Source organism: Canis lupus, chromosome 10, assembly GCF_048164855.1.
Source record: "Canis lupus baileyi chromosome 10, mCanLup2.hap1, whole genome shotgun sequence".
NCBI lineage: Eukaryota > Metazoa > Chordata > Mammalia > Carnivora > Canidae > Canis > Canis lupus.
The window spans coordinates 28,778,250-28,919,487 of NC_132847.1; the positions used below are offsets into that span (position 1 = coordinate 28,778,250).

Genomic DNA, 141,238 nt, shown 5'->3' on the forward strand with positions numbered 1-141,238 from the left:
CTTTGGGGCACTAACATACCCAGGTAAAAGACCTTATACTACCTAGAACTGGCAATGTAAAACAATTGACCAGATAAAAGCAAGCAGAAATTACTGAGTGGAATCTGTGGAAACTCCTTTCAAAAGAAGTCAACATGGATGGAATCTGCCTTTTGGGGCAGCCCAGGTGGCTCAGTGGTTTAGCGCCACCTCCAGCCCAGGGCCTGATCCTGGAGACCTGGGATCCAGTCCCAGGTCAGGCTGCCTGCATGGAGCCTGCTTCTCCCTCTGCCTGTGTCTCTGCCTCTCTCTCTTTCTCTCTCTCTGTGTCTCTCATGAATAAATAAATAAATCTTTAAAAAAAAAAAAAAAGAATCTGCCTTTTGTCTCTTGTTTTTCTCCCTTCTATCTAGAATGGTTATGTGTTGTCAATATGCAGCAGCCATCTTAAGATCATGAGGGTGAAGACTATACAAAGGGAGGCAGAACAGGAAGACTGAAGGAACATTAGACTGTGACTTATCTCTGGACTTAGTGTATAATAAGAAAAACTGCTAGACAAAACTGATAATGTGAAAATGGCTATTGGGTTGGATATTCTCATTGCCCTTCGAATACCTCTGAACCTAGGGCATATGGAAATAAGATTGAAAAATGGACCAAGAAGACATTCTTCAAATTGAACTGCTTTTATTAGAATACTAATAATTGCAAATAAAAGAAAAAACACAAGGGGAAAAGAAAAACACTCAGAAATGCTATTACAGATTAGGCAAATTAGAGAAAAATTTTCTTCAGTGTATATAAAATGTAAACATTTGCCCTGGGATTCCTCACAGATGGCACAGTCCACAAGGACTTATTTGGAACAAGAATCTGTCTGTCGGAGTCTACAGTATAACCTTTATTATGTCTCTGAACTTCCTAAACTTCTTAGCACACCCAAAATTTTCTATGCAAAAAACTAAATGGCTCCCAATCAAGGCAACTTGAACATCAACTGCTACATATGGAAGCAGGCACTGAGGCAAATCAGTCTTCCAACAATGAGTTTCCACTCACTATGCTAATGGTATTTACAATTACCTTGACAGAGATTACAAAAATATACACAGTATATAAAACCCAATTTGAGTCTGGGATGGAAAATTATATAGTTATCATCAAATGCTCCAGAGAAAGACATCAAGTCAGTCACTTGAACTTAGGGGGACAGAACTAAGAAGAGGCCCTCTTCTGTTCAGAAAATGGGGACTCATAAACTTCCATGGGTGGGCAGGTGCAAACCAGGTGTTGATCTCCATAGATGTCATCAATCCGGGCAATGGTTGGCCAGAATTTGTTCTCTGGTTTCACAAAGGGCTGCAAGGGACAAAAGATGGAAATGCTCTGGGGTATTCTGAAACATTTCTCTTGGGGAAAGAGGAGCTTGCAGTGATGTCCCCACAGCCTAGTAAGTTCCAAAAAGTATAATGTAAAACCCACACTCCTATTTTTATTGCAGCATTATTTATAGTAGCTAAAATAGGGAACCAACCCAAGTGTCCATCAATAAATGAAGTGATAAAGATGTTGTGTATGTATATATATACACACACGTATGTACATACACGTGTACACACACACAGGAATATTACTCAGCCATGGAAAAAAAATGAGATCTTGCTCTTTACAACATGGATGGACCTAGAGAGTATTGTGGTAAGTGAAATACATCAGAGAATACCATATGATTTCACTTACATATGGTATCTAAAAATTAGAAAAAGAAGCAGACCCATAAATACAGAGAACTGATAGTTGTCAGGAGGGGTGTGGGGGATGGGGAAAATGGGTGAAGGGGAGTGGGAGGTACACATTTCTAGGTATGGAATGAGTAAGCCAGGAGGATAAAGGGTACAACACAGGAAATATAGTCAATATTATTATAGTAGCACTTTTTGTGGTGACAGATGGTAGCTACACTTGTGGTAAGCATAGCAGAATGTATCGAGTTGTCAAGTCACCATAGGGTACACCTGCAACTAATATAACATTGTGTGTCAACCATATTCCAATACAAAAAAATAAAAAATGGGACGCCTGGGTGGCTCAGCGGTTTAGCGCCTGCCTTTGGCCCAGGGTGTGATCCTGGAGTCCTGGGATCGAGTCCCACATCGGGCTTCCTGCATGGAGCCTTCTTCTCCCTCTGCCTGTGTCTCTGCCCCCCCCCCCCCTCGTGAATGAATAAATCTTTTTTAAAGAAAGAAAAGCTAAAAGCCACCCCTTTATTATTGTCCCCCAAAATCCGACTTTTGACCCTTGGCTCCACTCTGCCAAACAGACTAACGGGCACTTTTTTTTTTTAAATGTAAGAATCAGAAAGGAAAGAAAGACTCTGGTGCATTTGGGGCAATTTCCCTGTTGGATGACAGAAATTTGACGAGGACTCTAAATTGGTCTTCCTCTACTTGTACCCAGCTGATTCTCAAGCTTGTGGCTGACACTCTGACCTCAGAGCTCTGAAAGTCAATTCCTATGTTCTGCATCACGTGTCATGACCCAATTAAGAAGGTATCCAACAGGGACGCCTGGGTGGCTCCGCAGTTGGGCGCCCGCCTTCGGCCCACAGCATGATCCCAGAGTCCCGGGATCAAGTCCCACAACGGGCGCCCTGCATGGAGCCTGCTTCTCCCTCGGCCTGGGTCTCTGCCTCTCTCTGTGTGTGTCTCTCATGAATAAATCAATAAATCTTTAAAACAGAAAAAGAAATAAAAAAGAAAGTATCCCACAGAGGGGCACCTTGGTCACACAGGTAAGCATCCAACTCTTCACTTCAGCTCAGGTGATGATCTCGGGGTCAGGAGACTGAGCCCCGTGCTGGGCTCCTCAATTAGTACGGAGTCTGCTTGTCCCTCTGGCTCTGCTCCTCCCCCGACTCACATACTCTCTCACACTCACTCAAATAAAATCTTTTTTTTTGTTTAAAAAGGTGTCCCACATAAAGTTACTGTAATGAGGCTGCAAGGATAGGGGCCCCGTCAGGTAGGTGATGGCCCTTCGTACGCACGTGAACACGAGAGCCGCCGGCACGTTCGGGTTCAGAGAACTTACGAGTGGGAATGCAGCCACCTCTCTGGAGTAAGGCCGATCCCAACGGGAGGATGTGACGCAGGTCAGGGAATGTGGAGACATCTGAGACAGACACACAAATGGAAAGGGATCAGAGTAGAGCACTGCCTATTCCTGTGCTTTGTTTCAACCTATGAGCTGATGGAAGCCCAGGGACAGAGGGCCACTGCTTTGTTTTATTTCAATTCGAGGGAGAAAGTGATTGTGATATGAAACGTTTTATTGTGAAATACTTAAAATATCAGAAAGTCACAGTAATATATTTGCACATCTACCACCCAACCAAGATAAATCAACATTTTGTCATATTTGCTTAACCTTTTAAAATAAACATTGCAGAGAAGCGCCTGGACGGCTCAGTTAAATGTCTAACTCTTGGTTTTGGCTCAGGTCATGATCTCAGGGCCCTGGGATTGAGTCCTGTGTCGTCCTCACTTAGCGAGGAGTTGGCTTGAGATTCTCCCTCTGCCCTGCCCCCACTGTGCTCACCCTCTCCCTCACAATAAATAAATCTTTAAAAAAAAAATAAAACAAACATTGCAGTCACAGTTGAAGCTGCCAATATATCCCCCCCATCCCATCTTTACCCTACTCCCCAGTGATACCCAGTATCTTGAATTTGGTGTTCACCATGCTTATTGTGTTTTTATACTATTATTGTATATATGCATAGACAGATTATAGCATAACTGGCACATTTTAGAATCTTATCATCATCCTCTGTTATTCTCCACTTGCTTTTGTAACTCAGTATTATCTTCTTTAGATATCTATTGCCATTTTTAAAAAAATAGCCTAAATCTTTAAAGAATCAGCAGTATCCACAGAAAAGAGAAATAATAATAAACAAGATGCCTTCTCCTGCCAGCCATTGGCCCCTGTACTCCACCCTCCACTGGGCACTTTGGAACTTGCCTGAGTTTCCCCCAGCATTTCAGACTTGTTCTCTGGCTTGGCCATAATAATATAACCAGTCACAGTATATTCAATTCATGATTCCCTCAGCTTAATAATGTCTGGACCTAACAAGAGACTTACAGCTCACAAGCAGGTATATAACAAACATGTTTTGGATTTTCTCCAAAATAAGCCATAACGTTGCAAAAAGCCAAGTACCAATTAGTTGTTCTAAGAGATAACTGCTCCAATACAAGAGCTTGTGTTTATCCAGACTCTGTGAGGTAAATAGTCCACGAGAGTGCATCAAACAGATATAGAATAAGACTTCCTCAGCTAGATAGAGTTCTTCAGCCTCTGCTCCCTCCTTTGGCAGTGAGTTGGTACATGTGGGAGGTATACCTCCCATAATGACAAAACAATTACACAGGAGCCCTGGGTGGCACAGTCAGTTAAGCATCTGCCGTCAGCTCAGGTCATGATCGCAGGGTCCTAGGATAGAACCCCACATTGTACTCCCTGCTAAGTGGGGAGCCTGCTCCCCCACCCTGCTCCTACTCTCTTTCTCTGTCAAATAAAATCTTTTTAAAAAGAACTACATAAACAAAATTAAAACATGTAGCAAAACATCCACATTATACTTGAGTAACTGCTACTATGATGTTCAAAGAGATTTAAATTTGCAAGTAATGAATTTATCTTTTCAGAAGAATGGTCTTATTCTAGGCAAGAATAATATCATTTTCTGATAGGAGTTCAGGGGGTTCCTGGCACACTGTTCATATCCAATCTTCTCTGTGGGACATTCTGGATAAAGTACCAGTGCCTACGCACCTTCAGTGGATTGACCCTGGGGTCAATGCGGCCCTCCTCGATGTCTGCGATTTCCTGACGAATGCTGATCATGGCGTCACAGAATCTATCCAGCTCTGCCTTGTCTTCTGACTCAGTGGGTTCAACCATGAGAGTCCCTGCCACGGGCCAGGACATGGTAGGGGCATGAAATCCTGCAAAGGAGAGAGGGGAACTTGTGTCACTAAATTTGACCTCCCTGATTTGGAAGAAGAAACCCTCCCACTTCATAATTTATCCTAAGGAAATCACTGGATAAATGTTATCATATATGCAAATTATACATATATGGATTTTATATGCGTGGATTCATTTCAGTACTGTTTATGCAAGAAAAAAACTTGGGAAATAAACTAACATCAAACAATGGAGAATCAGTTTAGGAAGTTTTACAGGGTAACTATACAATAGATCTGTGGCCATTCAAAAATATCTAAATTTATATTTGCTAAATTGGGTAAACATTAAAAAATATTAAGTGAAAAAAGCAAACTATATAATGACATCCCATTTTTATAAAAAAAAATTGACAAAGTGTTTATGCACATATATCTTAAGAGGGAAGACACATTGAAGAATAAATGCTAAAATTTTAACTTGGGTTATAACCAAAATATGAGAATGGGATTTTTATTTCACTTTAATTTTGTTTTAGAATCTCTCTATAATGCTTATTATTTGCAATTAAGAGAAATTAAATAATAGTCTATCAAAAGTTAAATAATGAGATAGCAACCATAAGCCTAAAGTAAGTTACTATCCCCATTTTACAGAGGAAACTGAGGCTTGGCTAGTACATGGAAAAAGTCTTTGTCTTTATACTGATTACAGGCTGAAGATATTTGTTTCCAAAAGTTTTCATATGTAAGATGAATCAACAAGACACATGCTCAAGAGAGATTTTCTGGACAAAAGCCATAAACGAACCTTTCACATTTTTTTACCCTTTTAATGTGAAACTGTAAGATGACGAAGAGCCCCAAAGTTGATATATCTGTTAGCTAAGTTTAAATGATTCCCAAATTCTAATCTGTGTAAATCACATGGGGTGCTTTAGGGTCACGCCTGCATGCTAAGGGATTGTCTCCTAAACATGTTATAATTTCAAATAGTAAGTTGAAAGAATAAACACCCATATTACCTCTCACCTAGATTCTACAATGATGCTGTTTGATTAATCACATATCTACTCGTCCATCCATATGATTTTTGATGCATTTCAGTCATCAGTACACTTCTCCCTTAAATACTTTAGCATGCATATCATTAAGTAGAATCTCATTATCTGTTCACATGTATTTGTGATAAAATTCACATACAGTAAAATGCACAAATCTTAAACTTATCATTTAGTAAGTTTTGACCAATACATATTAACTATGTCACTCAAACCAGAAAGGGATTTAAAAAAAAAAAAAAGCTAATCTCATTACCCATTAAGTCCAACCTCAATTTCATGTGAGCAAATTCAGCCCAACATATTCTGCTATAGTGGTTCGCATATCTGAAACCATCAGAATTGTCTTGGGAAGAAAGATTCTTGAATCTTCACCCTGATTCAGGAAGTCCAAAGTAAGGCTCAGAAACCTCGGAGTCTTAAAAACTCCCCAGGTGACTCTAATCACTTGCTAAGTTTGTAAACCTCTGCCCTAAAGCAGTGTGCCCCACATTTGGCTGTTAAGACTCATCCATTGGATGCTTGTTAATTATACAGGTTACTAAGGCTTCTCCCCTGGAAACTGATTCAGTAGGTGTGATTAAGAATCTGTGTTGTCATTCTCAATTGCTGTTTATTTATTTCTTTACTTAGCCATTCATTCATTCTCTCACATTTTTAAAAAAAGTTTTATTTAAGTAATTTCTACATCCAACGTGTAGCTCAAACTCTTGACCCTGAGCTTGAACTCTTGACTCTAATATCAAAAGTCACATGTTCCTCGGATAGCCAGCCAGGTAACCCATTCTCTCACTATAAGTTCTGAGGTACTTACTAAGTGCTAGGCACCTGTACAATTCTAGACTTAAGGCAAGTGTGGCAATCACTCCATCAAACATCAAAATCATGTCAAGGTTGGAGATAGACCAAGACTTGGAAATACTGAGTCATAACTTCAATTACAACTCCCTCCTCACCCACCTTCTCCCTCCCTTGCAAATGCTGCTGCTGCCATCAGATGTGAGGCAGACAACACATCTCAGAAGTGAAGCTATAGCCTGCCTGAATCTGCCATCATTCAGCCATTAGCCAGGAGGCTGAGTTTACAGAAACAACCAAGAGATTTTGAAGGGATAATTGCTAATTTCATCAATGAAAACTTTTTCTGGGTTTCCCATTTTTTTATCAGTATAATTCTGCATAATCAGACCTTGCATTAAGGAGACGAATGAGTCACACATGTGGAATTCCCATTGTGATACAGTAGTAAAACTATTAAATTATTGAAGCTTTCACTTTCCTTATTAAAGTTATCCAAATTATTAAAATTCAGATAGAATTCCACCCATTGAAAGACAAAGTTCTCCCTACCTTAGTCCTTCTGATAATTGAAGGGCCTTTGATATTACTGATAATGTCACTAAAACATGGATTTCAATAAGGACTGAGCTGAATGAATATCCACGAATCCAGGAAGGGTCCTGCATCTTTCTAAATTCTCCCAGGAAAATTACACGGTCTTTATGAAACCAACATGTGCCTATTCCTACATCTACAGCTGAAACAGCCATGCCATGTCTGAGGTGATTATAAAACTCAAATGCCTTTCGTCTCTAACACTTCTCCAAGGCTACCTGCTCTACTTCTTTCACCATTATATCAACTCATTTCTTCAAAGAACAGGAGTAAGAATATACCAGAAACATAGGCAAGACAATGAAAACAAAAACCCACAAACCCAAATAATCCAATTAAAAGTAGGCAGAAGACATGAACAGACATTTCTCTAAAAAAGAAATCCAGGTGGCCAACAGACGTATGAAAAGATGCTTAACATCACTCATCATCAGGGAAATGCAAATCAAAACTACAAGATATCACTCATACCCCATCACAATGGCTAAACTCAAAAACACAGGAAACAACAAGTGTTGGCAAGAATGTGCATAAGAAGGAGCCCTCTTGCACTGATGGTGGGAATGCAAACTGGTGCAACCACTCTGAAAGACAGTATGGAGGTTAAAGTTAAAAATAGAGCTACCCTACAATCCAGTAATTGTACTATTAGGGGTTTTACCCAAAGGACACAATACTACTGATTCAAAGGGATACATGTGCCTCAGTGTTTACAGCAGCATGGTTGACAATAGCCAAATAATGGCAAAAGCCCACATGTCCACCAACTTATGGATGGATAAAGATGTTGTATGTGGAATATTTGTCCACCATAAAAAAATAAAATAAAGTCTTGCCATTTGCAACAATATGGATGGAGCTAGAGAGTATAATGGTAAGCAAAATAGGGGAAAGAATATCTGATTTCAACCATATGTGGAATTTAAGAAACAAATGAACTAAGAGTGGGGAAGGAGGAGAAGCAAACCCAGAAACAGACTTCAGAGAACAAACTGATGGTTACCAGAGGGGAGGTGGGTGTCGGATGCATGAAATAGGTGCTAGGAATCAAAAAGTACACTTATCATGATGAGTTCTGAGTAATGGATGGAACTATTTAATCAGTATATTGCACACCTGAAACTAACAAATACTGTATGTTAACTGTAATGGAATTAAAATTAAGAACTTAATGAAAAATGTAGGAAAAAAAGAAAAACACAGGAGACAGCAATCATTTTCTTTGGGATTTTTAAATCTGTAAATTACAAAGACTTCTTGGATGGCGATGGATTCAAGATGTATGATTTAATAACTTTCTAAAGGGATTACCAATGCAGTCACAGGGCAAGTTCTTTTCTTTTGAAGGTCGTGTAGAACCCTGGGCTCATCATTTAGCCTATGGATCAGTTTACTATGGTGGCTGCACATTTGGTTTGTGCCTTGAGGAAGTGGCCCATAGCCAGAATGGGCAGCTGCATGAATGTCAACAACCTGGGTTGCCCTAAAAAGGAGTTGCTCCCACAAGGTCACTCACCATAATCCTGAAGCCTCTTGGCCACATCCACAGCTTCAATATTTGCGGACTTTTTAAAGGGTCTTGTATCCAAAATAAATTCATGAGCCACGTAACCTGGAAAATTGTTTCAGCTCAAGATTAGCATCAGCTTGTTTTACCCATGCAAATGAACACATATCAGTGATTACTTGGCAAATTTATAGTTGGCAACAAAGATGTCATCTACTTTATTAATAATTATAAAATGTAAAAATAATTGTAAAAATAAAAATGTTTTTAAGATGTCATGCCAATGTGTCCAACCCTTAGTGCTGAGAGGCTGATGGGAGATGGGACTTTACTGCCAATACAATGCTCGAACATTTGCCTAGAGATTCCTGGGGATAAAATTATTTCTACTCTGAGGTTATAAAATCTCCTTCCAACACTTCCAACATGTCATCACAGGCCTGACCTTTTTATTACAAATTATTTCTAGAGCTAAAGATCCATTGATACCATTTTTAGTAACTCTGCCCCCTGAATCAAATAACTTTCTTCTGCATGTATGTAAATATATAGAAAACATATATCTCTAAGGCACCTACATAACTGGATGTGATTCTTCAAAAGGGCTTTTGAGGTTTTGGTTTCAGGCTTCAAACTGAGAATTAGATAGAAATGGAGGCTGTCAAACACCACACCACAAAATGGAAGAAGCTGATGAAGCCAAAGTCTCTGGGAGTCAGTTCACTTTACTCTAGTTGGTAAACTGATTGCCTGTCTAGGCCCATGCAGCTATCTCCCCAGCATGAGCTATTTAACCACCCACCCATCAGCAGAAATAAACCATCAACTGAGTCAGCATTTTCATAAATAGAACAACATTTCTGCAGGCCTTCCAAATTACATGGCCCACACAACTGATGAATTTCCTTCTAGGAAAATATCTGCTCATGAGACAATAATGTACTCCTTTTTTTTTTAAAAGATTTTATTTATTTATTCATGAGAGACACAGAGAGAGAGAGGCAGAGACATAGGCAGAGGGAGAAGGAGGCTCCATGCACCGGGAGCCCGACGTGGGACTCGATCCCGGGTCTCCAGGATCGCGCCCTGGGCCAAAGGCAGTCGCCAAACCGCTGCGCCACCCAGGGACCCCTAATGTACTCCTTCTTAACCCACTTTCCTAATTCTCAGCAAACACTGAAACTACTTACAGATACGTGGAGCAGATATAATCCTCAGGCCTGAGAAGAATAGCTCCAGTCAATAAGAGCCCAAGACCATCTATGACTCTTCTGCTCTTATGTTGCAATGAATAGATAAGAAAGGACTTGTTTTGTTAGAAAATAAAAGCATGAGAACCTGAAGCTTTAAATATACTGTCACTGAATATTTTTAAAATATTCTTTCTAACAATGATGGGATAAACTTGTAAGGAGTGGGATTCAAAAGTATAAAGTTGTATTCACAGCTAAGTCAAGTCAGAGGGGAAAGGTACCTAAAAGGAATGACCACTTGGAATATGGGCGTTGGGGGCGGCACTGCGGGGTGGGAATGGTGAGATCACTTAAATCTAGGAATCCTACATACCCAATTATCCTTACCCCATTTTGGAAGCCCAGCCACAACCTTTGACCTTTCTTCTCTGAGCATCCACCCCACCACTGTGATGGTGACATAAGACAGAAGGCTAATGAAGCTCACTGCTCTGAACGATGCTCAGTGGGCATGTAGGAGGGGCAGAGGAGAGGGACCCATGACAGAGCAAAGGAGTCACTCTTGCTGGTAGGCAGAGGGCAGTCTTCCAGGAGAAGTTCAGTCACGCGGAACCCAGTTGGCACTGCTAACACAGAGCCAGCGTCTGCAACCCCCCTCCCCCGCCCGAGCCAGGCGGTTTGGGAAGAGCTCCATTTTCAAAATGAGGTGCAGATGTTCTTTTCTAAATCCATATCCTAATGTGTTCAAATGAAAATGGTGGAATTTCAGCATATTTCTGTCTTTCTGTACTTGAGCCTTCAAAGGGGTGAAATCGACACTTGGTGGCTGTTACAGGCCAGATCCTAAGATGTTCATCTTTGTATTTTTTAAGGAGAAAAGATACACAAACCTTCTATTGCTATATGGTGAGTCAAGACAATCTGAAGTCGAAATTATAAACTGATCAGCACAAGTGTTAATTTCCTACGAGTAGGTGTTCCTGCTGGACCTAACATGACTATAGCTGAAAGTCTGAAAAGACACCAAGTCAAAGGAACAAGGAAGGGAGGGGTGGCATGATGGCAAAGCAAAATAAAAGAGGCTTGGCTCTAAGCTTGGAACATCTTCCCTCCTGCTCCACATCCTTAGAGTAACTGACTGCCTAGAGATAAATGGAACTCCCTGGCAATTACTCTACAAAGCTTAGGTAGGCAATCAGTACTTAGTCAAGCTTTTCAGTTGCAATCCAGGAACCATAACTGATAGAACAAAACTGAATGTTTCCCCAGTAATGAGGTCAGGTGGGGGGCCCTCTGGCCTCAGGAAGGTCGCATCCTGGTTGAAGATGTGAAGGCCCAGCCCCCGAGGCCCATGTCTGACCATAAAGGCCACTGGGAAACCAATTGAGGAACTGGAATTTCCAGGCAACACTAGGTCTGTCTAAGGCCCAAAACTGATAGGCACTTAGGAAATTAAAATTTAAATAAAATATCAGGGTACTAACAAAGTTGCTTACTCCACTGACAGGAACTCCACTTAGATCAAACAGTGAGCTTGGCCTCCCACAAAAGTAAGCATCTGTGAATCTTTTTAATTCATCATCTTAAAAAAAAAATCCTCTACTGGATGTCTTTCAATAAATAAGAGTTTGTCATTAAAACAAAAAGGTACAATCTTACCTGAGGTAATTCCTTTCTGTCCTCATCCTAAATCCTACTGCTTTTTCCCCATCCCAATTCTTGCCTGCTACTTCCTTGTTTCACAAAACCATAAGTCTCAGTACTTTAGCTGGTATTTTCAAATCTCTCAAAGAAATGGTTCATAAAGGGAAGCCTCGAGTTCATTAAAATTATTTCCTCGTAGTCATTTATAATTCCAAAGTCTTATATAGAGCTAGTAAATATGATTAAGATGAATAATCATCTTTTAATATTGTCATTAGACATTTCAGAATACAATGTGTTTATTAAGAACATTTCTATTTGGGGCCAATAAGGAGGTATAGTGCTAATACTTCATTAGGCCCTAGAACACTCAGCTTCAAATTATATAATGAATATGTTTACCAGACCAAATATGAGACAGTTTTTTATTTCATGAACTTTGGGATGGAGTAATAAAGTCTGTAATACCAATATATCTCTGCATGAGATTAGAAATACAATTCATTATTTGATCCTGGGATAAAATGTCAAAACAAATGGAAATTGCATCTATCATTTTGTGCTGCAAATCCCCTAGGACTGAGAGAGTCTCTGCTTAAAGCAGTCACTCAAATGCTAAGTACACGGTAGGCACCTGAGAAAGGCTTGCTTGTTCACTTTCCTTTCTGCTGGACTGCCACCAAACCCCTGTGGTCCAGATCACACGCATTTTTGCTTTAAAAAACTAAATTTTGCATTGCACAACTTTGTGAATACACTAAAAATCAGCGAATCATACATTTAAAGAGGGTGATTTGTATGGTATATGAATTGTCTCAAAGTTTTCAAATGAAGTAAATCTCAAATACCATTAAAAAAAAAGGGAAAAGAAACATGAACCTTGTCAATTAAAGCAAAAAGATCATTTTTCAGCCAGCAGAATGGCAAAGACATTTGTTTTGGGTTGGTATTATTTTTTAGACTTGCATTGGGTGTTCACTAGCCCCTGGTGTGATGGTCACTTCATATCCTATTAGCGTGAAATACATTGGTGAGTCTCTGTGGGGACAAACAGGCCACACAGACCAAGAACTTAAATGTATTCACACTCTGAGATAATTTCTGTTCTACAGCTTTAACCTCAGGAAATAATCAGAAATGTTTTTTAAACATCTATATAGGAGCTATTTGTTGCAACAGTGTTATAAATGCAAAGCAAACAACTAGGGGGGAAACATTATAGAATTACCTAAATCCTGGTATAATCCATACAATACAATCAATGTACCTACTTTCCAAAGACATTTAATGATATAGGCATATAATCACAATAAGATAAAGTTAAAAAAACAGGATACAAACTGCGTTTGTAATATGATCTCAATGGTCTAAAAGTAAGATAAGGGGAGCCCCCGTGGCTCAGTGGTTTGGTGCCGCCTTTGGTCCAGGGTGTGATCCTGGGGTCCCAGGACAGAGTCCCGCATCAAGGTCCCTGCATGGAGCCTGCCTCTCCCTCTGCCTGTGTCTTTACCTCTCTCTCTGTCTCTGCGTCTCTCATAAATAAATAAATAAATAAATAAATAAATAAATAAATAAATAAATAAATAAATAAAATTTTAAAGATTAAAAAATAGAAGATAAGAAATACAGCAAAATAGTAGTAGTGGTTATGTCTGCTGGATGCAACCCTGAATCATTTACATTTCCTTCCTCGTGGTTTTTATTTTCCAAATTTTCCATGTTGAGCATATAGACATTACTTATATAACCAGACAAAACAAGTACTTAAACTAATCCTGAAGGCCGATACAGAAGCAGGACACATTTCACAGGGTAAGAGCTATATTTGAATGAATGAATTAGTTGTTCTTGTAGATTCTTTAATACCCACTTCAGAAGTATTTTATTGTGTTGCTTAGAGACATATTGCGCACAACTTTCTTTCCTAATCTCTGGGGAGCATTCCTAACCAGAGCTTCTGGTTATTGAGCGCTTTTCTATTTTCAAACTCCAGAACCACGCCTTTGGATACACGTGTTTAAGACCAGACTTTAAATTAAAGATCACAGAGGTAGAGGTGTTCTCCGCCTGAGCTGGAGAAACAAAGAGCCAAAGAGAAGCCGTCTTCCTGCGGCCCCTGCTGCTTACCGCCTGCTGCCTCTCTGCCCCCATCCCCACGTCCCCATCTGCCCCTGTGCCCCAGTCCTGCGCCCACAGCAAGCCTGCTGCGTGTCTGCCCGGCTCTTACAGACACCCCCTGCCATCACCTCCAGGATGACTGTTCTCCCATCTATTATTCCCTCTATTTTAGCTTCACTCTCCCTCTTCAAAGCCTGTTCTCTGGCAGTTCAAAATCATGTTCTTATTTCAAAACAAAACTGCATCCTCCTGGAGCAGCTCCCACCTACCTGTCTCCCTGCCTTCATTACCAAACTCCACCAAACCATAAACGCCTCTCCTGTTTGTCCCCACCCTCAGTCCACTTCTCAGCTCATTCCCAATTTGCATCTATCTTACCATTTTTACCCTGATTCTTTCAAAGGTGACCAAAGTGTTCTTAATTGTTAAAACCAAAGTTCTTTGTAGGACTATCATAAGATCAGTCTGTCTCCCCCTTTTGTGTAACACCCCACACATTTATGGTGGACCAAGCCTGACCAACAGGTAGAGGTGCTGGAGAACAGAAGCAGGCACAGTCTCCACTGGCAGGAGTTCCAGGTCTGATGGACAGAGCCAGATAATAAACGGACTGGGAGAAATCCTCAGAAGAGGAGGGAGCCAACAAGAGGGAGTAATTCTCTCTGCCAGGAAAAGGAGGCTTCCGGGAAGAGGAAAGGCCTGTAGAACAGCAACTGACAGGACACACAGGGGCTTTACTATGGAGGGGCACTGTGACAAATGCTGCAGGGGCTGTAAAGCTGCCTCAAGCATGGGGCCCTCCCTCACCAGGTACCCCTTTTCTGCTCATGCCTTTCAATACAGCTATCTGCTGGAGGGGTTGTGCTCTAGCTTCTCCAAACTCTTTTCTTAGGTTTCACCATTTCTAAGAGTCTGCTCTTAGATTCTGCGCCCCTAGCCAAATGTCTGCGAGTCTGTCTGGCTCCAACCACTCCCATCACTTCCAGGGTGACTGTGTTCCCCCTTCTATTATTCCTACTATTATACCTCTATTATAAGCATAAGGGAATGACATAGAATTTCTCTTCACACTCAAATAATCAGTAACTGAGTCCTACTGATTCTACTTCTAGCAGATGTTCATCCCCTGCCATTTCCTTAATGACTAACATTTTCTTAATCCTGTCATTCCCCTGCTCAAGAAAACCTTTTGTGGCTGTCATCTGGTTCAAGGGTAAAGTTGAGAGCCTTCCAAGATCTTCAAGGCCCTAAGCTGCCTCTCCAGCTTAGTTCTTCATGTGCTTTCCCTCCTCCTATCCCATCCATCAACCACCCAAAGCCTCCACCACGACAATCCTGGCTTGCTCCAGTATCTCTATTTACTGGGGTCTGCCCCTCTGTCTTACATGCTCATCATGAATGGCTCCTCCCAGAAGGATCTCCCAATTATTCTGTCCTTCTGCCCATTCTGAATTACTCCACTCTTCTGGAGGCATTTGCATAGCACTTTGTGAGGTAATGAGCCTGCAATATTTATGTATATGTCTCCCAGTGGTGTGGCTCCTTGTTGACCTGGGCTGTGTGTATTGCACAGCCTTCCAAATAGTGATACTCCTAAACTGTTCACTAAATGGAGGTTATATCTTTAAAAAAAAAAAAAAAATCAATGCTTTTCTGTAGCATATGCTAAGAAACAGAAGTTTCCTACCCACTGCAGAAAACCACATCTACTAGGTCAAACTTGGCCCCAAAACACCCAAGGTGATGGTAAACTAAGGATGATACTTGCCTCTTGCACCGCGGAAAAGGACTCTGTAGTGTTTTTCTAATCGCTTGGCCATGTAGTTGGCATTTAATATAGCAATTTCTGTGGCCTGTTTAAGGCCCTTGCCTCCCATCATCTGCCACAGAGAGAAAAAGAGCCATCAACCATAGAACAGGTAAACCCAGTGGACAGACCCCAAGTAATCCCACCCATAAAGGGAATCAGCCCACCATCACTGTGGATTATAGATGGGTATAAAATCCCAACAAGGAGGTTTGCCAGTCTTCTCTAAGCCTGAAATAAATTTTGGTTTTCTCCTCTGAACTTAACTTTATATTTCTTATAAAAATAATGAAGTAGTAACAAAGTAACAACAAGGAACAAAGTAACAAAGCTTAAAATAGGGCAAAATTGGCTGCTGACTATTATCTAAAGAGGAAAAAGAATCTTAGATTCTGTTTCGGGGGAAGATTTTGTTTGTTTACGATGAATTTGAGATGTCTTGATAATTGCCAGGAATCTCCAGGGATCTTGATCAAAATCCCCACTAAATCAATTTTGTATAATTTGTCTTCTGGTTGTCCATAGTTAGGGTTATTTATATGTTTAACAACTGCCAGGTTTAATGTTGCGCTTTTCTGGTAGTTTCTAAATCCCTGTGTTTATATAGAGTAAACATTATCACCAACAAGGAGCTTAAAATCAGGATTGCACCTATTTTTACTGCCTACTACTTTCCTCCCAGAATACTTTATGTATGATGGAAGCTGGGTATGTATTAATAACTAGTATAAAACAAGTGAGAAAGCACCAAATAAAACAGGGACACCAAAGTACAAAGTAAGGAGAGGACATATCTTGCCAAGCTAGACAAAGAAGGGTTCCCAGAGTAAGAGTTAGAACTTGAGTGGAAATCTAAAAATGGGGGCACCTGGGTGGCTCAGTTGGTTGAGCGTCTGCCTTCGGCTCAGGTCATGATCCAAAGGTCCTGGGATGGAGCCCCACATCAGGCTCCCTGCTCAGCGGGGAGTCTGCTTCTCCCTCTCCCTCTGCCTCTGCCTGCTGTTCCCCCTGCTCATACTCGCTCTCTCTCAAAGAAATAAAATCTTTTTAAAAAAAAATCGAAAAATGGGTAGAATTTGAAAGGCAAAAGAAAAGGGAAGGTGCTCCAGGTGACATGAATGGCAAAAACCCAGCTGTACAAGAGCAGTCCAGGGATTACTGTACAGGCTGGTGGGCTGTGTGACCTTGTGCAAGCCTTGAACCTCTGCTATTAAGAACTTGGAATGGGTTCAGCCAGCCAGTGGCTCTTAACTCATGCATCAGAGTCACTTGGAAAGTTTGATGGCCCAAGCCCTACCCCTCATATGCTGAGTGATTCTCTCTGGGATAGGGCCTAGGCATGTGCACTTTGGGAAGAATCCCTTAAGGATTCTGTGTAGGCTACTAAGACTGAGCAGTAAAGGCAAAAAAGGAAACCAGAAGATAATTTGAGCTCTTAGGGGAAATCTTGCAGCCCTCTAGGGAGTGTCCAAGATGGACTGCAGCAGGGAAAAAAGGTAATTCTAGAGCCCAAGTGACCAGTAACAACAGCCTGAAATAAAGAGAGGGGTCAAGGTCAGAGGGGTAGTTTAAAACCTATTTCATTTCTTTTTTTAGATTTCATTTATTTATTAGAGAGAGAATGAACATGAGAAGTGGGGGAGGGTCAGAGGGAGAAGTAGACTCCCTGCTGAACAGGGAGCCAGATGCAGGGCTTGATCCTGGGACTCTACGATCATGACCTAAACTGAAGGCAAATACTTAACTGACTGAGCCACCCAGGCTCCCTAACTGAGGTTCCGTCTGGTATTCCTGGTATATGGCCAAACCAGCTTTGGGGCATTTATTTTCTGTATGTGGGAAATAATCTCTAACCCAAATACATCCATAACAAATAATCCAAGTTTATACAATCTAAGGACCGAAAGGAACCTGGGAATAAGATTCTAACTGCAAAGAAGCAGACCTTGATTATGATAGTTTTTGTTGTTACTATTTGTAAAACAACTCAAGTATTGTTTTAGGTTTTAGTCTCTGAGGTACAGAATTGTTGTTCCAGCCTCCCAGAAAGTTTTCATTAAGAATCATAAATGCCACACTGTTTAAAAATAACAGCCAGCCCCAGAGAACCATCCAGCATGATTTGCATAGCTGAGTTGTGGAGTCTTGTTTCAGCAGAAGCCACGTTCTTTTAAGGAGGGAAGCCAGTTTGGGAAAGCTGCCCTAATTAGCTGCTGAACAAGTGTTCCTATCCAATGCACAGTCTTGTCAGCCCAGGAGGTAGGCAGGCCAGTTTGAACAAGAGCTGTATTGAAGAAACTCTGGCCCTGGAGTTTTTTGGAGAAACACAAAGAAACGAAAGCCGTTCTCTAACAAAGTGTAATTACCCTGGAGAGTTACAGTTCCACAGGCTCTAAAGGGCAAAGAGCTTTGGGAAACTACCACATAAGCAAAATTTCTGCTACTTTTTAATCTTATCCTCCAGGTTCCTACAAAATATAAAACAAAGTGAGATTTATTTCCTAAAATTTATCCCAGAATCTCAACCAAGTGTAATAATTAGTATGTGTTTTTCACCTACAAGAAGCTATCCAAATCCTACAGGAAACTAAATGACATACCCAGAACATCCATATGACTCATGGAAAAATATATCTGGCATCTCAGTTTCTGTGATGTTAAACCCACTATGAGAACGCAAAGGAAATAGCATCATGAAGAAGAGATGAAATAAAGTTAACTGATCTCTTTAAGATTTCTTCCACCTAAGTCAACAATCTTCACTGAACCACATCTCAGATCATGGATTTCTTCTTTTTTTTTTAAGATTTTATTTTATTTGTTTTTTATTTGAGAGAGTAAGGGGAAAGAGGCAGGGACAGCCAGAGAGAGAATGTGTAGCAGACTCTGAGTTGAGCAGAGAGGCTGATGTGGGGATCAATCTCAGACCCTGAGATCAAGAGTCAGATGCTTAACTGACTGAGCCACCAAGGCACCCCTGGATATCTTCATTTTTAAGGAGAAAGTATGCAGTCTTAGTTCCCACCCACATATCACATCCCTTGCCCACCTAATGTAGTCACAGGCCTCACCTTAATGTAGGCCCATGAAATGGGCAAGATGGAACTGGAGCCCCATGGGGCTGCACTGACAGTACCCACAGGCCGGTCATCCTCACTTGGCTTTACCGAAACGATGGGATGATTGGGCAGGAAAGGGGCAAGATGCTTCTTCCTGTTATTTTTAAACACAAATTCAGAAGATATAAAAAAGATCCAGACCAACCAAACAGGCAAGGGCTGAGTCCTCCCAGAAAGCTCTATTCCTAGTAGAAGAACTCAAAGGATTGACACTTGCTAAGAAATATATGTTCAGGAAGTATTCCTTCCCTCCTCCTCTTCACCAGCCAGTGTCCCAGTGGCTCACCCTAGAACTATGGCAGAGGATTTGGCAGAGATAGGGAGCAATGAAATACCTTGCACTGCATGGACTCACCAAGATATAGAGACCTCCCAGCCCCACACCCCCACATTCCTTCCCAAGACAACTAACGGATAGACAATGCTGGTAAGAAGGAGGCCCATGGGCCTATATATATCAAAGGCCAGCATGTGAACATCACTCACCCACCTCCCCCACAGCTGAGGTACTGAGGCGCCCCTACTTGCTATAAATAATCAAAAAGAAAAGTGAAAAAAAAAGCAAGAGGGCCAGCTTCCCAGGATCCTGAAGACTGGACCCCTTTGATTCATTTTTGGAAAACTGAAGAAACTTAAGAAATGGCTGTTCAGCATCGTTTTCAGAAGATGATTCAACTTCACAGTGTAAAAAGTTATCAGCAGCTACAAAATATTCCTTTAGTGTTATTCTGACCTCATCCAATTATTTCTAGTAATGAGGTTTGTTTCCTCCTTATCTCAGATGTAATAAAAATCCAGGCTGCAAAATGTTCAACATTTTGCATCCAATTTCTTCCTTCCTTCCTTCCTTCCTTCCTTCCATCCTTCCTTCCTTCCATCCTTCCTTCCTTCCATCCTTCCTTCCTTCCATCCTTCCTTCCTTCCTTCCTTCCTAACAGTTAAAGTTCTATTCTCTTAGCAATTTCAAGTATACAATACAGTATTATCAACTAGAATCACCATGTTAGACATCTTATAGCTTAAAGTTTGTACCCTTTACCAACTTCACCCTACCCACGTCCCTGTTCCCCAGTCCTTGGCAAGCACTTTTCTCCTATGAATTCGTTTTGTTGGTCATAGATAATTCACTTTCAATGTAACCATCAGCTGATTTCTTTTTTAGAAAGAAAGAAAGAAAGAAAGAAAGAAAGAAAGAAAGAAAGAAAGAAAGAAAGAAAGAAAGAAAGAAAGAAAAGAAAGAAAGAAAGGAGAGAGAAAAAAGAAAAAAGAGAAGAGAAGAAAAGAAAAAAAGAAAAGGGCTGCTTGGCAATCTAAGTTCAAGTCTAAGAGGTCCCTGTAGGTGCGAATAATCCAGTTCAGATCCATAATGCTCCAGAAAAAAAAACCCTATTCATTGCTCTGTTAACAAAACTGCACTAGGAGCTTAGTGTGGCCAGTCAAGCACTGTGGTTAGTAAAATCTACTTATGCTCTTCTTTGGACATTCCCTGAATCACCCTCACTGCTTCTCTCCCAGCCCCCACTGGCATACTAGATTGAAGGTGTCCATGACACTTGAAGATCTTGATGAGAGGAACAGCGATTTTGGGGTCATTCTTTCATCCTCAGTCTCTAAAACCTTCCTGAAACAAGCAGCCCAGAACTCACACGCCGATGGGCCCCATGCCAGGACCGCCTCCTCCGTGGGGAATGCAGAAGGTCTTGTGAAGATTTAGGTGTGAGACATCAGACCCAAAATCTCCAGGACGACAGATTCCCACCTACCACAAAGGGAAAGAGCCAAAATCAAAAGTCAAGAGCTTGAAAGGGTGCTCTAGAAAGGCGGCCATGCTGTTTGCTGCCGTCTCTTCCCTCAGAGAAAAGGCATTCAGAGTTCTTCACAGAAATGTTCTCAATTCTGGCCAAGTTCTGCAGTCAAAACCTTGCGTCCCATAGGCAGCCTGGTTTATGGTTTCTATGGAAACAGCAACTGACCATTTAGCCTAATTTAGTTTTTAAAATACAGATTTGAATATATCGTCAATTCCTAATTTTCCACCACAAGAGGGAGGAGAGGAAGCACACTGAGCGAAAGAAAGGGAAGTACCTCCTTGCTGCAAAAACACATTACTTTTACCCCAGCAATGGTACCACCCGTTGCATGGTTAGCTTTGAGTATCATGCACTTTGGGTAGCTGAGAGGATGCTGAGCCAAGGAAAAGGAAGGAAGGCTGATAGTTTTCCTGAGGCCAACTTAATACCAGCCACAACATTCAACAGGCATTCCTGCCACTTTGGCATTAGGGCTAATTTTCAACATGGTCAAAGATGAAGAGTGCATTAATGCTATTGAAGCAATAAACAATCTCTGAACCACACTTAAAAAGGGAATCAGACAGAAATAAAGAAGAAAGAATTTGAAATGGTAAAGTAAAACCAACCAAACAAACAAACAAAAACAACCCACAATCATAACCACAACAATGACCAATAAGTCAGGAAAAGTCTGAAAGATGATGACCTCTTCTACTCCAATAGCCCCTACGGAATTCGCTCAGTGGTGTACATTACACAGAACCTTCTCCCTCTCTCCCCTCTCTCTTCTCTGTCTCTATCTCTTACACACACACACATATACACATATATACACACACATAATCAGGATTCGCCCTTGAAGGACTGAACTATTCAGCCACTATACACTTAGCAAGTCGAAGCCAGATTAATGGCTTATCCATTGTCATGCCATGTTGTGGGGGACCAAAATCCAGTGACCAGAACTTGGGTCTGAGATCCCTTAGGAAGGGAGTCAGTTGGGTAACTTTCCTACTGATAGCACCTTGAGAAAGATCATAATCTCTGACAAACTGAGGACATTCAGTTCTCATTCCCTGCTTCCTGTCAATCTCTTTACTTACTCCCCCAACCGCTCCATCACTTCCGTCAAATCTAATCTCAGTGAAATTGCCGTACTTTGCTTGAAATTGGCAACAAAAAAAGTCAACCACCAGTTTGAATTCAGTTATCATGTTTAAGACACTGTCTAGAAGTCAGAGGAAAAAATCTTTTTTTGATTTAACCATTGTTTCAGGAAGTCCCTCTTGCATTGCCCACCTGTGCATTCATATTTGCCCCATCTAGATAGACTTGTCCCCCATTTTGGTGGATCAGGTCACACACGTCACCAATGTTCTCTTCAAACACTCCATTGGTGGATGGATATGTAATCATGATTGCTGCCAGGTTCTCCTTGTGTTTATCCACCTGTAAGATAAGAAAAGAGCAGAGGGAGACAAAGGAGGAAATGTATCTTTATTGGCAAACCCCTTTGTTTTTCTTTAAAGGATTGGGAAAGATGAAGTCTTGGTCTTTTCATTTCTGGAATTATCTCAAGATATGATGACAATAAAGATTAACCGCCATTACTCCTTTCTTAAGTCATTCCAAGAAATAACAAAATCCCATTCAGGCTAAGTCTTCATGATCAAGATCTAAAAGACTATTAGGAAGATTTTGGAGTATCTTAGATGCAACTCCCCAAGGTTTTCCTTTGGTTTTAGTCAAATCAATAATTATTTTATTTATTTTTTTTTCACTAATTATTTTAGATTTTTTTGGTTCCAGATATGTCTGTTCTCACAGTTAATCTCTCTGCTCATCTTGCCATACCCACCCCTATTCCATTTCCCTCTCATTCTGTTGAAATTAGAATTCCCATAAAGGAGTGTTCTGCTCTGGTAAAAAGAAATCTTCCTTACGTTTCCTTTTCACAGAAAGCAAACATATAAGAGGCACGTTCCTGTTTTTCTGGCCAGTGAGTCAGAGCATACTCATGTGGAAGCGGAAAAAAAAAAAACATTTTTTAAAGGTCATATCCTATATTGGGGAAACTTAGCAATTACAACTACTGTCCCAGAATATCTATTAGTAAAACCTTCATGGGGCTCTGGAAGGGTGGGGATGGATGAGAGAGATGAGCAGTGCTGTGGGTTTTCACCTTCCTTTACATGAAGGTAGTTACATGAAGTCCTTGGACTCCATGCCTAGTAATCCCAACAAAAATCACATTGCTATTCAACCGATTTCCTTCCCTCTTAAGATGCAGCCTCCAGTCCACCAGTGGAAGGCAGATACGGTTGCTAGGCAACCTCCTCCTGGAGGTTGTGGGGTTGGGAATGGGGGTTGGTGTTGCAGGAAGGAGGGTGGCATGTGGTCCGAAATTTGGCAGGTGATGGCTGGGACGGTCACATCCATTTGCAAAATACATTTATGTTTTAATTCCCAATACAAAGAGCGATAATAACTGTGACTGCCAGTTTGATTATTAATGGGGGGAAGAAGGGAACAGAACGGCTGGGCAGGAAGGAGGAGGCAGGCAGGCGCTGCAACGGGTAGCCTTACTACCCATGAATAATTCATTTAGTTTCTTACATATGCATTAAGAGGATGGGATTGCAGTTTAAAAGACCTTCTGCCTGTTAGTGAAGGAAGTAGACTATGTTCAGTTTTATTATGGACCAAAAATGTGACTGTTGCTTTTTATTTTTCTAATAGAGATGGTTAGGTTTTCTGATTTATGCCATTTTCCCCAGACCCATTTAGAGGGGAAAGTGCAGTCTTTTCATTAGAATGCAAAGCAAGACAATATTGATCTAAGCTATCCAGTCCCTTCTCCCCACCATCTTTTCCCAACCCAGACCTCGCCCATCTGTTTAGTGGAAGATGGGTACCATGGCCTTGAGGTGAGCTGTGTCGATATTCCCGTATTTATCCACCTCCACAGGCTGAATCTTCATGCCTGCCATGTGGGCACTTGCAGGATTGGTCCCATGTGCTGATTTTGGAATGAGGCAAACCTTAGGAACGGAATGAAAGGAAGGAGAAAAAACTATCACCATGTTATCCATGGCAGAAAAGTCCTACAACATGCTTGGAGCACAGATTAAATAGGCACCGCGTGCTCTATTTAAACTGATTATTAAACCTTAAAATCTGTAACAATTTCATTATTTCTGTATTGTAAAACAACGTCCAAAAGAGGACTCTGCATTTGAAACCACAAATATTACTATTTAAAGACCTGTGTAGTATTAATTAGTACTCTCCTCCCTCATCTCAGCACACCAAAAGCCAGACCCAGGCTTATTCTCACCCTGCCTCAGCTATAATATGTAGAAAGCATCTTATAAGAACATGAGGTTAGGAGGCACTTAGGTGGCTTCGTGGCTGAGCATCTCTGCCTTTGGCTCAGGTCCTGATCCCGGGGTCCTGGGATCAAGTCCCGCATTAGGCTCCCCACAGGGAGCCTGCTTCTCCCTCAGCCTTTGTCTCTGCCTCTGTCTGTCTCTCATGAATAAATGAAAAGAAAATCTTAAAAAAAAAAAAAGAACACAAAGTTAGAAATTAAACACTAGGACCCAAGTGCCCACATCACAGCTTCAGTGCTCTGGCTTGGCATTGCCAAGGTCCAGGAGAGATGATGATGGCAGACTTAAGTCCAAGGCCTTTCAGTGCTGATACATCAATTACGTTTACTGGATGCTTACTCTGTGCAATGAATTGTTAGTTGCCACAAGAATCATAAGGTGAACATGAAAACCAGTCAACCCCTGCCCTGTGTTCAACAGACAATGCTGGCAAATGTATAAACAGGTGCCACAGGAACTCAGAATAAGGGGGTGTCACTTCAGTAGAAGAGGTAAAGGGAAATGTTTCAAGAGCCAGAGCCTAAGCTAGCATTTAAAGATGAGCTGAATTTTTGCAGAAGGTGGATGGTGGGTACAATTTTAGAATTCCCAGATTTAAATCATTTATGTCCTCCTACAAATCACGTGAACACAAGCAAACACACATGCTCTGGTAGATCTGATGATGCTGCACTACAGGAAAATGCATCACAGAGCTTCTACCAACAGAAAGCAACAAGGAGAAAAGCAATGATCACCCTGAAAATAATCCTCCTTCTTCTGAATCCCAGGGCCAGTAGTGCTGCAACCCCTTGGAGAGAAATGGATGGGCATTATAGAAATGGGCTTGTGAAGGGAAACCTTCGCTAACAGCTATTTCCTCCAAAACAGCAAAGTTGTCTACTCAAGGAAACACGTGTGCACACAAAGGCAAGCTGTCACTCTTCTGTTGACGGAAAGCTTGTGCCTCTTTGGAACGGTGACTGATCTCACGCTGGTTATTCAGTGTTGTCCTCAAATCCTTTTTCTACTTTAAATGCTTCCCTGTTGGGCAGCCCCGGTGGCTGCAGCGGTTTAGCGCCGCCTGCAGCCTAGGGTGTGATCCTGGAGTCCCAGGATGGAGTCCCATATCAGGCTCTCTGCATGGTGCCTGCTTCTCCCTCTGTCTGTGTCTCTGTGCCTCTCTCTCTTTCTCTTTCTCTCTCTGTGTCTCTATAAATAAATAAATAATCTTTAAAAAATAAAAAAAAAATAAATGCTTCCCTATTGTATTGAATTTCTTTAATTTCTCAGAACCAAAGTCACTTGTCCTTTCCCATAAAGTATTTTTATTCTCCCACACGACCTTTGGATAAAAGGATCCCTTCTGGGCAGAACACTGATCAAGAAGGAAAAGGCAAATATTAAAAATGAATATATTCAACTATATTCAAATTAAAAATTTTAATGAATATAAAATATTGATTCAAAGCCTAAGAATTTATACCAGGGAAGTTCTGCTGAAGTAAATTCAAGCCAAAATGTCAACCATCCTGGGGTACACTGAATAATGGGCCCCCCAAATGTCCACATCCTAATCCCCAGAGTCTATGGATGTTACGTTATAGCAAAAAGGATTATGTAACTGTGATTAAATTCAGGCTCTTGAAATGAGAAATTAAGGATCTTGAAATCTGGATTATCAGTTAGGTTCTAAATATATCCCCCAGTATTCTTAGCAGAGGGAGGCAGAAGGAGGTTTGACTACAAAGTAAGTAGAAAATTTCATGAATGAAGAAGAGGATAGAATCATAGCAGGAAGGGACCCAAAGCCAACGAATACAGGAAGCCTCCAGAGAGGCAAAGAATCAGATTCTCTCCTGGATCCTCCAGAAGGAGCCAGCCTTGCCAACACCTTGATTTTAGCCAAGGGAAACTAATTTCAGACTCCTGGACTCTGAAACGGAGAAAATAATTTTTGTTTTTTCAAGCCACGAAGTTTGTGAGAATTTGTTACAGCAACCACAGGAAACTAATACATATCCTAATATAAGGCAGCAGAAAGAAAAAATATAAGGTTTTGACCATGACTCATTTATATGTTGCTATTATACACTTCTGGTTTTCTATGTGGAAGTAAGAAACTTTAATAATTTGGGGGGAAATTTTTTAATGTTAATCTTTCCTCACTTTAAAATTGTGGGGTCACAAAGGTCAGGGAAATAATAGGACTCAGATTTGATTCTTTACTTTATACAAAACAATCCTCTTTCATGCATTAATGCCCATTTAGGTAGATGCTCTATTTTTCCAACTCCCCAATGTACCCAGCATAGACTCAACCCACAGCTCATCCTCCAACACTTGCTGGATGAGTAAAGTATTAAGGAGTGCTCCTTTACAAGGGAAATAAATTTTTTACTACTAATAAAATCTAACAACCAAAGGCTACTACTTTGTCTCAGGCAGTTGGGAAGAGAAAAATATTCCCATACACATTTAGCAAGCAGGAGTGGGTTTTGGTGTTTTCTAGAGGTTATTTTCATCTCTGATCAGCAATCTGAGTTACTATTTGACTAGCAAATTGAATTATTAATTATGTAGGGTTGAAGACAGTGCCTGGTAAGTATTTGTTAAATTTGTAAAAAAAATAAAATAAAATAAACAAATAAAAATAAATAAATAAATAGATTTGTATTCTCCCAAATTAATGCAGTAAATCAATCAATGGCTATTTCATTTTAGGAACGTCTGAAATTTAACCTAAGACAAATGTGAAAATAACTGACCAAAGCAGCTTGAAATAAAGAGAAGCATAAGGAATCTGGGAGGTTCTATTGTACATGATTTCCCTACACTCCTTTTCAAAAAAGGGTATATTTTACTGGATCCCATTAGAGTCTATTGTGCAGGAGCAGCTGCCTTCGACTTCTCTGATGTGGAAAAATCCTCCCTGATTATTTGAGCAATAACTCATTTTCTTCTCCAACTGAAAACGTTGGCTTTAATTAAAATCTTTAATCTAGAAAGGATCCCAACATTTCAAAACTTCAGAGTTCTGTATTTCTACAAGCTCACAGCCTGGGTGGCCTTCTCTGCCTCTCACTCTCTCAGCCCTCCCCCAACTGCTGTGTCCTAGCTTCCCTTTGTCCTTCAGAATAGAACAAGGACACTGTGGTGATGGCAGTGTGGACAATGGTCAGTGAAGAAACATCACACACTGGGGGACAGACAGAGAGAAGAGAGGGCTAGAAAACCTAGAAAAGGAAATGGATCAAGAAAAGATCCATGAGTCAGAAGAACTCTGCCCAGGTCCAGTCAAAAGTTCTTTCAAAATCTTTTCTCCTTGACCTTTCTGCTTTGGTCCCCAACTCCTGGACCTTCATAGATACTTCCTGGTGTCCTGCTGGAGAACTAAGAAACAATGAGGGGTGGGAAGCATCAGAGTGGACAGAACCTGGATGTTAACTGGCCCTTTGTTATTAGCTCATTGCTGGCCTTCCAGAAGTACCACAGTGTAGATCTCAGAGGCCACCTCTCTCTAAAACCTCTGGGCAGGTAGGGCATGAGGCAAAGGAGGCAATGTGGAGATGTTCACACAGGATGAACAGATCCCTTCCCAGGATCCCCAGATCCTGTGTTGTGGGTACGAGTAGAACAAGGAAGAATTCCAGGAGCTACCTCAGTACAAGGAAGCCAAAGAAGAAAAACATAAAGGGGACTTTTAATGTCAGTCACCTGGCATCCTTTCCCTGGACAAGAGGACTTTCAATGTTTCCCTTCTGATACTATGACAGTGCTGAGCCTGAAGTCCAGAGAATAATTCTAGTTCTAAACTAACCTTTCCTTAGAAAATTAAGGAATTCAAAACCACTAAAAAACCAAGTTGGTGTGTCCGGGACTACGTGTGTCTGATTTATGACCTGATTTAACTCTGGAAGGGCACACATAGTACATTGTATGTGACCAGTACTGAATAATTATTCAACTAGTGAGTGATCTCTTTTTCAAAATTCTTTAAAAATCAATTCTACTCCTTAACTAGCATAAAGGTCTGGGAAAAATACATGTGTGGAATCAGGATAGACACAGGAGAAGGGGAAGAAAATGTTTTCTTTTTTCCTCCTTTTTTGAAAGCAAAGTGAAACAGCTTTTAGATTCTTCAGTGCAAAATACAGGCAACTAGCCATAAATAATCTTCTAGTTGTTTTTTTTTATTTTTAAAGATTTTATTTATTTATTCATGAGAGAAACAGAGAGAGGGGCAAAGACATAGGCAGAGGGATAAACAGTCTCCTCAAAGAGAGCCTGTGATGGGACTCGATCCTGGGACTCCGGGATCACACCCTGGGCCAAAGGCAGGCGCTAAACTGCTGAGCCACCCAGGGATCCCACTTCTAGTTTTAATGAAAACCAGAAATGTATTGAGATTGGGCCACCACCTACTGTATCTCACTTACTGGGGCAGCCAGAATGAGCCTGGCACATTTTTCTCTAACTCTCGTGGGATGACCTGTCACTTTTGTCTTGCTCCCAACCCCTACCCACTGCTCCCTCTAAGAACTCCAGTCCACAGCTCAGTGGAAGTTCTAGTTTAGTGTTAATCATCACCAAAATGAACACTTCAGAACCATACTGTCTTTTACCACACTTTGAAGCCTATGTCAGATAACTGCTAGAAACGCTGAGTCTAGGGATTAGTGGAACCCAGTTAAGCCTATTAGCACCTGATGGTCCCTATACGGGCACAGATAAGCAGTTTGGACCCTGGAGATAGACTCTCATATCTAAAGCAAAATTGAAGCAGAACCATGAACTCTGCTCCACTTCCTCTTTTGCTGCTTAGAGATGACAGTCCTCAAAAGGGAATTTAATTATTCAGTAAATATTTTATTAAAATTTATGGGGCACCTGGATGGCTCAGTCAGTTAAGTATCCAATTCTTATTTCAGCTGAGATCATGATCTTGGGGTGGTTGGATCCAGCCCCACATTGGGCTCCATGCTGGCCCTGGAGCCTTGTTTGGGATTGTTTCTCACTCTCTCCCTCTTCCTCTACTTTTTAAAAGTAATATAGATACCCAACATGGGGCTCGAACTCCTGATACTGAGATTAAGAGTCACATGCTCTATCACCTGAGCCAGCCAGGTACCCCTTGATAAATATTTTTTGAGTATACAGAAATGAGAACTGTGCCTAGTCACAGTAAGAGTTACAGAACAATTAAAAGTTGGTCTCTGTTCTTTGCCCAGGCCTAAGGCCAGGGCTGAGCCAGGGAAAGGAGACCTGAAATGGTATTATTTCTGTCTTTTCCTTCCTTTGCTCCCAGGAGAGTTAGAGAAAAATGTGCCAGGCTCATTCATGCTGCCCAAGTAAATGAGGTACAGTAGGTGGTGGCCCAATCTCAGTCCATTTCTGGTTTTATTACAGCCAGGAGATTAATCATGGCTAGTTGCCTGTATTTTACTATGAAGAATCTAAAAACTGGCCAACTTTGAAAGACTCAGTTTGAACAAAAACCTTTAATCTCCAAATGGTCTCCCTTAAGATGGTCCAGTGAAATATCTTGGGGGCAAGGACTTTAATGGCCAGTTCAAAGAAATCTGTTTCTTGATTATCTGTTCCCTAACTGCCTTTAAGAAGGCTTAGAGGGAGTGTACCACAAAACAAAGGGATGCTGAGAGTTAGACCCACTGCCACCTGGTGGTGAGCAACCACACCATGTGTCCATACTCACTGTCCTGTGTCCCTCTCCTTTCCCATCGAGGTAAGCTCGGATAGTGGCCAGCCCAGCATATTCCCCTTGGGCTCCGCTGCAAAGATAAGGAGAAGCATCAGGGCTTTGAGCGTCTTTGCTTTCATTTACTCATTCAGTATTCATTGGGCACATGTTCAACATGTGACAGACACTAAAACACTACCCAACACCATGGAAAGCTCACCTAGGATCTGCACAAGCCTAAAAGGACTCAAACAACCACAGAATGGCACTTTGTGTACTAAAGTTCACTCACTGCTACTCAGAGATGAGCCTTTCAAGCCTCGCTTAGGACTATGCACCTAAGAATTCATTTCTATTGTAGAAAATTGCAAAAGTATACAGAAATAGAAGATAAGGTACTGCCATGTACCTATCACTCAGCTTGAACAATTCTCAGGTCTTTTCCTAACCGTTTCCCTCACTACCCCACAATTGGAACTAGATTATTATTTAAGTAGGCTCCATGCCCAACATTGGGCTTGAACTTACAACCCTGAGATCAAGAGTTGCATGTTCTACAGACTAAGCCAGCCAGGTGCCCCAAACTATGTTATTTTGAGGTAAAATTCAAATTCCATATCATTTTATCAATTCAAACTTCAGTGTGTATCTTTTAAATATAAAAATTATTTTTAAAAATATAACTACAAGGGCTCCTGGGTGGGACAGTTGATTGAGTGTCCAACTCTTGGTTTGGGCTTAGGTCTGATCTCAGGGTCGTAAGATCAAGCCCCACATTGGGATCCATGTTCAGTGGGGAGTCTGCTTTATACTCTTGCACCCTCCCTCTCTCTGTGTTCTCTCTCAAAAAATAAATCTTAAGAAAAAAGAGTAAGTCCAAAAGGAAGAGTCTACAACACTCAAAAGTTAGAGATTACAACAGGGAATGAAGATGAGGTGCTTAAGATCCCCAGAGAAGAGTCTGCTTGGGTTTCTCTCTCCCTCTACCCCTCCCCTCCACATGTAAGTGCACGCTCTTTCTGTCTAAAATAAATAAAATCTTTAAAAAATATATAACTCCAATCATTACACCAAAAACCACAATTTCTCAATACTACGTTTTTAGTCAGTGATCAGATTACTCCAAAGGAACTATGCACTTTGAATGTGGCAACATTCCCATTAGTCTCCTGGGTGAGACTTCTCAGGCACAACATGAAGGTGGCTGCTAGAGGCTGGCCATACCCAACTAAGCAGTCCTTGAAGGCACCACTTCTAGAGCACAGTTAATGACAAACAGTCCAGTGAGTGATGCTGAGTCAGTCAATCATAAACTGTTACTTAATGTTCTCAGTAATCTCTGCAGGAAGGAAACGGAAGTGAGTAACAGTTTTTTAAGTCCTATTCAAAACGCATATTTCCACTATTTCGCAAAATTATACCATTCTTTAACTCTGTAGAAGGCCTAATGATTTTAGCATTTCATCCTTTCTAATCACCCTGCAATATTGAGATCATACTCTATAAGCACAAGGCTTATGAATAAACTAGATAAACTTTCATTTCTAAACCAAAAACTACAATTTTGAGCACTGGAATTTGAGGGAACGCTAGGACAAAACCAGCTGGATCTGAAATGTTTGCAAATTATGGGGACACGGATGATCTGGTATCAGGAGACAGCAGAATTGAGGGCTTAGGAGAGGGCAGAGAACAGGAAAACATCTGGAGGTGAAGAGCTTAGAGTGTGGTTGGAGAAAGAGAAGGAAAGTGGTGATCTGCAGAGCAATAAAATAGGGTTGATGAGCTAAGTAATAGTAATAAGTATAAACTGCTCTGTTAATTAAGCACTTCCTATTTACCAGGCACTCTGCACAGAGGAAACACAGGGAAACTGTAGGCCTTGTTGTGGTGGCTGCCACCAAGCATATTCATCATCTTATTTAATCCTCCCAATATTCCCATGACGCAGATACCATTGCCCCCATTTTGCACATGAAAAAACTAAGTCTGAGGATGACAGGCCGCCATGGTCACTAATGGCAAGTTCAGACGTCAGCACAAGTTGACCTTTCAAGGAGGCTCATACTTCCCATGCTTCCCCAAGGATTCCAAGCCATGGTTTTCCTTCACAGAACCCTTGTCTGACTGACAGAATGAAGAGGTTTAGCTACACATAAATGTAGACCTGTCCTGTAAGACCCGGGGCACCCAGTTCCTCCTTGCTTACACCAAGCGAGCTCTGCCTCTGCTCTCTTCCAGGAGAGGCAGACACCAGTCTTCCATTTTCCTGGCTTTAGATAAACAGTGGCAGGGAGGATCCCTGGGTGGTTCAGTGGTTTAATCCCTGCCTTTGGCAGGAAAAAAAAAAAAATTCCTAACAAAGAAGTTTCAGTGAATAGCTGAGCATTAAAAATGTAAGCAATTGGGCAGTCGGGTGGCTCAGTGGTTTAGAGCTGCCTTCAGCCTGGGGAGTGATCCTGAAGTCCAAGGATCAAGTTCCACATCAGGCTCCCTACATGGAGCCTGCTTCTCCCTCTGCCTGTGTTTCTGCCTCTCTCTCTCTCTCTTATGAGTAAATAAATAAAAATCTTAGAAAAAGAAGAACAGTGGTAGGTCACATGTTTTTATTCTGGGAGCAGAAAAATGAACACGCTTCAGCAAACCACCCACACTATAGTTACTTAGCCTCTCTGTACCTCTGTGCTCTCATTTCTAAAATAGGGATAATAAATTGTACCCATATGCCGTCGTGGTATTCTGCTCACTATTCTGTTAATACAATCTTATACGTGTATGTACCTTGAAAATGACTGTAGAGCTCACATTTACTTTGTGTGCCTGTCCTATCTCAGAGCGTAAGCTTGAGATCTAGGTCTCAGAATATATAGAACAGTACTCGGCATGGAGTAGCTCTGCAATAAATACAAAGCAAATTTGCTCAAAATTGAGTTCCCATCTTCAGCCCAGGCAGGCAACACTGAAATCCATTCCCCCATAAGAAGGGTCCTCAAAAAATGGCCCTGTATTTTTCTCACAACTTTTGCTCATCTTGTTTCATTGGAAAGCCAGTCAAAGTGTTCAGACCAGGAATGAAAGAGACTGGAACTATGAGCCAGTAATCTAAGAGAAAGGCAATATGCTAAAGACTTGATCACAAATGCTGGATGTGGCAACTCCTAAGTACAAAAAAAGGTATGTTCTAAAGGCCACGGAAGTCTTATTACTGGGGTTCTATTAAAATAAGGGGAATTCGGCTCCGATCATGATCCCAGGGTCCTGGGGTCCTGTGATTGAGCCCCGCATGGGGATCTCTGCTTAGTGGGGAGGCTGCTTCTCCCTCTGCCTGCTACTCTGTCTTTCTCTCTCTTGTCAAATGAATAAATTTTTTAAAGGGTCATTATAAGTGCCACCTGTTGTTGGAAAAATATGAAAAGTAGCTGCTTGACTCCATAACCCAGAGTGAGAGTCTACATGTGGAAAATTCCCACATGTGGAACAGCCCCAAGGATAGTGGTTTTCTGACATCTATTTAAATTGAAGTTGTTGGTGGGCTGGATCTGCAGACCTGGCCACAGAAAGAAGGATACCAGTGGGTGGGGAGCCTTAGACCCACAGAAGCGCCAAGTGAGTATAAGTTTGAAGTGTCTTAGAAAAAGAAGGTCCTCCAGTCATGGCGTTTATTCAGGCTGATGAAAGAACTGCTATATATTATACTGCTTAACACATAACAAGTGAAATCTAGCAGACTACTTCCTCCAAAACCCAGACTCATTCTATAGACTAGAAGAAGCTAGAACAAGTGCAATGTCCCAAAAGGCAAAAATAAGATACAGTTGATGCGATTCAACAGTTTTGGAATGATTTTACCGAGATTCTATTATCAGTGTAGCATCCTAAGTGCAATTTCAGGCAGGTACTCACTGTGAATTTATCAAAAAGGGGAATGGGGAAAGAGGGAATTTTAAGATGACATGACAGAGTCAGGGTGATAGTTCAGCTCTTTGCAAGACTAAACAAGAGTTTAAGGACACAATAAACGTCAAACATTATCATTTTACCTTTACTAAGAACCCTGGTCAAAAAGGTTAGAATTTATAAGTACTACAACTTAGTTCTATCTAGAAGGGTTACATTTTTAGATCTTTGGAAAAAAAATTTTTTTTTACTTTAAGATTTTATTTATTTACTCATGAGACACACACACACACACACAGAGAGAGAGAGAGAGAGAGAGAGAGAGAGAGAGGCATAGACACAGGCAGACGGAGAAGCAGGCTCCCTACAGGGAGCCCGATGTGGGACTCGATCCCAGGTCTTCAGGATCACACCCTGAGCCAAAGGCACTGAGCAACTCAGTCGTCCCGACACTATTTTAAAAATACCACCATCAAGTGCTCAGGAAGTGACCAAAGTAATCCAAGTGAAACATTAGCTAAGAAATTGACATGGTAAAACTGATCCTTAAAAAAAAAAAAAAAAAAACTGATCCTAGTAAGATGCAAAACAGCTACTGGGTCAAAATGACCCACTTTAGTCCATGGCAACATCATAAGACACTCCCAGAAAAAGTAACTTAGAAAACAAAAAATGGTACTGATTCCTATCTTATGAATGGAATAAACAGGGTGAATGACAGTTTTCCAATACACATACCTAGGAAGCAGTGGGATTTTCATCAATATAATTCTGTTGCTTACCTTGAGTACCCAAACACTACTTGGATCTCCATTCCAATGAGCTTATAATAAAAACCTTTCAACATATCATTCTGGAATGTTCTTACTATTCTGCATCTAATTTGACATAAACTGAATTCTATATTTAACCTTTTAATTCTGGTTAAAAAATATCTGAATAGATCCAGCTGTTCTAACCATTCTGATAGCTGAATAGTATCTTAAAGTAGCCGTTCTCAAATTCCAAGTTCCCAAACAAAGCATTGGCGTCACCTGGGAACCTGATAGAAATGCAAGTTCTCAAGTACTGAATCAGAAAATCCTGCATGTGTCATCAAGTGTTAAGAATGGCTGCTCCAAGTCTTACAAACTGCAAAAATCAAAATACACTTTAGAGAGTTAAGGAAATTGGGGAAGGTGAGGTCCTCCACCTCACTGCATTCTATGTCGCCAAAGATGGTTCTCTTCATCCTTCAACCTTCTTTTTCTTCTTCCTGGTGTTCTGAATGCTTCTTTAGGAAATCAGTTTTTAAACAGAGAGGGTCTCTGCTATTTGGCCTCCCAGAGTTCTCTGAGGGGAGGGTTGTGAAGCTGCACCAAGTTCAGTAGGAAAGCATTATCAGAGATTATTAATAATATGAGTCGTTATAGAGCTAAACAGTAACATCAATCATGAGCTCAAGAAAGGGGGTGTGGGACGTGGCAACTATCAGGCGTTTGATTCTCCTTATGGTGAACTGTAAACTGCCTGATGGGCAAATGATGGTAGTGACTTAGTCTTCAAAGGGCACTTTCAAAGCTCAGTCCACTAGGAGATATTAGTCCTCTAACTAAACCTTCCTCTTTTGGTGTTTCTTCCGGGCAACATACTCTCCAACCCAATGATGCACATCAGAGTCACCTAAGGAGGTTATTAAAAACCCTGATTCCTGAACTTCCCCCACATGAAAGGAAATTCTGATGCAACTAGTTTGTGGGGTAAGGAGAGTATCAATATTCTTCAAAGGCTCCCAATCCTCCCCCCACCAACTAATTCCAATAAGCAGCCAGGACTCTGAATACTGGCAACCCAAGTGGTTTTCACCATATGGTAGCAAAACCAGCATATTAACATCATCCAGAAATTTGTTAGAAATGCAAGTTCTCAGGCCCCAACCCAGACTTACTGAATCAGAAACTCTGGCAGTGAAGCTTAGCAATTTAACCAGCCACCCAGGTGATTCTCATGCACGATGAAGTTTGAGATCCATAGATTGCACCATGTTTGTTTAAGAACCTTCCAAGAGGAGATTCTGGGAAAGCAACTGACAGCTCAATCTACTTTCAAGATGATAGTTTGCTGTTTTTAAAGACAAAAACAACTTCCTTACTCTTACATGCCAAGGAGCCAATAATAATTCTGGCTTGTCTTTCACTTTGGATATCCGTGGAAGGTGTTAATTACTGTTTCTGTCTGCCTTAAACATTACATCATAATTCTAAACGAGCAATTCCTGGAGTGTATTTGTGAGCTGCTGAATGATTTTAAGAGTGTCATAGTGTTATGGAGAAATAAGTCAAAACAAGTCATGCTGGGCATAGTTATTTTCTTCACTAAACTGGAAATGCTCCCCAGGTTTGTAGATGGAGGAAATAAATAGGAGAAATGGGGACAAGTTGCTTAACATTGTTGTTTCAAGTCTTTTAAGCACCTTTAGAATCTAACACTCCTAGGAAATAGACCATGTAAAAGTTTAGCCGCATGAGTGAAAAATTTCATGCCACAATTTATCATACTAAATCCCTTATCAACTGTAATTATTGGTCATTCCTCAACTTAACCTCAATCAGATCAATAACATTGCATTTGCTTTCTTGCTGTATGGGAGAGAAACCCACATCAAGACTAAGGAAGAAGCCGTGTAGAGGTCTCAATATCCTGGGTGCTAATCTTTCCTCTGAACTGCTGAATTCCCTTTCAGGAAAAAAAAAAAAAAAACAAATCCACTGAAGAGAAAGGTCCTATGGCAGTCTATATCTAGGCAGGAACTATTAGAGAAAGAACAAGAGCCTTCCATGAGCATAATGTAGAACTGTACTGGATTGAAGACAGTATGAAGGGCCCAGAAATCCAAACAGGATGGAGCAGTCAGGGCCATGTGCAGAAACACTCAAGTTAATGCCTGACAACTGTAGCTCTCCTACATAGTCATCTCAGAACCAGAGAGCTGTGTTCCGAGTCTACATGGTGTTAAATATTATTCTATTCTGCAGAGCTGGGTTTGTTGTCCTTTGTTGCAAGACTTTCTCAATCGAGTTCTATGTTGCTGCTAAGACTGAGGCAGTAGTGGTTTGCCTCCAGCCCCAGGGCAAGTGTCAAAGCCAGCCTCATCATGCCATTGGCTGATGGAGAAATCCTCCGAGATCAGGAGACACGGGGGAGAAATGAACCTGCAAGCATCTTACACTGTGTTTACTTGTGTCATAATATGCATGTCCCCACAATAAAAATAACTTATTTTTACATTATATATTAACATGTATCATGGTTAAAAAGATTTTAATAATCTAAAAAAGCAAAAGTACTTGGGAGGAGAAAAATAAAAATAGGAAAAAAAGCATAAGCACAAAAGTACTAATCTAAGGTAACTAAATGTTCTTCTTTTCATATACCTATTCCCACGTATACCTCTGCATTGATATATCAAAGTCAGAATGGCCATTCCTCAAAAAATTAAAGTTACCATACATCCAACAATGTCGCATCTGAGTATATACCCAAAAGTATTAAAACCAGGAACTCAGGTATTTATATACCAATGTTAACAGCAACATTATCCACAACAGCCAAGAGGTGGAAAAACCCAAATGTCCATCAATGAGCAAGGAGATAAACAAAATGTGGCCCACGCATACTGCGGAATATTATTCAGCCATAAAAAGGGAATGTTGACACATGCTACAACATGGATAAAGTCATTATGCTAAGGGGAATAAACCAGATACAAAAGGACACATATAATTCCACCTAAATAACATACCTAGAGTAGTCAAGTTAATAGCCACAGAAAATAAAATCACGATTGTCAGGCACTGGGTTAAGAGAAAAATGAGGAGTTATTGTTTAATCGATACAGAGCTTTGATTTGGGAAGGCAGAAAGTTATGGAGATGAATGGTATTGATGGCTATAAAACAATGTCAATGTACTTCATGCTATTGAACTCTTAAAAATGGTTAAAATGACAAATTTTCATGTTCTGTGTATTTTACCACGATAAAAAAATTTAGAGTTGCAAAATATTTTTAATGCTACTTACTAAAATTTTGCCTTTATCTTTTAAATATCATATGATAACAAAAATGGAAAAGAAACATTTAGATGCAAAACTTTCTGGTGACTAGACTCTAGAACTCTATAGACATACTGACCGACTCCAATTAAATAGAAATGAAAACACCAGGAAATGGTCCCTGAATGATAATTGTATAATTTCAGGGCAGCCCGGGTGGCTCAGCGGTTTAGCGCTGGCTTCAGCCCAGGGCCGGATGCTGGAGACCCGGGATCGAGTCCCACATCAGGCTCCCTGCGTGGAGCCTGTGTCTCTGCCTCTCTCTCTCTGTGTGTCTCTCATGAATAAATAAATAAAATCTTTTTTTTAAAAAAAGGTATATAATTTCAGTGGCTGACATAATACAGTAAATTCTCCCTTTGTACAAAATTTTCAAGAAAACTTGTACTTCTTTTTACAATGATTATTAAGCCTACATCAGCACCTTGGATTGGAGTGGTCACTATCCAGCAATAAATCAGATGAATTAATCAATAAATAACCCTGTGGTAGACTAATAATAACTTAGAATATACATTATGAAACCTGGATATATCATTCACTTGAAGAGAGAAGGTTAGCACAAATAAACGAAGAGGATTAGAACAAGATAAAAATAAACTCCCTTACATATAGAATATATGGTGCATCCCTTCCTCTTTTCCCCAAACCTTAATCTCTGGAAGCATGGTCTATTTTCTCAACAAAAGAGAGAGCATTTCCTCATCTCCCATAGCAGTTCCTACTAAGAACATGAAATATCCTTCATCTGAGCCTCAACTTGCGGCACAGCTCCTATCACTTTCAAATTGGCTCTTGGAAATGAGTGTTCTAGCTGGGAATCTGTAAAAGTGGAGAAGGTATCGCTGACAGAAACGACATCCTGATAAAGATCTCCTTCCCTCCTATAAGACTGCGATGGGGTACTGAATCTCACTGCCAGTCATATGAGTGAGTTCAGCAGGACAGAGAAAGAGTGTTAGGTATATTAAGAAAAACAACAAAAAAACTTTGAAGACAGTGGTTCCTAACCTTGCCTCCCAATTGGGATCACCTGAGGAGCTTTAAAGAACTAGTCATGCCTGTGTCGACTCCCTCACACCCCTGTCTTTCCCTATCAAGATTATGATTCAATCTGGGATTGTGATCAGGACAACAGAATCTTTATGAATTCACAACATGAGTCCAATTTCCAGCCAAGATTGGAAACCATTGCGTCCTCATTCTTAGATCAGTCTTTCAGGACCCTGGTTGGGCCCTCAAATTGAGCTGCGAAAGTTAAGACAGTCCTAACAATTACTCTCCCATATGACACAGAAGATGTAATCCTATGCCATCACTAGAGGGCGAAGTTTCTTCATTTTCAACATTTAATTAAGGTATTATTGCCTCAGATTAATAATTCACTCAGGTTCCTCTTTTCTTAAAAGGGGGGGTGGGGTGCTGGATGATATTTTAATGAAGGTATGAAGCCTGACTTTCATGAACGTCATTCCTTCCTTATTTGCCATATGCTCCCTTCCTATAGGGTTTGTATTTTGTAGGCTACAGTTTTTACAAAGTGCATGGCTTTGCTGTATAGTTTATGTTGCCAAACAGGAGGTAGGACTTGATTGTATCTAAGATCTGGTTACTTTCTGTTTCAGGGAGTGAGAAGATAAATGTCTGTTTTAAAATTATTTGATTTTTGGAGTACCTGGGTGGCTCAGTCAGGTAAGCCTCCAACTCTTGGTTGTAACTCAGGTCATGACCTCACAAGCCCCACATTGGGCTCCTCACTTGGTAAGGAGTCTGCTGGAAGATTCTCTCTGTTGCTCCCCACCCCTCAAATAAAGCTTTTAAAAAATCATTTGATTAAAAACATAATAAAAATAAATGAATAAAAAATTATTTGAATTTTGTATCTTAAAATCTGGATTTCCAAAACAAGCTCCTGGGTAGTCAACGCTGAGGCTGCTGGTAGAAAATTACACGTTGAGTAGTAAGAAAGTGAAGAAGAAATGCAACTCTTCTTCTGAATATACTTAAAATGTGAACTCATGCTGATAAAAGTGTTTGTCTATCCATCGATCTATTCCCATGAAGACATATCACAAAAACCCAATGGATTCGAAATTGGCTGTGTACCATTTTGCTTTTAAAAATAAAGTTTCTTGGGGCACCTGGGTGGCTCAGTCAGCTAATATCTGCCTTCGGCTCAGGTTATGATCCCAGGGTCCTAGAATAAAGCCTCGCATTGGGCTCCCTGCTCAGCAGAAAGCTTGCTCCTCCTACTCCTGCTCCCCTTGCTTGTATTCTCTCTCTCTCCCACTGTTGAATAAATAAAATATTTTTAAGAAATAAATGAAGTTTCTTAGTCCTAATCCCTGGAAATTATGATCAGTAGGCCTCAAATGGGACAGACATTTGTACCTTTTAACAAGAATCCAGGAAATGTTGCTAGAGCCCTCTGCTTAAAAATAAATAAAAACCACTATTTGTAGAAGTTCTTACTTTACAGAAGCCAGAGGAGAGGCAGGGAACTTTCAAAGTTAGTGATAGAACAAACCAGTACATAGTTCTCCAGCCCCTACTGGACTGAAACATTGTTGCTTGTTAGGAGTTAACATTTGTACTGGATTCTGATTCTTGTTCTATGTCAGTGATGGATATAGTAACTAGTTTCCAAAGATGGCCCACAATAAATCACATCTCTGGACAGTCACAACCATGTGTTGTGCCCTCCTGCATTCAAACTGGTCTGGCCCTGTCACTTGCTTTAATTGATAGAATGCTCTGAAGTGATGCTGTGAAACTTCAGAGGCTGAGCCTTAAGAGGTCTGCAGCTTCCACATTCTTCCACCATGGAACACTCCACTTTGAACCTAGACATCATTCAGGGAGGAATAAAGCTCAAGCAAGCACATGGAGAGGTCTACATGAACAAGAAACAAGGCTCGGGTCAACATCCTCAACTGAGCTCCCAGCCAATAGCCCATCATTAACTTGCCAGCTATGTGGATGTGGCTACTTTGGACCTACCAGCCATGCACCCCAGGGAAGTTGAACTGTCTACTCGACTATCACAATGATACAAAATTGTTTCAAGCCTCAATGTTTTGGGGTGAGTATTACACCATAAGAGATAGCTAAAGTGACAAGAGAAGAAATCTCGTACCTGTTAGGCTGGAAAGAGATTCGGTCATAGCCCGTGAGTTCACACAAGTCTTTCTCAAGCTCTCGGAAAAGTTGCTGATAGCCTTGAGCTTGGTCCAGAGGCACAAATGGGTGGATGTTTGCAAATTCTTTCCATGTGATAGGCTGAAGAACAGGGGAGAAAACACATGCATATGTACAATTGTAACAGTAATAACAATACTAACTTTAATAATGATGATGATGACAAAGTGCTTACTATGTGCCAGGCACTGTTTTAAGCACTTTAAATACATTAATTCATTAAATCTCACCACAATTTTACCAAGTGCTATTACTACCTTCATTTTATAAGTGGGTCACAAAGGCCTAGAAAAGGAACTTAGACAAAAATGCAAACTTTTTCTATTTTTTCAGGAACAAAAAGTCCCCAGATAGATTTGTATCCATGAAACCCAATGAGTTGTTTCAGGTAGTTTACTTGAACTCATATACAGCACACATATTATTCTCTCTTCAAGGAACAGAATAAGACACAAACAAAAGCAAATGGGAAAAACTCTTCTGATCACAATATAAAATGATCTCCTCTGCCTGAAATGATTTGTCATATCAGAGTAATCCTGTGGAAAAAAGGAAAGGGACACCTGGGTGGCTCAGTGGTTAAGCAACTGCCTTCGGCTAAGGGAGTGATCCTGCAGTCCCAGGATCCAGTCCCACATCGGGCTCCCTGCATGGAGCCTGCTTCTCCCTCTGCCTATGTCTCTGCCTCTCTCATAAATAAATAAATAAAATCTTTTAAAAAAGGCAAAAGACAGTTTTGCTAAAATGGATCCTAGCCTAGTAGAGCTACTTAGCAACCACAAGAGCAGGTTACATAAATCTGCTGTTGACAAAAGAAATAAATGAAAACCTCCAATCTCTACCCATCTGGTACTATGAGTGGATTTCTCGAAAGAAGTCTTAAGGTTCTAAATTCTACTGAGCTTAACAACTGCAGGTTGCTAAAAGCTTTTTACATCCAGGTTTAAAAGGGGGAGTAGGAGGGACACCTGGGTGGTGGCTCAGTGGTTGAGCATCTGTCTTTGGCTCCGGTTGTGATCCCAAGGTCCAAGGACTGAGTCCAGCATCAGGTTCCCTGCAGGGAGCCTGGTTCTCCCTCTGCCTGTGTCTCTGCCTCTCTTCTCTCTCTCTCTCTCTTTCTCTGTCTCTCATGAATAAACAGATACAGTCTTAAAAGGAGGGGGGATAGGAATGGCACCTGGCTGGCTCAGTCACTAGACATGTGACTCTTGGTCTCAGGCTTGTAGTTCAAGCCCCACAATGGGTGTAGAGAGTACTTAAAGATAAAATCTATAAATAAACAAATAAGCAGGGCAACAGGAAAGCATAAATGTTATATATTTAATTTTTTAATTTTTAAATTTAAATTCAATTAACATAAGTGTATTATTAGTTTCAGATAATTTTACTTATAAATTTAAACGATCAAGTTGCAACAAAGTTGGGGTTTCTCATAAGATTGAACAGCAAGGTAAAGATGGGATGCATGGGTGGCTCAGTTGGTAAGCATCTGCCTTTGGCTCAGATCATGATCCCAGGGTCCTGGGACGGAGCCCTTCACTGGGCAACTTGCTCAGGGGGGAGCCTTCTTCTTCTCCCTCTGCCCCTCCCTGCCCCACTATACTCTCTCTCTTTCTCTCATGCAAATAAATAAAATCTTTTTAAAAAAAGAATAGTAAGGCAAAGAATTATTCAGGTAGTTTTTAAATCACAGTCCTAGTAGCTTTCTCTAGTTATCTACTTATGTACAAGCTAGAACACTGCTCCTCATAAGTTCCCTCTTAAGAAGTGTCTTACTTACTGTGAGTTCAGATGAGCTGTTGAGCTTCATGGTACAGGACCCCTTTAAGGACATCCAAAATGTATCATGTTAGTTATTTCCTCTTGACCCTCTATCCCCCCACACAGCCACCCCTTCATCCGTCTTTTGCAACCCAAAGATATGGGACCAGGGATGGGATTCGAAGTAGGAATAAAGTAGGAATAACAATTACCAGTGGAATCATGCTGTGAACAAGGGAAATGTCTTTGTTTTCCAATTTCTTCATATATCGGACAATGTTTGTTTCTGAGTGATAGCTGTAAACACAAAACACGTGATTTGGGGCATTATAATGAGGTAAGAGTCCACATACATTCTCCTGATGAAAGCTAAGACACACAGATCTACCTTCAAAATACAGATCAAATTGAGCCAGGGGCAACATGCCAATAAAGCATCAGAAAGAAGGACATGGAACCCTCACCCCCACCCCGCCCAATCTCAGGTGATACACTAGGACAAAAAGTTTCTGTGGGCAGAAGAGGAAGAAGAGAGGGAAGAGGATGTTGAGTTCCTGGATATGAACTTCAATCTGGCAACCAGGCATCCATACTCCCCTCTTCCTTACGAGTGGGCTTAGGGGTTACACTGCCAATGGAGCAGAGCCATACCAGGGGGTGGCTTTGCCAAAATCAGGAATGGAATCCTTATGGTAATGGTTTTATTAGTGAGCCACAGCTGAGCCACAATAACCAAAACCACATCATAGTTGGATCCAGAAGCCACACTCTTGGGGTGCCTGGATGGCTCAGTTGGTTGAGTCCCCCACTCTTGGTTTTGGCTCAGGTGATGAATCTCATGGGTCATGAGATCAAGCCCCATGTCAGGCTCCGAGCTCAGTGGGAAGTCTTCTTAAGATTCTCTCGCTTTGCCCCTCCCCCAACTTACACTCTCTCACTCGCTCTCTCTAAAATAAATAAATATTTAAAATAACTTTTTTTAAAAAAAGCAGCCACTCTATATCCTACTCCCAAGCCACAGCACACAAGCCACACAAACCTGTTGAACACTTGATGTGTGAGGAATGAGCTAGTTCTCTTGAAAGCAGTTCCTGGAATACCTCTCTGCTCCTCACCCATGCTTTCAGCAACCAGCTCCTATTTGGAGAGACCACAGACTAAATGGCAAGAAGCATGCCTGCAAGCACATGTGGAGATCCAGGCTTCTAGTTGGCACGTATCCCAACAAAGCACTAGAGATCTACTACCACCGCCCAACCCCCTAGCATTTGGCCTGGTGACAGGTATCAGGTATCAGGAGTCAGGTATCAGGTATCAGGTATCAGGTAACAGGTATCAGGAGTCACGAATTGTGGCAATTTTTCATAGCAACATTTTTAAATTCTATTAACCTTTGCCAGAGGAAAAATGAATTTTTATTGTATTCCACCCCCAAAAGACTTATCCAGAATGTTCCTTGAATAATGAAGTTCCAGTAAGTTATTTTAAAGAGCTATCAAAAAGTCATGATGGGGCACCAGGGTGGCTCAGGCAGTTAAGCATTCAAATCTTGACTTCCACTCAGGTCACAATCTCAAGGTCTTGGGATTGAGCCCTACTTCCAGCACTGTGCTCAGCAGGGTGGCTGAGATTCTCTTTCTCTCTCTCCTTCTGCCCCAACCCTCTGCATTGCGCAGACTCACACGCTCTCCCCTCCCCCATCAATTAAATAAATCTTTTAAAAAATAGTTATGATGGGGCTCTGGGTGGCTCTTGATTAAGAGTCTTCCTTCAGCTCAGGTCATGATCCTGGAGTCCCAGAATGGAGCTCGCCCATGGAGCCCCACCTTAGGCTCCCTGCTGAGTCTGCTTCTCCTTCTGTCCCTCCCCCTGCTTCTTCTCTCACTCACTCTCTTAAATAAAGAAAAATCTTTTTTTTTTTAAAGTAATGATGACAACATTCAAGTGGGGACTCTCACTTGACACTGCTTTTATCTTCGAGAACAATTCTAATAAAACACATGTGCCAAGAGCATTCAGTGGGCAAAAGGACAATCTCTTCAACAGTCAATGCTGAGAAAACTGGATATCCACATGCAAAGGAGTGAGTTGGACCCTCACCTTAAACCATATACAAAAACTAACTCAAAGTAAAGACCTACATTTAAAAGCCAAAACTATAATACTCTTAAGAAGAAAACACAGGCACAAATCTGCATGATCTTGGATTCTCAAATATGATACCAAAAGCATAAGAAACAAAAGAAAAAGTGAATAAAGAGGACTTCAATTAAATTTAAAAACTTTTATATATCAAAGGAGACAACCCACAAGGGCAACCCAGGTGGCTCAGTAGTTTAGCACCGCCTTCAGCCCAGGGCCTGATCCTGGAGACCAGGGATCAAGTCCCACATCAGGCTCCTTACATGGAGCCTGCTTCTGCCTCTGCCTGTGTCTCTGCCTCTCTTCTCTCTCTCTCTGTGCCTCTCATGAAGAAATAAACAAAATCTTAAAAGAAAAGAAAAGAAAACAACCCACATAGCAGGAGAAAATGTGTGCATATCATATCTAAGAAGGGTTTTAATATCCAGAATATATAAATACAATGGCTTGGTTTCATTCTGCTCCAGGCTGATAGTACACCTACCAAGAGCCCTCGGTGGGTGCTCTATAAATTTCCCTTAAATGCATGGAACCTGTGATTAAATTTAATAGAGAGTTCTAAGGGGAAGATGGCTTATTCAGTCCTATTTATTAATTAAGGCTTAATACAGTGTGATATCTCATTGATGATTTACAACTGTTATCTAGTACTCAAGTCCTCTCTTAAAGAGTACATTGACAACCAGGATGCCACCACTCAGTGCTCTGGAACCACTGGTATAATAAACATTTCCTTCCACTGATCCATTCAACCATATTCATTGAGTGCTTCCTGTGCACCGGGCCCTGACTGTTGTGATTAACATCTTGCCCCTGGTTACGTATGTAATGACTGCTCCATCTTTCCATCTTCGTCCCAGGGAACTGTAGTGTTTCTCCTTATGTGGCCCTGATGTTTTTCATTGGTTTTAGAAACCAACTCAGTCACATTGAACTGCCTACCCCTAGTTCACATTGTAATCTTTCTCCTTAAGCTTTTATTGTTTATTTGCCAGTGTCTCACCTCTGACCCCATCCTCCCTGTTCCTCAACTATGCCATCTTTATTGGAGAACTCCTACCCATCGTTGTTCAGAACTCAGCTTAGGACAATTTCTCCAAGTCTTGGTGAGAAGTCCTTCCTCTGTGCTCACAGAGCATCTTTGGATATCATCTATCATAACATATCACTTGGATTTGAATCTTGTGAGTGTCTGAGTCCCCATTAGACTATAAACTCTATTGGGCAGGAATCATGTCTAATTCAGCACCATCCTCAGGGCTTAGTATAGTAGCTGCCATGTACGCAATAAATATTCAATAAATGCCACAAACTCAATAAAGGTGTTCAATAAATGTTACATGAACAAGTATTTTCCCAGAACAGACATAACCAAGACGGCAGGACCATAATTCTCTGTATCATGGACAGTTTCAATTGAATACCATTAACAATGCTCCCACATAGCCTGGCTGCAAGGTCCTAGCTAGGGCCCACAATAGTGACTATAGCTATCAGGGATGGTCAGGGGTATATTGTAATAGCAGGCCACCCAATGTCACACTGGAGCCACAAGAGGCCAAGTCATCTTTGACAACACCTCAAACAGTCATTATGAGAAATGTATCTTTTTTTAAGGTTTTATTTATTTGAGACAGAGAAAGTGACAGAAAGCACAAGCAGGGAAGAGAGGAAGAAGCAGGCTCCCCATGGAGCAGGGAGCCTTACTTGGGGCTCCATCCCATGGCCCGGGACCACGACTCAAGCTGAAGACAGATGCTCAACCAACTAAGCCACACAGGTCCCCAGAAATGCATCTTCTTAATATACTTACTGCAGATGACTCACAGCCAAAGATCCACAACAAGTCATCCAGATCTTTTTCATTGACTGTTTCATCAAGAGAAATCCCAAGCTATAGAAATGAAATAAAAGGGAAAACATTAGCCCTAATCACCAACACCAGTGGAGAAACCCCAAGAGGTCAATGGGACTTAGGTACTGGATAAAACTCCCAGTTATTCCAAAATATCTGGGTGCCATTATATCCAAGTTTGGACCTTAGGTGAAGATGACTAGATGAGTACCAGACTTCATAAAATTTAGAGTTTTGTGAGCCACTTCTAGACTCTCAGTCTGGTGTCTACAGGCCACCCCTATTGACACTAGATATATTTACTCTTTTCTTCCCTTAACTTTATCACTTATCATAGTCATTACCTTCAACAGTCATATTGTGAAGGGTATTATGAGCAAAATATGTGCCTAAGAGTCCCATACACGAACTCACAGTCTTAAGTAAAACTAAGAATGAATTATTCTTTATTTGAAAGTCATAATGTTATGAGTTGGAAATGAAAATTTTTTATAAAGTATAGATTGTTCCCAAGATTCCAAAACTGATTTTAAGAAGAAAATTTTTAACAAGTCAAGGAATTTTTTTTAAGATTTTTTTTTTTTTAAATTCATGAGAGACACACAGAGAGAGAGGCAGAGACAAAGGCAGAGGGAGAAGCAGGCTCCATGCAGGGAACCCGATGTGGGACTCGATCCCGTGTCTCCAGGATCACACCCTGGGCTAAAGGCGGCGCTAAACCGCTGAGTCACCCGGGCTGCCCAAGAAATTATAGAGTACTGTAAAAATGGAAAACTTTTACTTACTGTGCCATCCTCAAAGAGCCGAAAATTGACTTGCCGCTGAGTGGCCCGGTCCAGGACCTCCTTCACTGAGCAGCCACACTGAATCTTCAAAGTGTCAAAGAATAAGTCATGCTGGAGTTGATGCCCTGCTCGCTTGAGACCTAGACAAGATAGGAGAGCCACCAGTCCCCAATATAGAAATCTGCTCCTCTGCCCCTGACATTTTCAGAGAAATAAAGAGGTAAATTGTTTTTAAAGATTTTATTTGTTTATTTGTTTGTTTTAGAGAGAGAGCACAAGCAGGGGGAAGGGAGGACCAGTAGACTCTGCGCTGAGTGCAGAGCCTGAAGTGGGGCTCCATACCACGACCCTGAGATGACCTGAGCTGAAATCAATAGCAGGATGCATGGTGCACCTGGGTGGCTCAGTCAGTTAATCATCTATCTTCGGCTCAGGTTATGATCTAAGGGTATATTTTTTTAAGATTTTATTTATTTATTCATAAGAGACAGACAGAGAGAGAGAGAGAGAGAGAGAGAGGCAGAGACCCAGGCAAAGCAAGAAGCAAGCTCCATGCAAGGAGCCCGATGCAGGACTCGATCCCGGGTCTCCAGGACCATGCCCTGAGCCAAAGGCAGACATCCAACCGCTGAGCCACCTAGGCGTCCCTACCTTAAAAAATTCTTAATGAATATCTTGCTTTTCTACAGATTGATATCCATCATTACTTTTAATGTCAATAGAATATTCAAATATATACATGTAACATAATTTAATCAAATCTCAGGCATTTAGGCTGTTTCTAAGATTGTGGTATTATAAATAATGTTTCCTTTTTATTATAAGCAATGTTTCAATGAATACCCTTTACATCCTTCCCTAATTATCTCCTTTAGATACATTTCTAGAATTAGAATTTTGGGGGATCCCTGAGTGTCGCAGCAGTTTGGTGCCTGTCTTCAGCACATGGCATGATCCTGGAGTCCTGGAATCGAGTCCCACATTGGGTTCCCTGCATGGAGCCTGCTTCTCCCTCTGCCTATATTTCTGCGTCTCTCTCTCTCTATCTCTATCTCTCATGAATAAATAAATAAAATCTTAAAAAATAAACAGAATTATTTATTCAAACTATAGGCACATTTTAAAAGCTTTTGATATGTATTGCTTATGTGCCCTCATAAAACTTGTACCAACATCAGCATTCTTTTTGTCTTTACCAAAGTAATGAAGAAACACTATTGTTTCAATTTACACTTCCTTAATAGTAAGATTGAAATTTTACATATTTATTGCCATTTATTTCTATATTTCCTTCTTTTAAAATTACATTTAGGCACTTGGTAATGCAGTCAGTTAAGCACTTGACTTTGTTTCAGCTCAGGTTGTGACTTCAGGATCATGAGATGGATCCGACCCTCTGTCAGGCTCTGCACTTAAGATTCTCTCTCCCTATCCCCCTGCCCCTCCTCCTAGTTCTCTCTCTGTCTCTCTAAAATAAAATAAATAAATCATTAAAAAAAATAATAATACAATTTAAGTCCTTTGCCTATTTTTCTGAGTGATCATCCCTTTTTTAAGGGGTTAGGGAGTAAATAAGATACCTTCATATTAAAATTTTTAATGCAGGGGAAGCCTGGGTGGCTCAGTGGTTGGGCGTTTGCCTTTGGCTCAGGGTGTGACCCCAGAGTCCCGGGATCAAGTCCCACATCGGGCTCCCTACACGGAGCCTGCTTCTCCCTCTGCCTGTGTCTCTGCTTCGCTCTCTGCGTGTGTCTGTCATCAATAAATAAATAAAATCTTTAAAATAAAAAATAAAAAAAATTTTTAATGCAAAATAAATAAATAAAAATTTTTAATGCCTAGTGTATCAGAAATGTCAAAAGTTTCTTTCCATTTTTTTATGCAGAATTGGACATACAGTGAGTTTTCTATTTTACTTACTCAGGCTTATCACTCTTGTTATGACCCAAAATTATTAAACAGATAAGTGACTCACCTTCAGACAAAATCAAAGTGGCATTATGTACCCTCCTAGCAATATGCTCCAGCCCACGGGAACCATGGTAGATTGCAAACATGGCAGCCATGTTTGCCAAGAGAGCCTAAAACAACAAAGAACATTAAGAAATCACGTTCAATAATGTGTTGAACACAATTAGTGGGAAGGAGTATTATTTTCACTTGAAGTGTCAAAATTGAAAACAGAGACAAAACAAAATGATCAGATTTCCTGGATTCTCTATGATAGTAGACGATTGTTTATAACCTCTGACTATCTCAGGAGCAAACACAGCATCCAAGATACCCTGGAGTCACGATACTAAACCTTCAAATTTGGTCACTATAATGGAGGAGTTTCATCCATGCAATATAATCATGTCACACATAAGGGGGAAGATAGGGTTGTCATTAAACATTGAGAAGCAGTATTTCATGTTGAAAAGACAAGAGGAGCAATAAAGGTGTCAGGAAAAAAAAAATGAGATCCAAGAATTTTATATTCAGTTAAACGGTCTTGAAGGATAAAAGCAACAGTAATTTTCAAATACACAAGAACTCAGGGCAGCATTAGAAGCTGAATTTCAGCCAACCAAGGGATGAATGGCGATTGTGTGGCAAAGGACTACCAAAAATGAAAATGCAGGACACAAGGGAATAAAACCAAAATGAACTGGCAGGACTTACATTAGAAAGAGAAAATCAGAGCCTCTTGGTTATTCCTAGCTCAAAGCAAAGTCACTTTCTCAGGTAAAGATATCTCCCTTGACTACGGGATTGAGGTTTCGCAAAAACATTTACAGGGAAGCGTGTGTTTTTTGTGGAACAGAAAATAGAAAGGAATCTACCAGAATCTCTCAGAGGTAAGGAGCACAGACAGCTCCAGGGATGCTTCAGTGAGGAAGCCCTGCATGGGGAACAAGCAAAGGACTCATTGTGATGGCATATTGAGTTAGGGAAAAGGATAAAAAGAGGATGGCTATGATTAGAGACCAAATGAGTGACAATGTGGCAAAAAAGGATGGAGGCTCATCTCGTGCTTGTCTTGATCCCTTCCCTTATCTTCGTTATCACCCTACATCCTGCCAATCAGCAATCTTCTAACCATGCAGTATCATCCCTGCCCCCAGGTAACTGGTCCCAACTCAAGTCTCAGATTCCTCTCCTGCCCAGTCTAATCTATTCTCCCACTGCCACTCCCATTTTACTGCTCCAGTACCATTTTAGTTTCTGATGTTTCCAGTCCCACTAGGGACTTTTCTCCTAATGTCCTAAGTCAGTTAAAATCACCTTCCCAGCCAATCACCCCAGTAGGAAGGGCATCTAAGAAAACATAGTGCTTTAAAGTTGGATGATGTTCAATATAGGTTCTATTTTGTTAGGTACACATTTTCCCTGCTAGGCTACCAAAAAGAATCCAAGGAACCACTGCAAAACAAGAAACAGCTCTCAAAAGATGCTAGAAAGTGAAACCCACAGTCAATAAAGACAACGCAGAGGAAAGGAAGACCCCTGGGGCGCCTGGGTGGCTCAGTTAAGCAAGTGACTCTTGACTGTGGCTCAAAGAACACAAAAATAGACTTTCTTGGACCAAAATTCTGAGAGTATAGATGCTCTGTGGACTCAGTATAACAATTAAATACAGAAGCACTACCACACCTTCCAGCTATGGAGAAGGCAAATCAAACAATCCATGACACCGTGTATCCAAATGCTTACAACTACTGCTGGGAAACAAAAAACTCAGGCCTGATATTCACAGAGTCCTCTGGAATCCTCTCATCACAACAACCTTGTAGAGAGTGGTTCATGTCCCTTTTTAATGTAGAGATGATTTTTTTCCACCAACAGGAGACTGTATCAAATGACTGGCCAACAATTTGATGACAAATATTAAACAATTTTTAGAATCTTAGAAAGATGTTAGAATTCCAAAGAAGGGATGCCTGGGGGCCCAATGGCTGAGCGTCCACCTTTGGCTCAGGTCATGACATGTCCTACGATCAAGTCCCACATTTGGCTCCCCACAGGGAGCCTGCTCCTCCCGCTGCCTCTACCTATGTCTCGGTCTCTCTCTCTCTCTGTCTCTCATGAATAAATCAGTAAAATCTTAAATAAAAAAATAAAAAGAACTCCAAAGGAAGTTCAGGAAATAAAGACCAAGAAAATTCAAATTTCCCAGATAATTTGGACAAACTTAATATAATCAGTATACTTAAAAGTTTTTAAAAAAATAATCAAAAGCTCGTGATTAAAGGTTGCTCAAAACCATTAGTTTTGGGAAGCCTGGGAGGCTCAGTGGTTGAGCGTCTGCCTTTGGCTCTGGGTGTGATCCCAGAGCCCTGGGATCGAGTCCCACATCAGGCTCCCTGCATGGTGCCTGCTTCTCCCTCTGCCCGTGTCTCTGCCTCTGTGTGTGTCTCTCATGAATAAATAAAATCTTTAAAAAAAAGAAACCAACACATTAGTTTAAGAGAAATGCATATGAAAACCACAATGAAATATCACTTCAAACTCACTAGGATGGCTATAGCTGAAAAGACAGGCAATAACAAGCATTGGTGAAAATATGGAGAAATTACAACCCTCGTAACACTTGTGGAGGAAATACAAAATAACGAAGCCACTTTGTAAAACACTCTGGAAGTTCCTCAAAACTACCTCAATGTAGGTTCATAATATGGCCCAGTAATTCTACTCCTAGGTATATGCCTAAGAGAACTGAAAACATATCGACTCACAAAATCTTGTACATGAATGTGTGTAGTGGCTTTATTCAAGGTACCTAAAAGTGGAAACAACCCAAATATCCATCACTTGATGAATGGATAAACAAAAAGTAGTATGTCCATACAATGGGATATTATTCAGCCTTTAAAAAAAGAAGCACGAGGGATCCCTGGGTGGCGCAGCGGTTTGGCGCCTGCCTTTGGCCCAGGGCGCGATCCTGGAGACCCGGGATCGAATCCCACGTCGGGCTCCCAGTGCATGGAGCCTGCTTCTCCCTCTGCCTGTGTCTTTGCCTCTCTCTCTCTCTCTGTGACTATCATAAATTTAAAAAAAAAGAAGAAGAAAGAAAGGGACTTTGCCTTAATTAAAAAAAAAAAAATTTGCATTGAATCTGTAAACCTATTTGAAGATTGATAAGTCTGTAATGTTGATCATTCTTATCTGTGAAAATGGATTAAATATTGATTTAAAAAAAAAAATGGGATCCCTGGGTGGCGCAGCGGTTTAGCGCCTGTCTTTGGCCCAGGGCGTGATCCTGGAGACCCGTGATCGAATCCCACATCGGGCTCCCAGTGCATGGAGCCTGCTCCTCCCTCTGCCTCTCTCTCTCTCTCTGTGTGACTATCATAAATAAATAAAAATTAAAAAAAAAAAGCATGGATTCATACTACAATAAGGATGAACCTTGAAATCATTATGCTAAGTGAAAGAAGCCAGGCACAAGAGGCCATATATTGTAAAATCCCATTTATATGAAATGCCCAGAATGGCAAATACACATAGAAAGAGTTAGTGGTTCCCAGAGGCTGCAGGGAGGGGAGAAGGATGGGGAATGATTGCTTCATGGGAACAGGTTTCTTTTGGGGATGATGAAAATGAAAAGCCAGTAATCATTGCAGCACTTCATAAAAATAGTAAAAACCACTGAACTGCATACTTTAAATGGGCAAATCTTATCTCAGTGAAAGAGTTAATGAAATGTAAATTATAAATTATACCTCAACACACCGGACTTTAGAAAAAGCAAATGAAAAGACTACTTGTGGTAGTACCTAAGAAATAAGAAAATACAAAGAATAGGATATGGGACGCCTGGGTCGCTCAGCGGTTGGGCGCTTGCCTTCAGCTCAGGTCATGATCCCGGTATCCAGGATTGAATCTCACATCAGGCTCCCTGTGAGGAGCCTGCTTCTCCCTCTGCCTACATCTCTGCCTCTCTTTCTCTCAGTCTGTGTCTCTCATGAATAAATAAATATTTCAAAAAAAAAGAAAAACAGGATACGATGCAAATTCAGGTATCTGTGAAATATCATAAGTTCACAGAATTTTTTTCAAGAATTCAATAACACACATTCAGAGATTTTTTTTAAAAAAATGCTCTGTGCAACCAATGATGCAAAACTAAGAAAAGTCCAGTGTGGAGCCTAGTATGCATGCTCAAGAGGAAAGGGGCAGCCCTGGGAACATGGAGCAGTTGCTATAAGAAGCAGAAGGCTGGAGTTAAAGTCAGAGTTCTTAAGAAGCACCTCAAAAGATGAGTCATCTCCTAACAAAAATGATTAATTACATGCTTATAGAGAATAACAATGGAGTTATGAGCAATTGCTTTAAAGAACTCGCAACAGGAAATAGACAATGTGTAGCTGGAAGCAATCCAGAATAAGAAAATAAAAATCACAGAAGAAAGACAGGGGCTTTGGGTGGCACAGTCAGTTAAGCATCTAATTTGCTTTCAGCTCAGGTTGTGATCTCAGGGTCCTGGGATTGAGCCCCCAATCAGGCTTCACACTCATAAGTCCACTTGCAATTCTCTGTCCTCCCCTCAATCATTCTCTAAAATTAATAAATAAATGTTTAAAAAACAATGGAGAAGACTGAGTTGGGCTATTTCCGGGGCAAACATCACTTTAATAATTGCTGAAAAAGATACCTTAATTCAGCCCAAGTTCATCTACAAAATTAATTTCAAACACTGAAACAGAAAACCCTATAACACACTTATAACCAGATCGACATCTTTTGGAAGAACATGAGCAGAAAGGGCAAGACAGCTGATTGCTGTTTGAACAAAAAAATTCAACAAATAAAGGGTAAACTACAGAAAGAAATAGCATCAAATAAAGTTCAATTTGCTGTCAACATAGGAAAAGCTCTTGAATCTGGCCCCTTCCTGTGATAATAGAAGAGCTCTTTGCTGAAAAGAAGCAGCCACCTTCTTGAGGCAATAGATAATACAATAAAGATTGTATTCTTTATTGTATTATCTATTGAACCTATAGATATTGAAGAAATCAGTCCATAGACCAATGGCTATAGTACCACCTAAAAGAAGACTTTATCTACTGCCCCTGAGTTGTCTTTCTAAAACCTGGTGGTAGTGCTTTAACCCAATGCTCAGAGAAAAAAAGCACTGTATTGCCCACTGAGGTGTTGGTCAGATCTTTCTCTCACCCTGAATAGAAAACATGGACCTAGAATGGACTGGATGCTCAGGAACAGTCCTCTGCCTAAGCCTGGAAACTGGCTGTGTCTCAAACACTCCTCACTCTGACATGAGCCCTGGGCAACTTCCAAGATTATGAGGAACTTGGGAGGCTTCCCTTTTATTCCATCCATTTCAGGAATGACTGTCCTGAGTCCCCAGTAAGAGTATCCCACAACCACCACCAACTTGTCAATCTTGGTCATATCTCAAGCATAGTCATATTGCCTTCCTCACCACATTCCTGCAGGGCTTCCATTTCAGCCCTAAGAGAAGGTACCAAATCACCCACCACCCATAATGGACCTGCCCTATGGCCAAGAATGCTATAGACACTGAAGTATGATGTACATCCACACACAGAGATCCAGGAAATAACATTATATTTTGGTTCTGACAAGACCACAGGGCTTCTCTACCAATAAGATCACACCATTTCTGGTGTACACAGTGTCAGTAAGTGGGGAACAGACGAAAAGACGATTGAGTGAATCCATGAGCTCATTGCTATAGATTATAAGGCATTTGGTGGGGAGAGCAGGCATGTGATGTACCTGAGCTGTACAGATGTTGCTAGTAGCCTTGTCTCTCCGGATGTGTTGTTCCCTGGTTTGAAGAGCAAGACGATACACTTCTTTCCCAGTGGCATCTCTGGCCCGAGAATAAAACATCTAGTTAACACACATAATCATAGCACCAAGGGTGGTCACAAATGAACCTGTTTCTTTCCTTCCCAGCTTGAAGGGAATCCAGCAAAGCTATGTGGCTGCAGGGCCATAAACAAACAATTCCCAGGACAACCGGGTGGCTCAGCAGTTGAGTGTCTGCCTTAGGCCCAGGGAGTGATCCCAGAGTCCCAGGATCAAGTCCCACATCGGGCTCCCAGCATGGAGCCTGCTTCTCCCTCTGCCTGTGTCTCTGCCTCTCTCTCTTTCTATATCTCTCATGAATAAATAAATGACATCTTTAAAAAAAGAAAAAAAGAAAGAAACAATTCCCAAGCCATCCTCTTCTGAATAGGACTAATAATTTTTAGTATGTACTTTGAGGGAGGAACTGAGATATACACAATAAGACGAGCAACCTTGAAAGGAAACTTCCCAGGAATTACTCAAACTAACATAATGATGGTGAATGAATGATTCAATTTAAAATTAAATTTAGGGAGAATTAAATTTCACTATGAGCTACTTGGCAGACACAGGAAAAAGGGAAATATGTGACAAATGAATAACTTATGCAGTGGAATCTAAAGCAACTGTACTGAACAAAGAAAAAGAATGTGTTGAATCACTACATTGTACACCTGAAAATAGTATTACACTGAATGTTAACTGGAATTTAAATAAGAACCTATAAAATGAGTGTTAATAATCTTACTACTTGTCTCTAAGAAAATTTTTTCCCTCTTTCCTAATACAATTAAGAATTTGGAGAGGGACACCTGGGTGGAGCAGTCAATTAAGCAACTAACTCTTGGTTTCAGCTCAGGTTGTGATCTCAGGGTCCTGGGATCAAACCCCGAGTTGTACTACAAGCTCAGAATGGGACTCTGCTTGAGATTCTCTCTCCCCCTTCCTCTGCTCCTCCTACTTGTTCTCTCTCTCTCTCTCTCAAATAAATAAAACTTTAAAAAAAAAGAATTTGGATAATCAAAATATTTAGCAGTCTTATTTTTTATTTCATCAAGCTATGGGGTCCATTTTTCAGAAAGATAAGAAGTTCAATATAAAAATTAGCAAACAATAAATAATATATCAAATTCTTTTTAATTAGAAAACTCTGCCTCGGGATTCCTAGGTGGCTCAGCAGTTTAGTGCCTGCTTTCGGCTCAGGGTGTGATCCTGGAGTTCCAGGATTGAATCCCATATAGGACTCCTTGCATGGAGCCTGCTTCTCCCTCTGCCTGTGTCCCTGCCTCTTTCCGTGTCTCTCATGAATAAACAAATAAAAACCTAAAAAAGAAAAAAAGAAAACTCTGCCTCATCTTGCCTGGTGAAGTCACATCACTAAAAGAAATGAATGTAAGAATACTTGAAGAAACTTAGTTTTACAATAAAAAGTGAGGTGCCTCATTATATTATGTGTTAAGCTGCATTTGAAAAATTCACATCATTCACTAATATTGACTCTTCACTTAGGCAGGCTACTAAGTCCAACTTCTATGGAAGGTCTAAAAGATCTAAATTAACTGAGTAATAATCATGACATTCATCTTAAATTCCTAATCTGAGGAAGCATATAAATGAGAAGCACTCAGGGGAAAGGAAAGAAAATGAGTGGAAATATCAGTGAGGGAGACAGAACATGAGACTCCTAACTCTGGGAAACGAACAAGGGGTGTTGAAAGGGGAAGTGGGGGGTGGGTGACTGGGTGACGGGCACTGAGGGGGGCACTTGACGGGATGAGCACTGGGTGTTATGCTGTATGTTGGCAAATTGAACTCCAATAAAAAATAAAATAAAATAAATAAATAAAATGAGAAGCACTCAAGAAAGTACATTTAGAAATTGCTAGAATAGGGACCCCTGGGTGGCACAGCGGTTTGGCACTTGCCTTTGGCCCAGAGCGCGATCCTGGAGACCCGGGATCGAATCCCACATCGGGATTCCGGTGCATGGAGCCTGCTTCTCCCTCTGCCTGTGTCTCTGCCTCTCTCTCTCTCTCTCTACCATGAATAAGTAAATAAAATCTTAAAAAAAAAAAAATGATCCGTCTCTTAACTCTTTCGTCAACCTAATTAAATTCACTTATATGACTTCAATACAAATACGTTGCAAATTATTGTGCATGGCCCAGTTAAATTCATAGAAAAATCAACAACTTTTGTGATCAGAAGAAGGAACAGGGAAAATAATAAGCACAGGCAAAGGGCAGAAACATGAGCTGCTTTACCTTGTTACCCCCACCATTCTCCCGGGCATCATCCTCACCAAGCTTTCTCTAACAGCAAAGAAGGCTGCATGTGGTCCACCATAGCCCAGTGGCACTCCAAATCTCTGTGAGCTGCCTAGGGCAATGTCTACCCCAAACTCTCCAGGAGGCTTCAGGATACACAGAGCTAAAAGGTCAGTAGCACAGCAGGCCAGACTCTAGAAAGAACACAAAAGAGAAAGTGCACATGGCTGTGACCCTCCTCAGAGAGCAGTGAGAATGTAGCAAATTATCTCCAATATAAGCAGACAGACAAGGTTGCTTTATATCCTGTGAATTCCATTTTTACACTGATTCATTCAAAAATATTGACTGAGGGGCACCTGGGTGGCTCAGTCGGTTAATCATCTGACTTCAGCTCAGGTCACAATCTCAGGGTCCTGAAGGCCTGCTTGTCCCTCTCCTTCTGCCCCTCCCTCCCCATTGCTCATGCCCGCTCTCTCTCTCAAATAAATCTTTAGAAAAACATTTATTGTGCTTAGTATGTGCCAGGAATTAATGAACAGAATAAACTTGAAAAAAGGAGGCAGAAAGGAGAGTTTCATCAGGTGATATAGGTATACAAACTAAGATGCATCAAAGAATCTTAATTCAAAGTTGGGACACACCTCCGTGGACCCCCACATGAAGAGATTTGCCTACCCCCATCTGATGGGCCCTCTCCACAAGCTCTGTGAAGTCTTCCACCTTCCCCTCAGTATCTGGGTACTGGAAGAGCACTCCACTAACATCTTTCCCACTGAAGTCCATTTCATGGGGCAATTTCAGCTCAATGAGAACTCCATTGTATCTAGAAAGACAGAAGACAAAGAGCAATCATGCTTTTGGTTTTCAAGACAAAATAAAATCCCTTACAATTTATTTTTAGTGATAATAGCAATCCTATTCTGTGTCCTCCTTCATTGCCCCCCACCCCCACCTCATCCTGCCACACATGCACACATACCCATCTCACACCTGATTCTTCATTGGTTATAGAGCTTAACATTTCAAGTGCTCCCAACAGTTTGACTTCTGTTTCTGTCTCCCACCCTTACTACTCCCATTCCCCTTTTCCAGCCAGAACTTGCTCCTTAGAGGGTCAGGAACATGGATTCCTAGGACTAAAGAACCAATTCCTACAACTACAGGGCAGTCACCACTTTCAGCAAGGATCAGCATTAAGGGAATGGAAAACCATCAATAAGTCAAAGACAAAGATCTTCCTTTTCTTAACCATCCAGCTCCAATCATGCATAGAACACTCCTGAAGGAATGGTGCTATGCGGAGGGGAAATATTGCTTGGTTCTCACAAGAAAGCTAATTAAAACATTTGCAAGTGATAGTTTTGCTGTGTTTATCTGATTACAGCACTAAACAAATATAGTATGTTTGCTTTCATCTATATCATACCACATCTAGGTTTTATTTGTTTATTTTTAAAGATTTTATTTATTTATTCATGAGAGACACAGAGAGAGAAGCAGAGACATAGGCAGAGGGAGAAGCAGGCTCCATGCAGGAAGCCTGATGGGAGACTTGATCCCGGGACTCCAGGATCATGCCCTGAGCCCAAGGCAGGTGCTCAACCACTGAGCCACCCAGGCATCCCACCACATCTAGGTTTTTATATGGATTCTCTAAACTATGTTTGCAGTACTACACACAAAAAGCTAACAGTTGTGTGAGAATTCCATTTTTTTCCTCTGCTTTTCAAACTTCCCAAAACATTGCTGAAATTATTTTAATATTTTAAATTTTATTTTTCAAAAAGAAAACAAACATGGTAACTCAATGTAAAGCAAGGCAACTAAAGCCACTTCTGTATTCTCTCAATTCTGACACACTTTACTTCCCAGCAACATCTCAGTAAGAAAGTGGGAGGGAAAGTAAAACTCAACAACCTCAATTTAAACCAGGTTCACTTCCGGGCACTTTGGAAGTAAGAAGGATGAAAAACAGATATGAGCATGATATTATCCCTGAGTTCAAAATATGAATGAAATTAATTACTTGGCTCGAGTCTGGACGACAGCTATTGTCTGTGGGTGGCAACGGGGGTCAACAAAATATCTCTTCCTCTTGTTGTGTCTGTTGAAAAGGAAATCACATTCAAACATGAACGTTAGAGAAATCAACGTTATCTTCTAATAATGCAAATCAAGGGTGATAGGGGAACTCTGAGCACAGCATAAAAATGTGTCATTAATTCTACTGATCAGAATTCTACTGAAATCCAATTTTCATTGTTTAAAAGAAAATCACAGGCCCAAAATAGTCACTTGGGCTAGGATCAGGTGACCAAACTAGGGCTTGATACATATGTGATTATAGTTTCAACCTTCCCCAGGACTATAATCTTAACTGGTCAGTCTAGAATTTCCTGATAAGCACCAATGAGGTAATTCACCTAATAAGACCATTTTTGTCCCCAAAGGAAAGTGACCTTGCTCTAAATAAACCCATAAAAAACCTAGACAAGAACACAGGCAGTAAACTGTTTCACATTGGCCATAGCAACTTCTTACTAAGGCAATGGAAACAAAAGCAAAAATGAACTATTGGGACTTCATCAGGATAAAGCACTTCCCCTCAGTGAAGGAAATAATCATCAAAACTAAAACGCAACCTACTGAATGGGAGAAGATACTTGTAAATGACCTATATGATAAAGGGTTGCCATCCAAAATATATAAAGAACTTGTAAAACTCAACATCCAAAAAAACAAATAATTCAGTTTAAAAATGAGCAGAAGACATGAATTGACATTTTTCCAAAGACATCCCATCCAGATGGCCAACAAACACATGAAAATATGCTCAACATCACTCATCACAGGGGAAATACAAATCAGTACTGTAATGAGATATCACCTCACACCTGACACAATGGCTAAAATCAACACCACAGGAAACAACAGATCTTGGCAAGCATATGGAGAAAGGGGAACCCTCTTGCACTGTTGGTGGGAATGCAAACTCTGGAAAACAGCATGGAGCTTCCAAAAAAGTTAGAAACAGAACTACCCTACAATCCAGCAACTGCACTACTAGGTATTTACCCAAAGGATACAAAAATACTTATTCAAAGGGGTACATGGACCCCTGATGTTTATAGCAGCATTATCAACAATATTTCCAAATCATGGAAATTATGGAAACATAATAATGGAAATTATGGAAATAGCTCAAATGTCCATTGATGAAAGGATAAAGATGTGATATATATATATTATATATAATCAATATTACTCAGCCATAAAAAAGAATGAAATCTTGCCATTTGCAATAACGTGTATGAAGCTAGAAAGTGTTAAAAAGAGAGGCAAACCAGGAAACAGACTCCTAACTACAAAGAAACCGAGGAGTGCTAGAGGAAGGTGGGTGGTAAGGGGGCTAAATAGATGCGGATTAAGGAGGGCACTTGTGATGCGCACTGGGTACTGTTAAGTGATGAATCACTAAATTCTATACCTAAAACTAATATTACACTGTATGTTAACTAACTGGAATTTAAAAATTAAATTAAATCATCAAAGGTTTAAAAAAAAAAGAAAAGCCTTTGCTTTCTGCAGCCCTTTGTCACTCCTCTTTACTTGCTAGATGGGATGTTAGGATGCTGCCCGATTCATGAGACTGAATAATGCCAATTAGATCTTCAAATTTACTCAGCTGAATTTTGCTTTTTTTAATACTATGCCAACCTCATTTAGCAAAATAAATCTTAAACCGGCTTAAATTTTTAAAAAACATTGTAGCAAATCAAAGCAATAAAAACTTGATTGGACACAAGTAGAAATAAAAAACTAACTCTTGAAATAAAAATATGAGAAGGTTACTGCCAAAGAAGCAGTTAGAGATTATCTAAACCAAACATCTTCATTTGATAGAAGATTAAAAGTACTCAGAGAAGTGACATTGGCAGGACCACACAGCTACTAAAGGATCTAAATCCTGGGAGTTTTCTAAAAGCTCGTGATTTCAGGAAACAAAATTGGAGATTGTTAAAAAGAAAACCATAAGCACCAAATGGTGTTTCCTAAGCCAGACCCAGTCACCAAACCAAGCCTTAATATCTAAACTAATTGCAGTTTCATGTCCTCCAGAAACGTACTCTTACCTGTGAGTCAGGAATTTTCTGATAAGCAGAAAGGTGGAAATCTGTCACTGGGGCCTTCTCCATCCAAAAGAGGATGAGGTAATCTGCATAATAAGACCCCCTGCTCTTTCGCCTAAGGGAAGGTGATGTTGCCTGGAACAAATCTTTTTTTCTTTTGCTTATCACGTTCTTGCCCCACCCTCCTTCCTGTGAAAAAGCTTTCATTTTGTACAACTCTTCAGGGAGCCTTTCTACCTACTAAATGGAATGCTGCCCAATTTATGAATCACTTAATAATAAAGCCAATTAGATCTTCAAATATACTTAGTCGAATTTTGTTTTTTAACAGGATACATAACAGTTGTGTACTATGAGCACATCTGGGTAAAAAGAATGGGGGGCCGGGGAAGGGGGAACACATATCTTTTAATTTCCCAGAAAGATATATAATGACCAGTTAACAGCTTTCTCAGTGGAACAGGACTGAAAAACAGGTTTCACTTCATTATATTCTGTTTTCCCACTCTCTGAACAGGTATTTTTATAATAAACATAAACTTAATAGAAGATTAAGTAGAGTTAGCTAGATAGAAAGGTGATTAATTATCCAAAGCACAATGTTCTTCACAGTGTGAATTTAAAAAAATTGGAAGAGCCACCTGAGCCTAAATGACCTAAGATGGAAACAAAAACATTGCTACATTTTTTCACTTGTTTTTCTCTACTGTTTATTATTATTGGAGTTCAATTTGCCAACATATAGCATAATACCCAGTGCTCATCCCACCAAGTGCTCCCCTCAGTGCCCAGTCACCCTAGTCACCCCCATCCCCTGCTCTCCTCCCTTTCCACCACCCCTTTTTTTTTTCCCAGAGTTAGGAGTCTCTCAGGTTCTGTCTCCCTCTCTGATATTTCCCACTCATTTTCTCTCCTTTCCCCTTTATTCCCTTTCACTATTTTTTATATTCCCCTAATGAATGAGATCATATGTTTGTCCTTCTCCGACTGACTTACTTCACTCAGCATAATACCCTCCAGTTCCATCCTTGTTGAAGCAAATGGTGGGTATTTGTCATTTCTAATGACTGAGTAATATTCCATTGTATACATAAACCACATCTTTATCCACTCATCTTTCAATGGACACCGAGGCTCCTTCCACAGTTTGGCTATTGTGGCCATTGCTGCTACAAACATCGGGGTGCAGGGGTCCCGGCGTTTCATTGCATCTGTTATCTTTGGGGTAAATTCCCAGCAATGCAATTGCTGGGTTGTAGGGTAGCTCTACTTTTAACTCTTTGAGGAACCTCCACAGTTTTCCAGAGTGGCTGCCCCAGTTCACATTCCCACCAACAAAAACACTACTATTTTAAGGAACGTTTTCCTAAAGATAAAAAATCACAAGGCTGCTTTTTAAGGGTCACACTAAATCCAGGCCCGAAGGTATGAGAACCAAGAGAAAGGAAGCAAATCAAGCAGTTGCAGAGCTGTAGCTCATTAACTCAAATCAGTTGAGGACAGAACTCCTGAACCTCAGAGCACAAAGGCCTTGGCTTCTCCAAGTGTGAAGTGGGAGCTCTTAGAGAGGCAGGGGGAGATAAGGTGGACAAGGAGAGAAGATGAACGTAACAGCTGGGAGAGGCATTCCTTTTGGCTGTCCAGCCAGGGTCAGGACGAAGGGCCTGGGCCCAGGCTGGGGGCGGGGAGCAGAATCACATGTGGCTGGAAATGTGGAAGCTACTGTACCTGCCAGGAAGCTTGGGGCTCTCACTCCTGCAATGTTGTGATTTATAAGAGATACATATCCGGTCACTCAGATGACCAAAATACATTTTTTCATAGATATTGAGTCTTCATCCAGTTTTTGGCTCATAGCCCCCCAAACTTCCTACTGTGCAGAATATAAAGATATTTTTTTATGTTAATTAGGTGACTTTTGGGAACAGTTGGTGGATGGGATCTCATTGCAGGGAGCCAAGCACGGGCTGGGAGGGCTGGAACCTAGAGGACCCCCGGCAGGGGAGAGGGTTGAGATCCATTCCATAGCCAGTGGTTTAATCAGTTTGGCCTCAGCTCTGAAGCCGGTTGGAGGACGGGGTCAGGGCAGAGCAGGGCGGGGCGGTCTTGTCAAACAACGCTGAACCTCTGGAATCTGACACCAAGTCCAGATAGATTGTGTCAGAATTGAGTTGAATCCTTGGCAGCCCTGCTGCTGTGGAAGAATTGTTTGTTGGTAGGGGGCACCTCCGTGCACACATTGGAACTGGTGCCAGAACCGACGGCATACCCCTAAGTCTCTGGAAGCCAAGAAAGAGAGTACCGTGGACGTTCAGGGCCAGAGGCACAAAACCCCAGAGACACACGTGAACATGGGCAGATTTCCCAACTGGGTGACATCTACGAGAACCCGACCAGGAAGGTGAACTCAAACATACTTACAAGCAAAGAACAAAGCAACTCAAGGAACTGGAGAGCAGTTGTTACCTAGATACCTTGACCCAGCTATTCTACTAGAAATGCATCCTCAGGAAATTATCAGAACTTTTGACGAAATTGATTCTAAAGAGGTAAAACAGTAGCATCAGTAACAAAGATTGTATCGAAGTCAGTGTGTAACAATAGTGGTGAGGTTACATAAACTATGGTATAAAACATTTAAATACAATATACTTCATAAAAGATGGTATTAATCTATTACAATACAGATTGCCAGTTTTTACCCAATATCCATTCTCCCCTTTACCGATAGTAACAGAACTCCAATATGTAGAGGGCAGCAATGTGCCCACCCAATAAAAACTGCATTTCCAAGTCCCTTGTAGGTAGGGGTGGTCAATGAAGCATAAACTTGCTGAGTTGAAGTTTCCAAAAAACTCTTTCAAAAGGACTTATTTAGCTAGCACCACCCTTTACCCTGCCCCCTTCCTTCTTCCTGGGTGCAGAGGTCATGGTTAGAACCCCAGCAGTCGGTCATCTTGTGACCATGAGGACAAAGGCCTCACACTGAAGATGGCACAGAGGGAAGAGAGCTTGACACTATCTCAGTTCCTGTAACATCCATGAACTTAACACTATGGAAGAGGCAACCCAAATGTTTTTCTTGTGTAATGTTACACAGTAAACATGGTGGCTTTAAAAAGTGGTCACTTTTTTGTTTTCTCAGCTAACTGGTATAACACTACTGTGTGCGTGTGAATGTGTGTGTGTGTGTGAGCGTTTGTGAAAGAGGTGAGTCACTGGGCAAAGACAGGACACACTAGAGAATGTCCTTCACCCTGGGGGCCTCTCACCTGTGGCACAGCTGCATTGCCTCTGCAGCTGCTGTGGCCTCATCCAGCAGGGATGCATTGGCCATGTCCATGCCTGTGATGTCGCACACCATGGTCTGGTAGTTGAGTAAACTCTCCAGTCTCCCCTGAGATACTTCTGGCTGGTATGGAGTATACTGGGTGATCCTGTGAGAGACACAAAAGGCCATGTCCAAACTAACTCCACTATTCAAAAAGGTTCACAAAATGTCTTCATTTCGGAATTCAGTACCTGAAAATTGAGTTTGCCTTTTTTGAGAACTGGGAACAAGTAAGCTTCTCTTGAGAGTTGTGTATCAGTAAGGAAGCTCAGAGTTAAACCATTGTAACAATATTATCTTTTGTTAGGGCACATTCAGTACTTACATTTCTATCTCTTTAAGTTACTTTATAATCTCACACTTCTATTTTAATAACCTTATTATATCTATGTATTTTATTGTAAGCTGGTTCTTAAAATCCACTTGAGCTTACCTATGGTAATTTAAACAAAAATTTTACTTCCTGTTATCTTTCATCTCGCTAAACGCCTAGCCCAATCACAATTCACAATAGGAAAGCAACTAAGAACCTACTATCTAATACTCAAAACTTTTGTTTAATGGGGATCTTTGTTTTATACTAACCAGGAGAAATTCTACGTGCTCCTAGGAAATAAACAGTGGTCTATTAAGAATCTTCACTAACCAGTTACTAAGAGTCTGAAAAGTTAACTCCATAGCTATCAAAATTCAAGGATTCAAATGGTTAGAAGGCAGCATAGACATGAGTTTTAATCTTATATCCTCTGGTTATTAGCCAAAAATATTTCTTTAGGTATTTGAGCTAACCCACTTAGTGCCTTCATCCTTTTTTTCATTCCTTCATTAACTTGTCCTACAAATATTACTACATGCCTACTAAGTGCCAAGAACTAGGATAGGTTCTTCTTGATGACACAATCATAAGCAAATGAATAACAGTTCCTTATCTCAAGAATATATTGTACTATGGGGAAGAGACAATAAATAAAATCATTTGAGTGATATTTTAAAGAAAAGAAAGGAAGGTGATACAATAGAGGGTAACTGAAGACTTGTGACACAGCTTTTATCTTTACACCAAGAATCCATTCTGTATCTACCATCAAAGTGTTTCCGATTAGGTCATGCTCCCCCTTGTGATTGACATTGTTTCCTAACTATTGTTTTTGTTCTTCTAAGCCAGAAAAGTATTAGATGTCGGCTTTTTGTGTCTCTCCCCCCTCCCCCATTTTTTCAAGCCCTATCCCTTTCTCTCTTGCTCTAGTAATCATATGCAGGCTATTTCCATCCTTTATTTCTTTTTTTGAAAGGTTTGAAATCAATACTTCATATGTTGGAGGGGGAATGGGTGGGGGAACATGCCTTACTAAGCAGTACAATCTTTGAAATAATTTTCCCAAAATTTGTATAATTGTGTGTGTGTGTGTACAGCACTTTTTGCTTCAGTTAACTCCTTGAACAGCTTGACTTAGCAACTGTAAATCAATTTGCCAAATTCTAAGTGGGTGATGAACTGGAATGAATGAGGCACACAATACATGTTAAAGACAAAGTAGAAAAGGAATCCAAATAGAAATGGGGTCACACAAAAGGCATAGACAAGGAGCAACTGTAACCTCACATCAGATAAGACTTTGACATACAGCATAGCCTGAAACCAGAAAGACATGCTTAGATTGCCTGGTTAACATGAAACTTTGATTTTACTCAGTCATTTTAAACATAGACACACAAACTTGCACATGCACACAAGCATATGCTTATTATCTAGTCCATCCAATGAATGGGGAAGATTCAGCATACCCTTAGACATAGAATATACAATAGGAATAGAAAGAGCAGTGCTCCAAAGAATTCATCACAACACTGAATATTGAAAAATGAATAACAAAAAAAGAGCAACAAAACCAAGTGTCCACTGAAAAGAGAATTAAATAGAAGTTATGCATGCATAATACTGCATTTATTGAAAATTATGTATAAAAGAATAACTCCTGACATGGAGATGCTCTGGATATATATTTTTTAAAAATATAGTGTGAAATACCATGATCCCATTTTTGTGAATTTGTAAAAACAAATGAACCAAAGTGTAAATAGTTTTTCTCTGGGTGGTACAATTAACAGTAATTTTACTTTCTATTTTTATTGTATTCTTAATGGTAAAAGACCTCAGCTACCATTTATTAACCATTTTCTGTGTCAGGAACTTATTTTTAGCCATTTTTGCTGATTATCTTACACTAGTTTATTGTAAAAAGTTGGAAAACACATAACTGTCGAGAAAATAAAATCACCTATTTTTCCTAAACTCCAAGATAACAATTATGATTTACATGTATTTCTTTTTTTATATATAAAGATTATATTTATTTGACAGAGCAAGAAAACACAAGCAGGAGAAGCGGAGGGAGCTGTGCAGGGAGCATGACATGGGGCTGGATCCCAGGACCCTGAGACCATGACCTGAGCCCAAAGCAGATGCTTAACTGATGAGCCACCCAGGCGCCCCCATGCATTTCTTTCCAATGTTTTTTCTTTTTCTATTTTATGACAGGCACACTCAAGTATGCTACCCATCTTTCTGTTGTGCGGTCTGTCCCTTGTTGATTTGTGACTTTATAATTCTTTTTTTTCCTCCAGCTTTACTGAGATAATCAACAAAACTGTATACAGGGGCACCTGGGTGGCTTACTCAGTAGAGCATCTGACTCTTGTCTCAGGGTGGTGAGTTCAAGCCCCACTTTGGGTATGGAGCCTACTTAAAAAATAAAAAAAGTGTACAATATAATGATTTGTGTACATATATTGTTAGATGATTACCACAAATGAGCTAATTAACTTACTCTTTTCTACATCACACTCATATTCATATTTAAAATAATCTTATACTCAATGTAAAGTTTTTTGCCTGATTTTGTTAACATTATGCCATGGACAATTTCTACTAACTTTAATATTGTTCAACAACACAATTTTTTTCTTTTAAGATTTTATTTATTGAGAGAGAGAGAGAGGGAAAGGCAGAGGCAGAGACACAGGCAGAGGGAGAAGCAGGCTCCATGCAGGGAACCTGACAGACTCAATCCCAGCTCTCCAGGATCACACCCTGGGCTGCAGGCGGCGCTAAACTGCTGCGCCATCCGGGCTGCCCAACAACACAATTTTAATTATTATGTGGTATTAAATCATTTTACTTACTATTCTTCCTCCACCTAGATCCCCAAACAAACTAGTTTCTCTTCCTGAATATTCTTATTCCTTCTCAAAAGGTATTCTGCCAATTTACAAGGTAGAAACTGAGGTTTTTTGAGCCCAAATAATGATCAATTCCCATTAGTCTTCCTTCCAATGTCCCATTTCCACTGCTTTTTCTTTTTCTTTTTTTTTTTTTCTTATTTATTCATGAGAGAGAGACAGACAGACAGACAGACACAGGCAGAGGGAGAAGCAGGTTCCATGCAGGGAGCCCGACATGGGACTTGATCCCAGGACTCCAGGATCACACCCTGGGCCAAAGGCAGGCGCCAAACCACTGAGCCACCCGAGTGTCCTGTCCACTGCTTTTTCTTTGTTGCCTTACTGCCCTAGTTAGTGCTATGCTTAAAATAGGAACATACTGAATATCTATGGTGCAGATGTGTTTAGTATTTGACTTCCCTGCTTAAATGGAGATGGCACCCTATTACCTGCAGGAAAAAAAACCCTAACCTCCCAAGCACAGTCCTCCGTACCTGAGACCACACTGTTCCTTTGATAACAAATTTGAGATTTAATATTCTCTTCCCTTGCTCAGCCTTTCTCACCTTGCTCAACACTTTCATAAGCCCAAACTTAGACTGATCCTAATTAGCCCTACTAAGGATAGATTTTTATAACTGTTTTCTTGCAAAAATGAATGTATGATCCCACTTCTTTTACCTGTGAACTTGTTTTATAATCTATACATTTTCTACACAACTAAAACAGATATTAAAGGTCTTAACAAGCATCTATTAAAAACCTCAGGCCAGTGAGTCTGAGGCCCAAGGACACTAATAAACCCTCAATTTCAGAAGAAAAAATGTTACACAGGGCTTGCTGTCATACATGCATTTAGTTGCCTCAATTAGGCAACATGTGGTGATTAAGAAAATGTGTCTGTGATCTACATTTTCTATATTACTTAAATTAAAGATTTTATTTTTAAATATTCTCTACACCCAATATGGGACTCAAATTCACAACATCAAGTTCAAGAATTACATGCCCACTGAGCCAGCCAGGCACCCCTACATTTTCTATATTTCAACTGACTATTTAACTGAATTCATTTCTGTTTCTAAAGTATTTTAATATATATTTTAAAGCATCTACACATCCAAAAAGGTATTTTGTCTGGCTCAAACATGATGCTTGACATATTCAACATGTCATTAATATTTATTCCAAAATAATCACTATTTTCTATGACTTTGGGCTGATTTTGTGGGATTGAGAGAGAAAGAGGTAGTGCAGTAGGATAAACATTCACGAGATTCTCTCATTTTAATCCCAGTGCCAAAGTTACACAAAACAGAAATAGCCACAAAGAAAATATAAGTCTTTTTATATTAGTGACTAATGTTATTTAGCAGTCAAATATTTACAACAGTGGACCCCACAAAATAAAATTCTGGATCTGATGTAAATTTTCTTGTAAGAGCCCCAATGTTTGTATTCTTTTGAAGCTATGTTGTCTATTTATTTTCACCTCACGTCACCGGAATTTGTTGGTTCCGTCTCTATGGAAACCATTTAGAAGGGTGATACTGTGAAATCTCACCCTCATGTGCACAGCCCTCCCTATCAGAGCTGGTGAGGTACAATATTACCCTCTGGTTCAAATCAGCTTTCAGTGAATGGAAAGGAACAATATTTAAAATGCGCACAAAAACCAGAACCAAAAAGCAAAAACATTGTTTACCTCCCAAAATACTGGCAGCTCCTAAAGTAAATTAACACATCCACTCACAGCCAGGAAGCAATATGGTGAATATTCTCTATGGCCACCAGGAGTGAAGACTGCTGGCCAGTATTCAGACAGCTGAAATGCTGCAGCTCATTCGTGTACTTTTGAGGCTTATTTTGTAAGGAGAAAGACAGGCTTTTGAAATCAAACTCGGAGCTCAACCATTCAAACTTGTATCAATAACACAGTGGAAAAGAAGCCTCAGCAATGCAAATACATTTGAACATATACCAAAAGAAAAAAAAAATAAAACAAAAGCTAGTTCTTCAATGGCTCTTTCCTGTTCTCTTACTAATGAAGAAATGGAATATATTGAAACTAAAAGCTCTGGCCAGGGATGGCAAGGCAGGCGTGGTTAGGCCAACAGATCTGAATTCTGTAATGATGGGACATGAGCAATGTCATCTAGGACAAAGCACTCTGGTTAACCAGGACTACTTTGCATTTATTCAAAAGCAGAAAAAGATGCAAAGGTGCTTTGCTTCCCATCCATCCAGCTTAACCTCTGCCCTAGCCTCAGAACTACAGGTCTGGACTTGACGGCCAAACTACAGGCTGTATTGACAGCCAGATACAACTTCCACTCCTCAGAGACTCAAAAACACAGAATACCAATTATGCTTTATCGGTGGTGTGAGAGTAAGTGAATATAAGCTCACATGTTATTAGTTGCCACAGCGGTTTATTCCTGGTACGAAGAATACTTTGTGCAAAGATTAAGTGAGGTATCGGGTTTACTTTTAAAAATGCCAAAATTATCAAAAAGTTTGTATTCTTAGTTGAGTCTGCATATTAGGGTGTGTATATGTGTGTGTGCGTGTATATTAGAGGTGGCTAAATGTTTTAAGGAGAGAATGAGCAAGCAGGGAGAGGGAGGGGTGAGCAGGAGCTCAGTGGACTCAGGGAAATGAAAAATTACACAAATCAAGAAGGAGTATGAAACTCATCTGCATTTGCTAACTAGTGCTCGTAACTAGTACTCATAGAAGTAAGGCTCCTACCATCCCACAGAGGCTGAGAGGGCCCTATCTTCAGGTGCTAATTAGAACAAAATAGTAAATAGTTTTGGCAGCTTTTGAGTTCTTCCAAGTACTTTACATATTTCTGTTTTTAAGGTAAAAAAAATGGACTAATGGATGTCTCAATAGCCTGTCTTAGGATGGCAACTGGAGAGCTTCTTATAAAGCAATTATATGAAAATAAGAATTCTCATCACTGAGAATTCAAATTAAATCTAACAAAATTTATTAAATAAAATATTTTACAAAAGATGCAAACTGTTTGGCATTTCTTTAAGATTTATTACTATGGATGATGTACTTGGGCATTTCAAAAGCTTGTGTGGGGGCAATTTATGACTTCCCATGGAGAAGCCTACTTCCCCTTTACTAAAGTTGATTTTTTTATATATGCTAACCTGAAAGGATCTTAAATCTTGCTATAACCACCTTTGAATTACAGAGGCAATTGCTTATTCTGTCCTCACATAATATTGGTTGTACTAGAAATTAAAGTTACTTCTTTTTTTTTAAGTTACTTCTTATATCAAGTGGTATGCATTAAGACTTGTTTTTATTTTATTTTATTATTATTATTTTTAAGGATTTTATTTACTTATTCATGAGAGACACAGAGAGAGAGAGGCAGAGACATAGGCAGAGGGAGAAGCAGGCTCCACGCAGGGAGCCCGATGTGGGACTTGATCCTGGGTTTCCAGGATCACGCCCTGAGCCAAAGGCAGGCACTTAACCTCTAAGCCACCCAAGCATCCCAAATAAATCAAATCTTAGATAAATAAATTAACTGACACTGTGTATATTAACATAAAACAATGTTAATTTACTCAATTTTTCAGCTTATACTGCCTGGTATATCTGTGTAAGCACTCAATTTCTGTGTACTGTTACAGTTTCAGGTTATTTATATTTGATGTTTTGTAAAACTCAAAGACAACTATACTGTACTTATGGACCAAATAAATTGCTGCATCTGCATGTTATCCATTCCTGCATAGCTAAAAGAAAAAAAAATTTTGTTTCTTACACCAACTAACTGAAAAAAGAAGTCATCTAGGAATTATCATTGCCTCCCCATTCCATTTCTATGCTAGAAATAAGTGTACACATTCCTTTTGAGACTAAGTCATCAATTGAAATAAAGTTTCAATTTAAAGATGTTGGTGTATATAATGTCACTGATCCAAAAACAAGAAAAAAGAAAGGTCCAGGAGTCCCCATCTTTCATCCTCTAGAACCAGACAATATTTCCCAGTGGGCAGAAGGAGCAGATGGCCTGGTCTGCTCTCAGGCACCTTTGGAGCTATGACCTCTCCCTGTCAAAAATATCCAATGTCTTTTCTTGTTTAGTATTGAGAGGTGAACCTCTGTTTTGCTCTATCATACAGCCAGCTGCAATGGAAAATAGCAAAACAGCATGGAAGTGCACTTGGGAGTTTTCCTTAAGTACTAGAGAAACACTTTCGGGATCCCTGGGTGGCGCAGCGGTTTGGCGCCTGCCTTTGGCCCAGGGCACAATCCTGGAGACCCGGGATCGAATCCCACGTCGGGCTCCCGGTGCATGGAGCCTGCTTCTCCCTCTGCCTGTGTCTCTGCCTCTCTCTCTCTCTCCCTGTTTGACTATCATAAATAAATAAAAATTAAAAAAAAAAAAGAAAAGAAACACTTTCAAGGTTGTGCAAACGGTAGCAGCCAGAGTGGGCAGAGACGAGAACACACACACCTAGAAGACTAGGAATGAGTTTCCTGATTGGTGAGGTGAGAACAGAAGAAGCAACTGAGTATGTGCAGCTTAGCCCCTTCTTTTACTGTTCCTAGAAGAGACTGTTCACAGAATACGTATATTCTCTTTCTACAAAGTGCCAAGTAATAAAGCTGATGTTTTAATCTCCATTTACCCGACCCTACATCTGCTTTTTCAGTTGGTCATGTACCCAGAATATGGGGTAGGGGGTGGGGAGAACCAGGTAAAGGATACTCCTAAAATCCTGAGAAGACAGTGGACCAAGATTATGACTCACTGACCAAGCTCAGACATAGTCGAGAGAAAGAGAGAAGAAAGAAAGAAAAGAAAGAGCCTTAAAACTCCAGGGTCTCCAAAGAATAAAGCCTTGAATATGCCCACCTACAAGTTAACATTCTGCTCAATATGCTTACAAAGACAGAATAAAGGACGAGATTACCAGTATCCACATTTTAGAGCTCTAAAATTGTTTATGGAAATTTAAGTGGGAAGAAATTTTACATTTCCTCTATATTTGAATAAGGAAATTTCCCAAGCCAGAGAAAGCCAGGTAGGTTCCTGGAGGTTAGAGACAACACAGGAGTATATACCTGTCAATATACAAGTTCTGACACTCCAAGGGGGAAGAGGGTGTAGGAAAATGGGAGAATCATGCAAATCAAAACAAAGTACTCCTGCTTTCAATTGAGTAATACATTACCATCCTGCATTCTCCAGTAAGTTCCTCAAGATCGTCTGTGGCACAAAGCAGTTATAATAGCCCATGCCCATATACGATCTCCAGATCTGGTTTTTGCTGGAAATGGCATGTAGTTTTGTAAGGATTTCATTTTCACCTGATAAGAAAGAGAGAAATATTACACACAGAAAACAATCTTAAAAGAGAGCTCTAATTAGAGTTTAAGATCACTGTTTTGTTTGAATATATTTGAAAACAGCTATATGGAAAATATAATGAATCCCCCAGCAACTCTCAAAAATCCCAAAACAGCATTCAATTACCCCTCAAGTTTGGTTCCTCAATTTTTTTTGGCTCTTCTTTTTTGGCTTTGTTACAAATGCCTAATTTTAATACTTGCCTCATTCTGAGTTTCTTCTGTTCCCTTTACATTTCAGTGGTATTTACAAATAAAAATTCTGCTTCTCTTGGCTGAGCATCTGACTCTTGATTTCAGCTCAGGTGTTGACCTCATTGTTGTGCGACTGAGCCCTATGTAGGACTCTGCACTCAGCAGAGTTTGCTCATCCCTCTCACTCTGCTCCTCCCCTTGCGCTCTCTCTCTCGAATAAATAAGTAAAATCTTAAAAAAAAAAAAAAATTCTGCCTCCTTTCTATTGTTTTCCCTTCTAAATTGCCTTATACCAATATTGGTGTAAGTCTTAAACACATGACCTATATTTTCCTCTAAATCTCTTCTAATTGATGCTTCTTCCTTTGTGTCACTGAAAGGGCTACTTATAAAAAACCATTCACTCAACAGTGTAAAGTATCAGTTGTTATAAATGATGCAGTGTTAACCAGCATTCCCATTAGGACACTTTGATGATTAAGAAGGAATCATAAAAGTTCTTAGACATAGATGAGACCTATTTGGGTCATTCATATAATAACAACCAAATCTGACATTTGAGCATTACTCTTTGCCCGGAATTGTACCAAATGCTTTTCATGCAGCTTAGGAATGAGACATGAACAGGATCACTTGCTACATAGCTTTAAATTGAATGGTTACCCCTACGACCCAGCAATTGCACTGTTGGGGATTTACCCCAAAGATACAAATGCAATGAAACGCCGGGACACCTGCACCCCGATGTTTATAGCAGCAATGGCCATGATAGCCAAACTGTGGAAGGAGCCTCGGTGTCCATCGAAAGATGAATGGATAAAGAAGATGTGGTTTATGTATACAATGGAATATTACTCAGCTATTAGAAATGACAAATACGGGATCCCTGGGTGGCGCAGCGGTTTGGCGCCTGCCTTTGGCCCAGGTCGCGATCCTGGAGACCCGGGATCGAATCCCACATCGGGCTCCCGGTGCATGGAGCCTGCTTCTCCCTCTGCCTGTGTCTCTGCCTCTCTCTCTCTCTCTCTCTCTGTGACTATCATAAATAAATAAAAATTAAAAAAAAAAAAAAAGAAAAGAAATGACAAATACCCACCATTTGCTTCAACGTGGATGGAACTGGAGGGTATTATGCTGAGTGAAGTAAGCCAGTCGGAGAAGGACAAACATTATATGTTCTCATTCATTTGGGGAATATAAATAATAGTGAAAGGGAATATAAGGGAAGGGGGAAGAAATGTGTGGGAAATATCAGAAAGGGAGACAGAACGTAAAGACTGCTAACTCTGGGAAACGAACTAGGGGTGGTGGAAGGGGAGGAGGGCAGGGGGTGGGAGTGAATGGGTGACGGGCACTGGGGGTTATTCTGTATGTTAGTAAATTGAACACCAATAAAAAATAAATTAAAAAAATAATAATAAATAAATAAATTGAATGGTTACAACCTAGTCTGTCTAACTCCAGATTCTATACTTCCCCCACTGGGCCAGGTACAGACCTGCTACAGGTATGTCACATATGCTGAAAGATAGTTTCTGATATAAATGACTATGCATGGTTCATTCTCTATGCCTCGGCATATAGATATATCATGCTGCTAAAAATTTAACAGCTTGGACAAATGTCTGGATCCTTTAAGATCTTCTCAGGGACTCGGTCACTTAAATGTTAGAATTGTCTAATTTTATTGCTATTATATCAGAGAAAAATCTATATACAGCAGTCTCTAAAATGGCAAACTGGCTAAGAGGATGCTTTACTTTGTTTTAACCCTGCTGCATTCTATGTGAGTATTACTCTCATTAACTCTTCTTTACCCTCAGTGAAAACACTTATCCTCTGTCCCACCCTCCCACTCCGCATACTTTCACAAGAAATAAATTCACAAGAGATGGGTCCTTCTGCCAGACCAGGTTAAGGAAAGAGAAGATAGTTTTGTACGTATCAGAAACATGAGTAAATATCATCCAACTGCCTTATGATGATCTTACCTTCTTCCATTGAAAGTTTAGGAAATATAAGTGGAAGCTCAATAAACCAATATCTGAGATATGCAAGTACATCATCCTTAGAAGCAATAATGCAAGAAATCCAATCACTTCCCAAAGTCTTCTCAGGATAGGGTGATTGAGAAGCCCATTGGGAGTTGGGATTGACTTGCAGTACCAGGCAGGCACATAATCAGCAAGGCCAGCTTCAGTTAAGATCCTGTGCAAAAGAGACAGACCCCTGTTCCACAGCATATCATGAGGACTAAAGGTCTAGCTCCCAAATGAGAATGGTCTGTGAAGGGCTTATCTGTCAAATTAAGAGTTCAAGCTTTAGAAATAATAGAGCACTGAATAATACGATCTTTTCTACATTGGAGAAAGGTAATTCTATTGATACTGTCACTAGGTCAGAAGGGAGATCCTGGAAACAGGGAGGTATGGTAAGAAGCTAGTACATTAGTCCAGGAGGAGACAGACAAAGGAGTGTTGTGAATTGAATTGTGTCCTCTAAAAAAAAAAAATATGTTGAAGTCCTAACCCCCAGTACCTGTGAATGTGATCTTATTTGGAAATAGGGTTTAAATGATCAGATCAAGTTAGGATGAACTTGCTATATTAAGGCAAGTCCTAATTCAGTCGTGTCCTTATAAAATAAGGGAAATTTGGACTAAAAACAACACATATGAGAATACCGTTTATGACAGAAATAGGACCAACAAGCCTTGATTCTCAAGCTTGACCTTTTCTTATTTACCTTCTTTTGGGAACAAAGTGAGTTAAACAAATGAGCAGTCCTCTGTACACCAAGCTAATGGGTACTCCTGAGTCATCAAGAGTAAGGTAGGTTCTTGGCCATGTTTCTGAAATGCTTCCCATTTCCTCCTGAGCAAATCCCACAGCTCTGCACATTCCTCACACTCTTCCAACCTGACAAAAACAGCTTCCTCCTGTAAAGAGGCCCAATTCCAGTAACTGTCTTCCTTACCATGAATGGCCCTGAAACTAACCAGGGCAGAAATGAGACAGAAAAAGAAAGGGAGTGCCCATGAAGAAACACTTGGAGACAATGTGTCATTCTCCAAATGCTTGTCTACAGCCTCACAGGGCAGCCAGTCAGACACTGTGCATTATTGTGCACCCCCAGCCACAGAAGTCCTCAAGCAGTTCCTTCAGGAATTCAATCAAGCAATAAGTTCTTTTCTTACAGAGTAAATGCCTGCTTCTGACCTTGTTTATTCCTCCGCCTCTGAGCATTGCAAATGAATGCCCTGGTTCTAATGTACCAAAAACAGAGTTCAGTGGCCTCAGCACCACTATCTAAGAATTCACAGGTGGATCTCACGCTGTTCCTCTTCGCAGAATTTAGAATGAACACTTTCTCCCTACCTAATTCCACATAAGAGACTTTCCAATAGCAACTCCCTTGTCACCAGCACCTAAAATCAGGGCTTTGTACCAACCACTACACCAAATAAATACTTGTAACAGGAATAAGCCAATTTAGCTATTAAATAGTCAATGCAACCTAAGCCAGGGTTTAATTTTATTTATTAAGATTTTATTTGTTGGGATCCCTGGGTGGCGCAGCGGTTTGGCGCCTGCCTTTGGCCCAGGGCGCGATCCTGGAGACCCGGGATCCAATCCCACGTCAGGCTCCCGGTGCATGGAGCCTGCTTCTCCCTCTGCCTGTGTCTCTGCCTCTCTCTCTCTCTGTGTGACTATCATAAATAAAATTTAAAAAAAAATTTTTATTTGTTTATTCATGAGAGACACGGAGAGAGAGAGGCAGAGACACAGGCAGAGAGAGAAGCAGGCTCCATTCAGGGAGCCTGACGTGGGACTCAATCCCAGAACCCTGGGATCACACCCTGAGCCGAAGACAGATACTCAACCACTGAACCACCCAGGCATCCATGGGTTTTAATTTTCTGTGTGTGTGAATTTTGACAAGAACTGGAAAAATGTCATTAGAATAGATAGGCTATATGGGTCAATATTCCTGCTATACTAAACACATATGTATGCATACCTGTTCCCCACCTTTAAACTATTATTTCTGGGCAGCCCCAGTGGCTTAGTGGTTTAGTGCTGCCTGCAGCCCAGAGTGTGATCCTGGAGACCCGGGATCAAGTCCCAAATCAGGCTCCCTGCATGGAGCCTGCTTCTCCCTCTGCCTGTGTCTCTGCTTCTCTCTCTCCTCTGTGTATTCTTATGAATAAATAAAATCTTTAAAAAAAAAATAAACTATTATTCCTAACACATAACCCCATGATTACTTTTTGTGTTGATTATGTGAAAAATTTATCCATGCTTTGTTTTTATTTTTTGGTAACCTAAAAATATTAGGTCTAAGTCTCCACAGAAAATATATATGATTCTGCCATTTATATATATATTTTTAAAGGTTTTTTTTATTCATGATAGACAGAGAGAGAGAGAGAGAGAGAGAGAGAGAGAGGCAGAGACACAGGCAGAGGGAGAAGCAGGCTCCATGCAAGGGGCCTGATGCAGGACAGGACTCGATCCCGGGACTCCAGGATCATGCCCTGGGCCAAAGGCAGGCACCAAACCGCTGAGCCATCCAGGGATCTCCTCTGCCATTTATATTTTTAAAAAAGAATAGGGGCTCCTGGGTGGCTCAGCGAGTTAATGTCTGCCTTTGGTGCAGGTCATGATCCCACGGACCTGGGATTGTCCTGGGATTGAGCCCCGCGTTGGGCTTGCTTCTGTACTGGGGAGCCTGCTTCTCCCTCCACCCCACTCATGCTCTGTCAAATAAATCTTTAAAAACTTAAAAAAATTAAAAAAGAAATAAATACATATGAATGTTATATATTAACAGAATATCTCTGGAATGATTCTCAGAAACTGATAGGAGATGAAGTTTTGCTTTTTTCTATATCTTTCGGTCTTTTTAAATTTTGGACAATATGCCAATTTTATTCAAAAATTTAAAATTAAATTAAAATGTTATATGCAGAGCAAAATCCACCTTGTGAAATATATGAGTGCAGGCACCTGTCAGTCCCCACGGTGTCCAAAGGTCCACCGAGCATTTTCTGGAAGTCCAGGAGCACCCAGGGCAGAACAGCCACTCAACTAGTGTCAGAGCCTCCCTCCCACTTCCTGCCCTTCGTGTACTTGGCAATATTCTCATAAATATCTCCAAGGAAATCATCTGGACTGAAAACCAACACAATCATATTTGAATTCGTCCAGAAAGCTCTTTTTCTGCCAGAGGCTGAAGGGAAAGCCGGGACCAGAATGTTTAGGACAGAGACTGCCTTAGCATATTTTTCTTGCCAACCTGCAGCTCCTTGACTTCAAAGCTGCTCCGAAAACCATGGGGTGGGGCTAAGGATCACAATCAAGATAAACAGGCCATGAATGATAGAGCATTTGTTAGGAAATTTTCTGATTTTTCTGAGTGGAACCTAGAATTTGCATACAAATTCCATCCTTATGTATGTGTAGCCTTTCCGTAGTGTCACCTAATTATTTGCAGCACCCCTCTCCCTGCCCTGTAACAGCCAGACTTAAACCCACTTACCCAGCCCATAGGCCCTATTCCCTCTTATTTGTCAAATTTCCTCCCCCAACAAAGGACAGTTTCACAACCTGTAACCTTGTTACAAATCACAAGTCTGCAATCATAGAATTTCTTCATTCCAGAAGGGTAAACCAATCTGTAAGCTCTGTGTAGTGTAGAATAGTGACATGAAAACTCTTTGAACAGGAATCTCTTCGAGACTAGTAGAGGGGCTCCCATCCTATGTGACAAGACATGGTTGGGACTGGACCATGCAGGCCTGACCTGGGGCTCTGATCCATCTGGCCCTAATCCTGCCAGGGTCTTCCCCATCCTCTTGCTCGGTTAATTAACACCCCATTGCACCTAACCCCTCACTACCCCCAGGGGTTAAAGTCCTCCAGCGGGCACCTCCAAAGCCAAACAGAGCTGAGACATGTCCAATTTGTGTTTGTGATGGCTCCTTGGTCACTCATCTCCATAAGAAGTGAGCAGTCCCTACAGCTCTTCCTGTTCACTCAAAAGAAATACAGGTTCAAGATCTGAATATCAGCTGTAAGAAAACCAGAATAACATCTCACAGTGGAGAAATGGGGACAAGAGGTATCATGTTTCTTATTTTCCCCTTGGTCTTGGGTCACACTTGGTTCCCTTGGTCTTGGGTCACACTACTTTCTGTGGGAGCCCTCCTCTACCACTTCTCTTCATTTCATCTATGAACATTTTTGTTCATCTATGAACATCTATGGACAGAGAAATATTGCAATTCACATTTATCTGGAAGAGCAGTTTACCTATATAATTATGACAAATGATTAGTTTGAAATGAGAATCAGGGTGGAAGTCCTGGAGTATGTTTTTCCTCTTTCTGCCCCGTGGGGACATTGTTATAGTCAGCAGAGCAAAAACAAGAAGGGAAGGATATGTTCTACAAGTCCAACTCAATTTAACATGATTGCAGAAAAGAGATAATCTTTTAGATTGGAATAGGCATAGGGAGAAAAGTATTAAATTCAACCCAGAATCACATCCATTAAATTATAATCTCTTTGTGAGCAGGGGCATAGCAAGTTGCTAGGCACATAGTAGGCGCTCAGAAAATACAAGTGAATCAAGGTGTTAGGATGAAAACTCACCTCAACTCCCACATATGGCTAGCTCAATAGTCACAATAATCACCCATCACAGAATCTCATGATAAAGCAATGTACAAACTGTTCTCACATTTAGTTCAACCGCATCCCTAAAAGTATGGGCTTCAGAGAAACATTTATAAATGAAAACTCAGCTATTACACAAGTTCTGTGAAATAACACATGCATTAATTAATGCAATAATTTCAGAATTTTAGAGATTTCTTCATTGTTTAATCAGTATATTAATGATCTAGGCATTGAGAATCCTTACTAAAACTGTCTGCATTTTTGTAAAAACTTTTTTTTTTTTTTTTTTTTGGTAAAAATACTACATTCTCAGTACTTGGATGCTCACAATAGCTGTTCTGGAACTTACCTACTTTTCTCTACTGTCCCGTCTCACACCTCCTGTCTCTCACTCAGATCATCAGACAGGCAACCTCTTAACTCTTCTTGCTTCAGAGTGTCCTTATATCCTCAAGTGGACTTTATTCCCTCTTAAGCCTAAGAAAGGTTCAGGATATGCCAGTAGAGTCCGTAACACCCTGCCTGAAAACTTATCCTCTAGCCTCTACACTTCACTTCAGACAGCTCTGCCTCTTTTTACATGCTCTTTCCCAACATCCTGACTTCTGCTTTCCTCCCTATATTCCATCCTTAGGACATCTCACTCCTATGAATTCATTCAGAAGACTTACTAAATCTGGCACTCTCTCATTTCTCTTGAGCTCTAGACTCATTATTTCCCCGTATTGTTTCAACATTTCCAAATGCATATTCCATGAACACCTCAAACAATTCTACTCACTCACAATTTCTCCTTCTTCCAGGACCCTCTGCTCCTCCCTGTTCACTCTGCTAATGATATTACCATTACCTTGAGACACTCAGCCTAGAAACTGACAGCTAACTTGCTGCCCCTCTGGATCAATCAGCATTTTTATACTAAAACCATAATCTCCAGAGGCTGCTCCCAGCCAATTACTATGAACAGCAAGAGAACTAATATGCAGAACCATCCTTGCAAGATGTGGGACCCTTCCTGGCTAACTTTGGCTCAAAGACTCCCATTTGAACTGACCAAAACTTTAGATTTGTGCTCACAGTCTAAGATTTTCCTAGCCATTCCTCTCCTCTTTCTTCCTTTCCACCAGGGTAAGACCTCCATTGCAATCTAAAGACTCCCCATGCCTTCTCCTGTTCCCATTCTCAGTAAGTTTCTTGCCTATCTATATCATTCTGATGAGTACTTCTGGGTGGACCTGAACTAATGAACATTTAACATCTCACCTCTAAACTCTCCAACAATCTCCAGCTGGTCTCCTTGCCTCTGATCACAGAGGCACTCTGCAAAGGACAATCATGTCATTTCCCTCTGTAATAACTTAGTTTCGGGATGCCTGAGTGGCTCATTGGTTGAGCATCTGCCTTAGGCTCAGGGCATGACCCTGGAGTTCTGGGATCAAGTCCCACATCGGGCTCCCTGCATAGATAGAGCCTGCTTCTCCCTCTGCCTAGGTCTCTGCCTCTGTGTGTCTCTCATGAATAAATAAAATCTTTTTTAAAAAAAATGTTAGTGTCTTCTCACTACAGAGAAAGACAAACCCCTTATTATGGCCCTGAGCCCTCCATATCTTGTTTGATGTGCCTTTCTGCAGACTGATATTCTACACACATGGTCATATCACTGAAATAACCATGTATTTCTACACTTCCATGCCTCTGCTCATGCCTCAGCCTCAGCCAAAGCATTCATCCTACTTACAGGCCTTATTGCTATTCAATATCTATTTCCCTATTAGTTATAACCTATAGTCAAGAATCATCCTTATCTTTCTTTACTCTTGACTCTTACTTCAGTGCCTGAAACAGTATCTTATCTCCAATAGAAGCTTCTCAGTAAATGAAAAAGGGAAGCAGATAGAGGAAGCTGTAGAAATAGATTTGATTATAATACCTTTTAACTTATTGCTAACAAATGTGAGTAGGCTGGCACATTTACTGTGTAGGGCAAATGGTTCTGTGTGCCTTTGTACTCCTTAGAAGTAACACTACATGTATGATACAATGATTGATTTCATTGATAGCACTGAATATTTTTAAAAGCTAGATAAAATTCATTATAATTTAAGATAAGGGATCCCTGGGTGGCACAGCGGTTTAGCACCTGCCTTTGGCCCAGGGCGTGATCCTAGAGACCCAGGATCGAATCCCACGTCGGGCTCCCAGTGCATGGAGTCTGCTTCTCCCTCTGCCTATGTCTCTGCCTCTCTCTCTCTGTGACTATCATAAATAAATAAAAATTAAAAAACTTCTGTTGTTTAAAAAAAGATAAGTATGTGCAAATTGGATGAATGTGGTAATTTTTAAAATGTCTGCAGTGGAAAAAATGCAAGATGTTTTTAGGGCAGTGAAACTATTTCTATGATACTCTATAGAGATGAATACATGTATCCATGTATACATTTCTCCAAATCCACAGAATGTACATCACCAAGAGTGAACCTTAATGTAAACTATGAACATTGGGTGTTGATGCGTCAAGGGACATTCAGCAGTTGTCACAAATGTTATCACTCGGGGGGGGGGGGTAGATTTATTGATAATGGGGGAAGCTTTTTTGGGGAAGGAGATACGTGGGAATTCTCTAGCTTATATTTAAATTTTGTGAACCTAAAACTGGTCTAAAAAATTAAGTCTAGTAAACAAATACATCTGCAAATTTGTTTACAATCCTCCTTTCAAAAGTTGGAAACTCAGCATAATATCCTCTAGGTCCATCCACATGGTTATAAATGGTATGATCTCACCTCACCCTTCTCTCATGCCTCTCTGTAACACTCTACCATGTATGCATGTGTGTATACATACATATCACAACTTCCTTATTCATTTTTCTATCCATGAACACAGGTTGCTTCCATATCTTAGCTATTAAAAATAATGCTACAATAAACAGGGGCGCATACATCTTTTTGAAATTAGTTTTCATTTTCTTTGGTTAAATATCCAGTAGTTCAATTATTGGATCATACGCTATTTCTTTAATTTTTTTCGGAAACTCCATTCTGCTTTCCACAGAAGCTGTACCAATTTGCATTCCCAACAACACTGTACTTTCTCTACACATCTTCAACACTTATTTTTTTTTTATTTTAGCCATTCTGACGAGTGTAACGTGATATCTCATTGTGGTTTTGATTTGCACTTCCCCTTTGATTAAGGATGATGAACATCTTTTCAAGTGTCTGTTGGTCATTTGCATATCTTCTTTGGAAAACTGTATATTCTGGTCATGTACCCACTTATTAATCAGATTTTCTAGTGTTGAGTTGTAGAAGTTCTTTATATGTTTTGGATATATTATACTAAGGGAAAGTCAGACTGAGAAAGACAAATACCCTATGATTCCATTCATAAAGTGGAATCTAAAAAACAAAACAAAAAATAGAATCAGAGCTATAAATACAGAGAATTTGATGGATGGTTGCCAGAGAGTAGGGAGGGTGGGGAAATGGGCAAAATGGGTAAGGGGAGTGGGAGATAGGCTTCCAGTTACAGAATAAGCCACAAGAATTAAAGGCACAACATAGTAACAGCATTGTATGGTGACAGATGGTAGTTACATTTGTGGTGAGCATAGCTGAACGTATCAACTTGTACACCTGAAGCTAATGTAACATTGTATGCCAACTTAACTCAAACTAAAAACATTTTAAGTGAAAGTTAATTCCTCTTCCTTTGAATTCAGGCCAGACTTTAATGACTCTCTAATCAATAGAAAGTGGTGTTACCTGATGCTAGAGAAATTCCAAGGGTAAGTCATAAAAAGGATAGCTTCTGCCTTAAATCACTTGAATCAAGCTTCTCTTGAATCACTGACTCGGGGAAGCCTGCTGCCACCTGGGGACACGTAAGTGGCTCGTGGAGAAGCCCATGTGAGGAGCTACTAAGCCCTCCCACTAACAGCCAGCACCAAACTGTCCGCTGAACTGCGAGAACCACCGGGGACGGGCCCCTCCAGCCCCAGATGAACATCCTCCAGTGTGAACACAATATTATGAAAAATGCTGAGCCAGAACCATCCAGCTGGACTGCTCCTGGATTCCTGACCCACAGGAACCATGAGGATTAACAAATGTTCTTGGTTGTTTTAAGCCATGGGGTTTTGCAGTTAATTTCTTATGCAGCAAGAGTTAATGGATATAATAGCTTCCCTCTGAGGCCCCCCAAAAAGTCAGTTTTTTAAAATAATATTCAAGAACTTCATATATATAAAATATATTTGAGGATACTGGATGAATTCCATGATCCATTAGCAAGATAAAGAGGAAAAAAGTTGTTTTTACATTTTATGTTCTTTGTCCCAGTCACAGGACCTATTTTATTTGGCCTTTCATCACCGTAAGTTTACATGTTTGTATCCTTTATGTCAGAAAATAAGGAAGTCCAAAACATATTGTTTTACTCTTAAAAGATTTACTTGAGAGAGAGAGCAGGAAGAGAGGGAGAGAGAATCACAAGCAGACTCCACACTGAGCAGAGCCTAGTATGGGGCTCAATCTTACAACCCTGACATCATGATTTGAGCCGAAATCAAGAGCTGGACAGTTAACCGACTGAGCCACCCAGGTGCCCCCAAAACATTTTAATACTAAAAATAAAAACTTACAAAGACTGAGATTTCAGTTTGTATTCTAATTTTAAAAAGGGAAAAAATTGATAATTTACTTTAGGATGTACCTCTTTTAAAATTAATGTTAGGGTGCATTACTCCACTTCTATCAGGATATACCTCCAACATTTAACTGAAATATCCCTGTGGCATAATAAAAAAAATATACATGGTCTTTGTCTTTGGAATTTCTTGAGTAACAGGATTCTTTTGTTATTTCTAAGAAGCCCTTTTGAGAGGCGCCTGGGTGGCTCAGTTGGTGGCTCAGTTGGTGAAGTGTCTGCCTTAGGCTGAGGTCACAGATACAGGGGTCCTGGAATCTTGTTGTTCCAGGTTGGGCTCCCTGATCAGTGAGGAGTCTGCTTCTTCCTCTCCCTCTGCCCCTCCCTCCCCCTTAGGCTCTCTCTCAAATAAATAAATACATAATCTTTTTTAAGAGCCCTTTTGAACACACTATAAAAGTGATTTAGGGTGGTATCCTTACATAGCCTCAGGATGGGGCTGGCTAGAAAGACCAAGAAAAACCAGTATGAGGGTTGGAACTTTCTTGGCCTCACCCACAGATTTCTGGGAAGGAGAGGGTTAGGGGTGGGAGGCTACATATTAAACTCTATTATAAAAACTTTTAAACAACAAGATTCCATGGGCTTCTGGAACAACTAATGCATCCACATGCCGGAAGGCTGATGAGCCCCAAGTTCCACAGGGAAAGAAGTTCCTGTGTTCAAAACCCTTACGGACTTTGTCCTATGTACTTCTTCATCTGGGGGTTCATCTGTATCTTTTATAATACCCTTTAAAACAAACTGATAGGGCAGCCCCAGTGGCTGCAGTAGTTTAGCGCCTGCCTTCAGCCCCGAGGTGTGATACTGGAGACCCGGGGGGTCGAGTCCCGTGTCAGGCTCCCTGCATGGAGCCTGCTTCTCCCTCTGCCTGTGTCTCTGCTTCTCTCTCTCTGTCTCTCATGAATAAATAAAATCTTTAAAAAAAACTGATAAATATATGGATCAAATATATTGATCTGAGTTCTGTGAGCTCCTCTAGCAAAATAATCAAACTCAAGGAGGGTGTTGTGGTAATATCCAAAATATAGCTTATTGGTCAGAAGCACAGGTAGACTTGGGATTGGCATCTAAAGAAGGAACAGTTTCCTGGAACCAAGCCCTTAACCTAAAGGATCTGACGCTATCTCCAGGTAGATAGTGTCAGATTGCATTAAATTTGTAGAACACCCAGTTGAAGAATTGCTTAGTGGTGTTAGAACTGGAACATACATACATATTCTGATAAGATTCCATCAATGAGACTGCAATGATATTAAAATACTTCCCTGATTGTGCTTGCCATGTTGCATTTGCCTTTGTTCTCAGTGAAGATATTGACTTATTTCTTTGCATTTTCCTTATATAACACATATACACCAAAAACAGTCTGGAAAGATATTGCATTTTGCTCTTCAAGTTGTTCCAGAAATGCTACTTCTCTATCAAACTTCACATTTCTGAGCACTCACAGTATTTTATTCATAGTTCTCATGGCACCTGGGACTTTTTAACTTTCTGGCATAATTTATATTAAGGTAAGATGTAAGCTTCTTGAAGATACTAGCAATGTATATTCACATTTTTGTCACAGTGCTTTGCACATACTAGGATGACCAATGAACATTTAGCAATTTAGGCAATAGACCGATTGTCCAAAGTATCACTCAGATCAGCAGCTGTCTGCCTAACAAGAATTAATGACAAAAATATAAGGACCAGACAGATTCTATTGAGACTGAATGTACAAACAGACAATGGATAGACCACGTATCACCACATAACTTTTACCCACAACCTGCAGCAACCTACTCCAAAAACCAAAACCTTTTCTAAAACAAACACCACCAGAAGCCAGCTTACTATACATTAGACCTGCAGAAAGCCAAATTGCTATCTTTGGTGACAACCCAGCAAACTGCACATTAACTTATGTAATAATTGGCCCTAAACTATTGGCTAGGACTTGATTAATAACTGACAGCTTCCTGAAATTTAGTCTTGGCTTCCAATGTAGAACCAACCATACAAAGCCAAATACGCATCCTTAACCAAACCACACAGGTTCCCGTTTCTACTTGCTCCCTTACATCTACATGCCAATAGCCCCAACATGGACATACCTGAAGCCTTTCCTTTATTTCACTATAAGCCTTTCCCATTCCTCTCTGCCAAAACAAAAGTTTGACTCCCTTGATATAACAAGTTCAGAATAAATAGCCTTTGCTTTTTTCATTTGGTTAGCCTTCATTTATTTCCACCAGAAATATAAGGAAAATCCATTGGTATTATCCTAAAGATGAAATAATTCACATAAGCTGGGAATTTGATCAGGAATAGGCCAAGGGAGAGCCTTGTCACAAACTCAGTATTCTACAGGCAAAACCTGATGATTGGTATCATCCCCCTGACATTCACCGCCTGGTAAACAGCTGTTCTGTTTAGGTGTCCTGGAGGTCAGTGCCCAATCACACTTAGGTGACAGTCACCACCTGCATTACACAACACCCCTCCATTATCCTTTATTAAATACCACTCTTAACGATGTGGTTTAGAACATTAACTTCCCACAAGTCCATCAAAGTCTCATTGCGACAGTTCAGCTGCTTGGTTCTGGTTGAATAATGTGAACATTAGAGGGGTTAGTTTCTCCTTTCCCTTCCTAAGCATTCTCACAAGCAAGTGCAATTTTTAGTAAACTTTAAATCCTGCAGCTTCTGTGAAGTTATGAGCTAATACAGTCTGGTTACCTTGAGATGACTTCACTTGAAAAGCATATACCGTAGCTAAAAGTGATTGGCTTGGTTCACAAAGTACTTTTAAGTTTGATAGTAATTACAAAATATATAGTTATATTGTAGAAAATCTAGAAAAAGCAATGTAATAAAACGAAGGCTAAAATCATCCATCATGGCCCACCCAGGAAAATGAATCCTCCCACTGACATATATCCTTTCCATTCTTTTTCTTTATGTGTGAATGTGGGTGAGGGATGGTGGACTCACTTGAACAGGTTTGAATTGAGTAGCTTTCCTTGTTTCTTTGAAGCATGATTTACTGAGAACAACTGATAACCAAGGTATTCTTTCAAGGCACTTTAATGTCTAAGGCGAGGGGAGCATCCTCAGGACAGATGAATCAACTGTACTTCCTTGATTCTCTCAAGCCACTGTTGTCCTGTACATGGTGGTCCCTCTGCGTGCAGCAGCTTCCCCCCCACCCCAGCCTTGTTCAGCAGAGCATCACTATTCATCCTTCAATACCCACTCCGAGTCCTGCACCTGTCACCCCTTGCCTCTCCTTGGTAGTGCCCTGAGTGTTCCCACAATTGCGCTCTCACTATGCCACCACATTTGCCAACAGAGCAGTTGGCAAATGGCAGGGGGGAAGCCTTGTATGATTAGATTTGTGCATATCTGTAAACAATGAAGACTGTGGCTTAGGCTAGTAGTTGGGAGGGTGGACCAGAACTGGGAGAATTGTCTCCACTACCAGTTACGACATATCCTCCGTATGCCATGGTATCCTTAGCTTTAAAACAGATAATGGTACTTACCTCCTAGGGTTGTACTAAGGACAAAATTAACCCATGAAAAGCACTTTTTAAAGTGCCCAGTACATGGTAAGCACTTCATAAATGTTTGATATTAGTATGTTTAAGAACAACCCAAGTATCTCCATGGTGCCTACACTCCGTCTTCTTTTTATTCAGCAATGAGGGCATTTAAGACTCATAACTAGCTCTTCCTAGTTTCCTGTATATACAGTGAACACATATTGGGTCAAGAATACCTCTCCGACTACAACAGAACACAGGCGTTCAACATTAAACCATTTGGATAATGCTGCTCCACTGTTTTTTTTTTTATTTTTTTATTTATGATAGACACAGATTGAAAGAGAGAGAGAGGCAGAGACACAGGAGGAGGGAGAAGCAGGCTCCATGCCGGGAGCCTGACGCAGGACTCCTCCCGGGACTCCAGCATCATGCCCTGGGCCAAAGGCAGGCGCTAAACCGCTGAGCCACCCAGGGATCCCCCTCTGCTGCTCCACTATTAAAAGGAATTGCTACTTCTGGAAGTTACGTGGGCCAATTTGCTCTCCCCATGTGCAACATTCATTAGCTATGACATATGCACACATCAGAATAAAACTTTGATGTCTTTCTGATGCAGTCTGTGTCAGCCTCCAACCAGAGCTCACTCTTCTAAGAAGCCAGCTTTGTTGAAGAGCCAGTCCACTTCCAGGCAAGGAAGTAGCAGGGCTGGGGGTGGGAGAGCCTCCTGACTACAATATTTCTTTGAGTCACCTCAGAATAACCAGATGGAACCAGCCCCAAATCTCACAGAAGCCATTGGGTTAAGGTTTACAGGTATGTTACAAATTTCTTATCAGGATCCTGCTTCCACTGAGAAAAAGGAGAAATGGAATCCCCCGATGTTCACATTATTCAGCTGGAAATTAGTAGCTGAACTTTTTAGATAGACAACTTTGACAGGATTCCTAGGCTCTAATGCTTTTAAAGAACATCTTAGAGTTTACTGTAAAAAAAGGGCTGACCTAAATATTTTCTGACTTTGAAATCTCAGAAAGGCATTACCTAAGACTTGCTTTAAAAATATACAATTCATGGGGTCTCTAGGTGGCACTGTCGTTTTAAGTGACCAACTCTTGATTTCCACTCAGGTTGTGGTCCCAGGGTTGTGAGATCAAGCCCTGTGATGGGGAATCTGCTTGAGTTTCTCCCTCCCTCTCCATCTGCCCTTCCCCTTTAGAAATACATAAATCAATATCTATTTTTTAATGTATATATGTACATATACAACTCTTTTTAAACATCCAGCAAAATCAGGAATATGATTTCCTAAAATTGAAATAGGTAAGGCTTCCAGCTATCCCTAGGTCTCAATCAGTTCTAATGAACAAAATGTGCAGCTTTTCTTCTAAAGGCAAGGTCCCTGCCATCAGGAAAAATAGTTCAGATTTGAAACCAACCAGGCATACAGTCCTCATCATAGCTTGAGTTGCACTAGCCAGCTGGAGCTAGACTGGCTTCATACCTCAAGTTGTCTACTTTATTATTTGGGGGAAGGAGGTGGGGCAGAAGGAGCAGGAAAATCTTAAACACGCTCCATACTCAGCATGGGAGCCTGACATGGGGTCAATCTCATCAGCTCCATCTCACCACCCTGAGATCATATACTGAGCAGAAATCAAGAGTCCAACGCTTAACCCACTGAGCCACTCAAGTGCTGCAAACGTTATTTTGTTTTAAAGTAAACAAGTTGAAAAAAAAAAAAGTAAACAAGTTGAGGGGCAGGTCGGTGGCTCAGTGGGTTAAGCATCCGAACTCTGCTCAGATCATGATCTCAGGTTCGTGGGATCAAACCCCTAGTCTGTACTCAGAGCAGAGTCTGCTGCTCTCTCACCTCCCTCTCATGCATGTGCACTCTCCTGCTCTCTCAAGTAAATAAAATCTTAAAAAAAAAAATTAAAGTTTGCCATCTATCTATTCTTTTTTTCCTAAAACCTAAAACAAAGTCCCTTCTCTTCACCTGACTCCAAAAAGAAGAGACAATACCTCTATGATTCAAAACCAGATAACCTCCCAAGAGAATTCTTTCCGGTTTAGAGACTGCTCTTCAGCTCTGCCTGACTGAGCCTTTGACATGTAGATTCTTGCCTAAGCCCATGGAAGTCAAGTGCTCACATAAAAATAGCTCTGAAAGTCAGTCTTCAGACTATCAAAAATATTTAAATGTAAAACAAAATTCTAATTCTGTAAATAAGCTAAGCTTTTTTAACCAAGCACGGATCTTATTTGCACGTTTCTTTATAAAAATCATTTGAACTTCAAGAGTACTGCTGCCTTACACTAGATATAAATAATGAAAAAATTGGATGTGAGATAAAAAAAAAAACGATTTGAAGGGGTGCCTGGGTGGCTCAGGTTAAGTGCCTTGGGCTCGGGTAATGAATCCAGAGTCGCGGGATGGAGCCCCGCATGGAGCCCCTTGCTCAGCAAGGAGCCTGCATGCCCCTCTCCCTCTGCCTGCAGCTCCCCTGTTTATTCTCTCTCTCTCTCTCTCTCTCTCTCTGTCAAATAAATAAATAAAATCTTTTTAAAAAGAAAACTAATCTGAAGCTGTCGTCCTATAAAGAACCTTGGGCTGGGAGACCACATGTCTGCATCTCCTCCCATTTTTGTCATTTCCGCAGTTGTATAATCACAGGCAATTCCTTTTTCCCTTCGGGGTATCCTGACTTGAACAGAAGTGAGGACACCTCTCGACCCAAAGGATGTGAGAACCGTGGCCTGGGGTGGGCGCCCGGGAAGCGGGGACTCCAGCACACACCTCTGTGCACTGCCTCTGCGGGGGAGTTTGCTGGCCCCTGGGTAAAAACCTCCGAAGGGGCGGCGCGGACTCCCGCGAGGGCTGCAGACCTGACTGCTCCACGAACGCTGTATCCCGTCCTCTCCCGCCCCTTGAGCGCCAATGTTTTATTTTAATAAACGTTTTCCCAGTCCTGGGCAATCGTAACCCGGAGTTGGATTTTCAGAAACCATGTAAGACAAATAGGCCAGAGCAAGCGAATTCCAAGGGAACCCTCCCGGCAACTTACAAACGGGGTCTTCCATTTTTAAGGGTCTCTTCAAGCGGATGCTGGCCGGGACCGTCTTCTCAATCAATTCATCAATGCTCTAGAATTAAACATAAACCCATGAACACTAACGGCCGAGGAAAGTGCTTCTGAGTTAAAAGAGTCACTTCTGCGTTTTTGCATCGACTAAGGCTTGTGGGAACCTCATTTAAATCGCCTAATTAGGGTTTCCTTTAGAAAGAAAAGAACTCTAAGCAAGCCAGGGAGCACTTGGAGGAAAGCAAATGAACTGGGTTAGTGATTCGACCACTCCCGGCTGGATTTCAGCAACCGGAGAGAATCGGCTACACCAGGAGGTCCTCCTTGTGCAAAGTTAGGGTTCATCGGGAGGGCGACTTGGGTTGAAAAACAAGGTTCTGAGGCGCGAAGAGCGGACGGAGAGTAAACGGGTGAGAGAAGGCGGGGGCGCGGGCACCGAACTCGCGGGCTCTTGTCCACGCAGGGCCCCAGACCCGAGCGCGGGTCCCACGCGCCGCGCCGCGCAGCGCAGCTCCCGCCGGGTCGGGAGGCCGCGCCCGCAGGAACCGGGCCGCGCGGGGTCCTTACCGCCAGCCCCAGGGCCTGCAGCATCTCCCTCTGGTCTTTGTCCCCAGGGCCGATGTGCCTCCGAGCGAAGTGGTCGTGTCGGGGCAGGAGGCGCTCGAGGAGACGCGAGTCCCCAGCCCCGCTGCTGTCCCCGCTGCTGTCTCGGGCCCGCGGCCCCCAGCGCGGACCGGCCCCCGCAGCCAGGCGGCGGCCGCCCCCGCCCCCGCCCCGGGCCCCGACCCCGCAGCCCACGCGCAGCCCCCAGGCCCTGGCGCACGTCTGCATGGTCGCGGCCACCGGCCCCGGCCCGAGCGGGTCACCGCGCTCTCGGCCTCTGCGGGTCCGAGTGCCCGGGGGCGGCTGCCTTCGGCCTGGAGCCCCTTCGGGGCGCACGATCCGCGGGACCGACGCGCGGCAGCGCCCCGCCGGGACACGCGCGCAAAGTTGTGGCTCCTCGGGCGGCACCTGCTCCGCACACTTTAAGCGCTGCCCTGCGGCCGGGCGGTGGGATGGGGCCAGGGAGGCGCGGCCAATGGGAGTGGACGGAGGGGCGGGGGCGGGGTGTGCCCCGCCCCGCCCCCGCCCTCCTCCGGCCCTCGGCGGAGCCCCGCTCGCGGCCCAGCCCCGCGGGGCTCAGCGCCCCTCCCCGCTCGCTCTCCCGCTGATGCGCAGACCCGGGCGATCGTCGCGCTCGGGCCCGAGGGATCCCGCTGCACAGCTGCGGGCGAAGGGGCCGCGTCGCTCCACCGCGATGCAAGGTGATTCGACAGGGAAGCCGGGCTCAAAGAATTAGTCTCCATTCATTAACTCTAGGGTATCATTCCCGGTCATATTTCATGAAAGCCAATATGGGTAGGTGAGCTTTTTTATAGTTATGAATGTGGGCAGTTAGTCAACCTAAGCTTCTGGTTTCTCATCTCAGCTGGGATAAAGAAATAATATGTTGAAAGAATTGCCCTAACAGTAGGTTTGAATCACCTCTCTTTCTTTCTCTCGCCCCATAGATATGTGGGGAGGGAGGAAACGCAAAAGATACGGAGGCATATATTTTGTACTATCATCCTAGTTGTAAAATTTTGTACATCTAAGCTCTCCAACTATCTCTTGAGATTTTTATCAAGAATGCACTTTCTAGGGACGCCTGGGTGACGCAGTCAGTTAAGCGGCCAACTCTTGGTTTGGGCTCAGATCTGATCTCAGGGTGGTAAGATTGAGCCCCTCAGGTGCTGAGCGCTGAGTCTGCTAAAGTTCCTCTCTCCCTGTCCCTCTGCCCCTCCCTCCCTCATAGTCTCTCTTTCTAAAATAGATAAATAAATCAAAGAACTTTCGGGCACCTGGCTAGCTCACTCTGTACAGCATGTAACTCTTGATCTGGGGGTTGTAAATTCTAACCAGCACTGGGAGTAGAGATTACTTAAAAGTAAGATCCTTAAAAAAAAAAAATTCATTTTCAAAATTGTGATTGTCCTAATATGAGGAAGGGCACAGGACAGAAGTCATCAGAGCATTACTTAGACTACAGATAAGTAGAATCTGTTTTTTGTTTGTTTGTTTGTTTGTTTTTCCTCTCTCTCTCTCTCTCTCCTCTAAGCTTCCCCCTTCAATTATCCTCTGCACATTTCTGGATTCTGTACCTGACAGGCACATAGACTAGGCAGAGAGACAGGAAACTATAAAACAAAACAGTAAGCAAAATGTGTGTGTATGGCAGGCAGGAGCAGGTAGTGAGCCAGAAGGGCTGGGGTTAGATGTCTTTGAGCAGTTTTTCATTCATTTGGAATGGAAATTACAGCCTTCATAAAAGTTGGGAGATACCATCAGTGTGCGATGCCATGGGGCAGAGATCTGCATTTATCCATATTCCTTTCTATACAGTCTGTGTGTCACAGAGACTGGAAGCCAGAGCACTATAATTCCCAGATTCTTTTGGCTCCAGGGTTCTGGATGTTATTAATCTTCTGTCAACAAGATAGACTTGTATGAGAACTAGAAAATGGAATAAAGCAGAAATCAGTTTCTTATTTCCCTGGCAGCAGCAGATGGATGCATGAGTGGTAGCAGACATGAAGTGCTTTCTTACCAGCCACCCATGTTGGTACAACAGGGCAGCTATGTCATTCAATGGAAATGTCTTTTGGTTTTCTAACTTAGGAGGCATCAGGAATTTCTCATTGTCCTAGACTAGAACTTCAGTGGTTTACCTGAAGATAATGGTGGTCTATCTACTCTATTTTTTGCTCTTCTATTCCTTGCAGTGGTTTTATATGCACCTATTCCTGGCATTTTAATCCTCCTCTGCTTGAAACGCTCAACATTTTCTAAATAAACCTTAACAGAGACTGCAACTGAGGCCAAAAAGTGGCTTTAGGAAACTGATCCCCAAAGATTGGAATTTGAGATTAGCTATCTGACCTGGTTCTATTTAAAGTAAATGATAACACTGTCACTAGTGGAAAATGAGATCATGATGGTCTTAGCTATGAAATGGAAACAATTAAATTATCAATGGGAAATTAAGTGCCTATTGAAGGCAGGTCTTTGCTAGACCAAATAGTTGCTGGGTTAGACCTTTGTGGTGGGAATGATATCTACAAGCACTATAGGGAGGGCTTATGGCTTCCAGATGCCCTGGAGATTTACAGGATAAAATGATAGTTCAGAGAACTAGAGAGCTTCACCACTCTAAAAGAATCTCTTAACTTCTTTAGCTGCAGGGAGAAGGTATTTACCACTCAGACCCAATGTCTGATCCTGTGGATTGCCCAATTATCATACAAATTGAATTCACAGCTTTATCATGTCTCACATGTGAAAGTTTGGGATTAATTAAAAACCAAATCTTAATTTAGAACAGGAACATTCTGGTAGTTTGGATTGAATTTGATTATCTTGAACCCCCAACTTTCACTGAGACCCTCTGACAGCTGAATTTGTTCCTTATATATATTTGATTCTGTTTCTCTGGAGAATACTGAATAATACTCCAAGAAAAGGAAAATACCCAGACTTTGGGCGGTTACTGGAACCGGGTTTAAGACAATGCTAAATATTGCAGATCCAAAACAAACTACTCTGGTCCACTAATCATAGTGAGATATTATGTAAGTCTGGTTATAAATGGAGATTTGGGACTTTTGCTTTCAGTTCCAATGTGTAAAAAGCACAAAAGTTATCACTTCTGTCCTTATAACAAGAAAAAGCTGGATAGACGAAAAATCAATGATTTTTGGACATGTCTGAAAACCGACATTGCAGAACAAAATGCCACCTCATCCAAAGAGACATAGCCAAGATGTGCTAGGCTAGAACAGAAGATGCTAAGAGTTGAAAACTGGTAGGAACAGGGCAGTACCCGTGGCCCAGCGGTTTAGTGCCACCTTCCACCTGGGGTGTGATCCTGGAGACCTGGGATCAAGTCCCATGTCAGGCTCCCTGCATGGAGCCTGCTTCTCCCTCTGCCTGTGTCTCTGCCTCTCTCTCTCTGTGTCTCTCATGAATTAATAAATAAAATATTTTTTTAAAAAAGCTGGTAGGAACATGTAATAGTAATTATGATGGATCATGGGATGCTGATTATGGACGAACTAGAGAGGGAGAAGCTCCTGGGGACTACAGTCTTAGTGGGGCTCCCACACTTTCATGGGCTTTACTGCCAGAAGCCCCAACACAGGGTGAAAATCCAAGAAATATCTGCCCCCCTCAGCACTGGTAGGAAAAGGAAAAGAGTAATCACTGTGAAGTATGCCCAGAGCCTTCTTCATAACAAAGGCCTACTCTCCAAAGAAAAGAATTTCTAGAGTTTATCCAAGCTACCAAAGCGAATTCCTCCCACTCCAGCCCCCTCCAGCTTTCTTGTCTCACATAATGAGGGAAGACAGGCTAAAAAGGTTTAGCACTTTGAGGGAATAGATTGAGAACCCTACAGCTGAGGAAAGGAGTATGAGCTGGGGTGGAGGTGAGAGAGCTACATCACTGAAAATCAGTTGGAGGTACACAGCCCAAGACATAGGCCTATATTTAACTGGAACATTAGAAAACACTCTTCACCACAACACACCACCACATAAATAGGGCTCCAATAAAACAATTAAAATTGCTGCAAAACATAGGTTCTCTTTGAGGAAGAGTACTAGGGAATCCCACAAGAAACAGGGGAAAGACAAACAAGGACACTAGAGGAATTTGAAGCCTCTGGTCCTGTTAACTGCAGCAAACATTTAACACAACATAACCCTAGCCAAACTAGCATCAATCATCACACTAAAGGCCTATTTACCTCAGTTCCTGTCACCCAGTACATCATGTTCAGTTTTCAACAAAAAATTACAAGGCATGCAAAAAGTCAAGAAAAAAGCAGTCTGAAGAGACAAATCGTCAGAACCAAACTCACATATGATACAGATGTTGGAATCATCAGACAAGGAATTTAAGATAATTATGATTAACTTGTTAAAAGCTCTAATAGAAAAGGACAATTGTAAGAACAGATGGCCAATGTAAGCAAAAGATGGAAAGTCCAAGCAAAAGGAAATGATAGAAATCAAAACACTGTTGGTGGGAATGTGAACTGGTGCAGCCACTCTGGAAAACTAGACTAGATGTGTTTTCTAGTGGAGGTTCCTCAAGGAGTTAAAAATAGACCTGCCCTACCACCCAGCAATTGCACTGTTGGGGATTTACCCCAAAGATACAGATGCAATGAAACGCCGGGACACCTGCACCCCGATGTTTCTAGCAGCAATGTCCACAATAGCCAAACTGTGGAAGGAGCCTCGGTGTCCATCGAAAGATGAATGGATAAAGAAGATGTGGTCTATGTATACAATGGAATATTACTCAGCCATTAGAAATGACAAATACCCACCATTTGCTGCGACCTGGATGGAACTGGAGGGTATTATGCTGAGTGAAGTAAGTCAATCGGAGAAGGACAAACATTATATGGTCTCATTCATTTGGGGAATATAAATAATAGTGAAAGGGAATAAAGGGGAAAGGAGAAAAAATGAATGGGAAATGTCAGAGAGGGAGACAGAACATGAGAGACTCCTAACTCTGGGAAACGAACTAGGAGTGGTGGAAGGGGAGGAGGGCGGGGGGTGGGGGTGACTGGGTGACGGGCACTGAGGGAGGCACTTGACGGGATGAGCACTGGGTGTTATTCTGTATGTTGGTAAATTGAACAGCAATAAAAAATAAATTTATTAAAAAAAAACATTATAACAGACATGAAAAATGCCTTCTAAGTGATGATGAATAGAGTTGACACAGCTGAGGGAAGAATTAGTGAATGCAAACATAAGGCAATAGAATTTTCCCAAACCGAAATACAGAAGAAAAACAAAAGAATGAAGAAAACGAAAACAAAAACAAAAACAACAACAACAACAACAACAAAAAAAACAACAGATTAGGGCAGCCCCGGTGGCTCAGTGGTTTAGCGCCGCCTTAACCTTGGGTAGGGGTCTTGAGGACCCAGGATCCAGTCCCAAGTCCGGCTCCCTGCATGGAGCCTGCTTCTCCCTCTGCCTGTGTCTCTGCCTCTCTGTCTCTCATGAATGAATAAATAAAATCTTAAAAAACAAAACAAAACAGGTAAGAATATCTAAGAACTGTGGGACAATTTCAAAAGGTGCATAATTGGATTATCAGAAAGAGGAAAAAGTGAGAAAGCAGAGGAAATTTTTGAAGTAATGGTAACTGAAAACTTTTAAAAATTAAAATAGGCACCAAATCACAGATCCAGGAAGATCAGAGAACACACTAAGCAAGAGAAATACCACAATGCTTAGGCATATCATTCAGATTGCAGAAAACCAAGGAAAAACATGCAATCTTTTTTTTTTAAGATTTTACTTTGGGGACACCTGGATGGTTCAGTAGGGTTAAATAACCAACTCTTGGTTTTGGCTCAGGTCATGATCTCAAGGTCGTGAGACTGAGTCTCACATCAGACTCTGTACTTAGGCCAGAATCTGCTTGGGATTCTCTGCCTCTCCCTCTTCTTCTACCCCTCCCCCACTTGCATGTGTGCTCTTTCTCTCGAAAATAAATAAATTAATCAATTAATTTTAAAAAACTTAAAACAAAATATTTTATTTTTAAGAATCACCCCCCAAAATGTGGCTCAGACTTACAACCCCAGGATTAAGAGTCACATGCTCCACCCACTGAGCCAGGCACCCCAAAAGATAAAGTCTTTTTAAAAGCCAGAGGTGGGGATCCCTGGGTGGCGCAGCGGTTTGGCGCCTGCCTTTGGCCCAGGGCGTGATCCTGGAGACCCGGGATCGAATCCCACATCAGGCTCCCGGTGCATGGAGCCTGCTTCTCCCTCTGCCTATGTCTCTGCCTCTCTCTCTCTCTCTCTCTCTCTCTCTCTCTGTGACTATCATAAATAAATAAAAAAATAAAAATTAAAAAAAAAAAAAAAAAAAAAAAGCCAGAGGTAAGCGCAGCCCAGTGGCTCAGCGGTTTAGTGCCGCCTTCAGCCCTGGGTCTCCAGCATCAAGTCCCACGTCGGGCTCCCTGCTTGGAGCCTGCTTCTCCCTCTGCCTGTCTCTGTCTCTCTCTCTGTGTCTCTCATGAATAAATAAAAATACAATCTTAAAAAAAAAAGTCAGAGGTAAAAACACCTTACCTATAGGGGAACAAGGATAAGAATTACAGCAGATTTCTTGTAAATAAAAATATGCAAATAAGAAGAGAGTGGAGTGAAATATTTAAACTATAAAAAAAAACCACTAGAATCCTATGCAGTGAAATTATCCTTCAAAAGTGAACAAGAGGGATCCCTGGGTGGCGCAGCGGTTTAGTGCCTGCCTTTGGCCCAGGGCGCGATCCTGGAGACCCGGGATTGAATCCCACGTCAGGCTCCCGGTGCATGGAGCCTGCTTCTCCCTCTGCCTATGTCTCTGCCTCTCTCTCTCTCTCTGTGTGACTATCATAAATAAATAAAAATTAAAAAAAAAAAAAAAAAAAAGTGAACAAGATGGAACTAGAAGTGTGTTATACCAAGCGAAATAAGTCAGAGAAAGAAAAATGCTGTATGATTTCACTCATATATGAAATTTAAGAAACAAAACAGAAGAACATGGGCACAGGGAGGAGGAGAGGCAAACCCAGAAATAGATTCTTAACTAGAGTGAACAGACTGAGGGTGATGGAGGGAGGGGGATGGGGAGTGGGTTAAATGGGTGACAGGTGTTAAGGAGGGCACCTGTTGTGATGAGCACAGGGTGTTGTCAGTGATGAATCGCTAAATTTTACATCTGAAACTAATAGTACACCTTGTGTTAACTAACTGGAATTTATTTTATTTTTTAAAGATTTTATTTACTTATTCATGAGACACACACACACACACAGGCAGAGATACAGGCAGAAGGAGAAGCAGGCTTCATGCAGGGAGCCCGACGTGGGACTCAATCCCAGGACTCCAGGGTCACGCCCTGGGCTGAAGGCAGGAGCTAAACCACTGAGCCACCTAGGGATCCCAATTAACTGGAATTTTTTTAAAAACTTGAAACTACAAAAAAAAAAAAAAAAAAGAAAGAAAGAAACAAAGACTTCCTCAGACAAAAATTAAGAGAATTCATAGCTAGCAGACATTACCTACATTTTGCCCTTTCCTTTGTTCCTTCTTTTTTCTTGATGTTCCAAGAGTGTTTGTTTTTTTTTTTTTTTTTTTTTTTTAATCATTTTCTTTTTGTTTAGGGAACTTCCTTCAGTTATTTTTTAAAAAGGCTAACTTCTAATTCTTAGTTTTCCTTTTGTGGGAATAACTTGATTTCCCTTTCATGAATGAAAGACCTTTCACAAGACAAAGGACTCTGGGTCAACTCTTCCTTTCAGCAATTGAAAAACATGTACCACCTCTTTCTGTCCTCCATGGTTTCTGATAAGAAATCTGTTATCATTCAAAGAGTTTTTTCCTATAGATAATATGTCATTTCTCTTTTGCTTCTTTCAGCAGTTATCTTTGTTTTTAGTATTTAGCAATTTGACTATGATATGTCTTGGCGTGAACTTTTTGGTTTATCATTTGGGAGTGGGGGTATTTTATTTGAGGTTTTCTCAGTGTCTTAGTCAACTTGGGCTGCCGTAATGAAATGCCATAGAGTAGGTAGAAACAACAGAAATTTATGTCTCACAGTTCTGGAAGCTAAAAAGTCCAATTCAATTCCTAGTGAGAGCTTTCTTCCGGGCTTGCAGATGGATGCCTTCCTACTAGGTCCTCACATGGCCTTTCCTTGGTGTGGGCACGATAAAAGAGAGGCAGGTGCTGGGAGCTGGGGAGAGAGAAAGACAGAAAAAGAAAGAAATCTTTCTCTTCTTAGAAGGCTACTAATCCTATTGGATTTGTTCCCCCATCCATACGACCTCATGTAACGATTTGTTACCTCCAAAGGCCTTATTTCCAATACAATCACATTGGGGTTAGGGCTTCAATACATAAATTTGGGGTGAGGAGCACAATTCAGTCCACAGAACTCAGCTTCTTAAAGATGTAGGTTTGTATTTTTTACCAAATTTAGGAAATTTTCAGACATTTTTTTCTTCAGCCCTTCTTTCTTTTTTTCCTCTCCTTCTGGGACTTCAATAACATGAATGCTAGACCTTTTGTTACACTTTTTATATGTTTCTGAAGCTTTGTTCATTTTTTTCCTCCTACATACTCTCTGTTATTCAGACAGGATAACCTTTACTGCTCTACCTTCAAGTCCATTGATTCTTTCCTCTGTCTTTTCCATCCTGTGTAAGCCCAGCCATCGATTTTCTTTTTATATTTTTTATTTATTGTATTTTTCAGTTCTAAAATTTTAATTCCTCTTTTTTTTTTTTTTTTTTTTTTTTTAAAGATTTTATTTATTTATTCATGAGAAACCCAGAGAGAGAGAGAGAGAGAGAGAGGCAGGGCAGAGACACAGGCAGAGGGAGAAGCAGGCTCCATGCAAGGAGCCCGACGTGGGACTTGATCCCGGGACTCCAGGATCCTGCCCTGGGCCTAAGGCGGGCGCTAAACCGCTGAGCCACCTAGGGATCCCTAATTCCTCTTTATATTTATCATCAAGTTAAAGATTTTCCTCATTCTTTTTTTTTTTTTAATTTTTTTTTTTTTATTTATTTATGATAGTCACAGAGAGAGAGAGAGAGAGAGAGTCAGAGACACAGGCAGAGGAAGAAGCAGGCTCCATGCACCGGGAGCCCGATGTGGGATTCGATCCCGGGTCTCCAGGATCGCGCCCTGGGCCAAAGGCAGGCGCCAAACCGCTGCGCCACCCAGGGATCCCGATTTTCCTCATTCTTGATATGATGAATAATTTTGCATTTTATCCAGGACATATCTATGGTTCCTATTTAAATCTTCCATTTTATAAGGCAAACTGTTTATGTTTAGAATGCATGTCTTAGCCCACTTTTGTGGGCTATATTTCAAATGTCAATTAGTTTTCAAAGCCTTTGCAGTGCTATTCTGGTCTGCCCCACTTGGGTGCTTCCCAGAACAATCTAAAACCTGGGCAGTTCTGTTTGCTGTGTTGATTATGGTCAGTTTTATGCATGGTCCACTCCAAGGTCTCCTCAGGACTTCATCTACAGATTTAAAGAATCCCATTGTCCAATTCCCTTTTCTAATTCTCATCCAGTCTCTAGATGAGCTGGAATGGCACTCTTAATGCAGCAATGGTCAAAAAAGTGTCCCACCTGATAGTTTGTACTGCATTTGGTTAGAGGAGTGCTGCCTCTGTTAATGGCCAGCAGGGCTCATCCTACAGGCTTGGCCAGACCCAGCTATGAGGGGATCGGTGGTGTGGCTTTTTTCATGGTGTCTACCTGGAGTAGGATAGGTATTGTCAAACAGGTTTTATCCTGCAGAGTCATCCTTTTCTCATTCCTTTGGCTAGTAAGAGCAGGTTTCTCTTGCACTGAAGCCTGGATACACATGAGGCAAAATAAAAACCTCAGGAATTTCACTGCTAGGTCATTTTCAAAGCCCTAAAGTGCCTAGGCCACCTCCTTTTCTCCACCTTTCATTTCAGACTCTTCTGATAGGTGCCTTATATATTTCAACCAGGGATTTGAGTTATAATTAATACTCCATTTTTCCAGAAGCAGAAGTCTGATTTATATCTCTTTTAACACTCCTGTTTGATCTGCGCAGGAGACATAATTTTAGATTGATAATAGTGAAAATTTATGCAGGTAGTAATTCCAATTGGAGCTGCTCCTACTGATTGCTAGAACAGAGTAACATAATCCCTTGCAACTGGTATGTGGCTGTTAATCTGGAAAAATTATTTTTCCTCTATACCAATTGGTAAAGACCACCAGATGCACTTAATTTCACCTGTCAATAGAAGCAATATTCCTATCAATCTTACCACAGGGCTATGCAACTTTTCAACTTTCTGTCATACTCTAATCTGCCAGGACCTTGGACTGTCTTGCCTTCCTGAAGTACATCATGCTTGAAGGACATGGTGAACAGAATGCAGCAAGTTTGTTTGATGCTTTAGTTAAGCCACATGCCAGAGTAGAAGATAAATTTCATTAAGATTCAGGAATCCACTACCTCACTGAAGTTCCTAAGGCTCCAGTGGTCTTAGTCATGTTGAGCTATCCACTTCAGAGTAAAAAACAAGTTTTGTGTTCCTTAAACCCTTTACCTTTCAAAAAGTGGCACAATGTTTGGTGGGCCTATTTAGATTTTGGAGGCTGTGTATGTCACATTTATGTGTATTGCTCCAACATATTTACCTATAAAGTTGCCAGTTTTAGAGCCAATGAAAGAGGAAATCTAACCTTTGGGATTCATAATCTAGTAAATCCAATGCTGGCCTGTCTATGGGACATAGGGATACTCTATGGAGCGTCTGGTAAGCACTAATAGGAGAATCACAGAGTAGACACATAAGTTTCAAAGCAAAGCCATGCCCTTTTCTGCAACAAAATACTTTTTTTTTTTTTCAAAATACTCTTTTTGAGAAACAGCTCTTGGATTGATATTATGCCATGAAACTTAATATCTTACAATGAGTCACTTAAGAGATCTTGTGACTTACGATGTCCATCAAGAACCGGAAGTTATCGGGCAGCCCAGATGGCTCAGCGGTTTAGAGCCGCTTTCTGGCTGGGGCGTGATCCTGGAGACCCGGGATGGAGTCCCACCTCAGGCTCCTTGCATGGAGCCTGCTTCTTCCTCTGCCTGTGTCTCTGCCTCTCTCTGTGTGTCTCTCATGAATAAACAAATAAAATCTTAAAAAAAAAAAAAAAAGAACCGGATGTTACCTAACCTACTAATCTTTAAAGCAATGTGTGCCCAGTAGCACTCCATCAGGTAGAAGTGGTATCCATTCCATCATCCAGTGGAAGATGGGTTCAAACAGTTTCTGAAGGTTCCAGTAATTTCATGAACAAGTTCATAGACTCCTGTGACACTTACTTGATCTACATTGACTTTTCCCTCTCATTCCATATGTATTATCTCATGGAAGAAAAGTTTAGGCTTGATATGTAATTGGTTCTTCTTGGTATTTGACAAAAACCAGAAGGAATTACTATAAAACTATAGCCCCATTCAGGGGTTGCCTTGAAGGACAGCAGGAAAGAGAAATCCTCTAAATGGGCAGAATTTGAAATAGTTCATTTGGAAAGAAAGATATCCAGAGATACAAATCTCACTGACTCTGGGATAGTGGCTAATGGATTGTAGATAATGGGTTGTTGCAAAACAAGACTACAGGATCAGTGATAAGGAGAGAAGTTGCTTGGGCCTCTTAGAATGGCATAAAATGAGAAAAATAATAGCTTCCCATGTGAACATTCCCCAAAGAGCACTGACTGCAGGTAAGGTTCCCAATAATCAAGTGCACAAGGCTACCCATTCTGTGTATGTCAACCAGAATCAATCCCCAACTTTGCTCAGTGTTGAAAAGGGCCAAGGAGTTCAATATGGGCTTAACAGTACACTCATTCTAGTTTTTGGCTCTGTTGATTTAGAGAACTTAGTTCCAAAAAAAGGAGTGCTTCTTTCAGGAAATACAACAATGATCCCAATCAGACTGGAAGCTATGGCTCCCACATGAACATTTGGGGCTCTTCATGCCATTAAATCAACAAGCAAAGAAGAAGGTTACTTTACCAGCTGATGCAATTGATGCTAATTATAAACAGAAGATAGGTTTACTGCTTCATATCATTCACATTATTTCCATATCCAACGGCTAAAACTATTGTAACCCTAAACAGACAGGGCCAATAAGAGCTCAGACCCTTCAGAAATGGAGGTTTGGGTCATCACACTACTGGTAGAGAATCATGATCAGCTAAGGTGCTGGCTGAGGAAAAAGAGAACAGGATATAGGTACTTGATTAAGGAGATTATAAATACAAGTTATAGTGCAATGATGGATTACAGAAACATGCATGAAGTTCCTATGTATGCTTTTCCATGTTTTGCTATATATATGTGTATATATATATACACATATATATAGATATATACACTTTGTCAACCTTTTTTTCCTCTTTCCTTTTTGTATTACTTTATATAAGATGTGTTCATGGTAGTTAACATTATAAATTAATCTACTGTGTATAGAATATCAGAGGGGGATTATGACTGAACTAGCAATATCACTCATAAATGATGAGACTTTGGTTGTCCCTGTCCAGGGGAAAATGTGGGTATGCTTTCCTTTGTATAAGGCATTACATTAGGAGGAAACGGCCTACTTCTGTTGCTGTTATTTGTAAACTTGAATACAGACAGAAAGCTCTGTATGGTTGCCAAGTAGCCAAAGAAATAGACTGCCCTTTTTTTTTTAATGTTTTAATTTTTTTTTTTTTTTTTTTTTTATGATAGTCACAGAGAGGGAGAGAGAGGCAGAGACACAGGCAGAGGGAGAAGCAGGCTCCATGCACCGGGGGCCCGACGTGGGATTCGATCCCGGGTCTCCAGGATCGCGCCCTGGGCCAAAAGCAGGCGCTAAACCGCTGCGCCACCCAGGGATCCCTAGACTGCTTTTTTCTTTATCGAAAATGCATTCCCATTCCCTTCTATTCTCTTTTCTATCACAAATGTTGGAGAATCTTGGAACCGTATTTCTCTGATCCCATTTCCTCCAGGATCCTGTATGCAATTTATACTCAGACACAAATACACTTATACAATGTTTGTTAGGCAGAAGGGAGGCAAAAATCCTTTCTTTCTTCCTCTGGCAGTAGTGGACAGGCATGTGGATAAGGCCAATGGGAAGTATTGTAACAACCACAGGTGTTCCATTGTTAATCTCCCGTCTCTATGCAACAGCTATGATGATTGGTGACTAGTTCCTGTAATTTCCTGACCTGTGTGACAACCACAACTTACTGTTTTTCAGGACCACAGCAACAACACAAACCTGGAAGCCAGTGGCAGCTTCCCCTGACTTCAGTGTTGTAGACACCTGATCTCTAATATTAACCCTCTGCTTGAAATGCCCAGAGTGATTTTTGTTTTCCTGATTGACCCTGATGGATACACTCTCTCATGTCAAGCCAGCACATCTAAAGCCCAGGATACCTAGTACTCATTACAGCCATGATTTGGAGAGTAATTCCTTACAGCTGATAGTTTCTGCTTAGGTTTTTATTTTTATTTTTTAAAGATGTATTTATTTATTTATTCGAGAGATAGAGAGAGAGAGAGAGAGAGAGAAGGAGGTGGAGGGAAGGGAGAGGTAGGCTCCTTGCAGAACAGGGAGCAGGATGCAGGGCTCCATCCCAGAACTCTGGGATCGTGACCTGAGCCAAAGGCAGACGTTGAACTGACTGAGCCACCCAGATGCCCCTGCATAGGTTTTTAAAATCCCAAACCAAACACATAGATGAACTATTTGAAACCTAATAGCCTTTAGGTTGTCTTTAGGTAGAGATCTGTGTCTAGGAATCCAGAAGAAAGAAAGTAACCAAGCTGTACTGAAGAGTTATATGACAAGAATTTCTCAGGAATATGCATATAGTTTTCATTTACAACTATCTCACTTCAGTAAAGATTGTCACATTTTTATGGTTGGAAGAAAATGTCTCAATGTTGATCCCAGTTGGTGCTCTTTTGTGTAGCTGTTTCCTTGAGTTCACCTGTAGATGGTGTGTAAAAATTATATATATATACATATATATATATATGCCATATATATATATATAGGGGATTCCTCTGGAACGTATATATGTTCAGGTAAGTCTTTTTTTATAACCAGAATGTAAAGATAGCTGTAAACTAATCAGTTGAATAAAGGGGTATTTTGTCTTCAATGGAGTGGAGAGCATAAGAATTTACCACCGAGTCAACATCATAAATGATTATAAAAGAAATCTAGAAACAAACAAGGATGCCCACAATTAACATGTTTATTTAATATTTTGGAAATCATAGTCCTATATATTTTTTCATAGTCCTATATTAAAGCTTGAAACTCCATTAAGTATTGGACAGGTGGAGTCAAGTTTCATTATTTTGATTTTTATAAGTAGTTCTTTACAAATAATGAACTGAAATCAATTTGAACTAATAAGAGTTTCAATAGCTTTTCCTTTACATCAGCAATGATCACTTAGGATGAGAAAAATTGCATTCATAATAGCAATATAATGTAACACTTGGAAACAATCTTAACACTAAATATTCAAAATTTATTTTATGGAAAAACAAAACTTCACTGAGAGACAATATTTTAATATTGAAACAAAGAAGATCCTGTAAAGAAAACATAAATATAAAAAAGAAAAAAGAAAAGAAAACCTAAATATAGTAAAAAAAAAAAAAATCACTTCTGCACAAAATAAAGTACACATTTAATTGAAGTCTAGTAAAAAATCTAATAGTAATTGGAACTTTATAAATATGTCTAAATTTTTTAAAAATTAATTTATTTTTAGAAAGAGAGTGAGTTATCTAGTTATCTACTAGTTATCTGGAGTGGAGCCTTCTATACACCAGTTTAGGGAAGATCAGAACAAGCCTTCCCCTGTTCTGGTCAGGGCATACATTAACCTCCACAGGGCCCAGAACATGTAACCCTGAGAGAGGTCATTGCACAGGCATGAACAAGATGGAGGGCCAAAGATGGAATCAGTATTGTCAGCGCTCTTACCCTCCACCCTTAACACCTTTATGGGTACCATCTTTATACTTCATTCTTCCATGATGACCCTAGAGCCAGATGATATCAGGAGGTGACTTGCATCCCTGTGCCACTAAGAATATTAATATACCTAGCAGACCAAAGAAAATACTTAGAATTATGGTTTCCCAGAAACCTGGTAAAGAGGCCTTTTCACAGACCCAACAGTTAGAGTGATTATGAACTTCAGTATAAGTGGTGGCCCATGACAGGAAGATGTTTCTGAATGTGATAGAAGCATCAGCAATAGGAAGCTAGGGGTGATAAGACAAATGTTTCATGGGCAATAGATATGGTAAATCTTCATTTAGTAACAACACAGTATGGTTTGGTCCCCGTGAGTCAATACCACCACTGGCTTAGGTATTTTCCCTGGGAGGTGATACCATATATTTTTGTCCCTTAGTATTATTAGAGGGTGTATCTATATTGTACATAGTCATCTCAGTTGGCCTGCATACTAACAACCCTACTTTTGTACCAAGTGTCAGAGATTCAGAAGCGATTATTTGCATGTGTGTTGGGCCCTGATCAATGTAGAACCAGGGGTTAAGAATGATACTAGATGTGAGCCCTTGGCCCTAAGGAATTAAGACACCAAGTCACTTGTGTGGGGTGGCACTCCAAACCAATTCCCAATGAACTAAAGTCTTACCAGGTGGGATAGTCACAAAATGAGTCCTTCTTCCCAGATAGGCCTCAGACCTCTTGACAATACCTGTACCCCTAGCAACAGAGCTGCAAGGATGTTGTTGGTTAGGTATTCATATGCTGATTCTGTCCTGCTATAGATAAGGCATTAAGGACTTGAATTGCCTTTGTTAGTCTTAGAGACTATCCTTTAGGGGAACCTTCTGGTGACAAAATCTTTAACGTGTTTTTTTTAGTACATTCACCCTTCCAATTAGGCCTGCAGCAATGGGACTGTACTGCAGGTAGAAAGTCCATAATATATCCCAGGCATCTGCCCATTCTTGGACCTCATGGCCAGTAAAATGTGTCTCTGGCAATTTGCCATCAGTGTACCATGTGCCCTCTTCCTTTACTTGTAGGACAGAAGGCATAATGTCCTTGACTCCTGGAAGTTGAGTGAGTAGATGTATGTGACCAGCCCTAGTAACAAGTGTGGCTCATGAGATAGTGTGCCATTTCTGTAAGGTGCTTACCTGGGTACAATGGATATCCTTAATCCATCCTCCTACCAGCAGAGGAGTTCACATCAACATGGGCAGGTAGGCAGTCAGTCCTTCAATTGTGCAGTGTAAGGTATACAGCTAATAGTTGTTTCTCGATGGGACTACATACCTGGATTCTGTTCCCTTCCATAACTGAGACCAGAATCATAATAAGATTTGTCTCCCATTTTGTCATTGCCATAAGCCCCAGCCCAACCCTTTTGGATATGAATTTACAGCTGATTCACAACTCACATCTGGCATTAATATTCCCAGGACCTGTACTTGTTTTACTACCATTTTTGCATATAAATTAGCACCCCGGGATCCCTGGGTGGCGCAGCAGTTTGGTGCCTGCCTTTGGCCCAAGGCGCGATCCTGGAGACCCGGGATCGAATCCCACGTCGGGCTCCCGGTGCATGGAGCCTACTTCTCCCTCTGCCTGTGTCTCTGCCTCTCTCTCTCTCTGTGACTATCATAAATAAATAAAAATTAAAAAAAAATAAATTAGCACCCCAATCCCATTGGCTTCTCTCTCTCTCTCTCTTTTTTTTTTAAGATTGTATGTATTTGTTTGTGAGAGACACAGAGAGGGGCAAAGACATGGGCAGAAGGAGAAGCAGGCTCCCTGTGGGAAGCCTGATACAGGACTCGATCCCAGGACCCCAGGATCACAACCTGAGCTGAAGGCAGATGCTTAACAACGGAGCCACCCAGGTGTCCTTGGCTTCTCATCTTAAACCAGGCATCTGTACTAGCTGGAGAATAAAAGGTCTCTAGCAAACTAATAAACCAATAAAGGCCTGTAATCCCTTTACCATTTCAGGAATTAGGAAGATTTGTATTTTATCAATGACTGCCTTTGGCATCACTTTTTTGTTACCCAACTAGATGACACCCAGGAACTATGCTGATTGATCAGGCCCTTGGATCTTGTTGGTATTTACCTCCCATCCTCGTGACTTTAAGTATGCCTGTAATGACATGGCTGCTTGAGACAAGGAGGATGAATCATCACAAGTTAACATCATCTAGATAATGAGAAAACACCATCTCCTCTGGCAATATCCATTTTTCCAAATCTCTGGCTACATCCTTTGACAAATTGTGGGACTATGGAGATACTCTTTGGGCAAAGCCTGAAAGGTCCATTGTCCCCCATTCCATGTGAAGGTGGATTGGTCTTGGATTCAGGTCCTAATGGAATGCTGAAAAAAGGTGTTAGACAAGTCTAATACATATTGGTATGTCTTAAAGGATGCCATAATTTTATTCTAACAATAAGACCATATTAGGATGAGCAGAGTAATTTAATTGAGTTCCCTATAATCTTGTCATTCCCCAGGTCCCATTAGATTTCTTTATAGGATAAACCAGGCTATTCAATAGGCTTTAGGCAGGCGTGATCATCCACACCTTTTCTGATTCTCTACTTGTGGTTATTATCTTGTTTGGTTATTATCTTGTTATGCCCTCCAAGTAGCTTACATTGTATTACATTTATTACTCTTTGGGTATGGTAGTTAAACAGATTCCCATTTTGCATGACCCATGACTATGGGTTTCAGTACTCAAATATGCAAACTGAATTTGCCTATCATGTGGTTAGATCTAGATCTTGCAAAATATCTATGCTCCTAAATATACTCAGGAATAGGGGAAATATGCACTAAAAAAGAGCAGGAAATATGCACTAAAAAAGAGCAGGAAGGAAGACTGCCCATCCAGGTGGAGAAGAGTTTATCTGACCTTGATAATTTGTCCAGCATAATCAGCAATAGCTTTTATTTCTTATTGAAATTTTGAGGGGCCTGCATAGATAAGTGTGCACTCAGCTCCAGTGTCCATTAGAGCTAATAGAGTCTGTTAGTGAGAAAGCAACCAATAGTCATTTCAACATGTGGTCTCTGGTTGCCCCTCACTACATGCACTAGAGGACAACTCTGGCCCAAGTCCCACTATTTAGCGGTAGGGGGTGTTCACCCCGAAATTACTCTGCCAGTGGAGGGACACTTAGCAATATACCCAACCCTTCTTAGCCTTCCTTCAAGAGAGTAAACTGCCCTCCCTTCACAATGCCTTCCAAAGGCTCACCAAGACTGAACTGAGTTTATCCATATTTTCTCTCTGAGTCCCAGATGTTAGGTCTTGCCAAAATTGTTTATGAGAGACTTTGATGCCCTTCCTGACATTTTTTGGTTGTTGTTGACAGTATCTTCTGTTTTTCTCTATTTTTCTTTTAATTCTAGTAGTTAGTATACAGTGTAATATTAGTTTCAGGTATATGATATAGCAATTAAATTCTACACATCACCCAGAACTCATCACAAATGCACTCCTTAATCCCCATCATCTGTTTCATCTATCCCCCACCCACCTCCCTCTGGTAACCATCAATTTGGTCTATATAGGTTAGCATTATACTCACTAGCTACACCCATGTTATTGCAAATGGCAAGATTTCCATCTTTTTTATGGCTGAATAATGTTTTAAATACATATTATATATATCTATATCTATATCTGTATATATATCTCACCTCTTCTTCAATGGACACTTCGGCTGCTTCCATAATTTGGCAACTGTAAATAATGTTGCTGTAAACATAGGGGTGCATGTGTCCCTTTTGAATTAGTGATTTTGTATTATTTTGTTTTTTGTTTTGTTTTGTTTTGTTTTTTTGGTAAATACCCAGGAGTGTAATTCCTGATGTCAGGATAGTTCTATTTTTAACTTTTGGGAAACTCTATAGTGTTTGCACAGTGCCTGTATCAGTTTGCTTTCCCACCAACATTGTAAGAGGCTTCCTTTTTCTACATATCCTTGCCAACACTTGTTTCTTGTGTTTCTGATTTTTGCCATTCTGATGGGTGTGAAGTGATATCTCGTTGTAGTTTTTTTTTTTTTTTTAAGATTTTATTTATTCATTCATAGAGACACAGAGAAAGAGAGGCAGAGACACAGGCAGAGGGAGAAGCAGGCTCCATGCAGGGAGCCAGACGCGGGACTCGATTCCGGGTCTCCAGGATCACACCCTGGACCGCAGGCGACGCTAAACCACTGCACCACCAGGGCTGCCCTCATTGTAGTTTTGGTTTGCATTCATTCCCCTGATGATGAGTGATGATGAGCATCTTTTCATGTGTCTGTTGGCCATCTGGATGTCTTCTTTGGAGAAAAGTCTGTTCATTTCTTCTGCCCATTTTTTAAATTGGATTTTTTTTTTTTTTGAGTTTTGGTTTGTATCAATTCTTCAAAGGGCACGAGGATGTGGCAGCTGCTCAGGCAGAGTACATTGAGAAGTTTGCCAATCCCTTTCCTGCTGCAGTGAGAGGATTTGTGGATGACATCATCCAGCCTTCCTCTATGCCAATCTGCTGTGACTTGGATGTCTTGACCAGCAAGAAGGTACAGCGCCCTTGGAGGAAACATGCAAATATTCCATTGTAAACAGATTAAAGGAAAATAAACCAAGAGCCAATTACTGCCTGGCCATTCATACCCATTCCTGCCTTTTGCAATCGTGATACCTGGAAATCTAAATACCAGTAATAACTTGAAATGGCTGTTTATTAAATTCTAGAAAGATTTCATGTATGCCTTACCGTAAAATTATTTGCTTTATTAAAAATTTGTTTTAACTGGTAAAAAAATAAAATAAAATAATGCAGACACATCCTTCTGACCTTTCAAAAACTGTTCAATGCTTTTCAAAGGTGAGCCACTGTACACCAAGCCCTCAACCGCCCACTTGATCAGTTAATTCCAATCTACATTTTGTTTATTATCCAATTTTCCATGGTTTCAGGGTTTAGGAAGTGCTATTCGCCCAGGATTATCAGGATCTTTATCCTGATAATGATGAATCCTTTATTGGAGACTTTTAAAATCCTTTCATCAAGGATTCCAACTCACTGGCTTACTACAACACGGCCAATGGTGCCAATATCCACCTGGCCCTCAAAGAGAGAGGTGGGTGGAAGAAGTAGAGGAGAGAAACTTGCTGTTAGGTCTCAGCCACTGCAGTTTTTGCCTCTCCTGTTTCCCACTGCCACACCCTCTGCCCCAGCCCCAAGAGACCCTGCCTTGCACATTGGTTTTCCTCTTACTAAATTTGGAAATTCAAATTGTCCTGACAAGCTTTCTTCTTCACATGGGTAAAGGAGAGCTTTCTAAGCCAGTCTTCTCCCCAGTGGTCTCTGGAATCCCTTTGTGTTTGAGTCTTGACTTGAGGGGATTAATTTCTTTGAGTAGCATGTTAGGAGATGTGAACTCAGAAACGTCCTGTGGGATAGTGTCATAGTACCAAGTGGCACGTGGCTGATAGAATATGGTTGTTCTCATTGATATATTTTGGATACTAACCCTTTATCAGGTAGGTCATTTACAAATATCTTCCCCCATTCAGTAAGTTGCCTTTTAGTTTTGTTGACTGTTTCCTTCGCTGTGCAGAAGCTTTTTATTTTGATGTAATCCCAATAGTTTACTTTTACTTTTATTTTTCTTGCCCCAGGAGGCATATCTAGAAAGATATTGCTACAGCTGATGTCAAAGGCATTACTACCTATGCTCTCTTCTAGGATTTTTATGGTTTCAAGTCTTACATTTAGGTCTTAAAATTTTCAGCTTATTGGTGGATATGGTGAGTAAAAAGTGTTCCAGTTTCATTCATTTGTATGTAGTTGTCCAGTTTTCCCAAAATCATTTGTTGAAGAGACTTTTTCCCACTGAATATTCTTTCCAACTTTGTCAAAGAGTAAGTGACCATATAATTGTGGATTTATTTCTGGGTTTTCTATTCTGTACTGTTTTCATTATTACAGCTTTGTAATATAACATTTTTTTTTTTTATGAAGTCACAGAGAGAGAGAGAGAGAGAGAGAGAGAGAGAGGCAGAGAGACACAGGCAGAGGGAGAAGCAAGCTCCATGCACCAGGAGCCCGTTGTGGGATTGGATCCCGGGTCTCCAGGATCGCGCCCTGGGCCAAAGGCAGGCGCCAAACCGCTGCGCCACCCAGGGATCCCCAGCTTTGTAATATAACTTGAAGTCTCAAATTCTGAAACAGCTTTCTTTTCTTTTTAAAAATTGCTTTGGCTATTCAGGGTCTTTTGTGGTTCCCTATAAATTTTAGGGTTTTTTTTTTTTTAGTTCTCTGAAAAATGTTGTTGGTATTTTGATAGAGATTGCATTAAATGTGTAGATTGCTTTGGGTAGTACAGATATTTTAACAATATTTGTTCTTGCAATCCATGAGCATGAAATGTCTATTTCTTTGTGTCATCTTCAATTTCTTTCATCTTTGTTTTATAGTTTACAGAGTACTAGTCTTTCACTTCTTTGGCTAGATTTATTCCTAGATATCTTATTATTTTTGGTGCAATTATAAACAAGGTTGTTTTCTTATTTCTCTTTCTGCTACTTCATTATAAGCATATAGAAATTCAACAGATAAGGCAGCCCTGGTGGCCCAGCGGTTCAGCGCCACCTTCGGCCCAGGGCGTGGTCCTGGAGTCCCCAGATTGAGTCCCATGTCAGGCTCCCTGCATGGAGCCTGCTTCTCCCTCTGCCTGGGTCTCTGTTTCTCGTTCTCTCTGTGTTTCTCATGAATAAATAAATAAAATCTTAAAAAAAAAAAAAAAAAAAAGAAATTCAACAGATATTCCTTACATTGATTTTGTATCCTGAGACCTTACCGAATTCATTTATCAGTTCTAGTAGCTTTTTGTGGACTCTTTAGGGTTTTCTACATATAGTATCACGTCATCTGCAAATGTGAAAGTTTTTCTTTCTTACCAATCTGGATGCCTTTTATTTCTTTTTGTTGTCTAATTGTTGTGGCTCAGACCTCCAGTACTATGTTGAACAAAAGTGGTGAGAGTGGACAGCCTTGTCTTGTTCCTGACTTTAGGGAGAAAGCACTTAGTTTTTCACCATTGACTATGATGTTAGCTGTGGCTTTTTGGTATATGGCCTTTATTAATGTTGAAGTGTGTTTCCTCGGGATCCCTGGGTGGTGCAGGGGTTTGGCGCCTGCCTTTGGCCCAGGGCGCAATCCTGGAGACCCGGGATCGAATCCCACATCGGGCTCCCGGTGCATGTAGCCTGCTTCTCCCTCTGCCTGTGTCTCTGCCTCTCTCTCTCTCTCTGTGACTATCATAAATAAATTAATAAATTAAAAAAAAACACATTTGTATAAAAAAAATGAAGTGTTTCCTCTAAACCTACACTGAATGGATGTTGTACTTTGTCAAATGCTTTTTCTGCATCTACTGAAATGATCAAATGGTTTTTATCTTGTCATTTTATGGATATGATGAATCATGTTGCTTGATTTGTGAATATGGAACCACCTTTGCATTCCAGGAATACCACTTGATTGTGCTGAATGGTTTTTTTTAAACATACTGTTGGATCCTGTTTGCTACTATTTTTTTAAAGATTTTTTTTAAAAGATTTTATTTATTTATTCATGAGAGACACACAGAGAGAGAGAGAGAGGCAGAGGCACAGGCAGGCAGAGGGAAAAGCAGGCTCCGTGCAGGAAGCCCGTTGTGGGACTCGAACCCAGAACTCCAGAATCATGCCCTGGGCCAAAGGCAGGTGCTAAACCACTGAGCCGCCCAGGGATCCCAAAGATTTTTATTTATTTATTCATGAGAGACAAAGAGAGAGAGAGAAACAAAGACAAGGAGAAGCAGGCTCCATGCAGGAAGCCCAATGTGGGACTCCGGGATCACGCCCTGAGTCAAAGACAGACACTCAACTGCTGAGCCACCCAGGCGTCCCCATTTGCTAATATTTTGTTGAAGATTTTTGCATCTACGTTCATTAGAGATATTGGACTGTAGTTCTCATTTTTGTGTGTGGTGTTTTTATCTGATTTTGTTACCAGGGTGATACTGGCTTCATAAAATAAATTTGGAAGTTTTCCCTTTTTTTTTTTTTAAGATTTTATTTTTTTATTTATTCATGAGAGATACACAGAGAGTGAGGCAGAGACACAGGCAGAGGGAGAAGCAGGCTCCTCGCAGAACCTGATGCAGGACTTGATCCCTGGACCCCAGGATCATGCTCTGAGCTGAAGGCAGATACTCAACTGCTGAGCCACCCAGGCGTCCCAGGAAGTTTTCCTTCTTTTTCTATTATTTTTTTGCTTTTTTAAAAAAGTTTTTATTTATTTATTCACGAGAGACACAGAGACAGAGGCAGAAACATAGGCAGAGGGAGAAGCAGTCTCCAAGCAGGGAGCCCGACGTGGGATTTGATCCCGGGACTCTGGGATCATGCCCTGGGCCAAAGGCAAACATTCAACCACTGAGCCACCCAGGCGTCCCTTTCTTCTATATTTTTGGTATAGCTTGAGTAGAATAGATATTACCTCTTCTTTTAATATTTGTACAATTTGCCTGTGAAGCCATCTGGTCCCAGACTTCTGTTTGTTGGGAGTTTTTTGTTGTTGTTGTTTTTTCTTTAAAGATTTTTATTTATTTATTCATGAGAGACACACACAGAGAGAGGAAGAGACACCGGCAGAGAGAGAAGCAGGCTCCATGCAGGGAACCCGATGTGGGTCTCGATCCTGGGACTCCAGGATCACGTCCTGGGCCAAAGGCAGGCGCTAAACCGCTGAGCCACCCAGGGATCCCCTGTTGGGAGTTTTTAAATTACTGATTCAATCTCCTTGGTGGTAATCAGTCTGCTCAAATTTTCTATTTCTTACCGCTTCAGTTTTGGTAGGTTTCATATTTCTTGGAATTTATCCATTTATTCTGCATTGACTAGTTTGTTGGCATATAGTTTTTCATGATTATTCTTTTATGATTGTTCATATTTCTGTGATGTTGGTTGTTATTTTGCTTTTATTGGTGATTTTGTTTATTTGAATCCTTTCTCCTTTTTTTTTTTTTTCTTTTTTTTCCTTTCTCTTTTTTTTTAGTGAATTGATCTTTTCAAAAAAACAGCTCCTGGTTTAATTAATCTGTTCTCTTGGGGGTTTTTTGTTGTTTGTTTTCAGTTTCTATATCATTTGTTTCTGCTCTGATCTTTATTATTCCCATCCTTCTGCTGGTTTTGGGTTTTGTTTGTTTTTCTTTTCCAGTTACTTTATGTATAATGTTAGGTTGTTTATTTGAGATTTTTCTTGCTTCTTATGGTGGGTATGTATTGCTATTAAATTCCCTCTTAGAACTGGTTTTGCTGAGATGCCTGGGTGGCTCAGTGGTTGAGTATCTGCCTTTGGCTCAGGTCGTGATCCTGGGGTCCTGAGATCAAGTCCCATATCAGGCTCCCTGTGGGGAGCCTGCTTCTCCTTCTGCCTTTGTCCCTGCCTCTCTTTGTGTGTTTCTCATGAGCAAATAAATAAAATCTTAAAAAACAAAACAAAAACTGAGGTTTTGGACTGTTGTGTTTTCATTTTCACTTGTTTCTATGTATTTTTCAATTTCTTCTTTTATTTCCTTGTTGACCCATTCACTGTTTAGTAGCAGGTTTTTTTTTTTTTTTTTAAAGATTTTATTTATTTATTCATAGAGGCACAGAGAGAGAGAGAGAGAGACACAGAGACACAGGCAGAGGGAGAAGCAGGCTCCATGCAACAAGCCTGATGTGGGACTCGATCCCGGGTCTCCAGGACCACACCCTGGGCTGCAGGCGGCGCTAAACCGCTGCGCCACCAGGGCTGCCCGCAGGTTATTTAACCTACATGTATTTGTGGTCTTTCCAGATTTTTTATTGTGGATGATTTCCAGGTTCATAGTGTTGTGATCAGAATAGGTCCATAGTATGACTGCTCTTTTTATTTGTTGAGGCCTGTTCTGTGGCCTAATATGTGATCTACTTTGGAGAATTTTCCTTGTGCACTTGAAAAGAATATATATTCTGCTGTTTTATGATGGAATATTCTGAATATATCTGTTAAATCCATCTAGTCCAGTATATCATTCATAGCCACTGTTTCCTTATTTGATTCTGTTTGGATGATCTGTCGATCAGTGTTAAGTGGGGTGTCAAATCCCCTACTGTCAATTAGTTCCTTTACGTTTGTTGTTAGTTGTTTTATGTATTTGGATGCTTCCATGTTGGATGCATAAATACAATCGTTACATCTTTTTGTTGGATTGTCCCCTTTATTTTTATGTAGTGTCTTTTGTCTGATATAAGTACTGCTACTTGACTTTCTTTTGACATCCATTTGCATGATAAATATTCCTACATCCTCTCACTTTCAATCTGCAGGTATCTTTAGGTCTCAAATGAGTTTCTTGAAGACAACATAGAGATGGGTCTTGTTTTTTTATCCACTCTGTCACCTTACATCTTTGACTGGAGCATTTAATCCATTTACATTAAAAGTAATTATTGTATTATTTATTGCCAGTTTGTGACTTGTTTTGTGGTTGTTTTTGTAGTTTTTCTCTGATCCTTCTCTTTCTTTCATGGTTTGCTGGTTTTCCTTAGTGATATACATGGAATCCTTACTCTGTATTTTTTTTGCAAATGTATTACTGTTTTTTGATTTGTGGTTACCATTCAGCTAATATATAACATCTTTTGCATATAGCAGTCTATATTAAAATGATGGTCGCTTAAAACTCATTCTTTACTCCTCTCCCTTCCACATTTCAGATATTTGGCATATTTTACATCCTTTTGTTTTGCTTGAGTGACTTTTACAGATATAATTTTTGTTTGCTTTTGTGCTTCCTATTTTTCTTACATTTACCTATGATTTTTGTTTTCCACTCACAGAGTCCCTATTAACATTTCCCATAGGGATGGTTTTTAATTTTGCTTGTCTAGGCAACTCTTTACCTTCTAGTCTGAATGACTACTTTAAATTCTAGCCTTGCTAGATAGAATATTGTTGGCTGCAGATTTTCCCCTTTCAGTACTTTGAATACATCATTTCACTCTCTTCTGGCTGCAAAGTTTCTGCTGAAAAATCACCTGATAACCTTATGGAGTTTCCTTTGTATGTAACTGTCTACTTTTCTCTTGCAGCCTTTAAAACTATTTTGTTGTTGGGACACCTGGATGGCTCAGTGGTTGAACGTTTGCCTTTGGCTCAGGGTGTGATCCTGGAATCCTAGGATCAAGTCCCCATCAGACTCCCTGTGGGGAGCCTGCTTCTCCTTCTGCCTGTGTCACTGCCTCTCTCTGTGTGTCTCTCATGAATGAATAAAATCTTTTGAAAAAATAAAATTATTTTGTTGTTATTGTTCTAGTTAGAGAGAGAGAGACTGTATGTGAGAGTGAGCAGTGGAGGGGAAGAGGGAGAGAGGCTCAATCTCACAACCCTGAGATCATGACCTGAGTAGAAATTAAGAGTTGGATGCTTAATTTACTGAGCCACCCAAGCACCCCTTTTATTTTTCTAATTTTTTTTAAGAGAGAGGCAATCTTTAAAATTCTTTATCACTATTTTGTGCTGTTTTAATTACTATGTGTCTTAGTGTAGACCTCCTTGGGTTGAGTTTGTTGGGTGACTTCTGTATTTCCTTAATCTGGATTTCTGTTTTCCTCCCCAGATCTGGAAAGTTTTCAGCTATTATTTCTTCAAATACATTTTCTTCCCCTTTTCTCTCTCTTCTCCTTCTGGGATCCCTATAATGTGAATGTTATTACACTTGATGGTGCCCCTGAGTTCTCTAAGTTATTCTCATGATGCAGTATTTGTCTCTCATCTGTTCAGCTTGATTGCTTTAGAGTATTCTATCCTCTAGGTCACTGATGCATTCCTCTGCTTCCTGAGTCTACTATTTATTCCATCTATTATATTTTTAATTTATTGCATTCTCCATCTCTGATAAACTTTTTTTCACCTCTTTGTCATCTCACTGATATCCTCCACCCTTTTCTGAAGTCCATTCAGTATTTTCATGACCATTATTTTAAATTCTATCAGGCATATTATTTGTTTTACTTAGATCTCTTGCTGTGATTTTGTTCTGTTCTTTCATATTTCTTCATATTTCTCTGTCTCATTTTGTCCACCTATCTGTGTCTGTTTCTGTGTGTTAGGAAAGTCAACTATATCTTCGATTCTTGAAAGTAGTGGTATTATGAAAAGAGGTCTTGTAGTGCCCTGCAGTTCAGTGTTCCCTGCTCACCAGAAGCTGGCACTTCAGGGGAGTCTCCTAGTATGTTGCTTGCATCCTGCTGTTATGTTGGAATTGCTTTTCCTTTCAGTTCAGATGTTTGCACTGACTCTTGGCTTGTTGTGGGCTGTGCTTGCTCTCTGTGATGTTCATGAGACCCAGGCAGGCTGGCTCTGAGTTGGCACTACCATAGAAGGACTCATGGACAGGGAAGTGATGTTAGCAAAATTGGTACTGAGCTGCTGCTCCTAGGCTGGATCTCCCAGTCTGTTTGCTGCTGGGGCATGGCTGGGGAATGGCTGGGGCATTGTTGCTGGTTGCTGCTGGAGCATGGCTCTTGTCATTGGCAGTGATCAGGGTCTCATGGCTTCTGTGCATGCTGTGGCTGGCCAGGACACTCTCATGTTGTTAGTAAAATCTGCACTGAGCTGCTAGTCCTAGGCCAGATCTTCTGAAGTGCAGCAGCAGCCAAGGGTACAAAAGAAGTGCCTTGAGCCTAAAGTGGAGGCCAGCAGACCTGGAGTGGGTGAGTCTTAGGAGAACATGTGCCTGGGGCACACTGCTAGCAGTTAGGCAGTGCTACCTCACACAGTGGGGCTGGGGAAGAAAATGGAGCCTGCCAGCTCCTTTGTTCCTGGAGAAGTCTCCCAACACACTCTAAAATCAATATAAACAGATCTCCCTCCCCTGGTGCAAACTGTCAATTCTATGTTGCCTCTCCTTAGGCTATTGTCTCTTTAAGGGCAGGATCCAGTTATCATTAGCCCTCCCAGTTCACCCAGTGCTGAGTCAGCTGACTTTTAAAGGTCCAAGACCCACTGGTTACACAAATTCACAGAATTCAGCCCCTCTGGTTTTCAAGGCCAGACATTATGGGGATTCGTTTTCCCTCTGTGGGCTCCTTGGTCCTCTCCCCTGTCCACAACTACAGCCCCTTCCTCCTGCATGCAGCTCCTGACCACACCATTTTTTCCCTTCCTAACCTTTCAGATATAGCTTCTTCCTACATTTAGTTGTGGAGTTTGTTCTGCCATTGAATGTATTATTTTTTTATTTTCCCTTTGTTTGGAAACTTATAATAAGGTAGAAAAAAAAAAAAAAGCAGTGGGGCATTAGTTTAAGACATAGCAGTTAGGCAAATGGAACCAAGATCCCAAAGCATACCCTAGCGTAAACACTAATACATAAAAAAAAAAAAGATAAAAAAGAATATGTAAAAATAAAAGGTAGAGTTTCACTTCACATAAAACTAAATTCCAGATAAATAAAACAAATATAAAATATAGTTAACACACAAAAAGAATACAGAGATGAACACCTAATCTCTGGTAGTGGAAAGGCTCTGTATATGTTAAAATAATGAACAAAAGTAAATAGCCATGTAATATTAGTAATATTTATATGATTTTTGACACATAACATAATTAATGTAGTCATTTTCCTATGGGCCCAGATCCTTTGGCCCCAGCTTTCCTGCTTTGCACATGCTGTTCCCTCTGCCTGAAATGTTCTTGCCGTGATGCTGCTGGGGCTTGTTCCCTCAGTCATTTAGCTTAAATGTCACATCGTGGAACAGATCTGTCCTTGGCACTCATCTAAAATACCATTAAAACAAAAAAAAAATAAAAAATAAAAATAAAATAAAATAAAAAATAAAAAATAAAAAATAAAAAATAAATAAAATACCATTAAAACAAATCACACTCTCTCCCCCTCTTTGCTTTATTGTTCTTCACCACACTTATATGTTTGTCATGATATTTTTTTTTAAAGATTTTATTCATTTATTCATGACAGACATACAGAGAGAGGCAGAGGGAGAAGCAGGCTCCCTATAGGGAGCCTGATGTGGGACTCAATCCCAGGACCCCAGGATCATGACCTGAGCCAAAGGCAGACACTCAACAGCTGAGCCACCCAGGAGTCCCTATTTGTCATGATCTTTTATATTTGTTTTCAAACTTAATAGATTATAAGCTCCATGAGGTAAAAAAAAAAAATAACTGCCTATTCACTGGTGTATCCCAGTCTAGAAGATTGCCTGGCTTGAGTATGTTTTCAATATAATTAAATTGCATTGTGTTGTATTGTATTACATTATATAAATAAATACAAATTGTGATAATCTAAAAGAAACAGCTGCTATGAGAGATAATAACAAAGGCAACCCAGGGGCACTTGGATAGCTCAGTTGGTTAATGTCCCACTTTTGATTTCAGCTCAGATCATGATCTCAGTCCTGGGCATGGAGTTTGCTTAAGACTCTCCCCACCCACACACTCTCCATCCAGCTGCACCTCCCCCTCTGCTCACACACTCTAAAAAAAAAAAAAAAAAAAAAAAAGGGCAAAGGCAACCTAATTTAGAGAATGCATGGAAGGCTTTGCTGACAAAGTGATATAAGCTGAAATCTGAATATCAAATCAGATGGCAAGTAGGGGAAAAGGCCTTTTCTAGGTAGAGGGAACAATATGGGCAAAGGTTGAAAAATACAATGGCCGTATATGAGCAGGTAAAAAAAAAAAACTGCTATGCCTGGAGCATAATGAAGAAGGTAGAAAGAAAAGAGTAGGGAAAGCTGTTTAAAATGGTATAGAATTTAAAAAGTTGAGTGGGACCTTAGAAATGATAACTTAAGTCCCTTGGTTTATAGAAGTTTATAGAAGTTACTGAGGGCAAAGAGTTGACTTTTATTTTTATTGGCAGAAGCAAGGCTAGAATACAGGTCTTCTGATCTTAACTCCAAGATCCTCTCTATTGGAACAGGCTGCTTGATCATTAAACTTGCAAATAGAGAAGATCCCTTAATTATTGCTGTGAATATCTGAAGTTCCTGCCTACTCTGAAGCATTCTCTTTGCTTCTGTTAAGAGTACAATCATTTCTTTGGGAAAGCATCTCTCCCACATTATCAGACCATGTATCTGAATGGTTTGACCACACCCCAGGCCACAGGCCAGCCCAAGACTTTCACTGTGACTCCTGAGAGAGCTGGGGCTGCATATCACATAGGATTAGATTCATGCATGTAACAACCTACCCCAAAGTGGCTTATACACAGAAATGGATGAGGAAAGGGGTGCCCGGGTGGCTCAGCTGGTTAAGCATCTGACTCTTGATCTCAGTTCAGGTCTTGATCTCACGGTCATGAGTTCATCCCCCACATTGGGATAAAGAAATGGACAAAGAAAAAGAAATATCCAGGGACACCAGGATGGCTACCAGTGTTGAGCATCTGCCTTTGGCTCAGGTCGTGATCCTGGGGTCCTGGGATTGAGTCCTGCATCAGGCTCCCCACAGGGACTCTGCTTCTCCCTCTGCCTATGTCTCTGCCTCTCTCTCTGTGTCTCTCATGAGTAAATAAATAAAATCTTTAAAAAAAAAAAAAAAAAAAAAGAGGGAAAGATCCAGTTCCAGTGACATCAGTTGAGAACCTGGACCCGGTCATACCTAAAAGCAAGATATCTTTAAACTGTGAACTAAAAATGTGTCTGATATCACACCAAAAATATTCCATACCCCACATCTGATGTATTTCATGATTCTCTAGTTTCTTCCAAATGAAATTATATGGTAATATTTAGACATGAGGGTATATATTAACAGAAATTCAGCATTAAGAAAATATTATGGGATCCCTGGGTGGCGCAGCGGTTTAGCGCCTGCCTTTGGCCCAGGGCGCGATCCTGGAGACCCGGGATCAAATCCCACGTCGGGCTCCCGTTGCATGGAGCCTGCTTCTCCCTCTGCCTGTGTCTCTGCCCCTCTCTCTCTCTCTGTGACTATCATAAATAAATAAAAAATTAAAAAAAAAAAGAAAAAAAAAAAAGAAAATATTATAGCTTAGTGGTCAAATACACACGCTTTGGAGTCATGTTGCCCAAAATCAAATCCTGACTCCACTACTTACTAGCTCGGTGACTTTGGATGAATTTAAACCCCAGACTTTTCAACTATAAAGCAGCAATTAAAATAGTACCTAGCTCATCCAGTTACTCTGAGAAGTAAATGAGATATTGTAGGTAGAACAGCTGATGAAACTAAATTCTATAATGAATAAGATATTCCAAGAAATGCAGAAGTGATTTTATTTGGCAGTGCTTTGGTTTTCTTTTCTTTTTTTTTTAAGATTATATCTATTTGACAGAGAGAGAGAGGGCACAAGCAGGGGAGTGATAGGCATTGAGAGAAAGAGAGAAGCAGAGAGCCAGACATGAGCCTCAATCCCAGAACTGGGGACTCTGAAGGCAGAGACTTAACCAACTGAGCCACCCAAGGCACCCAGATTTAGCAGTGCTTTGTATGACTGAGCTAGAGGGAAAGGGCTAAAGAGCTAGGGACAAAGACAACTTGTCTCTTCTGAGCACTCCTGTGCCCATAGCCACATTGTGATTGGGAGAAGAAACCTTGAAAGAAGTATGATCCCCACAAAAATAGGCCCTTGAGAGTCTGAGCAGGGAGAAGCAGTAGGAGCCCAGATTGTGGTCATCTGGTAGCATCTATGTAGAAATAGAAAAGGAGTATACTGCTTGGGTTTAAGGGCTTACAGGGAAGCACCTGGGAAAATGCTTTGACCTATTTCTTCCCCTCCTGTCTCCCACATTATGCTTTTGTTCTTAAGGCCACAGAATTCAAAAAGCAAAATGCAAAAGAGCATCTTTGACATTCCCAGAGCATAGTCTGGCACACAATCAATATTCAGTAAACATCCTTCAAGTCCTAAGGATGGTTAGACCTACAAACATGTGCTTAGATCCATGCTGACAATTTGCTCTGTGAGCAGGACTATATAGCACCCCAACTTAGCATCTAATATCTTGTTTCAAAGGTAACTAGAAGAGACTAGTTGTATTACATTAAAGAACTGCCACCCAAAAATCCCTGCCCTTTGGAATATATAGGCCTTATTGTTTAGGATTAGGTTAGGTCACAAGTGACAAGAAACCTGAAATAACAATGGTTTATTTCTTTTCCTCTAAATGAGGCCTAGAGATTTGACAGTCTTGGGGAGGAATGATGGAGACACAATCAATTTTCTGTTTCTGCTCTGCCCTCCTTAACATGTGCCTTCTACCCTATGACTCAAGATAGCTACCCAAGTTCCAGCTATCATATTCACACTCTATCCAGCAGGAAGGAGGAATGAGAGAAATAGGGCATGCCTCTTCATTTAGGGACATTTGTGGGTTGTCATACACACAATTTCCATTGCATCTTGCTGGCCAGAAATAAGACGTGTGGCCACATTCAGCTGCAAGGGAGGAAAGCTAGAAAATGTAAACTGTATTGGGATGGCTATGGGCTCAGGCAAAAATCTGGGTTCCGTTATAAATGAAAAGGTAGGTAATATATACTAAAATGGACAAGTAATGATCTCTTCTACACAGAAACATTCTGGCCAGTAAAGATGTGCATCAACAATACAAAGACTGGGGGAAGGGTGTGAAGGGAGTGGAGGAACATGGGGTATTCAACAGGGAAAGGTCCATCAAATCTTCCTTCCCTGAACTGAACATGTATTTCCGGAAAGACTTCAATTACAGGCAGAAAGTAACATATAGAGGGCCTACTGTGTGCCCAGTACTTTCTCCCACATTAATGAATTCCAGAGAAGTAAAGTGACTTGCCCAAGGTCACAAAGCTAGGGAGGAAGGGAGGGAGCCAGGATTTAACTTCTAGATATCAGCAATGGCTGCCACATTACTCTTTTTTAAGGGCAGATACCAGGAATGAAGAAAATTCTAAGTGAATACCCATGTTACAGTAGTGGGTTTTAGTGCTATGCTTTAAACCCATGGGCTTTTTAACTCAGGATAGTGTTAAGACTTACACAGGCTCTAAATTTCCAGTAAGAGAGCCAAGGGAGCCTGGCTCCTATGTGATGCTTTGTTTTCTGAAAGAAACTGAATTGTTGAGAGATTTAGATGCAAATTTAGTACCTGGATTTTATTTCCTGGCTGACTGAGGGGGTTGGTTGTGGGGGAGACAGGAAACAAAGGATTACCCCATGGCCCCTGTCCAAAAATACCACTGCCCACTATACACCAATTAGAGACACATTTGTGTTCACCAGTTTCTCAGTTACTGCCAGGCCAACCCTCATTAACAACGCGCGTGAATTCCCCTAAAAAGACAATTCACTCTGCTCTTAGCTAAGGCCCTGTAAGTGTCCAGCTGGAGTCCCTGGATTTACCAAAGAGCAAATAAGGAAGTAAATACATGTCTCCTTTATTACAATTTAAGTAGGGAAGCAGATTCAGAAAGAAGACTGTAGCAATGGCGGCACAGAAAATGTACTGGAAGAGGATCAGCCTTCATGGGTCTTTCATGGACCAGCACAGGCTGGCTGGAAAGGCAAGAAAGCAAGACTGATTCAAAGCCCAGAAGACCACTAATTCACGGCTAAGAACAGGCCATGTGATATAGTAGCATTTGCTTCCAGACCTGGGTTATTCCCACGTGCATAACAGGATTCCAAAGCAGAAGGAGTCACCAGCTCCACACAACTGCTGGACTCTCACAGCCTTGCTCAAATTGTAAATCTCATTGCATAAAAAATAAGTATACCTCTTTCTATAGATTCAGTAGAAATAGACTTTTCTTATTCTACCTCCTCTCTGACATTAATTTTTAAAAAACAAAACCTTTTTTTTTTTTAATGCAATGTGCTTTGTAAAGGAAAAAATATCACACAGAAGACATGAGTGTTCTAGGTAAGCTTGAGTGCAATACCTCAAGCAAATGAGCATTTGCTGTGAAAGGAAGGGCAGAGATTCAGCTCTCTAACTGCAGTCCTTGTGGCTGGGTCCTGCTTGGCCACCTACTGGAAAAGTGTGTGCGTTTTAGCCTGCCTCTATTCCTCATTAGCAAAATGCAATCATTGTGAATTATGAATAAGTGAAATCTTCCCTTCCTTTCCTTTCCTCTTCTTGTACTGTCAAAACATTCATGTTCACAACCCCAAATATTTATAGAGATTGCTATTTTTATTTGCTTGCATTACAATTTCCTAATTTCAGTAAGTCGACACAAGAAAATCAAGACCTTTTTGGTTATTTACTGGGGCTGAAATCTTGTCATACTTGCCTACAGGATCCAAAATGGCAAAAGCCATATCATTCAAAACACCTGAGAATGGGCAGCCCCGGTGGCGCAGCGGTTTAGCGCCGCCTGCAGTGTCAGGCTCCCTGCATGGAGCCTGCTTCTCCCTCTGCCTGTGCCTCTGCCTCTCTCTCTGTGTGTGTCTCTATGAATAAATAAATAAAATCTTAAAAAAAAAAAACAACACCTGAGAATATAAGTTCAGAGAAGTGTCAGATGTCAGGGAGTCATCAGTAGGATATTTGGCTAGTTTAGTCGCCGCCCCAAGCCCTAATACATATCTTCACTATTAAATACCACAGATGAGGAGTCTCAGAGCTAATCTATTTTTTTTAAAGGTTTTTTATTTATTTCACAGAGAGAGAGAGAGCGCGCAAGCAGGGGGAGAGGCAGAGGGAGGAGAAGCAGGCTCCGCACTGAGCAGGAAGCCTGATGCAGGGCTTGATCCCAGGACCCTGAGATCATGACTTGAGCCAAAGGCAGATGCTTTGCTGACTGAACCACCCAGGTGCCCTTACCTTGAATTTAATCTGATGCCAGGTGACTTAAACATTGGACAAGATGTGAGGCCCCTCTGAACTTCTTATGCAAGATCCAGATGAAGGCAGGCCACTCCAACTCTGGCCTATGCACCAATTCTAGGGCAATAAATCACCAGGAATGAGCCAGCACCAGGGCACCCTTTCATACAGGTTTTTGTAAGGAACCATTTACATGCCTGCCCAAACCCAATGGTTCCACTCCCTTGAGGGAAAATTAAAAGAACAACAAACATCGCCTAAAAGCACCAGTGCAGCTCCCATGAATAAATGGTGGGGTGCCACTACATCTCAGGCAAGTCCTGCCACCTGCCCAAAGTTTGGAATTGTCCTAGAGACTGAGAACACAGGCTGAGCCTGCAGGTACAGGGTGGCTGATCCCAGCTGGAGGGAAAATAATTCCAAAAGTTGCAGATCAGTTAGGACCTTTCTCTTAGCATGGAGAGACGTTTTGCAGTCTCTTGGTGAAAGGAAATGATCTGGGCTGCTGGGGAATAGTTGAGAGTCTTTACAGTGAGGGCTTCAGGGAATCTGGAGGTGTGAATACAAAGAAGGCAATCACAGCTGTGATTTTTCTGAGTGAATTGCTGAATCCTCTTTTCTCAGAAGTATACAAGCCAGAACATTATTTGGGAACTTTATTTTTAATAATAATATTAAGCTAGAATAAGTCACAGAGATAAAAGGTGCAGCATATGGAATATAGTTAATGGTTTTGCAATACTGTCCTATGGTGACAGATGGTAGCTACACTTGTGGTAAGCATAGCAGAATGTATCGAGTTGTCAAATCACTATAGGGTACACCTGCAACTAATGTAATACTGTGTGTCAACTATACTTCAATAACTTTTTTAAAAAGCTATATACCAATGAATTTTTATGTTTGCATCACTATTCATATGTATTTTGTCTGCCTTCATAATAAAAATATTTTTTATGACATGCTTTTCTTAAGTTACTACACACTTCTTTCCTTATCTTTAGGGTCTGACATGAGGCCAGTCCATTTAACAGTCAGTATCCCTAAGTAAAACATGGGAGAGGAGAAGGAAAAGGTTGGAGAATTCTTGGTCTTCATCAGTTTGTGATTCTTGTATATATATATATATATATGCCCCTATTACCAACCATTCTCCTTCCCTCTTCCTGGGAAGAAGTGGGGCAGGATGATGTTTCTGCTGATAGGACTTTTTTAAAATTGAGGTGAAGTTCATATAACACAAAATTAACCATTTAAGTGAACAATTCAGTGGCATTTAGTAAATTCACAATGTGTGCAAACCCTACCACCATCCAGTTTCAAAAGCTTTTCATTGCTCCCAAATGAAAATCCATATCCATTAAGCAGTTATTTCTCTTTACTCCTACCCCTATACCTTGGTAACCCCTAATCTGCTTTCTGTGCTTCTGACACCATGCTTGGTCACTTCCTCCCTAGAAAATCCACAGAGATGTGCAGGCTGTAATATCTCTCTGACCTCAGAGACCAGGATGTAATTCACTCTGCTAACATGGTTAAACTGTGGACCTCCCTGGGGGAAATTATCCTGGTCCTTTAATAAGAAAATTTAGGACTTGGATTAAGAAATCAAGTCATCATATACTTAAAGCCGCACCTAATAGATGAATTGGTGAACTTCTTGTAACTCATTGGTCAGACATAGTCTCACAGCCACTACTACATGCTGGGAAACAGCCTCTTTATTTGTAGCAAGCCAAGAAGAGAGTTGGATACCTCCACAGTCAGAATAAAAAGTATACATGGTTATATTTAAATGCTAATAATTCAATTATTTAAAACGGAGACATTGGAGCACCTGGGTGGCTCAGTGATTGAGTGTCTGCCTCCTGCTCAGGGAGTGATCTTGGAGTCCCTGAATCGAGTCCCACCTTCGGTTCTCCACAGGAAGCCTGCTTCTGCCTCTCTGCCTATGTATGTCTCTGCATCTCTCTGTGTGTCTCTCATGAATAAATAAATAAAATCTCTAAAAATAAATAAATAAATAAATAAATAAATAAATAAATAAATAAAAGACATTGACCCAGTAATAAATGAAATTATATAATTAAACCTAACATTAGGGAAGGGTAATCATGGTGGGGAAATATACTCCTAAAAATATTTTTTTAACTTTTTTAAAAACAAAAGCAGTACTTGAGATTACAAGATATAATGAACATTCTTACTATAATATAGATAAAAGACAAGAGACAAAGAATAATCAAAGGTCACTTCCAAATTCTAATCTGGAAAATGGTAGGGTATTGGCATACATAATGGGATTAGGGCTATCCAGGAGGAGAGTGAGTTTAGGGTGTAGGAAGTTGACTGTGCTTCCAAAAATGTGACTTTGAGGCAGGGGTAAAAGTACTCAAGGGAAGGCACAGAATAGGCCAGTGATAATGTGAGATTAAAGTCAGAAGTCAAGCCTAGAGATATGGGGCCTAAGAGCCATCTACTTCCAGCCGGGGAGGTGGGGAGTTAGTAATATCGTGTTCAAGCAAGGTCTCTGGAAAGGGGTGTGACCAAACAGATCAGATCAAAAGTTGAGGATCATTTATATTTGAGTAGAGAGAGCAAAGTCTCTGAAGGAACCAAGGAAAAAATCTTGAGAAATAAAGAGCAGGCACAGGATGGCCTAGATTCCTGGAGACCAGAAAGGAGAAATGTTAGGATTGGATAAGTAGTGGCACTGCGCCCATATGCCTCAGAGAGGTCAAGGGAAAGGGAAACAAGAAAAGATTCAGTGAAGTTTGCACTGAGGAGACCCCTGTGGCCTTTGAGAGGTCCAGAGCCTATCCATGCAGGGCTGGAATTGAGAGTGATAAGGAAGGGATGTAGCAGATTTCAGTCTTTAAATGTCTGGTGAAGAAAGAAAGGAGGAAATCCAATGGCGGTTAAAGGGAGCAACGACAGAGTAAGTTTTCAAAGCAGGCAGACCCTGACCTTTGTGCCACTGGGTGTCACATTCACATGGGGTTTCCTGGCTGGTGCTACCCAAGGTGGTGTAATCCAGCACTCACTGGTCAGAGTTTTACACCAACAGGTATCATAGAGTCAATTCCAAAGTTCACTCAGTGGCCAGCTTGTGAAAAAAACAAATAAGCCATGAGTGGTTTTTCTTCAAATCCCATTATCTATACAAAAATGACCTCTGGAATAGCAGATAGAACTTCTATCCCTTTTGGAAAGAAAGTGCATTAAACCTAGGGATACTGCGTCAGAAGATGAACAGCTCATCCACATATTTGGAGAAGCTGGAGCCTAGACAAACACAGTTGCCGTCAAAAAGTGGAGTGGAAGAAGGCTGAAAGTGGAAATGAAAGCAAACAGGATGAAAACTCCTAACTGTCAGGCTGAGTGGCTGCTGAGGGTGGTGATGCCTCCTCAGGAGAGGCTTAGAGAGTCCAAGATGAAAGAGGGGTCATGGGACAAGTTCATAGTTCAGAGGGTGACATAAGAGTTGGAGTAGGGATCTTTCAGGAGGCTGGAATCTGGGGGGTTCAGCTGTTAGCAATAGCCACTGCCACAGTGCAGAGGGGAGGGGATATTTCACCAGCACCATGAGCCAGAGCTTGGCATCAGGCAATTCGTTTTTTTTTTTTTTTTTTTTTTTTTTTTTTTTTTATCAGGCAGTGGTTCTAGCAAGCAGTAACTCCAAAGCAAGGTCCAGCCACTCGAATTTGATGAGATGAATACTGCAATAACACAGTAAGGAATCCACAAGGCCCTAGAGACACTGGGAGAATAAAAAATCCACTTGGAATTTAAGATAGTTTCAGTGGCAGGGTCACTGAATGATACAGAGTGCCCATTACTAAAAATCGGTCAGAGTCCCAGTTATTGGAACCAGGAAATAAGGCCCAAGTAGATCACCACCCACCCCACCCTAGGATAAGCAGGAAAACTAAGCTCCTAAGTATTTCCCTGTTTAGAGACCAGATTAGTGGATTACTCTCAGATTCTGGAGTAGGTGAAGGCCCGCAGCAGAGGATGATGGGGGAGGGATTTGGGGCCAGAAGGAGGTCAGTCATTGCCAAAGCTATGTGTCCAGCTCAACCTTGGGCATTGACTCATGTGGTGTTTTCCAACACCACCAAACAGTTCCCCAATTCTCAGGTGACACCAATGTGGTGTCCTACAAATTTAACTCAATTCTGACATGATCTACCTGGAATTTAAGAAACATAGCAAATGAACATAAAGGAAAGAGGGGAAAAAAAGAGGAAAGCAAAACATAAGAGAATTAACTATGGAGAACAAACTGAGGGTTGACAGAGGGAGGTGGGCAACGGGGATGGGCTAGATGAGTTGACAGGTATTATTATTATTATTATTTTAAATGTTTATTTATTTATGATAGTCACAGAGAGAGAAAGAGAGAGAGGCAGAGACAAAGAGGGAGAAGCAGGCTCCATGCACTGGGAGCCTGACGTGGGATTTGATCCTGGGTCTCCAGGATCACGCCCTGGGCCAAAGGCAGGCGCCAAACCCCTGTGCCACCCAGGGATCCCAGTTGACAGGTATTAAGAAGGGCACCTATTGTGTAGAACACTGGATGTTATATGTAAGTGATGAAATCACTGTTCTACTCCTGAAACCAATATTATACTATGTTAATTAACTCAAATTAAAAAAATTTTTTTTTTAAATTTATGATAGTCACACAGAGAGAGAGAGAGAGAGAGAGGCAGAGACACAGGCAGAGGGAGAAGCAGGCTCCATGCACCGGGAGCCCGACGTGGGATTTGATCCTGGGTCTCCAGAATCGTGCCCTGGGCCAAAGGCAGGCGCCAAACTGCTGCGCCACCCAGGGATCCCAATTAACTCAAATTTAAATAAAAAATTGAAGAAAAAAAAATTGAAGAAAATAATAAAAAATAAGATACAGTGAACACCCAGATGAAAGGGTATATAGGAGCTTGTGTCCCTGTGGAATTAAGATGTGCTACCCTCCTTGCCCTTGGATGTCTTCACCAACCCAGAAACTCATCAAATCTTACCAAGAGTTTTTATAGAGCTTAATCTGCATCACCCCCTCTACCTTCCCCTCCCTGGAGGCCAATGGGTGGAGCTGAAAGTTCTGACCCTCTAATCACTTGGTCTCTCTGGTGACTAGCCCCATCCTGAGGCTATTTAGGGGCCCCACCCTAAATTACCTCATCAGCATAAACTCAGAATACTAAAAAGGAACTTCTTATGAATAACTTTTGTTTGTTTGTTTAGAGATTTTATTTATTTATTCAGGAGAGACAGAGAGGCGGAGATGTAGGCAGAGGGAGAAGCAGGCTCCAGGTCTGCCTGATGTGGGACTCAATCCGGGGACTTTGGGATCACACCCTGAGCCGAAGGCAGACGCTCAACCACTGAGCCACCCAGGCATCCCAGATTTTATTTATTTCTTAAAGTAATGTCTACACCCAACATAGGGCTCAAACTTAAAACCTTAAGATCAAGAATCTCATGCTCTACTGAGTGAGCCAGTCAGCTGCCCCTAAAGGTCCAATCTGTGTCAGTAGTCACATAATTTAAAAAATTAAGATGTAGGGATCCCTGGGTGGCGCAGCGGTTTGGCGCCTGCCTTTGGCCCAGGGCGCGATCCTGGAGACCCGGGATCGAATCCCACATCGGGCTCCTGGTGCATGGAGCCTGCTTCTCCCTCTGCCTGTGTCTCTGCCTCTCTTTCTCTCTGTGTGACTATCATAAATAAATAAAAATTTAAAAAAAAATTAAAAAAAAATTAAGATGTAGGGACACCTGGGTGGCTCAGCGGCTGAGCATCTACCTTTGGCTCAGGGCGTGACCTCGGGATGGAGTCCCACATGGGGCTCCCTGCCTGGAGCCTGCTTCTCCCTTTGCCTATGTCTCCGCCTCTCTGTGTCTCTCATGAATATATAAATAAATCTTTAAAATAAAATAAGAGTTTTAAAAACGATTTTCACTTAAGAAAAAAAAAACAAAAAAACCCAACTCCTTTTTTTTTTAATTTTTATTTATTTATGATAGTCACACACAGAGAGAGAGAGAGAGAGAGGCAGAGACAGGCAGAGGGAGAAGCAGGCTCCATGCACCGGGAGCCCGACATGGGATTGGATCCCGGGTCTCCAGGATCGTGCCCTGGGCCAAAGGCAGGCGCCAAACCGCTGCGCCACCCAGGGATCCTCAAAAAACCCAACTCCTAATCCTCCTACTCTCACTTAGGAAATTCCAAGGGTTTTAGCAGCTTTGTGCCAGGAACCAGGGACAAAGACCAAATATATTTTTTATTAACCACAAGTCTCTACATGGAATCAGAATGGCCTATGCCACTGTGGCATTCTGGCTCATCAACATCAAGTTGGGATCCTTGGGGTTCCATCAACTCTGACTCTGACCTCCAGTTCTAGGCAACGGGTCAGAAGGCCAGATGCAGGGTTGGAGTACTGGCCCTGGCTTGGGTTTTCCTTCTAACTCTGCGGAGCAATAAGCAGGCCCTAAGAGAACTCATTAGTGCAGTGCCTGAGGGGCTCAGTTGGAAAAGCATTTGACTCTTAATCTCAGGGTTGTGAGTTCAAACACCATGTTGGGTGTAGAGATTACTTAAATAAATGAATAAAGAAAGAAAAAGAGAAACTTAGTCATGACCTCAAAGGTGACTCTCCTCCCCCAAGTCTTCTCTCTACAGAAACACCATGAATGTTAGCCTCTGATCTGAGGACAAGGACAACTAGAAACCTGCACACTATAGATTATATCTTCCCTTTTTAATTAAAATTTCCACTTCAGTGCAGCCTGATTTCATTTACTCCCTGTGGGATCCTGTTCCTCTAACATTTTCATTGCCAATTACTTTATCACTCCCTTATTTGGGGCATACAGTCTTCCTTTTAACCAACTCTCCTCTCTATCTCCTCTAGGTTAATGAACCCAGTATGCAAACTGCGGGTCAGAGAAGCTCACGGTCTGGAGAGGTCAGGCAGCAGTCAAAGGCTGAAGACTTCCAAGACACCACGAGAGACCATGTGCTTTTAGGGCCTTCAGCAGCCAAAGGCTGTGCTCATGTACTTATGGAACTCTGTGCAAATGCACATAGAGACTGAGAAAGGCATGAACACACTGTTGTTTTCAACCTGTGCACCAGCCTCTTTAGAATATGCCTCTACTTCTGGGATCTTCACTTTTCTCTATACCATTTCATCAACTGTGAGTCTGACTCTAAAATCTGTGCTTTTACCACTTTGCATGTACAAGAAAATATAAAACGACTGGCCCATCTGTGCCCTACTAACTTCTAGTAATGGCCAATTTAACAGGGATTTAGAGGGAGGACCAAGGCAAGGACCCAATATTACTGGCATATGCATATTCACTCTACAGCCCAGTGCTTTAGCATACAGTGGGTTTAGTATCAAAAATTGTGTGTTGAAGGGAAAAAAGTCAAAGCTATTCATATGTGGGAGATTAGAACTTGATTTCCTTCACCTGTCTGAGTTCTGTGGATAAGATCAGAATGTGGAAGGCAGCAGAGAAAACAAACAGGGACTGAACTACAGAACAGTACTGGGTCAAGATGGAGACCCCTCCTCATTGATCTGCTTCACTGGTATCTTCTACCCCTGAGCAGATTTTTAAACTCTCTTCTCTTCTGCTTTAAAATGGGCACTTTTTACACACATTTCTATCAGACTATATACATTCCTTTGGTCTCTATGTTTTTGTTCATGCTGACCCAGACCACTCTTCTACTTCCATCTATCCTATCAAAACCCTACCATTCTGTAATGCACAACTATCAGTTTCTATCCTGAAAATATAACTATATTCTTTTTAAGTTGCAACAAAGAGCAGCAATTATTACTCATACATGATGCCTTATTCTACCTCTACCTATGGGCAGGTTCCTACCCTTTTTAAGACTCAATTTCCTCATCCAAAAATGGGAATATTAATAACCAAATAAGTGAAAATTAATTTTTAAAAATGAAAATACATGCAATGGTTTATGTAAAGTGCCTAATAGGGTCCTGGCATATAGTAAAGTTTCAATATATGTTCATTCCATTTCTCTCTCTGCTCATCCCATTATAATTCATATATCCTTTGCCATTCAATAAAACTTTTGTGAGAACAAAATGCAAATATTGTACACTTTACCTTGTCCTATTATTAACTTACAGTCTTCTTTCCTTTGCAGTTTACAGAGACTTTGAAGCTTAACTAACCTTATATGAATTATTTCACCTTCCCATCCATGGGCCCAAAGTGACACATTTAGTATCTCAAATACAGTACAAGTATAAAAATATTTGTTTAGTTGAAAGCATGAATAATAAAGGTAAAGAAGGAAAATAATTGGAAAACAATCTATGACAAGAATGAAATAACTTATTATTTTTTTAATGTATTATTTATTTCAAAGTAAACTCTACCCCCACCGTGCGGCTCAAACTTTCGAATTCAGGATTCCAAGACCTCTTGCCACCTACTCCACTGACTGACCCAACCAGGCATCCCTATTTTTTCTAAGAAATTTCATTTCTAAGAAATTTCTAAGTTTATTTACTCTTTGTTTTACCATATGTAAAAATGATCAGAATAGTGCCTGGCACAAGTAAATACTATATAAGCTTTCCCAAGTGTACTTCTTTTAGTTTTATCCCTGGCAAGTACTGTCCCTCAATTACTGTTCAAACTGAGATAAACAGGAAGATCACTGGGCTTTTGCTCTGTTGGGGGGATAAGAGGGTTTGGGGCCAGCGGGGGAGAAGCCCATTTGGTTGATGTAGAAAGTCCTGCCTGAATGCTGCCACCTAGTGTTCACTTCAAAAAGCTAGAAATGTCCTAACAGACCAATCTCATTCCTTCCTCTAAGTAAACTCTAATATTGTTTTGGATCCCAGATTTGAAGAAATTTTGATTACCAAGAGTACAACTTTTGACAGTAATGAGGTGGTAACTGAGAAACTGGAAATTTCCCTAGAATTCTAGTAGAAATGACTCCATAGTGAACTGATACCATTGCAACCAAAATCAAAGAAAGGAAATTTGGGTTATCCTGTGCATCCTCCTTACAGGTACATGTGACTTCTGTTTGGGGGTGAGAATACAGCTGTTTATTTGAGTACTTTTCATATACAGTCTCTTTATACAGACATACTCTAATTCAGGTATTCCCCAAGCCCTTCTGAGTTAATATTACTATCTCCATTTTAAAAACAAGAAAATAGAGGCCTAGACAGTTTAACTTGACAGGCTTTTTGAATCTAGTTGAGAAAAGAATTAGGATTTGTACCCGTGTCTACCAATGTCAAGCTCTATGCTTTTTAATCTATATTCCAGCACTTGTTAGATGTTTAAAAATCCCAGAAATAGCTCACACACTGTGGTTAATATCCTTATAGATTTCTACTAGTGGTGACCTTAACAAAAACTAAAGAAACACAAAACCATTGGCAAATTAATGTCCTTAAAATAAATTGTACCATTGATACCATTGAGAACTGAACCCAGACTTTCCAATACCTAAGTCAGAAACAACAGATGCTAAGCACAAATTGACTTAATTCAACTTTGTAAGATGATGTAAGTATCATGAACTACATGATAGTAAGTTAAAGGGAAATGATCAATAAATAATAAAACACTAAACTTAAAACAAAAACATCCTACATCCTTGTCTTTAAAAAACAAATTTTAGGGCAGCCCCGATGACGCAGCGGTTTAGCGCCGCCTGCAGCCTATGGCGTGATCCTGGAGACCCTGGATGGAGTCCCACGTCAGGCTCTCTGCATGGAGCCTGCTTCTCCCTCTTCCTGTGTCTCTGCCTCTCTCTCTCTCTCTGTGTGTCTCTATGAATAAATAAATAATCTTTAAAAAAAACTTGAAAAAATAAATAAAATAAAATAAAAAATTTAAAGTAGTTGCTATACTCAACATGGGGCTCAAACTCATGACCCTGAAATTAAGAGTCAGATGCTCTACTGTCTAAGCCAGCCAGGGACCCCTCTATATTCTTATCTTCATGAGAACTGAAACTAAATAAGAGGTTTCACAGTTGCAGAAATCATGGAGATGTTATTTTAAATTCTAATTAAAAAAATAAAGCTTGTGCTCAATGCTGAAAGGTTTTTTTTTAAAGAGGAGAGGGAGGGATGCCTGCGTGGCTCAGCAGTTTAGCACCTGCCTTCAGCCCAAGGTGTAATCCTGGAGACCCAGGATCAAGTCCCCCATCAGGCTCCCTGCATGGAGCCTGCTTCTCCCTCTGCCTATGTCTCTGCCTCCCTCTCTGTCTCTCATGAACAAATAAATAAATAAATCCTAAAAAAAAAAAAGAGGAAAAGGAAAACAAAATTAAAAAGCAACACCAATCTCTAAAATTCTAATACTTTGATGTGTATGTAAAGTTTTAAATCTGTATTTGAAAATGTGTGCATGCGTGCATTTGTATGATTTTTATTTTTTATTTTTTAAGTAATCTTCACACCTAATGTGGAACTGGAACTCACAACCCAGAGATCAAGAGTCTCACATTCTACCAACTGAGCCAACCAGGTGCTCCTGTGTAATTTTTAAAGTAGCAACACACTAAACTCACAGTTTTCTTTTTTAAAGATCATTTATTTATTTTTAGCAATCTCTACACCCAATGTGGGGCTCAAACTCATGACCCCATGACCAAGAGGAGGCGTATGTTCTTCTGGCTGAGCCAGCCAGGTGTCCTAGTTGCCTTAAAAAAAAAAAAAAAAAAAAAAAAAACTTGGGATCCCTGGGTGGCGCAGCGGTTTGGCACCTGCCTTTGGCCCAGGGCGCGATCCTGGAGACCCGGGATCGAATCCCACGTCGGGCTCCCGGTGCATGGAGCCTGCTTCTCTCTCTGCCTGTGTCTCTGCCTCTCTCTCTCTCTCTGAGTGTGACTATCGTAAATAAATAAATTAAAAAAAAAAAACTTGAAGCAATTTTTCATGACAGAATTATTATTCTATATTTTTTAATGGCTGCATTGAGTTCCATTTTACTTAGATTCAATAGTTTGGTTCAGATTTTTACTACTCTAAGATAATGCAGGGGTAAACAATTATATATCTAAACACATATCTATGTTAACATTTAGAGAGAGATCAGCAGTAAAAAAAAAAAAAGCAGCTTTAATCAACAGTCTTGAAGAAAGCACAGGGTACAAGGAGTTAAATAGTAAAATAAATGATAAATTAGACTAAGTACCAAAGTTACCAGATAATTAACCCTTTTTGTCCTCAACGTTCCAAATGAAGTTAAGCTGGGACCCCTGGGTGGCTCAGTGCTTAGGCGTCTGCCTTTGGCTTGGGGAGTGGTCCCGGATCCAGGGATCAAGTCCCACACTGGGCTTCCTAAGGGGAGCCTACTTCTCCCTCTGTCTGGTCTCTGCCTCTCTGTGTCTCTCATGAATAAATAAATAAAATCTTAAAAAAAAAAAGCCTTTCCAAATGAAGTTGATAGAAATTGCTTTTTCAGAGGCAGGGCTCTGGCCCTTCCTGTGTGCTATTATGACAAAATTAGAAGGAATCACGGTGCAGTCTCAAGTTAAGAACAACAAACTAAATTACACAAGGGAAACTGTTAGAAAATCAAGTAATATTTCTTGATGGACTTGCAAACACATGCAGAGCTAAGAATCTGAAGGAGAGATTAACCAGACAGAACCCTATGAAGTGGGGTAGATCAGTGTGGAAACCCAGATCTGCTACGTACAGGAATTATGAACTGGGGCTATGCATTTAAAGTCCTTGACCCGGTCTCCACATCTTCCTCATCTTGAAGATGGAAAAAGTGATAATGTTTCTCAAAGTTGTTAAGTGAAATAATGTAAAGTGGATGGTATGGAGTAGATGCTCAATAACTCGTGGTTATTAACCAGGAAACAGTCTTGTCCAATCAGGGTAGAGAAGGTATGGTGCTTTAGCTTCTGAGGCTGGAACTAGATAGAGCTCGATCCAAAGGGAGGAGAATGTCTAGGTCACAGAAGGGATGTTGGTGACAGTAGTGAGGACCAGATCATGGGAGGCTAGATCCCAGAAACCAGGATGACACTTCGGGTCCATGAAAGGCAAGGGAAGGCATGTGAGAGCACAGCCAGGTGCTGAGTCCAGAAAGTATGTCTTCACTCTTCGAACTCTTCTGATTTTCCTAGGAGCCTCAAAAGCTGTACAACTTTTACACAGCTCCTTTTACAGGGATTTCCCTTCTTCTCACTCTCCCTGTTGACTTCTGTTAAGTTTCATATTAACCAAACTTTCAATGTTTACCATTTCCTAAAAAGTACAGCCTTATTCCAGAAAGAGAATATAGAGCTTTTCTTCTAGGTGAAAGAATTCTGAGATTCCTCAGAATCTTGAGGAATTCTCTCAATCACCTAATCACATCTTACCTGTTCCCACACCTCAAGGATCCTACTTTCTGAATGTTTTGTGAATATATACAGTCTCTAGATCTTTATTTTCATCACTATAGTTCAAAATGGCTTCATGTTTTGTCAAACACCTACAATTATCTCTAAACTGGAGTCTGCATTTCTACTTGTGCCCATGCAGATCCTCCATTTGTGGCTAGAATGATATTGTATTATAAAAACTAAAATATGATCAAATCTCTAACTTAAAAAACTTTTTTTTATTTTTATTATTTATTTATTTATTTATGATAGTCACAGAGAGAGAGAGAGAGAGGCAGAGTCATAGGCAGAGGGAGAAGCAGGCTCCATGCACCGGGAGCCCGACGTGGGATTCGATCCTGGGTCTCCAGGATCGCGCCCTGGGCCAAAGGCAGGCGCCAAACCGCTGCGCCACCCAGGGATCCCAAAAAACTTTTAATTATTTCTTATTATCAAGATGAAGTCACAATTCTTTAATGTTGTCCACAAAGCCTCCTCTTTGTTTATAATGCTGCAGTAGCATAGATTTCTTTTTTTTGCTCCTGGAAGTCATTGAGCTTTGTTCAGCCTCAGGACCTTTGCACATAATGTTCCCTCAGCCCACAAGGCTCACTCCACAACTTTCCACCTGACCGATTCCTCCTTACACTTCAGGTCTAATTTGTGACTTATTCACTGACACCTATCCAAATCTTGCAAACTGAGTTAGGTCTTTCTGTTCTATACTTTCATAACACCCTGTACTTTGTCATGGCTGTGCTTACCACAACCCTAATTAAATAACAGTTGTTTGGTTATTGAATATCTAGCTCTTTGGGTTGACTGTGAGGTCAGTGAGATCAAGGACTTATATCTTATTATGTTCAAAGCTATATATCAAGCATATAGCACAGTTAATAGCACATAGTAGGCACTCAATAAATAATGAATGTCCATAATTATCTATACTGGCATCTTTGGTCATACAGCTATGCATATGAATCCTAAATATATAAAACTAGAACAAGAGAAATGTAGCTGATTTCCTGAATTCTCTTTGGTAGTTGGAGATTGTTCCTTGCCTACTTATTCTCTGAGGGAGACTCACTATAGTAAATTTTCTTCAAGTTTGACCTGAAAAAGGTGGTTTATCCATACAAAAAGAGCATGTCAACCATAAAGGATAGGGGGAAATCAGGCTGTTAGCAATCTCTATATCAAAATTTAATGCTAAAAAAAAATGAAGCAATGACCTACAAAACACACAGGTTAAGAAAAAAAGTGTGATGCAAGAATGTAACATTCGGCAAGGTATTTTGAGATATAAAAATTAAGAGAATGAAGAAAATGAAGTAAATCTCAAATTTCTATTTCTGGTTATGACGGGCTAGGTTATTCAGATCAATATATCCATATATAATGAGTAAAGATGCTAAATGAACTATAAACATATATAAAAAATTCCTCCAAGCCACAAAATTGCTGACAAG

General features: G+C 40.8%; 1 protein-coding gene across 1 annotated transcript; it reads right to left on the reverse strand.

Annotated features, from left to right (window-relative positions):
• Nucleotides 1–649: 649 nt before the first annotated feature.
• On the reverse strand, nt 650–92,744 carry GLDC (glycine decarboxylase). Its single transcript, XM_072841276.1, has 25 exons — nt 92,330–92,744; nt 91,745–91,823; nt 73,379–73,514; nt 64,888–65,052; nt 59,512–59,589; nt 58,161–58,308; nt 57,480–57,676; nt 55,138–55,234; nt 49,370–49,475; nt 47,395–47,534; nt 46,568–46,648; nt 43,652–43,749; nt 42,825–42,909; nt 42,632–42,673; nt 40,790–40,932; nt 29,680–29,755; nt 23,508–23,633; nt 21,892–22,041; nt 20,446–20,558; nt 18,752–18,893; nt 15,642–15,753; nt 8,928–9,023; nt 4,822–4,994; nt 3,073–3,153; nt 650–1,341 (listed from the first exon to the last, which is right to left on the reverse strand). Exons 1-25 carry the CDS (start codon nt 92,591–92,593, stop codon nt 1,198–1,200), a joined length of 3,072 nt encoding a protein of 1,023 aa, XP_072697377.1. The 5' UTR covers nt 92,594–92,744; the 3' UTR covers nt 650–1,197.
• Nucleotides 92,745–141,238: the final 48,494 nt, after the last annotated feature.

Bases quoted from the DNA above. Each gene is read 5' to 3' on its own strand.
- GLDC (XM_072841276.1), bottom strand. From the start codon at position 92,593: ATGCAGACGTGCGCCAGGGCCTGGGGGCTGCGCGTGGGCTGCGGGGTC. The intron at 73,515-91,744 runs GTAAGTTGCCGG...CTTTCTTATCAG, and splicing joins AAAAATGGAAGACCCCGTTT to GTGAAAATGAAATCCTTACA. The intron at 20,559-21,891 runs GTGGGCAATGCA...CCTTTGTGGTAG, and splicing joins GGGCAAATATGAATGCACAG to GTGGGAATCTGTCGTCCTGG.